We start from the raw sequence: 144,179 nt of genomic DNA, 5'->3' as shown, positions 1-144,179 counted from the left end.
TTCTGCGAAAAAGCCAACTTAGGACCACGTAAGTATCACTTATTTCTAACTTTTTTACACGACTGCCCAAAAAGCAGTGTAATGTATTTGGGGGTATGTATGTAATTATATGTTTGTTTGTTTGTTTGTTCCACCGTAGCAGTTGAACGGCAGAATCGATTTATATGTACGATCCTGCGTTGGAATCCTTACGTTACCGGAATTGTCATAGGTTATATATACAGTGTGTCCCATATAAAACGCAACCCATCAATCACTCGAAATTTCAAAAGTCAAGCTTACTCCCCTACTCGTTACTGAAATGGACTCGTCCAATATCTGAACATCGCGGCGACGCAGTAGAACACTACCTATAGTAACAACAATGCAATCATAACGTTCAGTGTATCGCTAGAGACAAGATGGTGTATTCGCTAGATGAACGTGTTTTCATTGTCGAGTCGTACTTCAGTACGAAACCAGCGCTTGCAGTGCAAGATTTGTTTCGCCAGATAAACCGGCTCCTAACAAACCATCAGTATTAAGGTTAGTCGCAAAATTTAGAGAGACCGGTTCTGTTAATAACAAGGAACACAAAAGATCTGCGTCAGTGTTGAATACAGATACAGAAATCAAATCACTGAAATCAAAGACAGATTACTCGCCTCGCCAAATAAATCGATCAGTGGTTTGTCTGCTGAAATTAATTTGTCTAAATCAACTGTTCAACGGGCGACCAAACGATTACAATTATGACCTTATCGCATTCAAACGGTTCATCGACTTCATGAGCCCGACAAAGAAAAACGGCTACAATATTGTCAACGGTTCCGTCGATTTCTGCGCGAGATAATTAATGTTACGGATTCGTTATTTTTCACAGATGAAGCACGGTTTCATTCGGATGGCTACGTAAACAGCCAAAGCAGTTGAATTTGGAGCGCTGAAAATCCCCACGTTTATCACGAAAAACAATTACAGCCGCAGAAGTCGGGCGTATGGTGCGGGATATCACGGAAGAAAATAATCGGTCCTATTTTTTTCGAGTACACCGTTAATGCAGAACGATATCAGGATATTTTATTTCGGTTCATCGCATTCTCGGAAGAGGAAGACAGACGCTGCTGGCTACAATATGACGGTGCGAGATCGCACTACGCAGGTTCAACTTCTGATTTCGTCGAGGAATTCTTCGGTAATCGTGTTATCGGTCGAGGCTTGTGGTCACCAAGATCTCCAGATTTGACTGCGGCGGATTTTTTTTTTAAGGGGTTATCTCAAAGGAAAAGCCTACAGCGACAAACCACGAACACTTGAACGATTGAAAGTCAATATTGAACAAGCTGTATTAAATATCCGGCCGCAAACAATGAAAAAAGTTGCAAGAAACGCTGTAAAAAGAATCGAAGCTTGTATTCAAGAAGATGGCGGCCACTTCCAACATTTACTCTAAATGTAAGGTAATGGATGGTAATAATAAAAATTACATTTACATTTACACATGCCTTTTTATTATTTCAATGCCTAGCAATATAAGACTGGGTTGCGTTTTATATGGGACACCCTATATATATATATATATATATATATATATATATATATATATATATATGCAGGTGATTCAAAAGAAAAGGAAAATAATCTGGAAACTGATTCTAGAGCTTGAAATAAGGGAAAAACTTCATACTAATATATATTGTTCAAAAACCCTTTGTTATTGAGTTATATCCAATGAAAAATTCCAACTTTTATTTCAAAATTTTATACTTTACAGCTGCGCTAACGCACAGATTTGAGTGTATTTAGCGTAAGATCGGATCGGAACGTTTTACGTTGGATGAACGCAATCAAAACATAGGGATAAACGATTTAATTTCCGGATAAACAAGATCCGGTCGATCGAGAGTGTACACGATGCGTTAAATAGTTAGCGCTCGACCTGCTGATGCATACGCCGTTAGAATCGTAAAAATCGAACCAGCGGTTGCCGAGATATTACGGTGGCACCCCATCGCACCTTTTTCCCTTTCTTTTTCCTGTTTAGCCTCCGGTAATTACCTTTCAGATAATTCTTCAGAGGATGATATGTATGAGTGTAAATGAAGTGTAGTCTTGTACATTCTCAGTTCGACCGTTCCTGAGATGTGTGGTTAATTGAAACCCAACCACCACCAAAGAACACCGGTATCCACGATCTAGTATTCAAATCCGTGTAAAAATAACTGGCTTTACTAGGACTTGAACGCTGGAACTCTCGACTTTCCAAATCAGCTGATTTGGGAAGACGCGTTAACCGCTAGACCGACCCGATGGGTTGTCTTTAGACCCTCTAATTGATTACATCTCACAGTCATCAGCCAGGCCTCGGTCGGGATACCACCGATGTAAATGCCTCGGCATACATTTGCATCAGTAAAGTACAAATCAAATTTCTCCTTCGCGTAGGTCTCAAACGGACATCTTTACATCCAACCTAACGCGATTCCCTCAAACTAACTGACCGAAACCGCGAACCCCGAGCCTAGTAAAGATTTAACAACACCGTTCGTGACTGTAAATACCTCAGAGAACGAACGAGTTTAAAGTTAAATCAGTGTTACAGTCATATCAATCAAAATTATGTTTTACGCAAAATAGAAATTCAGATGTACACCCGATTAACCAAAATTTCACCGACAAATTGCCCCAAATACATAAATCTCTGTGCCAAATTTCATCAAAATCGGTTTATACAGTCAAAAGTTATTACGCTTCAAACACGCCAACACTCGTACGAAAATTGCCCCGTCACCATTTTGTTTTTTGATGTTCCTGGGTCATGAAACGTCGAAAAACGAAAAAATCCATACTATATTTTTGGACTGATTCCCGTATACCTTGTTTTACATAATGTTCTGATAGGTAAGAGCATCATAATAAGGCTGTTCTGGGTGCTAGAAAGACGGTTGCGTTCCCAAGGTATGGAGAAATTGCAAGCAAAGGACCAGATAATGGATAAATGGCAGGAAAGACGGGACCAAAATCAGGACGCCCTGTGGACCAAACACCTTTTTCCAAGTTTAAGACAGCGGGTGAATCGGAATCACGGAGAAATCGGATACTGTATCACACAATTGTTCTCGGGCCACGGAAATTTCCAGGCGTATTTCTTCCGATTTGCCTGGAGAAATAGCCCCAAATGCATGTATTGTGAATACGAGGATACGCCTGAACACACCATCTTCAGATGTGTTAACCGGTATGATCTGAGATTACGAGCTGGAATATCGGACGTGGAGCCGCAGCAACTTGCCCGATTCCTCCTATCTTCTGATGAAAATTGGAGGAAATTTGAAAAACTCACCTACACTGTCATGAAGGAGAAAGAAGAGGATACTAGCAATTTGTCACTTCAACGGCATAGGACATCAAGGACATCGGAATTATGGGGAATAATAAAGTTAAGACCGAGTCCCGGCTTTATTATTTTTTTTAATTATTTTTCTTTAGGTTGGAATAACCGTGAAAGAAAAAAATACTTTTCCTTCAATTTTTTGAAAATCAATTTTAGTAAAATAATGTCATTCTTCGTGGTATAGCGGTAGCGTCTCGGTTTTTCATCCAGAGTTCCCGGGTTCGAATCCCCCGGTCAGTCATGGCATTTTTAATACGCTACAAAATTTCCATTTCATATTCCCGTGCACACGCTTCATGCTTATATTTGAATTAATCATAAAACGTTTCACGTAAAAACTACACGCACCGATTTACCTTGCGTAAATATGATTTTTAAACTTACGAATATTGCAGTAAGAAAATGTTTTACTGTTTACTGTCAAATCGGTGGCCATTTTAATGATTTGCAGTAACAACCGGATTAAATTCTTTACCGATAATGAAGTAAATTATAACCAAACCTTTAGTCAAATGGAATTCGGAGACCATTTGTAGTATTTTAAACTAAATTTTCTACAAAAGAAATCTGTTTGGTTTATCGAAATAATCGATAAATAATATTGATTATTAATAATCAATAAAAATAAATAACCCCCTTCAAATAGCTAGTCTCGATTTTGTGACTTGGCTCCAGAGTCTCCTTTAGTAAAGATCTGATATGGACATCACATGACTTCCTTGTACGCCTATTAAATTACATATTCACATTTTTAAATCGTGAAAAGTAGATACAATTTTATTTTATTAATAACTTCTGATATATATTTTTTCTCTTTTTATTGTTATTATTGAATTATTATTTATCGTAAAACTTTTTTTTACAGAGATGAATAATTATTAATAAATCAATATATTTAAATTTAAAAAAAAAAAGTTAAAAAAAGGAGATGAAATCGTATTCGAACCGATGTGCCTTTCCCTTCTAAGATCCAAGTATTTCATTAATTAAAATTATATTTGGCTATAACTCTGGAACCGATGAAAATAAGTACCACTTGTGATATACCGTTGAAAAGCTCTCGCTGAAAGTTTATTACTGCAGTTAAGAAAAAGTCCAAAATTCAAATTTGTTTGGATTTTGACCTTTTTTGACACTTTTGGTTCAGTTGATTGCAATTAAAAGGGGAGGTGACAAGTTGTTTAGGACAACAAAATTTCAACATCCTACGTCTAACAGTTTTTGAGTTATAGGAGATACAGACGTCACGCCGAAACTGGACAAAATGGATTCCGTTGAAATCTGAAACCGAAATTTTTCGCGATTTTTACTTTTTTTACTTCAGACAAGGAAATAAAAATAAAAAAACGACAACTCAAGTACGGTCACCTCTTCTCGGTGTTTGTCGGGTAACGCTAAGAACCGAGAAAAATACTTTTTTACCCGTCCTTCGTACGGGTGGTTATATAAAATAGTAGTTATATCTGGTTAGATATAACTACTATCTATAACTACTAAAATAGTAGTTATATCTGGTTAGATATAACTACTATTTTTAAGCAGAGAGCCGACTATTCTGCAACCCGCGTACTTCAAATCACTGAAGTCTTATACTGACCAATCTGTTGCTCTGAAGAAATATACAGTAAACTGATAGTTTTTATAAATTGAACATGCTTTAGTTGTTATTTAATAGTATTATTCTTACAAGCACTTCATTATATTCTTACATGGATAATGAACAAAATGGGGGTCCCAGGGGGTAGGCGGAGCCCCCTGACCGGCTAGTAATTAATGTATAAATCTGAAAGTTTGTTAGTCAATCATACAAAAAAATTCCACCGATTTCGATGAATCTTTTTTTTAATTTTTTTATTTATTTATAGAGAAATATATTAGTTACAAAAAAAAAAAAAATCCGCAAGTATAAGTTCAAGGTTCAAGGTAGCATCCCGAGCTGCCAAGAATTAAGATTAAATAAATGAAGGACAAAGGGGCTTAATGTATATATCAAGTACTCCTGCTAAGCTGTGGGTAGATACTAATCATCTTTTAAGTAATAAATAAAAGTAATGAAACACGTTTTTAAAGCCAACATTTTTGAAAATAATTCTTTTTTCGTATTTTTGGGCGATTTATTTTTATGGCGGGAAAACTACCAGTGAATACGAATGTTTAAAAAAAATTTTTTTTAAATCGTTGTATATATTAGCAATATACAAAATTTCATAAAAATAAGTTAAACAGTTCAAACTATAATAATAGACATACAAACAAATGGAAAAATAATTTGTGAAAACTACTTTTCTGGACCCAGGAACACGGAGGGGATTTTATAATGAAAATCTCAACAAAAAAAAATTTTGATTGATTATATACTATATTTATGTGAAGGAGGAGCTCCTGGCTAGTCGGGAAGGCCGAGCGAGCCTGCTCTGACCAGCTAGTTGTGAATAAATCTTCAAATTTATTGGTAAAAAAAATAAATAAATAAATAAAAATAACTCTATTATTGTAATACTTGTAAAAAAAAAATAACTTTTACTTTCTGATTGATAATCCCAAATTAAGAATTAAACAAAAATATATGGATCCCGCGCGATGTACAGATACTAATATAAATTAAAAAATAATTATAATAATAAAAAAAAAATAAAATAAAATAAAAAGCAAATGTTTTTACGTAATTTATAATCTATCATAAGAAATAACCAAAAAATGACAGCTAAATAATACTAATAACAATAAAATGTAGAATTACTAAAGACGGACGAAGCAGGAGCGATACAAAATGCCGAATAGCACAAGCGAAACGAGCCTTCAGTAAGAAATATAATTTGTTTACATCAAAAATTAATTTAAATGTCAGGAAAAGATTTTTGAAAGTGTATGTTTGAAGTGTCGCTTTATATGGAAGTGAAACTTGGACGATCGGAGTATCTCAGAAGAAAAGATTAGAAGCTTTTGAAATGCTGTGCTATAGGAGAATGTTAAAAATCAGACGGTTGGATAAAGTGACAAATGAAGAGGTATTGCGGCAAATAGATGAAGAAAGAAGCGTTTGGAAAAATATAGTTAAAAGAAGAGACAGACTTATAGGCCACATACTAAGGCATCCTGGAATAGTCTCTTTAATATTGGAAGGACAGGTTGAAGGAAAAAATTGTATAGACAGGCCGCGTTTGGAATATGTAAAACAAGTTGTTAGGGATGTAGGATGTAGAGGGTATACTGAAATGAAACGACTAGCACTAGTTAGGGAATCTTGGAGAGCTGCATCAAACCAGTCAAATGACTGAAGACAAAAAAACAAAATAAACAATAAAATTAATAATAATAAATAATCAATAAAATATAAATAAAATTTAAAACGAGGCCTATTTATTATTATTATTAATAGAAAATAATAACAGTATTTGTCATACTGTTAAAAACATGACGCAATATTTTGAACGTGATGAAGAGGGGAATATTGAAATATAAGGATAAATTTTATGTTGTTATGTTGGTAACAACCCTCCCTCCGACACTTCTAAACCGACTTACGTCATCGGTTGACGTCATTTTCCCCCTACCTATGACCCTTATGACGCCTACAGGTCATATTTTCAAGGACTAACACAACACCATAGCATTATTAGCGGTTACGTTTGAAAAAAAAAAGTAAATTTAATTCCTAAACTGTTGTTTATTAAATTATAACCCGATAAAATAATTTATGAAAATAAAACTGTTCATTATTATTGTTGTATTAATAATAATTTTTTTTAAATATTTTCTTTTTTTAATTTTTTTTTAGAAGTGAAAATGAAAATTAAAGGATAAACAATATACAATATTTTTTTTTTTTTTTTCAACGAGGAAAAAACTTCGATTAATAATGTAATATCAAAATTTAATAAACTGGACTACTTTATTAAATTATATAAATTATGTTAAAATGATGACATCATTTTTGCAAATCATAAAAGCCGGTTTTAGAATATAAGAACGTTGTCCTTAATTCGCTATCAGAAGTTAACAAAAAGAAACAAAAATGATCTAAAAAATATTTCCTGATATATATATATATATATATTTGCTCTTGAACTAAATTAATAAAAATTGAAAAAAACGAGGAAAAAACTTTTAAAGAAATAATAAAAACTAAATATTAAAATCAAGTTTATATGTTACAAAAATGACATTTCAGATAAACGAAAATTTTTTCAATTAAAAAAAAAAACTCAATAAAAGTAACGTGCTTATTTAATCCGTCACAATACAATTACGAAAAAGGATGTTAATATGCTTCCGTTGTCATTTTAAATTTTAAATTACCGAACGATTTAAAAAACTCTTCCAACCTAGGCATTTAAAATTTTAAAAAAATTTTATTTTTCAGAAAAAATATTACTCTCCTGATGAACTTTTAAATAGTACTGATTTAAAAAGAACAAATTTACTGTATCTCTATATAAATACAGGGTGATTCAGAAGGATAGGGCAATACTTTGACAACTCATTCTAGACGCTAAAAATAAGAAAAAAGTTCATATAAACATAGGTCCGAAAACGCTTCGTTAGCGAGTTATATAGAGTGAAAGATTTCGCCCGAGTTTCAGTTCCTCCGGATAAATTAAAGCTTTCTGAAATTCTGGAAAGGTTAATTAAGGGGCAAATTCAATTTTTTCTTATGGTTTTTGAGCTGGGAAATCGAAAAAAATAGGCCCCAGAACTGTATCTATATTAGTTTCTAAGATATCCCGTGTAAAACGCCAAAAATATGGTCAAAAAACACATTTTTTTTACGTTTGACGTACAATAACGTTGTTAAATTGGCAATAAATCGTACATTTTTTAAACATAAATTGTAGAGAATTTAATTATAAAAAGACTGACGTAAATAATGTCAACAAAAAACAAATAAAATTTTAAACATGTCGACTTTTATTAACAACAAAACCGACGAAAACTTAGAAGAAAATCCATCGCACTAAATCGCCTAGGATTTGCAGATGACCTCGCTCTTTTAGCAAATAATATTCAAGTAACCAAAACACAAATCATGAGCCTTCAAAACCTAGCACAAAAGATAGGGCTTCATATCTCTTTCGAAAAAACTGAACTGATGGCCGTAGATTTTCTGGTAATAGAGCGCATTACGGTAAACGATCAGAAAATTAAAATAGTAAAACGATTTAAATATCTAGGGGAAATAATAACTTATAATTTAAATGAAAAAGTGACATGGCAAAACAGGACAAATAAAATGATTAAATCCCAAAAATTAACTCGGTCAACATATAACAAAAAATGCCTTTCTGCTAAAACAAAACTTAAACATTATAAAACCGAACTTCAGACAGAAGTCACCTACGGAAGCGAAACCCTTTTCAAAATCATTCAGAAAAACTGAATCGATAAAATTCTTAAAATAGAGAGGATAATTGTCAGAACGTGTATCGATAAAAAACACCAAAAAGAAGGCCGATGGTAGATTGTACCAAACGAGGTTGTGTATCGAGAAATAGAGCCTGTTACTGATACTATGCGGAAAAAAAGAAAATCTTTCTTCGGTCATCTCATAAGGACACCGAAAACAAGACCGTCAAGAAATATCATTGAAAAGCTCTGGTTCCAAAAGCTAGAAGTAGGATGGATCAAAGAAATTAGAGAAGATATGAAAGAATTGGGAATTTCCCCGACCGACCTACAGAATAAAACCGGAAAAATTACTAAGCTAAAAGACAAAAGCATTGGATTTAAACAAAAGACAGACGAACGACAAAATACAACGAAGAGGGTGTTTACGGATGAAGAAAAGAAAGCAAGATCTGAACGGATGAAGAAATGCTGGGCAGCTCGGAAGAGTAAAATAACATGCTTTTCTCAGAAAAGATCCAACTAAAATTGACTTAAGTGGTCCCATGTTGGCCGTAAAAGCATAATAATAATAATAATAATAATAATATATATTCCTATATATAAGGAAATATAATTTTAAGTTAATGGTATTTTCGTTCTCCTCACCTCAAAACATAAAGAAAATTCATTTTCACCCCCCACCACCTCAACTATCACCATACGACCGAACGTAATACCATAGTTTTCTTTGAAAATTCGGTAAAAAAAAAAAGTTCTTTTTATATATATATATGTGTGTGTGTGTGTATGTGTGTGTGTGTATGTGTGTGTGTGTAAGATTGTTAAGTTTTATATTGCGAATAAAATGACACCTCATTTATTCAAACAGATGTAGTATGACTGAAATTGTTAAAGTGGAACGGATAAAATGATACGTTAAAACAGGCATGAAATTATCTTTCAGCGTATAATTTCCCGTCTGCATTCCCCTCTACAAGTAAATACAAGCAGATAAACTGATACCAGATTTTACAGTTAATTAGTTTTCTTCATATATCATTTAACACATTTTATATTAAATCGCGCCAAACTTACTTAAAATGTTTTCTTATAAGGGAAATACACAATCGGTTATTAATTTCTACATGAATTAAATTATTACATATTCGGTATCGGCTAATGAAATATCAACAGAACCTCTAGGGAGACTTTACAGATACCGATTTTTTAAAATTAAATCCATTATCTAAAATCGATTTCAAAAACTGTTTTCTAGTTACATTTCATAATTTTTTGATTAATTAATTAAAAATTATATAGTCGTTGATATTTAAATATCCAATGCTGTATTTCAAATAAAATGTGCCAAGAGTGAAGGCGGTAAAGTTATGCAAACTTTTTCCAGTTTTTTTTATTTTTATTTCATTTTTTTTTTACCCACCGTGTTGGGATATTGGTGAACGCGTCTTCCCAAATCAGCAGATTTGGAAGTCGAAAGTTCCAGCGTTCAAGTCGTAGTACAGTCAGTTATTTTTATACGGATTTCAATACCGGATCGTGGATACCGGTGTTCTTTGGCGGTTGGGTTTCAATTAACCACACATCTCAGGAATAGTCGAACAAAGACTGTACAAGACTACACTTATAAATATCATCCTCTGAAGTAATACCTTACGATAATTCCCGGAGGCTAAACAGGAAAAAGAAAGAAAGACTGTAATTCTTTCGAGATAAATTAAGGAATAAATTTAGTGATTTTATATGAAATATGACCTGAAAATTGAAAAAAAATAATAAATAGGTTTAAGAACTGTATTAAGATCAGTAGTTTTTGTAAAATCTGGGGTAAAAGACAAAAGATCGGGGTCGAAAAAACTACCGTATTTATTCGAGTACCCCCCCGCACATTTTTTCTTGGAATTGGAGAGAAAAAATAAGGGTGCGGGGCATACTTGAAACATAGCCTTTAGCCGGAATAATTTATGAAAAGTAAACGTTTTCTTAGAAGTACCTAAATTCAATCGCATAAATATAGTTACATTAGGCTTTCGTTTATCAATAACGGATGCCGCTTATACAGAATACATCCTTAATTATTAACATCCTGTTCGTATTATCGATAGGAACGAAATTACGGTATTTTTATAAAACCGATTCACTCTGTATAGGCTGCATCCGGTTCTAATGACGCTACAGTTACAGTATCGGTTACCCATCGTCGTCTTGTCTATTCGCCATAGTCGTTGTACTGTTTGTATATGTGGTTATGTGCGTTTTATCTGTTTAGTTTATGTTGTATAGTTTAATAAGGTGATTTATTTTAATTACGGCATTAAAATGAGTACAAAAGGACAGCGTCTACGATATTTTACGGTAAATGAAAAACTGCGCGTTATAGAAGAGGCTGAAAAAATTGGAAATCGGATGGCATGAAGAAAATTTGACAAAGATGAAAGCCGCATTCGAGACTGGCGTAAGAAGAAACAACTTCTGGTGAAAGGCACCGGTAATAAAAGGGCTTTTCGTGGCTTAAAACCAAAATACACAGACGTAGAAATAAAATTGTCCGAGTTAGTTATGGATCATGCTGTCACGACAAAAATGCGTCGATCATATGCTCGTGAAATCTCTAAATCGTTGAATAAAGTTGATTTTAAAGCAAGCCGTGGATGTATAACACGATTTTTTGCACAAAATGATTTGTCAATAAGACGAAAGACGACCGTTTCTCAACGACTTCCAGACGCTTATGAACAAAAAATATTACATTTTCACAAATACATAATAAATCTTAGAAAAGATAAAGGCTATTTTCCTTCTCAAATAGAAAACGCTGATCAAACCCCCGTATATTTTAAAATGCCATTTGCCAAAAAAGGTGAAAAAAGTGTTACGATACGCACCGGTGGTAATGAAAAATAAAGGTGTAGTGTTACGCTTTGCGTTACTTCTGACGGATCAAAATTACCTCCGTACATTTTTTTTTTTTAAGAAAAACTCTTCCTACCGTACCAGTAAATGGAGTTATTATCAGAGCACAGGAATCGGGTCGGATGGACGAAACCTTAATTTTAGAACGGATCAGGTGTATACGGCAAAAGCGATCGGGAGATTTACTTAATAAAAAAAAATACCGGTATGCTAGTAACGGATAGTTATCGGGGGCATACGACCGATTAAGTGAAAGACATTTTAAAAAAGGGTATGACAGACCAAGTAATAATTCCAGGCGGATTGCAACCGCTAGATGTCTGCGTTAATAAACCGTTCAAATCTGCATTAAAACAACTGTACGGTAAACGGATGGCTGATGAAAATTTCTTTCTCACGCCTACAGGAAGAATCAAACGACCAGATTTTAACCGGATCTGTGTTTGGATAAAAGACGCTCGGGAAGGTATTTCCACGGAATTTGTAAGGAAAAGTTTTAAAAGATGCGGAATATCTAATGAACTTGATGGTAGTGAAGACGATCACCTTTGGCAGAGCGACGTGGAGACTACCGGTAACTCTTCTACAGACATTGACAGTGACAGTGATCAATTAAAAATAAAATCCCATATTAAAAAGCGTATTGAAATGATCCTTTTCAACGTGATACTTTCTTTTTGTTTTACTGGTGTACTGATGCTGAACTGAACTAGTACTTACGGTACTAATTAATGTATTAATGTAATTTAAATGAACGAATTAAACGCTTTACTTTCTGAATATTTTCGTATTTACGTATTGTTTTTATCATATCTGTTGCACTTTAAAATACTCGATTTTTTTTAGATTTTCGGTCCGGAAATTCGAGGTGCGAGGGTTATTCGGGGGCGGGGAGCACTCGAATAAATACGGTATTTTATTTTTAGAATAAAATAACTTTGTTAAATGTGTAATAAATGCAGAAAGATGTTAAACAAAACTTGTAGAGATTTTATTCTGAGTAAAATTCTATGAATGTAGTCCAAAAACCAGTGGCGGCTCGCGTATAGTCATTGTGAAACTGCAGCACCCCCTATTTCGAGTCGAAATAGGGGTGCTCAATTTATAACACCCTCGGTTTATAGAAAAAATACAAAACCATTTGAACGGAACTGTGCGTTTCACAGTTCAAGTGGCGTTGTATTTGGCTGTTGTGCGCATTCGTACATAGGAAGCTGCATGCGAGGCTGCGAGGGAAAGAGAATCCTGTCACTTCCACCAGGAAGGATGGGTAGCCAGGGGTGAAGGTTTAGTCGGTAGTGCGCAGGAACGCATACGCATTTAATAACATCTTGCGAAACCTGTTAGCGAGCCCGACACAGCCTAGGCGCCCGTAAATGGGGTTCCTCCACCTCTTCAAAAAAAAAAGAAGGGGTTATCACTGGAGACGCCCACTGTTTCGTAGTAACAGTAATGCAAACTACAAAACATAGTAATTTTCAGCAAAATACTGTTTTTCGCCCCCAATCTTTTATCTTTTACCTCCGATTTGTCGAAAAATATTAAAAATATATTTCTGGGCTCTATTTTTTTCACTTTTTCAGGTTTTTTATATTTTTTTCCCAGGTTTTATAGTTTTCTCATATTTCAAATAAAACTATTAAATTTACCCATTAATTTAAGACCCAAGGATTACACAGGATGATTTTTTAGTCCTGTTACCCGATCGTTAATGTCTGGTAATTTGTTTCTAAGAAAGGGAAATTTTGTTTTGCGACACGAAGTTGGTGCGCTACTCGACCGGTATAGATACGGCAGTGTGAGTTGATTCTCCTTGAGCTGTGTAAACTTTTGGGCCGTTTCCGGTCGTGTTACGAACAGAATGTCTTTTACCGAAGAACAACGAATTTTCACTCTTGAACAATATTTTGCTACGAAATCGTACGCGAGTGTAAAAGAATCATTTCAAATTAAATTTGTTGGTGTTCCTCCGCCAGAAAAAAATGTCAGTTTCTAGGCTAATAAACCGATTTCGAGAGACAGGCAGTGTTTGCGACAGAAAACGTAGCGGTCGACCGACTCGCTTGACACATGACGTTTTAGAGAATGTGAAAACAAGATCGCTCGATTCTCCACGGAAAAGTTTACGAAAACTTTCCACGCGAGTCGGTTTGTCATATTCGAGTGTTCAGAAATCCGCAAAAAAAATTGAAATTGTATACGTATCGCGTACGATTAGTCAAAGAGCTTCAGCCTCCAGATTTAAACAAGCGATTGCAATATTGCCGTCGGTTTAGGTCTCTCGTAAACGATAACGGAATCGAATTTTTAAACACAGTGTTCCTTAGCGATGAAGCTTAGATCCATCTCGACGGTTATGTGACAGTCAAAACTATCGAATTTGGGCGGTTGAAATTCCTAACGCTTTAAAAGACAAATCTTAGCATCCTGAAAAAATTGGTGCGTGGTGTGCGATATCTCGTCAACGTATATTCGGACCCGTATTCTTCGAACAGACAGTAAATGGTGAAGTATACAGGAATATTGTGCGCCAATTTGTGTTCCTCCTGGAACCTCAAGAACGGTATTACCGGTTTCAGCAAGACGGCGCTACATGCCACACGTCTCGAGAAACCGTGGATTTTCTACAAGAGTTCTTTGATGATCGAATAATAAGCAAGGGCTTATGGGCCTCCAAGGTCCCCAGACCTCACATCTCCTGACTGCTTTTTGTGGAGCTATATTAAGTCCGAGGCCTTCAAAAACAATCCTCACACTATCGATGAACTTAAAGTCAATGTTACAGACCTAATCACGAATATTTCCGATGCAACTCTTAAAAAGGTTTCTGCTAATATGCTGAAAAGAGTCCGTGGTGTATAACCGCAAGGGGTGGGTATTTTGAGCATATTCTTTAACAATAATATAAGTAATAGCTTTTTATTAAATCTCTTTTGTAAGTACCAAACACTTTTTTTTATTCCACCTAAATTTCCCTTTCTTAAATTACATTTAAAATTGGGTAACAGGACTAAAAAATCACCCTGTAGTTAGGCTTAATTTTATCAAAGGCGCAAAAATCAAGATGAAATGTTTCACCAGCCGACACTCGCTAACAAAGGGTTTCCAAACCTATGAACTTTCTTCTTTATTTTCATCAGTAGAACATATCTTGAAATTTGAAAGTAGAACATTCTTCTTGAATCACTCTGTATAATTTAAATAGTTACAAAGTTAATTTTAATATAAAAGCATTCGAAAATAGAATATGTTTCTTTAGTTTTTTTTCTAAACTTTTTGAGAAATGTAATGAAATAGCCATATAAAATAGATAAATAAAATATTATATATATATATATATATATATATATATATATATATATATATATATATAAAGATATTTAATTAAGAAATACTAAAAGATTATCTAGGATTTTTTTTTACTATTAATGTAATGTGAATTATTGAAAGTCAAACTCATTAGCAAAAATATAATTAGATAATAATAATATATATCTATAATATATTCCGGAGAAAGTTAATTTATATACATATTTTAATACATCTGGGTTCGAACTAATAGAACTAAAGAAAGAAAATGTTAGCAGTGTATCATAAATTGATTATAGCTTACATTTCGTGTCAACTTAACTTGTAATGCAATTACTGATAAATAGTATTTTATCATTTAATTAGATTCCATACAAGTACAAAATCACGCGACTTTACACGCATTACAACTAATTAATGAGTAATAGGTCTCTATATAAAACAGAATTTACAATATAAAGGTTAAAATAGTTACGAATACGCTATTATAAAAGAAAATAATAAAATTTTCAAAACGAATAGATACATTTTTTTAAATATATTATTTCCATATACAATTTTTTTCGACTTAGGCCATCTACAGACCACGTGAACAACTTTAAATATGGTTTTTATTTTTTTTTTATTTGAGTAATTTTATTGCGACAATTAATTTGATACTAATTTAAAATAGTAGAATTAAAAATAAATAAAAACAATTAATATTTAATCGAACTGAACGTAAAGTGGAGGACGTGAAAACAGACACAAAATTACAACATCAATTTTCTGCCATAACTCGGCTAATTGTTAACCGATTTAAAAAAAATATCATTTTGTTCAAAATAAATGCTTAATATTTTAACAAACATAAATTTTGATAAAACTAATATTTACGGAGATATAAAGGATTGAAAAATAAACATAGCCGCCATTTTTTAATTTTGAAGGTATTTATTCTTAATTTTTATTCTACCAAGACGCTTTATTACCGAAACTTACTTATCAAACTTTAAAACCAAGACGCTTACCAAATATTAATGTGATTCGTCTATCCGAACTTGAGATATAAATTTTTATATAAAAACTAGCTGTACCCGCCACGCTTCGCTGTGGCAAATTGTGGTTACATGGATGAGAAATGAGAAACAAAACAAAGCATACGTTTCGTAGAAGTTTAATTTTGCAATACTTGTAGATATACAATATTTTTTGTTTTTCCACTGTCTGCGTAGATATAAAGGCTATCTGGTTTGCCGACTCGGGAACACGCACATACAGTTGTCCATGTGAGAAGCAATCCGCATCTAAATATAAACCACACAATTCTAAAGATTGACCTTGAGCTTTATCGATTGCGATTGCAAATGCCGATCGAATTGGGAATTGCAATCTTTAAAATATAAATGGTGTATCGGTCGGGATCACGGGTATTCGAGGAATGAGGGACATCTTCACCTTTGAAAGGCCTCGTTAAAATCGTTGCTTCCACTACGTTATTCATCAATTTCTTAACTGCATGCAAGTCGCGTGCCGTTGCAGAGTTTTGGCCGATTAATATTCCGCAACAGGATAATCGGCTCACCTATTTTCAATTTTAATATGTGTGGTGGCATCCCTGGCACATCAAGTGAGTTTAAAAATTCCGTCGGATAATTAACTACTTCATGTGCTTCCACAACGGTGTCTATCGACTTATATGTAATTTCCTCACTTTGAATGCCGGATTGAATAACATTATTAAGTCGATAGACATCTTTATTCTTTGCGGCAAGGATAGCTCGTTCACCGAGCCGATCGTGATTTCTATGATTAATTTGAATATCAGGAAATACTTTTTCGATCGGTTCTTCTTTCGATGTTACTAAATTACAAAAATTATCAGGAAATGATATTCGCCTAGACGTCTCATCGACTGGCAGCTGTCCGTTTCCAATGTCCAGTGACTGTCGTGAGCTGATGGATACCTCAGCTGATGGATCATTCTGCAACTGGATACGCATATTCGTAGTCGACTGCAATGAACGTACGTGTCGCCACAGTGTTGAATATTTCAGGCAAGCATTTATTTCGTCTGCAGGTGTCGATCGAGAAATTACAGGCAACTTTTGCCTAAAATCTCCTGCGAGCAATATCAAAGCGTTCCCGAACGGTTGAACGTTTCCACGCAAATCTCGTAACGATCGATCAAGAGCTTTAAGCGATTTTTTATGCGCCATCGTGCATTCATCCCAAACAATGAGTTTACATTTTTGTAATACTTTTCCCATACCGGATGCTTTGGAAATATTGCACGCGGGAGTCTCGATGATTTGCATGTTTAATGGCAACTTCAGAGCTGAATGCGAATTCCTTCCACCTGGTAACAATGTCGCAGCTATTCCAGACGAAGCAAGAGCTAAGGCTATGTCATTTTTTGATCGAACCGTGGCTAGAATCGATCTAATGAGGAATGTTTTCCCAGTTCCTCCTGGCGCATCCAAGAAGAAGATCCCTCCCAACTCCGTCATTTATCATTTGCATTATGCGATCATAAATGCCTTTCTGTTCACGCGTTAATTTGGGAATGTTTGATCGGACATATGACTGAAGATCACCGATGTTGTAACTCGTTCACGGCGTAAATTCACATCAAATGAAGCAATCGCAGCTCGGGTGGGTGCTGGCATTCCCAATCGACTAAGAACTTTATTTGCATTAGCTAATCGCTTGTCTTCAATATTTATCAATGCTTCGTTGTAAATGCCTTCTGTAAAATTCAGGCAAAAGTGAATATTTAACCTAACAAAGGATTTTTTGGTCATTATGTAGGGATATTGTTTTCTGTGTATTTGGTTATTTCGACTTTTTTTGTTTGCATAGTCTTAAGTCTATCTGGGCTATAAGAAAGTCGGGTGTTTTAATTTAGTTACTTAATCAGTTGTGATTTTGTTTACATTGGCAGCGGCCATACGGGCTCTTTGTGATTGGTCGTGTTTGACAGCGGCCATCTTCCATTGATCTGATTGGTTTTCCTTTATTTACATTTCCATCTGATTTATTAGCCTCTTATTTAATAAAAAAAACTGTACAAATTAAAAATAGATAGATAGATTTATTAAAAATAGATGAAAACAATCTTTGATGGGGGTTATATATCGTGCTAAAATTTGAGCTCAATCGGTGCAGAACATTTTCAGTTTTTGAAGCGTACACAAACGAACTTAACATTTATATATATATATATATATATATAGATAGATAACAAAATGGCGGACAAGGGGAGAACGAAGGAAAAATCGCCATTTTCCCTATGGATATTTTTTGTTTAGTTTTACAAGTAGAATCTGAAAAAGCATAGTCAACCAAATGATTTGCTCGCGAGTTACGGCTAATGAAAGATTTCGCTCGGTTTTCAGTTTGGTATAATGAGGTCGTACTGAAATTTTTAAGACGTTAATTAAGGGGTAAAATTAGTAATTTCTTATGGTTTTTCACCTGAAACATGGAATCAAATCGATCCCAGAACTGTATCTGCAGTAGTTTTTGATAAATCTGCGGTTAAAACCGATTTGGACATGCGAAATCGGTACCGAAAAACTTCACGATGGAACCGAAGGACAATCGAAGAAACGTGTGCGTTGATCTTCTTGTGAGAACTGACAACGACCAAGAATTCTTCAATCGTGTGATAACAGGTAATGAATTCTGGATATCTGAGTACGATCCTGAAACAAAGCGGCAAAGCGAAGAGTGGCACACTCCGTCATCTCCACGACCGAAAAAATTTCGAACGAGCAAATCAAAGATTAAAACCGTGCCGATTTATTTTTTTGACAGTGAGGTATCGCGCGTAAAGAATTTGTTCCTCCAGGACAAACTGCCGACGAAGTGTTTTACAAAGGTGTTGTTGAAAGGCTCAGGAAAAGAGTGATTCGCGTGAGACCAGACATTGCAGACGAGTGGTTGTTTCATTATGACAATGCCCCGTGTCACACGGCCATTTCCATCAGGGGATTTTTAACCTCAAAACGAATTTCTACGGTTCCTCAACCCCCCCCCCCCTCCCAATTCACCTGATTTGAGTCCTTGTGACTTTTTCCTTTTCCCGAAATTGAAACGTGTCTTAAAAGGACGTCATTTTGGAACTCTGGAAAACATTCAAAACACTGTGACCGACCGGTTAAAAGCCTTACCACTTGAAGCCTTCCAGTTCTGCTGCCAGGAGTGGGAACAACGACTCCGCCAGCGTATAGCTGCCCAAGGGAACTAGGGGATAATATTGAAGGGGATAATATTGTTGTTTGAAAAAATAAAAACTTTTGTAAGTAAAATTCACCCTCATTACTTTTCTCACAGTAAATCCTCATGGAATGGTGGAAGGCACTTTGTATACTGAGGCCTTCTTCACAATCAGCTGTTTGGATCGTACATATTACCTGGCCGGTTAAATGATGAGGTCGCTGCACTTTCATCAAGAACAATTATCGCAGCTGCTTGAAGATTTTCCTCTAGCGCTGAGACTCAAAGTATACTTCCAGGACGAGGGCACATTCCTGGACACCAAGATCGCCTGATCTGACACCTTCAAATTTTTGCATCTGTGGATGGATGAAAAATATTTTATACAAAACAAAAATACATTCTTGTGAGAAATTAATTGTCCGAATTATGGATGAGGCTCAGAAATATAAGGACAGTCCTAAAAAGCACTAAACATAGCAAGAAAAGCAGTACAGAAGCGTATTAAGAAATTTGTTGAAAATGGCGGTTGATGTTTGGTCATTTATTATAAACTGGTACGTATAATGCAATCTGGACTAGGTACTGTTTCTGTAACTCACCGGGTTGGTCCAGTGGTGAACGCGTCTTCCCAAATCAGCTGATTTGGAAGTCGAGAGTTCCAGCGTTCAAGTCCTAGTAAAGCCGGTTATTTTTACACGGATTTGAATACTAGATCGTGGATACCGGTGTTCTTTGGCGGTTGGGTTTCAATTAACCACACATCTCAGGAATGGTCGAACTGAGAATGTACAAGACTACACTTCATTTACACTCATACATATCATCCTCATTCATCCTCTGAAGAATTATCTAAACGGTGGTTACCGGAGACTAAACAGGAAAAAGAAAAGGTACTGTTTCTGAATAAAATACGAATTTTTCTAACATTTCTTCCTTTTATTCATCTTATATTACACCGATTTAGAATTAAATTCTCCACAAGTTTTGTCGAAAGGTTTTACGTGTTTATTACTCATTAAACAAAGTTATTGTACGTTAAACGTAAAAAAAAATAGGGGTTTTACCCAAATTTATTGGTTATCAACCCCCATATTTCTGAAAAACTACTGTATATATGGTTCTGGGACCAATTTTATTCGATTTTTCAGGTGAAAAACTATAAGAAATCACTAATGTTGTTCCTTAATTTCCGTCAAGTACGACCTCATGTTACAGGGATAGCGAAATAATTTACAAGCCGTAACTCACTAACGAAACATTTTACGACATATGTTTATGTGAGATTTTTTTACATATTTTCACGAGTAGAATAGGTTACGAAAGTTCCGGGAGAACTTCGTGACACACTCTGTTTATATATTTATTTTTTATCCGTTTGTTAGTGGTCCCAGACGTTTTTGAAATACGTATATGTACCCTACCGGTAAAGGATCGCTTCCCTCGCCTTTCCGTATCCGAGGGGGCTCCGCCTGCGCGACCTCACTGTATTCATAATCCTCATTGATAAATAACAATTAAAATCTGTTCAATTTATAAAAACTATTAGCGTATTGTAATTTCTTCTGAGAAAAGTTTGGTCAGCACTGTTCTCGAAACTACGAGTGATTTGATGAAAGCGGGTTTCAGAATAGTCAGTTCCCAGCTTAAATAGTTAACGGTTACTCGTCCTTTATTAGTTTAAAAAATATTTTGTACGGATCTTAACATTATCCGACAAACACCACGAAGAGGTGACCGTACTTGGTTTCTCATTTTTTATTTAATTTTTTTAACTCTTTTCGTATTTATGTGGAACAGTTTGTGAACAGAATTATTTATAACCTAAAGAATAGACTTGTACACAATATTTACAGCTTTTCTCTCTGAAGTATATATTGTCTCGTGTTCGCGACTCGATCAGAATATTGCGAAATTGACAAATGAAAATGTTTGTATAGTTAAAATGTATTAGTTAAAGAACAAAGTAAAGCAAGACAAATCATTAATAATAATTTTTTTTGTCTGTGTGGAGGGAGGTGGAAATGCATTTACGCACGGAGTGTCGGGTTCCCACTGATGGTATTATCCAATCACCATCAGCAGACTACAGACTAAAATCACCCCCCTTTCTTTCAAGACTCGACCCGGAACCGTTTAACACATTACGTCCGGTCGAGTCCTCCTATACCAGCCTGATAAAGCCGCTACCTAATTTTCAGGACTATCCAGGTTATCGTTGTCGGTCCTGAGAATGCTGCCGACGAATCGGGCCACACTCTCCCAGCTGCTCAGGTTACGGAGCATCATCGCAACCGCATTGCGGGGACTCAGTGCTCCGAGATCCGCCTTAAATGTCTCTCGATGTGCCACTGAAAAATATGTGCTCGGCGTTGTCCCGTACACCGGGGCAATGGAGGCAGTCGGGGGACGTCGCTTTCCCAGTGACGTGGAGGAAAGCGCGAGAGTACCCGTGACCCGGGTAAAAGTGGATGTAGTACTCCACCTCTCCGTCCACGGTCTGACCAGAGGGATAAGCCTTGCGGTCTATCGTCCTCTGGTCTCGTAATCTCAATTCTCTTGCCGTGCGAGAAACTTACCGGTTTGTTCCTCGTTGGCGATGGTCTCCCGGTCTTCGCCTCCTTTAGATCACCTAGCGCTTCCTTGCCAAAAGAGCAATGCGTTATGACGCAGCGACCACCAGTACTGCAGGCTCGGAAACCGTCCGATACGCGAATGTGACTCGCAAGGCCGCGGTGCGTTGCACCTGCGCAAGTCACTTCCGGTTTGTTTCAACTTTTAATGCCTGGGCCCAAACTTCCACCTAGTATAACAGGACGGAACGCACCGTGGACATCAGCAATCGCCGGCTGCTGGCCTTCGGTCCGCCGACATTCGCGATGAGCCGGCTGAGAGCAGTTACGGCTCTCCGAAGCTGCTCAGCAAAGCTGAGTTTTCGGTCGATCAATATACCGAGATACTTCGCGGCCGACTTGGTCTCGACCCCGACCCGCAGGGAGAGAAAGGCGCCGATACGCTTCTTCGTTAGAACCACGATTTACGTTTTGCTGAGAGCTAGAGGTGTTTTATCACACGTACGAGCGCGTGTGATAATTGTATGTTTTCAAATAAGTTTTATTTAACAGCCTTCTGAATTATTTATTTATTTAGCGTTAAAAAAATGACGCAACCTTACGGAAGAATGTTTCCTTCTTTTGTTGCAGTTTTAATCGAGCAAAAATAAATTAAATAAAGCAGCAGATAATATTCATTTTCTCCCGATACTTTAGATGTGCCAGTTACGCTTTCGCAGAAAGGTACGGTGTGGATGGATCAAGCGAGTTCTCCATCGAGCTGTAAGACAGGGAATGTGGCAGATGTAGTCAGTAATGGTCGATCGAAAGTACTAACGCAAAAAAAGTCGATCGACGTGCTAGCCGCATATTCTTAGTCCCAAGAAGTTTGTGCAAGGCCTATCAAGCCGGACTGCTTTTTCACCGTTGGTAGTGACCACACGGCATTGCAAATCTGTTTAAAGATGCATCCGTACAGAATTCGTGTTTTTCACGAGTTGTTACTTGCAGACACTGGAAAGCTGTAGCTTTCTGTCGGCGGTTCATGTCATCTTTAACGCCAGATTCAAGGATTTGAAAAAGAGCCGGCATAAGTTTATAATATCTAACGGGGATTATTTTGAAGGGGATAACATTAATGTAGACGAATAAATAAAATTCTTCCCAAAAAAACAAAATTTCTCTTTACTTTTTGAACGCGCCTCGTACATTAAAAATAATATTTAAAAAAATATTGTATCCGCCATATTCAATCAAACGTTTTCTTTTTAAACGGGAAGGTAGGTGGTATGTGATACGTGATTTTAATGTAACATTTTATGAGAAAAACGATGGGGAAATCCGTTTTTCGATAAATGCCTTTTTTAACTGCAGTAATAAGCCCTCCTCATTGATGTTTCATAAATGGTACTTATTTTCATCGGTTCCAGAGTTATATCCAAATGAAATCTTTATTAATGAAATATTTGGATCTTCAAAGGTTCGAATTCGAGCTCATTTCATTAAAAAAAATTTTTTTTTTAATTTAAATATATTGATTTATTAATAATTATTAACCTTTGACAGTAAAAAAAAAATTACGATGAACAATTCAATAAAAAAAAAGAAAATGAAAAAATATCATACGTTTTTAATGAAATAAAATGTTATGTACTTTTCATTAAAAAAAAAAATGTGTAAATGTAATTTACTAGACGTACAAGGAAGTCAAGTGTTGTCCGCATCAGATTTTTTTGTTAGGTAAATATTTTTTAGAATATGTTTTCTCTTGTAATTAATAATACGTATATTAACAATTATTAAAAAAAACTTATTTTGAATTTGTTTTGTCGACCGATATGACTAATTAATACCGTCTCTTATTTTTTATTCAGAAGTTCCTGAGTTCGAATCCCGGTGAGGGTTGTCATTTTTATGTTATTCAATTTTTATATTACTATATATAAGATATGAATGTGATCTATAAAACAAATTTATTTTGAATTTATATTTTGTCGACCGATATGACTAATTAATACCGTCTCTTATTTTTTATTCAGAATTTCCTGAGTTTGAATCCCGGTCAGGGTTGCCATATTTTATATAATTTTTCATTTTTGTATTATTATGTTTAAGACTTGAATTAATCGTTAAAAGATTAAAAAGAAAAAGATGTTAGTATTAAAAATAATTACCCGCGCGAAGCGTTGATTGTGGTGTTAATATAGAAAAAGTTATGACACGATATCAAAGTTGAAGAGCAACAAGTTATGTTAGGGTAAGGACCATCTAGTTTTGTGAGTTAGAATGGGTTATTGTATATATGTATAAAAGTGTGAGAGAAATTTTGAACACATCAGTTACAAGATCCCGGTGACTACTACGTAAATGTATATAGGTATAATAGCCCCGAATATAGAGTATAACGCGGACCGATTGTTCTCTCTCGCAATATTAGACCGATCACACAAACACGGTTCACTTTAACAGCGTCTATCTCGCTCTAGGGCAACCCTTGAATGGAGTGACGCATGCAATGAGGTCATCAACACGGGATGACGTCAGCGAATCACTGACTCATGGGACACCAGTTGTATAACGTGCTCTTTCATCACAACCATCAGACTTGACACTAGCGCGTACACAATACACGTACGCACCGCAGTAAATGTTTCCTGATATAATATTACAGTAAAAATAAATCGCTAGTTTTTAATTTCAATATTAATAATTATATTCATTAATATAAATCGAAACGATACGGAACACCATCGATCAAAACTAAAAAAAAATAAATCGATCTCCGTAGTGTAGCGGTAGGTTTTCGGCCTTTCATCCGGAGATACCGGGTTCGAATCCCGATAGGCATGGGATTTTACATATACATTATCCCGATCCCGCATTGAAACCGAAAGTAATTGTTTAAAAAGTCGATAAAAAACTCACCGACAATGGCTATTTAATTGATCAAGTGATTCCAGGTATAGAAAAACAGCAGCACCAGTCGCTGAAGCGATCACAAAAACGACTAAAAACGTTTTAAAGTAATTTAAAAATAAAAGTTTTATAATTAGGTTCAGTTTATCGTTAAAAAAAAAATTGAAATTTTTTTAATTAATTTCATCCCTGATCGTAATGCGCAAAAGTAATTTTAGTCAAATATTTCGGGAGGAGCGACAAATATTTTAAAAAAAATTTATATTTTTTTTTGCACGATTGTATTACCGCATAAGCTTGAAGCTTGTGCGTGGATATTGAAATATAATATTATATATACTTAAAGAGTTTTAGAACAAAACAGTACGACTTGATTTTATTACAAACGAAATCAATTTGATCTTCCCACAAAAGTTTGACGTCTAATAAAACACCCAGAATTGCAATTTATTAAACAAAATAGTTATACTAGCGTTATCAATGATGGGAATTTAATCCACGCAATTAGAAATGTTATATCTATATGAAAAGTACGAACCGACGGTTTTATCCGTATTTAAAGTTAAACGGTTACAATTCATCCGGGGAATAATTCTAATTTTCTTGCATTATAGCTCTAGAGTGTGCTGCAGAAGGAAAGTATGGTATCAGTCAAAAAAAATTTTTTTTTTCATTGTTCGACGTATCATGATCCACGGACCCCGCTCCCATCCCAAAAAAGGGGAGTGACGTATACTTTTGAGGGTACACGTACTTATGTAGGTGTCAGTCAAAAAATGTTTTTTTTTCATTATTCGACGTATCTAGGAACTCCCTCCTCCCCCAAAAGAGGAGAGTGATGTGTACTTTTCAAGGTACACATACGAACGTACTTATGTACGCGTTTGAAGATTAATAATTTTTGACTGGATAAACTGATTTTGATAAAATTTTGCACAAGTGTATACGGGTCAATTTGATGGCAACATTTTGGGGTCAATATCTCCACGAGGTAGGGAAGATAAGTTTTTTGGGGTCGATTTTCTCAAAACTTTTGCAAACATCTTTATGTTAAGCTCAGTAGACGCTTACATATTTATCTTAACATTTCTAAAAATAATTTACCTCAAAATTACTCCTCCAAATATCGAAAAATCTATCTTTTTATTTATCGTATATTTTTTAACTAAATCTTTTTAAACGTCTTTCTAGGAATATTAGTAGTGCAAACGAACCCAAAAAAAAACTTTCAGGGGCAATATTATGGGTGGGGGAACCGATCAATATTTATGAATATCGATTTTGGAATTTTTCAAAATTTTGTAGTTTATTTAAACTTTTAATATTATAACAATTTAAATAATAAATTTTTAATGATAAGAAAATTTCATCGTAATTCACCCCCTCCACTTCAAAAAAAAATTTGGTAATTTTTTATTGGTTGTACATTTTTCAGTGATTTTTAAAAAAAATTCTTCCATTTAAGATAATATACGAAGAAAATTAAAAAATGTTCGTGGAAGGTGATTTTGGAGGTGGGGAGCAGAAAAAAAATTTTTAAATCTTTTTTCGTTATTTAAACAAATAATATTAATTTTATAATAAAAATTCATCATAAATTACCCTTACCCCAAAAAAATAATCTGATGTGGCACCACATGACTTCCTTGTACATTTTTTTCTTAAATGAAAAGTACATAAATTTTATTTCATTAATAACTTGTGATATTTTTCTTTTTTTTCTATTGTTATTCTTTATCGTAAAAGATTTTTTTGAATCAGAGGTTAATAATTATTAATAAATCAATATATTTAAATTAAAAAGAAAAGAAATGAAGTTGATTCGAATCGATGTGCTTTCCCCTTGTAAGATTCAAATATTTCATTAATTAAAATTGTATTTATTTATACCTCTGAAACCGATGAAAATAAGTACCGCTTAAGATATATTGTTGAAAAACTCTCAACGCGGGCTTATTACTGCGATTATGAAAAATTCCAAAATCCAAATATTTTTGGATTTCGGGCTTTTTTAGATACTTTTGGTTCAGTCGATTGCAATAAAAAAGGGACATGTTACAACAGTCCTAAATCCAAAATTTGAACATCCTACGGCTAATCGTTTTTGAGTTATGGAAGATATATATATGTACATACGAGGGTTATTTTTTTTCAAGGTCCGATCGGTCACAAAATTAAAACCGCAGTGAGAATAAAAATTTTTTATTTGTAACAAGTACTTACATAGTTAGGCTATTTCTCTACATAGTCGCCGCTCCGATTTAGACATTTGTCGTAGCGCGGTTCCAACTTTCCAATACCCTCGTCATAGAACGGAGCCGCCTGTGTTTTCAGCCGTGTTTCTACGCCGGTCTGCAGCTGAATGTCTGTGCCAAAATGCTGTTCTCCTAGCCGGCATTTCATGCGAGCAAAGAGGTGAAAATCGGTTGGAGCCAAGTCCGGGCTGTACGGTGGGTGATCAAATACTTCCTAACGAAAAGGCTGCAGGAGGTTCTTTGTTACAGCTGCAGTGTGCGGCCGAGCAATGTCGTGGAGAAAGACAATGTCTGATGACAACATTCCTCTCAGTTTATTCGGAATCGCCCAATATGCGCAAAGGTTCATCCGATTTTTGCGCGGGGTTTTCTTTCGCGAACGATCGGACCTTGAAAAAAAAATAACCCTCGTACATACGTACGTATAGACGTCACGCCGAAACTAGTAAAAATGGATTCAGGGATGGTTAAAATTGATATTACCCTTGAAATCTGAAAACCGAATTTTTTCGCGATCACAATACTTCGTATAAGGAAGTAAAAAAGAAATCTTAGGTAACTTTTTTCCCAGTATATAAGAATAAATAACCGATGACTGAAAAGCATTACAGCTTTGTTGGCAAAATTTTTGTGCTGCTTTCTTAAATTTTCAATTTCTTTTAAATAATTATCTTCAGATATAGATACAGTTGTTTTGTTTGCAAGAAGGATTATAATGAATGTCTCAAGATTTTGAGGCGGCTCATCAATAAGCAATAAAAGAAATCAACGGACCGAGAACAATTCCCTGAGGCACACCACGTTCTACATCTTGAAGTGACCACCTAAATTTTACATGTATACCTTTATCAAGAAATGAAATTTTAATTATTTTTGTTTACGGTTGTAAGCAGCTCCTCTGATACCATTTCTGTTATCTACAGAATTTAAAATATTTTCTAAAAACTGGGAAGTGGCTGTGTCAGCAGACAATATTTTTCCTAAAACAATGCTGAAAGTTTGTTAATGTTATACTTTTCAAGAAAAGGCGGGTCTATAGTACTCAAAAATAAACCGATCTAACAAATAAGATGTTCAAAATTTGGTAAACCTTATGTTAAGACATCCAGGTACAGTTAACTTAGTGATGGAATGTTGTAGAAGATAAAAACTGCATTAAAAAAAAACAAATATTAAAATATATGAAACACACAACCGAAGATATAATAAATATACTAAAGTTAACGGATTAGCACAGAATAGAAAGGAATGGAAAGTAGCATCGAACCAGTCAAATGACTAAAAAAAAAAAAACAACATAAAAATGAATACATGTTAAATCCGAAAAGCGTAATATGTAGGCGACTAGATGTGATTTACAAATCACTCTTAAAAATGATATAGTTATCATTAAGAACAGACTAGGTACTTACGTATTAACCCACCGGGTCGGTCTAGTGGTTAACGCGTCTTCCCAAATCAGCTGATTTGGAAGTCGAGAGTTACAGCGTTCAAGTCCTAGTAAAGCCGGCTATTTTTACAACGATTTGAATACTAGATCGTGGATACCGGTGTTCTTTGGTGGTTGGGTTTCAATTAACCACACATCTCAGGAACGGTCGAACCGAGAATGTTTGTGACTACACTCATACATATCATCCTTATTTATTCATCCTCTGAAGAATTATCTAAACGATAGTTACCGGAGGCTAAACAGGAAAAAGAAAGAAATGGTACTTACGTATTAACGCCACCGCAGCTACAGCTTTATTTAAAAACAAAGTAGTCAATCGGATTTCGGTGGAAAATGAAAAAGTCTCTTTATTAATTTTAATAAATGGTTATTTATATTTATTTATTTTATAAATATAATTTAACCAAACTTAACCTACGCTCGCTAACCTTGACTAATTAACACCGTAATTTTTTGAGTATTTATTTAATAAATTCAGTAATTATTGCAATTATTTATTATTTAAATAATCAAAACGCTCCTGTTAATTAGTCAAGATTGGCGAGCGTAGGTTAAGTTTGGTTAAATTATATTTATAAAATAAATAAATTTAAATAACCATTTATTAAAATTAATAGAGACTATTTTGAATCTATGTTAAACTCTATATCGGCCCATTTTCCACCGAAATCCGATCGACTACTTTGTTTTTAAATAAAGCTGTAGCTGCGGTGGCGTTAATAAGTAAGTACCCAGACCAGGCTTACTAGAGGAAAGAAACGAGACGTTAAGTAGTTTCCTGTTGCTTTCTTCACTTAGTCGTATATATAGCGGTTTCATAACAACATCCGAAGCCCACTGAAATGCAGGAAATATTCACCTTTACAAATAACACTTCACTTTCCTTCATCACAGTGGCTGGCTAAATAGTAAACATTATTACTCTCAGAGAAAGTAACTCTGATAGCTTTCACAATTATAAGAAAATTTGAGATAAATAAAGTAAAGCAACCAATTAATATATACTTTACTAGTGTGGGACAACACAATACATACCAATATTGTTTTAATTTAGCACATAAAAATAACATTAATGAAAATCTGATTCTATTCATCCCGATAAAACGCCGTTGTTTCGCCGCTAAATCGTGGGATCGTCAAATTGAACAACGCCGGACGGTATCCCAAAAAAAAAACTTGGCACAAGAGACACTAGTAAATATTGTGTTTAATAAATAAATAAATGCAAATAACTTTTTCATTTATCGAGCATACTGAGCTCATAAATTAACTATAATAAAAAGAATAATTCAAAACAAATGTTCGATATGTAATTACAAAAAATGAAGAAAAATAATAAATAGAACTCTATACTATACCTTGGGTACATAGTAATAACGTGGTCGCAACAGAACAAATTGTATCGCTTTGTGTAGTTTGACTACCGCTATCACTGGTAACGCGTCTTTAGAGGCATTGCTGCCGCCATAAGGTATTCAATTCTATGGGTAGACCGCCTGTAGAATGTAACTTAATTTTTCAATCGGTAAGGATCTAATCGTATGAAGGTACGGTTCGTAACATCGAAACAACAGCGTTTTATTAGCATTTGAATTAGACATAACTATTTACTGGTGAACGAAAATAATAAACATTGGATGTGTGTGTATATATATATATATATATTGGGTTATATATATTGGGTATATTATATATATATTGGGTTATAAGGTTGCATTAAATCATACTGAAATTAAATAACAAATATATTAAGTAAAATATTCTACTTAGTTACAAATTTATCGTAATTAACAATTTAGTTTTTGAACTATTTAACGTTTTTTATGTTTCGGAACCAAACAGCAACAGTAATAATTGAAGAACATAAGAAAGAAGCCGTAATAAGAAGGGAGTCCGACAAGGATGTTCCCTAACCCCGTTACTTTTTAATCTTTACGTGGAACTAGCAGTTAATGATGTTAAAGAACAATTTAGATCCGCAGTAACAGTACAAGATGAAAAGATAAAGCTGCTACGATTTGCTGATGATAGTAATTCTAACCAAGAGTAAAAAGGATTTAGAAGAAAAAATAAAATGGCATGGATGAAGTCCTACGCAAGAACTACATCATGAAAATAAACAAGAACAAAACGAAAGTAATGAAATGTAGTAGAAATAACAAAGATGGACCGCTGAATGTGAAAATAGGAGGTAGAAAAAACAATGAATGAAGTCCTACGCAAGAAATACCGCATTAAAATAAACAAGAATAAAATGAAAGTAATGAAATGTACTACAAATAACAAAGATGGACCACTGAATGTGAAAATATGAGGAGAAAAGATTACGGTGGTAGAAGAATTTTGTTATTTGGGAAGTAGAATTACTAATGATGGACGAAGCAGGCGATATAAAATGCCGAATAGCACAGGCGAAACGAGCCTTCAGTCAGAAATATAATTTGTTTACATCAAAAATTAATTTAAACGTCAGGAAAAGATTTTTGAAAGTATATGTTTGGAGTGTCGCTTTATATGGAAGTGAAACTTGGACGATCGGAGTATCTGAGATGAAAAGATTTTGAAATGCGGTGCTATAGGAAAATGTTAAAAATCAGATGGGTGGATAAAGTGACAAATGAAGAGGTGTTGCGGAAAATAAATGAAGAAAGATGCATTTGGAAAAATATAGCGAAAAGAAGAGACATACTTACAGGCCACATATTAAGGCATCCTGGAATAGTCGCTTTAATATTGGAGGGACAGGTAGAAGGAAAAAACTGTGTAGGCAGGAATATGTAGAACAAATTGTTAGGGATGTAGGATGTATACAGAAATGAAACGACTAGCACTAAATAGGGAATCTTGGAGAGCTGCATCAAACCAGTCAAATGACTGAAGACAAAAAATGTTTCTTTATATTAAAAATAGACTACAGACTGATTATGATGTTTATTTGGTTAATTAATAGACTAACAGAAATTGTATACATTTTCTTTACAATAAGCAATTATATGAAATTTGGGCATTGAAAATATGTATGGTATTCTTTTAATATATCTTTGAACTTGGAACAGTCAAGATAAAGCGAATAATTTATTAATCGGTTGATTTTTTATCAAAATAAAACTACTACTGTACGTCTTAAGTTACTGATAAATTTATAGAATTTTTAAAAATCTCATATCAGACAGAACTAAAACTAGGTTTTGGCAAATGATGAAAAATCAACTAAAAACATTATGACGTAAACTTTAAAGCGTTTTATTTAATACATTTAGTTCCGTTTGTAGTTAATAATTTAATTTTTACATAATTTTCATCGCAAACCATCATAGGCATAAACATCACTAAATTAAATTATCTTTTCTTACAGTCTTGGAAAAAATGTTAATTCAAATTGATAAAAAACTGTAATTTATTAATAAACAAACGTTATACAAGTTTATTTCATATTTACTTTTTTATATCGGTACGTAGGAGGTTATCAACTTTTATTATAAACCAGTTATTTTAAATTCAAGGAAGGAAAACGTGAAACCGCAGACACTATGACTGTTTATTAGATCTATAAAACCTCGTCGTAATTAGCTGTCACATTTAACTTCGACGCAACAAAACAGATTAAGCATTTTTTAAACTCATTACTTACTAATGTTACATTACTCAAAAAATGTTTCTTTTCGTTGTACAACAAAATCTATCTTTTTATCATTACTTACTGACTATTTACGCTTAATATACGATTTTATAGATATTGAAAGGGAAAAAAATAATGAAAAGAAATAATTAACCTCTATGGGAAAATCATTACAATAATTTTATCTAACGCTTCGTATAATGTACGATTGCATATTTACTCACGAGTAACACTTGTTTTATTATAAGGATAATTTCACGCCCATATGCTAGGCTTTTTGTATCAGCTGATGAATATTTAACGGCAGTTAGGTATTGACATAACCTATAAATTTAACACTACAATGAATTTATATAAATATTTTTTGATCATTAAAAAGTTTCTTCTTTTGTTTATTTGAAACATATATTTTTTCTACTTTTGTCATTTTATTCGTTTACGATTTAACTAAGAAGATTTCTTATAGATTTTTATGCAAAGTGTGGAATCGTTTTTAATAACGTAATTTACTGTGGAAATTATAAAATCTGAAAAAATGTGTCGGGATATATTCCCTTATTAGTGGAAAATCTTCCATTTTTAAACATGTTTTATTCATATCATTTACATAATTTCACCTTATTGACAATGTCGTGTATGTGTAGACCATCTGGTGGTATTGTAGGTTTAATGATTTAATCTACATTTTTTTCTCTCAGTATGTTGCTGGTAACAGCATTGTGTAGAAGATGGTTAAAAAGATTGTAAAATATATTAATTTACTAATTGGGAGGAGAGGTGAAATAATTCTTTTTTAGAATGAAGCTTTTTTTCATTTAAACTACTTAGTCTTATAAATAATTTTTCTATCCATATAGATGTCAGGAATTTAACTATCTACTCTGGCCGAATATGATCAACATTCAAATTATATTTTTCTACAAACTTACTAATTATGTTCTGTCTTCTGAGTGCCTAAGCGTATTTTAAAATATGATTACAATTAATTATTAGTTCATAATTATCAATTAATCTTTTTAAGATTGCCTACAAATTTCACTTTTACTTTTTGTATAAAAGGACCCAGTAAAATATTTTGGCAGAATTGTGACAGAGCAATTTCATTAACAAATAGAAGAAGTACTTTAAATTCACATTTTTCTTAAAAATAATTTTATTAAGTAATAATAGCAACGATGAAAAATGTTACATTTTAAAACATATTAACGATTTACTTTCAGTTTAATGGAAATTCTTTCCTTTATCATTTTCAGAGCTAATCATTATTAATAAAATATATACTACAACATCTTTCTTAAAAAAGGTTAGGAATTATCCTTGTTACTATTCTTTCAGATACAATGAACAAATACATATATATATATATATATATTTCTTTTTATATTGAGTACAATTATTTACTTTTCTTTATTTCATCGTAATTATTTCACATGTCGATGCGTTTTGGATATATTTCATTTTCAAAACTGCCTGTGCTGGGAATACAGAAAGTTTAATTTAATTATGATGAAGCTAAGAATGGTAGATAATTGTACTCAATGTAAAAATTTTGACAATTGTAGTTTAAAGAATATATATTTCAATAACAGACATGTATACAATTGTCAAAAGTATCAAATTTTGGAGATATCTCACAAACATAACCACATGTTAAAACTAGGACCTACTAAACTGAAAAAAATATACTTTTGATGGATTCTTCAGAAAAGTGTTTGATCATAAAATTGCACGTTTACAATATCTTTGAAACTTTTTTCAATATTAAGTTCCCAATTCTCAATTTAAGATTACAATGTTTTAATTCCAGAAGTTCTTGAAGAATTACAGTGGAAATGAAAAGATTATATAGTTTCAGTGTGAGTTGGGATGTATTTCTAAAACATAAAATCATTCAGTGGTATTATAATTGATAATATTAATAAATTTTTACAAATTTTCTTGCACTATGTGATCAAATAATGTATTTGATTAGCTATGAAATTTTTATGTAATTAATATTTTCATGTGTTGTTTTCATGAGAGACTTGAAGATACATATATTTATTTATCTTTTAAAATATATCTAATTTTTTTTTTGTTAAATAAAAAGCCGGGAAGTACTTACACATTTTTTTCATTGTAAAACCTTTCTGGAAGTCTTTGTAATTCAATCATTAAAAGTTTTTTTTTATTTTCTTAATAAAATTTTAAATATAAGTAAAAAAATTTCTACCCCCACATCAATAGGGTTTAATGATTACCGAAATAAGATTTAACCATCAAAATTTAAAATACACAAAAAGATTTTCGTAGCTTCCTTATTCAGCAAGGTAATTTAGTAAAATCTTTTTAATAAATAATTCTTAACAAAAAAAAAATAAATAAATTCAAAAAAATAAAAGTATAATGTTTATGATAGTAATGAAAAAAGATTGCTTCTTTTTTTTGTCTGGAGTGTATTTTAGGAGACAAAACTATTTAAATTAAAATTTTTCCTTAAAGTGACAAAAAATAAATTTTCTTTATAATAAAAATTAAGTATTTGAACAAAAAAAAAATTTTGAAATTGGGAATAAAAATTTCAAAAAAAAAGTTCTAATATAGGTTATGCTTAACAAATTGACATAAAAAGTTTTAGAAAAGTATTTTCTAAATCTAACACCCCTAAATAAAGGTTAAACCAAAAACATGAAAATTTCAAAAAAACTTTCTATGTTTAAGGTTTGGGATTTTATGATTTTGAAAAATTGTACAGACTTTTTGATAGTCCTATATATAACTGATAAAATACCAAAAAAATTTTAATTTTAAGAGGTGGTTGATTTTTGAAAAAAAAATTTTGGCTTATTTATACTTGTTTTGTAGGTAACAAATTTGGTATAGCAAAGTTTTTTCAAAGAACCTCTGAAGAAAATCAAAATAATTTTTTTGTGATAAGCCCCTACCTCCAGAACAAATTTTGAAACAAATTAATTTTATAGAATTAAATTTGAGCCAAATTTGAAGAAAATTTGTTTGGTCAATTTTGAGATATAAGGCCAAAAACAGTACAACACTCATAAATACGATTATACATGTTTTTTGGTCTAGATGAACTAGTTAGACCCGGACACAAAGATTTGCAAAAACCCGATACCCCATTTTTGTCATGATCACTTTAGTTTTCCATTTAATTATTTATTCCTTTTTTTTTGTCTTCAGTGATTTGACTGGCTTGATGCAGCTCTCCAAGATTCCCTGTCTAGTGCCAGTCGTTTCATTTCGGTATACATTCTACATCCTACATCCCTAACAATTTGTTTTACGCATTCAAAACGTGGCCTGCCTACAGAATTTATTCCTTCTACCTGTCCTTCCAATATTAAAGCGACTATTCCAGGATGCCTTAATATGTGGCCTATAAAGTCTATCTCTTTGTTTAGCTATATTTTTCCAAATGCTTCTTTCTTCATCTATTTGCCGCAACACCTCTTCATTTGTCACTTTATCCACCCATCTGATTTTTAACATTCTCCTATAACAGAAGAACAGCTTCTAATCTTTTCTTCTCAGGTACTCTGATCGTCCAAGTTTCACTTCCATATAAAACGACACTCCAAACATATACTTTCAAAAATCTTTTCCTGATATTTAAATTAATTTTTGATGTATACAAATTACATTTCTGACTGAAGGCTCATTTTCGCCTGTGCTATTTGGCATTTTATATCGCTCCTGCTTCTTCCATCTTTAGCAATTGTACTTCCCAAATAACAAAATTCTTCTACTTCCATAATGTTTTCTCCTTCTATTTTCACATTCAGCGGTCCATCTTTGTTATTTCTACTACATTTCATTTCTTTCGTTTTGTTCTTGTTTATTTTCATGCGATAGTTCTTGCGTAGGACTTCATCCATGCCGTTCATAGTTTCTTCTAAATCCCTTTTACTCTTGGTTAGAATTACTAATATCATCAGCAAATCGTAGCGTCTTTATCTTTTCATCTTGTACTGTTACTCCGAATCTAAATTGTTCTTTAACATCATTAACTGCTAGTTCTATGTAAAGATTAAAAAGTAACGGGGATAGGGAACATCCTTGTCGCACTCCCTTTCTTATGTTCTTCAATCATTACTGTTGCTGTTTGGTCCCTGTAAATGTTAGCAATTGTTCTTCTTCTATCTCTGTATTTGAACCCTAATTTTTTTTAAATGCTGAACATTTTATTCCAGTCTACGTTATCAAATGCCTTTTCTAGGTCTATAAATGCCAAGTATTAATTAAATAAATAAAACTTTAATATTCAAATCGGTAAGAGAAGCATCGTAAAATGTACAGTTAATTATAAAATAAAAATTTAATAAAAAAAAGAAAGTATTTTTTTGGAATTGTATTAAAAAACATATTTTTAACTTTTTTAAAACATTTATTGGTAGGCTACTGTTTGTACAGTATGTCTAGTTATTAATTTAAAGTGCTCAAATTACAAGTTTTTTTTTCTATACAACAATAAAAATATCTTAAGTACAATAAAAATAATATATTTATTATTTTACACAATTATTTTTAATAATTTAAATTTAACCCTTCAACACAGCATTAGCCCCTTTACATTAATATAAGTAGGCTTACAGGGAATTGTTTCCCATATAAATATTTTAGTCTTTTTTAAAAGAAATCAATCAACATTATTTAAGTAATGTTACAATCATACTGGAAAAAACTGGCCTGAGAATGGTTTACATTTTATGTGGTTTAATTGTATTTATTAATAAATAACTATACACTTATAATTTTTCTTATATTCAATAAAACTAATCTAACTGAATCACCTTATTTATTTTTGGGTGTACATCTCCTTAACCTTTATCATCAACTCTTATAAGTCATACAACAAATTCATTCCTTATCTGCAAATCAAATATTGATCTATAATTTTCAACTTTCACACAGATTAAAATAGAGCTCTTTTTCATTATACGAAGTGCTACCCAAAAGTTCAGGGAATTTGAATTTTGCGCACGAACCATTGCTGGTACAACCTGCTGCCGCTACTTGTGGCTAACAGTACTCTTTGTGTATCAGTGTTCCAACAGCCGTGACGGTGAGAGGCTGCATTGTTGACTTTCGTGCGGTTGTGTAATGTTGTGTTTTACTCCTTCGGCGAAGTTCTAAATGCCAGATTTTAAAGAGCAAAGAACCTGCATCAAATTTTGCTTCACGCTTAAAAAACCGGTCCAGAAATCCATCGCATGCTTGTGGAAGCATTTGGTGACAATGCTATGAGTACAAGTAAAACGTTTTTGCGGTACAAACGATTCAAAGATGGACAAACGACAGTCGATGATGATGAGCGTTCAGGAAGACCATCAACAAGCCCAACACCGGAAAACATAGCGAAAGTGCGAGAGGCTATTGTTGCAGATCGTAGACAAACAATCTGTGATGTTTGTGCAATCTTACAAATGTCATATGGGTCCGTGCAACGCATCTTGTCGGACAATTTGAACATGAGACGCATTGCTGTTAAATTCGTACAGAGACTGTTGAACAGCGACCAGAAATAAAATCGCATAGCTGTCTGTAGTCAATTGAAAAATTCAGCCAAAAAATCCTCCACCCACCCTACTCACCTGACCTTGCCCCGTACGACTTTTTTCTCTTTCCAAAAATAAAATTTCAATTGAAAGGCCGTCGTTTTAACACAATTGAGGAGATTCAGGAAGAAACGCAGAACGTGCTTCGAACACTTACACCTGCAGACTTCCAGGGATGCATGGAATCATGGGAAAAACGCTGGGATCACTGTATCAATGCCCAAGGGGATTACTTTGAAGGAGACAATGGAAATTATAAGTTATGGTAAGCTATTTTATTTTTATGATAAAATTCCCCGAACTTTTGGGTAGCACCTCGTATGTAACAAGTAAATCTCAAAAACTTCTTTAGTTATACCTCTTTTGATGCATCCACCTTGTACAAATTCAATATCACAATTTAAACATTCTATAAAAACACATTAACCATAAGAATAAGCACCTCTTTTCATCAGGTACATTAATTTACTAATATTCATACTGGTCTGTAAATGAAAATCTATAATATACAGGTGCCCCTAAATTTCCATTCATAGGAAGAATGAACATTTCTTTTATTAAGGTTATAGTGTATAAGAAAAAGATATAACACATTAATTACTTTTAGGAACATTAACACCAACGCCATTACAAACATAACTTATTTATGTTTTTTTTCCTGATACACCATGAACTTCTTAAAAAATTGTTATTTTTTTCTATTTATGGGGTTATGTGTTCTTCAGCATTGGAGGCCACTCATCAAAATTTGTTTTCAAAACAATGATAGTTATGTAGAGTATATTATATAAATAAAAATGTTCATTTTTCTATGTAAGGAAACTTGCCTGTATTTATTTTTAAAAAAAATTCAATTATTTAAATCCAACTGGATTTTCTGAGTATAGAATGTATCTCAGGCTATAATGAGATAGTTATTTTAATTCCGATAAAAACAAATATCCGCTGTCAACCAATTTTATCCTTAGTATCATTAAATGTCACTAAAGAAATTATTAATTAAACATGCTTATATACTGGTGTATATATAATATTATAAAATAAATGTAGCAGGGTATATATATTCATTAGTCCACCTGTCAAGGGTTAAATATCTAAACAAATCTGTTAATTCCAATTATTTTGAATTATTCACAAGTGACTTACCACAATCTATACAGAAATAATACAATTATGTTATATTGTAAAAAATATATATATTAATTTAACACCTTTGCTGCCTACTATCTGTATGCCGGGTGGTTTCGTTAATTTATCAAAGAATTCTGTTTTATCAATTGTATTTAGTAAAAAAAAAAAAGTACTACACAGAATGGTAATTGATGATGGCAGTGTTGTTAAATGTTCATTAAGATGTACCGAATGTCAAAACTTATTTTAGTGTTTAGAGTAGCGTAATAAGCAAGTCTACACACTGAATCCACCATCTTTATAATGATATCAAGAACAAAATTACAAATTTTTAATCTATGCTTATTGAAATTAGACAATCCGATTTTGGCAGGAGGTAAAATTGGCATCTTAGAATTTGTCAGTTTTGTATAAACGTCAGCAAAATAGATACTGATGAGGAAGTAGCTGTAGTTAATAAATAATTAAAAAAAAGAGAAGAAAATACAAGAAGAATGTCAAAAACATTGAATTATTTCTCAATATATATTTCTACAATACAATATGAAGATAATTTTTTTAAATTTTGTAAAAATCTGTATAAATTACTATATTTTTCCAGAAGAAAAATAAGCGATATAAGTAGCTGATCGCTCTATGTATTGCTCATATTATCCTGGTTGCCTCAATAAACTGTGCACATATAACCTAAAAAAAAAAAGTTTTAGTGGTTGCTGCAAACTGGTCACCAGCAATCGACTGTCTATCATATAACAAGTCTTCATGTTCATACACTTAATGTATATAACAGATTTTTCTTGTTTAGTCATAAAAAAAAAATTATATTCTAAATTGTGATTATAAATTTTAATTTCATCTATTTTTGTATGACAAACATATTTTTGAAGGTAAACTTCAAAAGTACAGTATCTGCCTAAAGCTTAAAGATATCTATAAATTACACACTACTTCCTGTTCTTATAATTTTGCTAAACCATACGATGCTAGCTAGACAATAACCCTTAATATGAGTACTTTTTTAACACAAATTCTACATCTCTATCTTTTGTAGTACTGATTTTATTGCAATTTGTCTGTTTTAAAAAGGGCATAAAATATAAACCGAAATTTAATTTAAAAAAAATTATTACTCTAGAACAGGTACGCCCAGACAAATAAACTTTGGTATGTGTATAGGCTTGCACAAAAGCGACCTTCGGCCAATCTTATTTTTTGTACAACGCATGTGAAATCTTGGTCATGGTCCTTAACGCAACTTTTTTTACAGTTCTTTTTGCACAAAAAGATGCTGCTCTACCTTTACTCAAGTTCATAATTGGTGCCATATTAATGTCAGACTGCCGTACCAATTTAATCAAGATCTGGGGGAGTTAATAGCACTGGCTAAACAGCTGATTCCCACCACTTTTCATTGTCTGCTGTCGATCTTATTATAAGGGTGTTTTAGACTAATTTCTTTGCTCTAAAAATGGGCTGAAAGTCAGTGAATGAATACCGATGTGAAGTGGAAGAGTGAATTAAGCTAGGCAAATTGCAGAAAGGCTTGGAATGTCCAAAACCTACATGGAAAAGACAATAAAAAAATTTAAAACAATTGCTACTGCCATTGATGCTTCCCATATGGGTAGACCCTAATAAGCTCAACAAAACAAAAACTGACCGGACCATAAAATCGTACATCTAGTTTACCTGATCTTTCAGTGAAAGTTATGGATAATTTGGACATTAACATCAGTGTTGAAACGATACGCCGTAATCTGAGAGATGCTGCTGAAATCTTGTGCTTAATAAACAAGCTAAGAAAAGGCAAATGAGGTGATATTACGAAAATTTAGTTGGATGAAAGAAGCCTGGCAAAGATATATTTTTTCAGATGCAAGTAGATTCGAACTGTATCCAAGACAGCAAGGTTAGGATCACTCAGAAAAGTTTATACCATCCTGTATCACAATTGCCGTTGCAAGCTGGAGATGAAGCAATGATTTGAAGGTGCATAACATATGAAGACTCTGGAGAACAATACATTATTGATCGATCAGTCAATAGACAGGGGTATGTGCTAATAACGGAGAAAGTAATGGTTCTTTCAGTGACTTGGCTGATTAGAAAGAATTATTTTTTCCAGCAAGACACTTCCCATTACAGGAGTCGCTTTATTGCAGACTGGTTCAGGGACAAGGATATTGAACTGCTACCACAGCCAGCACGCTCACCGGACCTTAATCCCATAGAGAACCTGTGGAACTCTATGGCAGTCAAGTTGGCCAAGAGGAAGCCCAGATCAAAGGAAGATTTGAAGAAGAATATTACTGCATTGTGGCGAGACATTGTTTAATGTAGAAGGCTGATCGAATTAATGCCAGAACACGTGAAGAGACTTCAAAGAACCAATAGAGAACACACTGATTACTAACTGTAAGATGGTTCTTTTTGATTTTTTGTAAAATTTTAAAATAAATATACTTAAAAAAAAACTTAAATTTTTCTTGGCATCCTTAAACTTTTGACAGACAGTGTACAGTGTCGACCAAGGCTTAGTAGTGGCATATGCGGCTATAAAAATACCATAAATTTTGCTTAGAAGCCGATAGCAAAAGTGTTAATGTTAATACAACAAAATTTTAAAAACCGGTTTTGTAATCCTAATAAAAAAAACCAAAACTAAAAGTATTAGGACATCTATTTTATTAAGGCAGTAAAAAAAAATTACATAAAAATTAAATTAATAAATGGATAAAAATTAAAATCGGAGGTAATTAGGGTTAAAATAATAATAAATTAAAAATTATCACTTATATGTTTAACAGTATTAACATACAAAATTGCCTAGATTAAAATTAACATGTAAATGATGTACATAATATATTAAATATAGATAAATAAAATAAACTGTAAACTTAAAAACATTGTATTTTTTAATATAAAGTGCACTATATATTTTATATTTAATACTTAAAAAAGACTAAAAAATTAAATCTATTAAATTTTTAAAATCTTTGATATAAAAAAATAAATATAAATAAAACAATAATACTTGTATCAGTACAGCACAGCTGAAACACGAAACAAACCCTTGTTATTGTTAATTAAACAATATTTCTAAACATGACAAATATATTTTGTTTTCAATGCGGTTGTAGCTTTACAAAAACACATCAAATTAAATAATTTTTTGTGTAATCAGTAACAAGTTTTTTAATTAAAGTATTATATACTTCAAAATAAATTACCAGTTAAATACACAAATCGTATTAAATTAATTAACTCAAAGACAATTTCCTTCCACAAGCCTAAAATATCATTATCACAAATTTTTTTCTTCTTTGAAAAATTTGAGTACACAATACTAAGTGCTTTATAGTGAAAAATACAGTGTTTTTTATTCAAAGATAAATTTTCAGTAACAGTTAAAAAAAAAAAAATGGTATAATATCCCCCAAAAAATTAATAATCTTTATTTTAAAATTATAATTATTGTAGTGGAATCTGCACATGATATACCATCTGAAATATTAAATACTATATTTTTTGAAATGGCATTTACGTTTGAAAAAAATTACTTTAATTAAGAAAAAAAAAATCAACAATCTATCAAACAAATTTAATGAAATTAAGTAATTATAGAAGAGTAGAGGGAGGTATTCATAGGTATATAATATTAAAATTAAGGTATCATTTGGAGGGAGTTAAGAGAAGAAAGATGCAGAAAAAGTTGTGATCGCAATGGTGAATTCACAGTAGTCACAGGCAAAGAATGATAACATAAGAAACTAAACAATAGTTCTCCCTCTGTTCCCAAATTATAGTGCATGGGATATAAAAACAGATTCAGATATTTCAACATTGTGTGTGTGTGTCTAAGTATGAGAGAACAGCTAAGTGAAATGTACAATTTAGAATAGAATTTACTGAAGATAAAAATATATTCTTTGTGAAAACATGTAGGTAAAATACACAGATACTGAACACATATAGGAAAATGCTATTAGTGAATTCAGTATGCAAGAAAGAAGGTGCTAAAACAGGTTTTTTCCTCTGAGAAAGATTAATTAGAACATACTGCCCCGTTACGGTATAGAAAAATAACATTCAATATACTTTATCTAAACTTAAATCTATGCAAGAACATAAATAGAAATTTAAAGAGTGTATTTTGGGAAAGGAAAAGAAACCGTGCAAATGCCAAACAATCAAAATTAAAATTTATAATACCTAACCTTTCCCAAGCGAATTAATTTAAGCAGTCTCCAAAAGTATACATTTTTCTTCTTGAGAATGTACGATCAAATTTTTTACACAGCCGAACAGAAAAAATAAAAGGGGTGGAGCAGAGGTGATTTTTTCTTCTAAATAACATTACAAATTTAATAACTATTATATAATGGAATATAACAGTTCTGCATAACACTGTAAAAGTTACTGTTGTATAAACACAACATAACGTGACGATTTCAAGTAATAGAAATGAATATACATGTAATTAGAAACTACTTTTTTTTATGAACAAAGTTGTAAGTTCAGATACAGTTTGTGAAAGACTGATTCTACTTGGAAAAGGTTAAAGATATCCAAACAAAACTGGTTTTATTTTATTAAATCGGGGACCGCGATATTAATATTTTTAACATGCCACTACCATCTAGAAAAGAAAAAATTCAACTGATAAAAGTCAATATCTTACTTTAATCAATACTGAAAAAATTACATTTGGATCAAAATTTTAATAAAAGTTTACATTTAAAAAAAATTAAAAATATATATATGTATATGTAAATGACGTAATATAAACAATATAAAACCTCCTGAATTAAAGTTCACAGCAGACAGGATACATATTTTGAGTACTTAATTGTGTAATATAATTTCACCTATCTAATTATTAAGAATAAAGCAATAGTACTATTATTATGTAATACATTAAGGTAATATTAACCGTATATTTGTGAAATCATATGTACTAATGAAATTCATGTATAATCCTTAAACATACACACGCATGCAATATATAATAATACAGAAAAATACACATGTAAATACACTAATATACAAATTGGTATTTGTAAAATATATTCCACAATGAAACCTACATTTTTTGTAATTTTTTAAAAATAATTTTTAGTTATAAGTCGACTCAACTTAAAATTATATCAAGGCAAGTAATAAATATCATTTATTTATATAAATATATGAATTCAATCCTATTGTTTTTTAACTGAATCTAGATGAAAAAGTTTTTAAAGTAAAACCTTTTTACGCCAGCATCTGGATTTGGCAATATCCTACCTACAATGACAGCAATCATCTTTGAAATCAACAATTTATTAACAGAATCAATACTTTAAAATTTTTGTAAATGTTCGGTAATTTATTAGTAACAAAGAAATGCATCATTACCTTAGCTACAAAGCGATCTCATTAACGTAAGTCATCTTGATGTGCAATTGCACTCAAATTTAAGATTACTAGTGTTAAATTGTTGTAATTAATCAATTTAAAATTTATGAATCTACGGGCTTTCAAACCGACAACCATTAAATTCCACAAAAGAGAGCTTGCCTCGATCGAATGCAATTGTAGACCGCAACAATTATAGATTTAAATCGTTAGCTTCTCCTACAGTTATTGGAGATTTGAGCGAAATTGTTAGAATAGATGTATTACGACTAACAAAAAGAGAATATAATATCGGCAAGTTCTGTTGGTTTCAGTGGAATAAACAGGCAAACGAAAAATATTCCCTTTTTGTAATTCCAGATTGTAGCTGTGCTAATTTAATGTTGATTATCTGCAATCATTTATCCCCAGAAAGAACAAGCGTCTTAACAAGTAGCACATTTATCTTTTATTCTGTTTATATTATCTAGAAAATTTATTTACAAAAAAGACTATGATATTACATTAATCCAATGTAAAAAGCATCCTTTTTTATTGTATAATTAATTTGTATACATTTACCTTGTACAATAAAGTGCCTGTGAACATTTATAAGAGGTGACAAGACAGTAACCAAAACAATAATTTTCATTGTTTTTTATTATAAATTATACACCGCTTCTAAGCAAGTTTATTTGTTACTATGCAAGATCAAGGAGTTTCTCAATTAAATTATTAAAACACCTTTGTAAACCGCACATATTTAATTTGAATGTATAATAAATAATATAACATTATATCCTGATTTCAACAAGACACAACTGATTTTTATCAAACTGGTACGCAATATTTCCTTAAATCCTAGCAAATGCCATCACTATTTTTATATAATATATTTATATATCTTTATAACAGTAATAAATAAAAATATATATTGCAAACAGTAGAAGAATACATGATGTTTGGTTTTGTTTACATAACGACAAAAATTTTATGAAAACTGCACTATATACATTTTTTTGTCATTTTCCAGATTATGGAGGTTTCACTGTGTAATATGCACATTATATATATAAATAAGTATATTATATGTATAACTATTATTTGGGTGTACAACCTCTACACTTTGCAGAAAAATAATGCCCAATTTTCCAAAACTGAAAAACACTTCAAAAAAAAAAATGAGGAAATCATAATCAAACATGAACTTTTCCAAGATTCTTTTTTTTTATTTTATACATCATATATGTATAAAAGTGAGAAAAAAAGGAGCGATATAAAATGGATATCAAAAAAAGATTTGAAACTAATAATTTTTATACATTAATTACTGCAAATCATTATATAAATTTGAGCATTCAAGGCCATTAATTTTTTTCTTCTTGAATATGTATAAATATAATTCAACATATTTTGAAGTCTTCTGATTCATTGGCTAAAACTCGAACCTCAACACGGTAGCAGAGTGTGGTTACGAGAAAATTTAGTTGCTGTAGCCAGAATAAAGAACATAAATGAGTAGTGTCATAACCTAACAAATGTATTCACTTTATTATTTTGATACATTATCATAGTTTTTTCTTACCATAATGTTTAATATTTTGAGAAGCTGTTCGGTAATGTGTAAATTATTAGTATAGAACTATTTCTTTGTGAATGTATTAAATTTTAATGTCTACGGTAAACTACATAAAGTTGAAATGAAAAATGTTTTTTTTTTATGTAAAAAATATGCATTTGAATTTAATAAGTTGTAATAAAATAACTGAGAACAATATTATTTCAGTTATTTTCAAAGGAGCAACAACTAAAATTTTGAATAACAATAATAAAATTATAGTTTTAATTTTAAAAAAATCAAAGGAATCATATGTGAATATTGCTAATAGAAAAGTTGAAAATACAAGTAAAAAGGAAAAATGGCATAGATTACTTCGCCGTGCAAATTCTAAATAATATTTTTTTAAATACTTGAATATTTTATGCAAAAATCAATTATTAAAAGGAATTCCTAATGAGTTATAAAATAAATTTATGAAATGTAAGATTTGCATTGGAAAGATAAATAACAAATCGTTTAAAAATAATAGAGTAAAGCAGGAGATATATTGGAAATTGTATGCACAGATGTTTGTCGACCTTTTAGTACAACAGGATATAAAGGAAAAAATATTTCATATCATTTATCGATGATTATAGTAAAATAGTTAAAAGGATATATAATGAAATCGAAAGAAGTCTGCAATTGTTTGATTGAATTTGTAAATGTAACAGAAAATACAACTGTTAAGAGAATTAAATTTTTAAGATGCGATAGTAGCAAGGAATATCTGAATAGTAAAATCTATAATTTTGCTAAAGAAAAAGGAATAATTATTAATAATTGCCCCGTTTATGTACATGAATGAAATGGAACAGCAGAAAGGTTTAATAGAGCAATTATGAATTTATCATTGCTGCTTATTTAAAAAATCGTACTTTAGCTAACGCAATAGAAACAAAAACACCATATAAAATATTTTTTGGAAAGAAACCAGATGTTTCAAATTTACATTTATATGGAAGTAATGTTTTTGTAAGAATTCCAGAACAAAAAAGAAAATCCAAATTGGATAAAAAGGCAGATACTGGAATTTTGTTAGGTTATACAGAAGTAGGTTGTAAAAAGTACTCATAAATAGTAGAATTATAGTTGCTAGAAATGATAAAATTATTGAAAAGAATGAAAAATGTATAGGATTAAACGATGATAATCAATCTATATATAGTGAAAGTTCTGATAGAGAACATAGTGATAATTCAGATAATGAATCGTTGAATGATAGCTTTAAAAGTACAGATGAAAACCAAAGTATTGAAAAATCTGAATCTAAAAATGAAAATGTATTGTGCAGATCTGAAAGAACAAGAAAATCTCCAAAAAGATTTGATGATTATTATGTTTATAATATAAATATTTATGCTAATTATTGTAGAGCTGATACTCGCAATACATTTGAGGAGGTGAAGGATAGAAATGAAAAAGATTTCTGGATGAAAATAATAGATAGAGAAATTCAATGTTTAAAGAAAAACAAAACCTGGAAATTAGTTGAGAATGTAAATAATAAGAAAGTTTTGGATGTAAAATGGGCATATACCAGAAAATCAGATGATAGTTATAACGCTAGATTAGTAGTAAGGGGTTTTCAACAAAAGAACAACTGATGATATATATTCACCAGTTGCAAAAAACCAAACTTTGAAAATTTTGTTGTCATATCGTTGTCAAATAAATTTAAAAATTGAGCAAATGGATGTAAAAAAACTGTGTTCTTGTTATTTTGATGTCAAAATAAAGAAAAGATTGATGAGTTACCTAGAAGTTTTAATATGAAAGATACGGGTAACAAAAATAATAATATTGTTATAAATATTAAGTTATGGAAGTATGACTTTTAAGTCAAGAAAAATATATTGATTCTTTAGCTAGAAAATATAATCTGGAGAATGCAAAACATTATAATACATCAATGGAAACGAATTTAAAATTAGATAAAGCGACTGAAATTGATGAAAGTATTAAATACAGAAATTTAATTGGAAAGTTATTATATATAAATACAGGAAAACTAAACCTGATATAGCTTTTAGTGTTAATTATTTATCAACATTCCAAAGCGGATACAATGATATTCATTATTAAGTATTCTCTTAGAATTTTGAAGTATTATTCAAAACTAAAGATCTAAAATTAATCTACAATAAGAATGAAAAAGTAAATACGATTGATATAATGTCGATGGAAAGTCAACTAGAGGTTACGTAATTAGATTATTTAATAATGTAATTTACTAGAAATCTCATAAGCAAAATTCTGTGACCGAGTCTTTGACATTTGCTGAATACATGACTCTATCAGAGGCAGTAACCGATATTAATTTTGTAATTGATATGTTAAAGGAAACTTTTAAAGTAAAAGTTAAAAGAGACTGTAAAAATATTTAAAGACAATTCTGGGGCATTAGCGATGGCAAAGTACAGAAATTTCACAAAAAACTCAAAACACATAGAAGTGCAATGTTGTTATGCGATTGAAAATTATGAAAAAGGAGTTATTGATTTGATTAAACTTGAAACTGAAGATAATATTACCGTTATATTTACAAAGCGTTTGTGTAAAGCTGTTTGAAAAATATAGGAATTTAAGAATTGTTTAATGTAAAAAATTTGGTTTATAATAGTATAAGGAGGCGTGTTGAGTACGTGATACTTTTAATATTCCTATAATAGGCCAAACGGCTACATCTATTGTATAGATGTGCCAAACACAATGTAGTTTTTCCCGTTAGTTATTAAAAAATTTTTTAAATGTATATTTAACAGAATTTATTTTACAAGAAGTTTTTGGACAAACAGTACATTTTAACTCTCCCGGTCCAACAGATGGATATATCTACTAGCAAGCAAAAATATATTTAATTTTAATAAATACTAATTTCTGTAATAACCTAAAACGTTCATATAAATACAGTAATAAATGTTTATTTTAACTTCTTTAAAGCGTTCATCGATTGTACGACGGTAAATACAATTCAATGAGTTTAGAAGAATGTACTTAACTTTTCACGTAGTGTATGTTTAGAATAATATTTTGTAGTCGGTGTTACTTCACAGCGACGATTACTTATCATCAAGTTGTAAATAATAGTTTAGAAAAGCATATTATTAAGAAACAAACCTAGCTCGTGGTAAATTTTCCATTTATAATAAAAAAGTTCAACCTTTTCCCTCGATTCCTTTATATTAAAAAAATTAAAAACAATTAAATCAATTATAAAAAAATTATTGGAAATTTCTTTTAAAGGAAATAAATCTGTTGGATAATTCAGTTTTTTTTAATAAATAACCCAGGAACGACTGATTTATAATTAATACTTTTTCATTATTAATAGTATTATTCATAATTATAGTAATTGAATATTAAATACTATTTATAATGCATCAGTGAACTGTTTAATTTGTATTGTTTTACAATTTTGAAGTACAGACGGTATAATAAATCAGCGCGTGGAATCACTGATGAAACAAACAATGTGCTACAATACTTCTTTTTCTTTATGTATCACACATAAACATTACTGGATTTATGTCTATCGACATAGAAGTTGATAGGGACAACTTGAAATCAAACTTTTTTATGTTTATAGTGAATCTTTTATAATTTGCATTTTCTAAATAAGTTTTATTAAACTTTTAAAATAGTCTACTTTATTATTTAAACCGATATTAAGCGATTAGAACGACTTATTAATTTTTCCAACAATTAAACTGTAAATACCACTTTGCGTCTATTTATTTAAAACAAATACAAATTATTTATTTCTTTTATAAATATTACAATGTTTTTAAATATCTTTGTAAACATAATATATTTAATTCAAATTTTTAAACTTCATTCATTTTGAACTATAATCAGTAAATTATTATAATGACATGAAAAGGTCTCAATAGGGATATATCAAAATAAAAAATTGAGGAGGGGGAATAAAGAAGTCCATCTTTGAAATGGATCTCCTCTTTACAAAAACAATAATTCACGATGCACTTTATAATATACATATAATAATTTTTTTTTCTCTTTATTATAGGTACATCTATAAAAGATGAGCAGTGAAGTTCTACTCTTGCCGTTTTATATTTAAATATTTTTTTCTGTTTACAACTGTTTTGAATTCACAACATATACAGTTCACCTCTCATCAACAATTATATCATTATTTACTAAAACACAATCGTTGTTTTTGAGAATATTTTTATTATTTACTGATGAAGTATATATATATATATATATATTTTTTTTTTCAACAAAATAACAACTGAGAAATAATATTGCAGTAATTTTATAATGGAGGTAAGGTTAGACGTGCGATGAACTATCTCAACCGCTTTCATATATTCATGCATCTCATGTATTACCTCACTGCTACATTACCTCGATTAAAAATATGAAGTATTATACAATTTCTAATAACATAACTAATAATTTTTTAAGACAAGACAGATATGAAATATATATTTATACATAAACAAAAACAATTCCTTATTATTATTGTATTTTTTTTATAACAACTGGAATGTTATAACAAATTCCTTTATGTACACAATTTAAAACAAAATTGAATTGTATTATCAAATATAATAATAACCTTATTAATTACTTTATATCAAATCATAAACTCATTTCATCACGCCAAAAAAATTATAAAAATACAATTTCAAAATCAATAATTAAAAAAATATATATTATTTTTCATGCTATGTAAATAAAAAAACAAAAAACATGTTTTCAAACTAAGAAAATTTCCATTAACTTTATGCAAAGTATAGCTTGTAAATATTGAATCGTCATTCTTCAACATCAGTTATCATCACCATCATCATCATTATTATTCTTCTTATCATTGCCAAATATCGCAGTTATGATATTAAAATAACATGATGCGATATAAATAAATAACTGAACAGGTGAAAGGGCCATTCTGACCGGAAAATCCAAATGCTACTTACTCATTATTATTTACTTATAAATTTTATAATAATATATAGGAGATGGGGAGACATATATATATATATATAAATAGATTGACATACTTAAAAAAAAACGTTTTGCAACTAAACTGTAACCTTTAATAATATTTAAAAAGGAAAAAGCAACAGTTTATATAACTAAATAAAACTCCAGAATAATGCAAATCAATACGCTGAACGTCAACAGTAATTTATAAACATATAAACCGATGGTTTTCTTGATTAATTTTATTTAATAAATTATCTAATATAAAATTTATATCTGACATAATAAAATGACTTTTAAACTTAAAAAATTTATCCCGACTGATTTATTCATTTTACAATAAATCACTAATGTTTTAATGCACCATTGCATACGATGAACTAAAAATTTACAACCGTTAATATAGAAAAAGAAAATAAACCTTAATAATATATCATAAATTCAATAATTACATTATGTACATATAAAGAAAAAACTAAATATCTGTTAAAAAACATAAATATCTTTTATTGATTATTATTGAATTTGCAATTAAAAAAAGAAAATTATAAATTACTGAACCGCTCATAAACAAGAATTCAGGGTGTATTAAATCTTTTCGGCAGATAAAATTCTAATTTAGCCAATTTCTTTCAACTGTGTTTATCGACTACAGTTTTAATACTAAAAATGGGATTATAGAATTTTATCGGAATTACTTTCCAAATAACAAACGATATTTGTTCTAACAAACTACAAGCTTAATGAAACATTCAGATTTAATGAAATAGATAATGTTAGTAATACATATAGTACTGCCAGTTTTGACCAAGCAACATATTATTATTTCAACAAATGCTGGATTATGCAAAGCTTAAAAAAACTCTTTCAACATTATTTTCACAATGGAAAATAATTTCTTAAGATTCCTGCCGACTGTTTTTTTGCAAAAGGAAAATAAACAATTTCAACTCATTCCATAATGTAAGTTACATTATGGAAACATAAATTTATACAAAGGTATATTTTATGGTTTTTTTTTTTACTTAAAAAAATAACTACCTGTTAAATAAATAAAACTGTTGTTCATTATTAAATCATTATATAAAACAAAAATTAAAAAAAAAGAAGAATATGGTATTTCCGATCAAAATGGCCCGACCCGATATAAACATTAAGTCATTTAATACAAACGTATACATTCATTACATATTATTTACAAATATGTATGAATATAAGTATAAACCGTGAATAAAAAATAACAAAAAACCAAGCCGTCAAATCCATCAAATAGACAAAAATCAAAACAATTAAATTATCAATCGAATCAATAAACAGTCAATAATATTTTATTATTATTATTACCGATATCAAGGTAATTGTCAACAAAAAACTTCTATACTAAAAAAACTAATAAAATATTATAGAATATTTTGGTATACAAGATATTTCAATTTCTTTTCTTTTTTTAAATGTTATTGTTATTTTTATTATTATTTAGTTTGTTATATATTTTTATTTATTTAAAATTATTAACAAATATATTTATTATATATTATAAAGAACAATTACTAATAGAGATAATAAAGATACATAGATAGAGAGAATAGAGAATGCAAGTGAGATAATATTAAGTCGGGGATGAGGGAAATTAAATGTGAAAAAAATTAAAAGAGTAGATGATCACAAAACAATACTAAAAAAAATATTAAAGATATCAACAAAATAGTTACGTTAAACAATATTACTTCTAATATTACATTAAACAGCAAATGAGGGATATATGGAAATACGTAATACATCAACAATGCAGAAAATAAAAATATTTTTTAACATTTAACAGATAAAAATACATAACATACTGAACAACAACAATAATAAATAGCTCCTCAATCCAGATATAAATTATAGATAATAGTTTAAAAAAAAGCCACACTGATTAAAGAGAAAAAACATTAGCAGCCTTATTTCAATAAATAATAATAATAAAAATATCATTACTGACTGCTTAACACCAATTTATCATTCAACGTTGGTTTTACTACGTTTATTAACTTACTTTTTATTACCAAATCACGATTAGGTGATTGAACTGAACTGATCATCGATCGATGATGGTATAAAGAAATCTAACCATTCGTACTATTTTTTAGTCATTATCTTCAAATATTCCAACGCATTGTGTGCCGCGACACTTTGCGCTTCTTTGGAATTATTACCTGAACCGTGGCAAACAGCTACCGGTAATGTTGACAATTGAACCAAACATTGGCATTTACCTGAAGAAAAAAAAAAGGTTAATAAATTAAAACATTCCATCAAACACCTCTGTTTTCTCCATATTTTAGGATACCGGCTTAAGAATTATTGAATGCAATATCATATGCAGGATAAGAAACAAAATTCTCAAATGAAACAAAGAATCCTTTTATCAAATAACGATGAAGATATGCCGGGTCGGCACATCCCTATGACATCCTGTAGGATCAGATTATCGGAATTCAAAATTAAAAAAGATAAGCGATGATGATAAAAGAAAGGGCGTTCTCCCGAGAAGGAACCGATGTATAGAGGCAAAAAATCCTGGCCGTGTAATAGCCAAGCACAGGGAGATAACATCTTATCCTGTCTATTATGTTTCAAGAGATACGAGCAATTTTTACACAAATTTACACAGGGCACCGAGTTACTGATCAAACAATTTAGAGTTCACTTGCTTCGATGTAAGAAATTACAAAAATTTATTTTCATCCAAAAATTACAGAGCTGCTCGAGAATATGTGTACGATTCCACTGAGGTTATACCAAAGTTTCCTCATCTATGCAGACTTATTTTCCACGTATATAAGGCAGCATCACAAAGTGTCCAGAAAAGCTCTTTTTTTAAAGAAAAAAAATTTAAGTTCAAAGCAGTATCCTGTGCTCCGATCCCAATGTTCCAGTAACTTCTGTAATATGTCCTTGAAATTGTCTTTTGTAAGCGAGTCAAGAATGACCTGCGATTTGTGCTAGATTTCAGCGACAGTGTAAAGCCCTTTCAGCTGCATCTTTCCCTTCAGAAAAAGGAAGAAATCTGCAGGAGCTAAATATGGCGAGTAAGGCTGGCGTGGAAGCGAAAGCAAATAGTTCTTTGTAAGAAAATTACAGACAAGGAGTGTTCAGCAGTAGGGTACATCATTACAATAGAGAATCCAGATCGTCTCGCACCAAAGATCGCTTTCACTGAACATACTCCCTCAAATGACAACAATCTTCACCAAATGTTGTCGATCATCCACAGACAGTCCTCGTGCACAAGTTACCAAATCTTTTCCACAACGCCAGTGGAAGGTCTTACATATTGCTCGTTGTCCACCAGCAACATTCTTCTGGCTTTGAAGCATGATGCCGATCAAAACATGGCGTGTGATCTATCACCTCATCACTCAAACTAGCAAAGGTGAATTGAACGTCTCTATAGTCTATTTTCGTAGCTTAAAGCAAAATTTCACTTTGGTTCTCGGTTCAAAATTTTTATCCACAGCATAATCACCGACTATAACATGCACTCAATCATAAAAACATCGGTTTAACAACTTCTAATATAAACACAGCAATGTTTTCTAAAATATTTTTTTTTTTTAATCAAATCATTTGTTATGAATGATTACAGCCGCTATGTTCTTCATTAACATTTATTTGGCCTTCTTGAAATGAAATGGTACCACCATCTTATTTTAATATTTGGCTCGTAAAAGTCACATTTACCTAAGAATTTCCTAAGCAGAATTGGTTGTTTACCAACAAATAACCGCTTATTCCTCGTAGATCGTAAATTGGATCATTCAATTGTTTGCATTGTAGGCATAAACGGATGATTATAAACAAAAAAATGTTGCTAACACCTGGCTAAAGTAATTGAGCTACGGAAACCTCATAAGCAATTGAACAATTTAATTTTTAAATCATTAATATTTAAAAAAAAAATTAATGTCCTTATTATTAACAGATGTCAAAGAATTTATTATATATATATATATACATATATAAAAAAAAAATCTTATTCGTTCAAGTATAAAATTTTTATTTAATAAACAAAATCATATTTATTATAATTATTTTCTTACCTGTTATAGATTTCTCTTCAATATCTACATAAGTAACTTCAAACTGTTGTTCAGTGGCAATTTCTTGTAAGAATTGAACAAAATTGAAATTCAAATTTTTCAGAATCACAGTCTGAAACAAAAAAAAAAATCTAAAAATATTTATAAAAATGTATTAAAAGTAATAACTAAATATCATTCAGTTTGCTGATCAAATTTAACAATTTCTAATGAAGAATGAAAGATTATATATACATATAATGATATATAATCATGATATGGAGATGTCTACTCAAATTTATTAGTTGTTTATTTATACTACACTTGGTTGGTAATGTTTTAAAATATGTTAATAAGAGGTACACCTTTCTAAAAGCAGAAAAATGGGCATATCCAACAGTAATACTCTATTCTAATTTGAATGAAATTTCAGAGCCAAAATGCCTTCAAATCATATTTCAATACGGCTAACCTCCATGGCGGTGTGGCAGTGATCTTGAATTGAATTTTTGTCAGGCTTGCTATTTTTCACATGCTATAATAATAATCACTCAGCAGTTTTAATTGGGCAATTAGTCTGCAATTACTTAAAATGGAAATAAATGTACATATATATATATATACACTGATGATGCCAAACGGTGAAAAAGGTAACTTTTGAATTTTTGTTTTAAAACAATAATGAAGGCGTGGATATGGGTGCGACCTGTAAAGTTTGGTTAATGTATGTTTAGTATTGCGGTCCCACAATTGTTGCCGACAGAAATGGTATAAGTTTTTATGTATATACATGAAGTAGAATTCATTAGCTTGCAAATGAATCTTGTGACAGTCATTCTAATAGCAAATTTAAGCAGGCTTAATTTGAGTTTTTAAAATTTTTGTAATCTATATAATAATTTTTTTTAATAATTAGTAAGTACTTTAATACAACAAAACAATACATGAGAAAAATTTAGCACAAGAGGAAATTTCAATTTAGAAATTATGAATTTTCATACAAAAAATAATGTATTTATTTTAGTGTTAAGTTTTAACAAAAAATTAATCTTGTTTATAATTTTGAAAATTGTTTTTCTTAACTACAAGTTTAATTAGTTTATTCTTAATAAAATTAAATAAAAAGGAACTTGTTAATAACAAAAATATATAACAAAAAAAACACACCGTCATTTCTAGTAAAATCTTTCCCTCATTGTAGAGATCATTACAGTACTTCCCAGGTTAAGAATATGCACCGGTTTAATAAAACAATTATATAAACATCTACTGCTGGAGAAATTGGTCGTAATTTAAATTATTAATAATTAGTATAAATCAACTAAATAAAAAGCTGCCTTAGTTCGCTAATGAACTGATACTTTCAGTAAAAATGTGATTTGCTGATCATTCATTATCGTTCTCAAATTAATATGCAGCTATGGGAGAAGAATGATGTTTAGCATTCAATTACAATTTTACTTCAATTGTTTAATAACTAAGATAATAATACACAACTATAATTGTGTTTTTCTTCCACATATTCAACGGCAGGCAAGTAGATTTAAACAATGATATTAAGGACATGAGACTGAGATTGAGTATATAAAAAAAATTGCATCTTACTATCTTACATACCAAATACAACTTGTAACATTTTTAATAATTATTTACATAACATTTTGGTTATTATTATCAAAATAAAGAAAAACTCATCTCCAAACAAAAGGTTGCAACTGTTATATTTAATTGAGTGAAGCAAGCAAGGACCTAATTAAAAAGAACCTTCTGAAATTTTGTCTATATAATTTATACTGCAATTACCACCTAATGTATTTTCATTTTTTATGAAATTTTGCAACAGGTTCCATGCTTATTGACCAAAGGTTCTGCCTGGTGCAGTTCAGATTCAAAAAGATGTATACACAATTTATTGAGAAATGATTTAATTAAATATTAAAAAACAACCGGCGAACACAGTAAGAGAAAAACCTAAAAATAACTAATACCAATAATAGAGTTTTGCAGGATCCCACATCATCAGTTGGTAGATAATTCTACAATTACATCAACAAATAATAAAAACAAAAAATAAATAAAAACTTAAAAATTTAGAAAACATAAACCCTAATAACCACAAAAACTATAACACAACTTTTGGACAACCATTTTGTGGTGGTTCATTATTAAGTTTTTTGTTTTTTTTTATCTATTGATGTAATTGTAGAATTATGTAGTGATCGATGATATTCGGGATCCCACCACAGGCTACTACTGGTTAGTGTTCTAGGCTTTTCTCTTACTGAGTTTGGCAGTTTAAGTTGATGTTTCCGAGTTTAATCGGCACAGTGATCAGTACATTGATAAATTATTTGAATTTTCAGAAAGTTATTAAGTATATATTATATATCTTTAGTAAAATCTCCCCAAAACAGAATTTGATGGAGCCGAGTAAGAAATACGTTTTGAAGAGGTTTCCATCTTGCAGTTTCATTCAAAATCAAGCTAACTTTTAGTGAGGTCTTGTAGAATGAATTATATGAATATAAAATGAAGTTAGATAACAATATGCATTTGGAATATTCTGGAAACATATTACTTGTAAGTAGACCACATTATTTGTTACTCATTAACAGTTGTTTTTATAAGCATTTTAAAAATTTGTTAAAAAACTGTGTAACTACTTTTAAAATTTTTAAACAATAAATATTATACTGTTTACTGTATAAATTTTGACTTATCAGAGTAGCAGCTACACTGTTTTCATTAACACATATTTGACAAATATAAAACACTTATTTTTATCTTTGTTGCATTCCTAATGCATTTTCTGTTTCCTGCCTATATACATGTGTTTGCCGTTGCTAGGAGCTGTTGTTTTGACAACTGTAGGCTACGTGACAAATTCAGTATAGATTCAATAGTTTTTGTAGTCAGTTCATTCATGTGCAGTAGAAACAATAAATTCAGCAATTTGATACAATTTCATTGTGTTTATTGTTTCTAAACCCTTATCTTAGTAGGGTTAGTAAACCCTACTAATCATTGTCATTAGTTACAGCTCACTTAAAAAATAAAAAATACACTTAGCCTAAAGCACAATGTGAACTAACACTGATCCTAATATAAAATAATTTTCTAAATTTTTTACAAATAATCAAGTACTGTTTTCTGCTTTAATAACTTACTCTTGGAAGTTTTGCTTTCAATAATATTTTTAGCAGTTAACACATCACTATTTATACAAATTGTGAATTCTTCCAGCCGTGAGCATATCTGATGCTGCTACAAAACTCTTAATTTTGTTTTCTGTATCCTCTTCTTCTGCACTTTTCTTATTCTTGCTAATTTCAGACAAACTTCTTTTTCAGTTACTAAATCATTGTCAACGGCTACATATTCTTCAATGCGGTAGATGTTTTTACCGCCTTCTTGCAGTAAAATTTCAACTTTGAGTAGCAATGCTGTTGTACAAGTATTGGGAATATTATCACTTTCCGTGCAGAAACCAGCTTCCTTAACACATTTTTAAAACGACTACTTGTAACTTGCTTGTATGAAGAGCTGGTTTTGTTCTGGATGCACCTTAGTGTATCCAGAACAGTAATTTTACATGTCGGTTCTTGAATGAACCCATATTAGGAACTAGTGACTGCAAGATTTTTCAAAAAATGTATTTTTAAGTTTCTAATAGCCTCCTGATCCATCAGCCAAGTTACACTAGCTGTGTTTGTAGGAAAGAAGCAAGATTTATGTTAGAATAATTTCCATGAGGATGGCAGGATATGTTGACTAAAAACAGTAGAATATTTCTATTTAACTAACCATTTTTCCATTGATTTAGGCATCATCCAAACCTTCTTATTTGCGTGCTGTTCAGTGGTAAATGAACAACATTTTTTAAACAGTGAGGCTTCCAAGATTTCCCTAATGTTAAAGGTTTAAGTATCATACCGTCTGCAAAACTTCAAACCAAAATAGTCAGTCTTTTTTTGGATTGTTTGTCTCGCAATACGAATGTTTTTTTTTAGTAGAGCTCGAAAAATAAACCAGTTTCATCGCAATTGCTGACATCCTTTGGTTTATAACCCGTAGTTTATTTCCTTAATTTTATTTTTCTAGTTGCTGACAGTTACTTTGTCTACATCTTTGGCCTAACCTGAAGTTTCTCTAGCCATCCAGTAGAAGCGCTAAACATCTTCTAACTTAGCCGCAATTTCTTTCGTCTGTTGTTGCAGGAGATCCAAATATTTTACTATTTTGTATGCGTGAACCGTTTAAATAAAATGGAATTATTTCTTCATTTTTGCTTTTATTCTACCATTGACAATTAGAATTTCTTTCACCTATCAACCATTCTTTATTTTTTACAATGTCGTACATTTATGTTTTCTGCAATTAAACTTTTTACAAAGTTCTTTCACTTTTTTTTAGAAATTAAATTCGCACGTTACACAGCAGACTTGCATCAACACAATTCCTCAAACGATCAATTTACTAATAAAACTAAACAAATGAACATTCAAGAGCTTGGCATACTAGTTACAACATCACAAACATGTTCTTGATCAGGTTGCATTACAAATAATCAACTTGTGTTTGTATGTGTGTATGTATAAGAATCATTTATATCTATTCTTATTTTAAAAATAATCCTACTATATTCTAGTGTAAATTAATTTGTTTTTATTTACTTTTTATGTAAACGGATCCCACAACAATTAAAAACTACAAGAGATAAGAGGCACTGTTTCAAGGAATTGCTAAAATAATTGTAATTAAGAAAACAGAAAAAATGTTAACATAAATTTTAAATCCATCAACTTACTATTTAGATATTATTTAGTAATATATTTTTTTAAAATTGTAATAAGCAAACTGCATTATTATTTTGGGGGATACCCGATTAAATACATTAGTTTATAAAAACGCGTTGAAAAATAGAGGCTTTTATTCTTATTTTGAAATAAACAAGCAATTTTAGAAATTAAGAAGGAAAAAAATATGTGCTATGCGTTAAACTAATAGTGATTTTATTTATTCACTTCAGTAATGATTAGCAGCGAGAAAAAGCTGAGAATTCCAAAATTTTTTTACATGTTATATATGTGTAAAAAAATTGATATATAAATTATTCAGTTATTCATTGTAAGTACTTATTAATTTCACCATAAAAAAATATTTGATTCCTAACATAGTCTTTTAAATTTATCACATGTAAATAATAAAAAAAAACCCGACAAATCTAAAACCCTTTTTTATTTTTTCTTATCAAAGAAAAAAATAAAGCCAATCAGCTATATATTTCTTCATTTATTTTTTAAAAAGGAAAATACGGTACCTGAAGTTCATTAAGTTTAGGTCCATAAGACGATTTCAAATTCTTGTGAAACTGCGATACTTTCTGGCTATGTTGCGGATTCAATGTAGAAATCCTAGTATCCTTCAAATCGCCGTAATCAATGTTGATGTTCGACATACGTTGTGATATCTGTTATAACACACGATATATATTTCTTTTTAAATTTATACTCATCGCCATCAACAATGATTTACTTATACATTTACAGAAATAGAAAATAAGACAGTTAAAAATACAACTCAAAAACCTATCGGTTAAAAACTGATCGCACAAAAACCTAGCACATATTTTATACCAATTTAATTTCAAAATATAAACAACTGTATATTCAGTATTTTTTTTATGCGTGTTAATAAAAAATTACAAAAAATGGACATTAATAAATAAAAATTAATGAAAGATATGAATACACAAATGTTTGTATAGTAGCAGTTCCATCCAGTGGGCCTTGCCAAGGACTCTATTCCTATCTGGATGATAGACATCAGGCCCAACTAGAGAGGCTGAATACCTAACAGGCAGATCCAGGCTTCCTATAATGCCCACACCAGCTACAAATATAACATTTGAATTATTAAATTCTCCTAAATATTAACATGAGAAAGAAAAAACTGATATATATCCAATACAATGTTTTAACTTTGGGGCGAAAACCGCTTTTGTGTTATCATCGCCCGTTTAACTAATTATAAATAATACCAAAAGAAATAATTATTTTTAAGCTTTAAACTAAGCGAATAAAGAAATGAAAGAAAATACAACTTACAGTCATTAAAAGATTTTTTCTTAATCAATCTTTACAATTTACTATAACAAAATGTGACATTCACATCATATTTTATCATTAAGATTGATAAATGACAAGTAAATAAACATGATTAAAAGTAAAGTGTCCATAAAATGGTGAAATACAAATGAAAAATGTCATTTACATTTTGTCCAGCCAGGTTTTCCTACAAAAAGTTGTACAGTTAAATTAAAAAAGCAACCAAACACACACACAAGCGAATGAACTAGATCCAAGTAAGATAGAAGTCAAGTCAATGATCTCCTACATGAACTTTCATAAAATCTCATCAAGCAGCTGCCTGTAACGATTGGAGTTAGAAAGTTTAGGAGAATGGCTGTTTATATGTTAATTTGTAAATAGCACCTTATTTATCAGGCTACAAATACTAGAAAAAGCACTGAACGTGCCGGCACTACAAAATTCTATCCTGTATTACGACAAGTATTCAAAGCCTGACAGGCAAACTTTATCGGCTAAGGGAAGAAAGATTTTAATCCTCCAAGTTGTTTGGGTCGACAATTCTACCTCTTAAAAACAGTAAATGTTATGGAATTTATAAGTAGAGATGAAAGGTGGGATCAACGGTTAAATAACTGAATATATTTAAAAAAAAGGAAAATTGGATACAAATGTGACATTGAACGGGAGAAAGATTTCGAAAAAAAATTAGGATGGAAAGGTAATGGCAGAGAAGTAAAGCAGCGCTTAAATGGTATTACATCAACAAGAACGAACACCTGGGATGTACGATACTGATTTTATTACTAAAAAAATTAACAGCTTTTTGGAATTTGAGCTTGTGTCTGATGCAGAATACTCATTAAAGGAAAAATCAGGAACAATAAACAAAGAATGAGGATTGATAAAAAATATAACATTAACAAAACAATTTTTATCAATAAAATACTCTAAATACTTAAAGTATTTTTTACTCTCTTAAGAGTAACCAGATAAGTGGACATATCAAAATGAAAATATATAAAACTTGCAGAGGCTAGTCAAAATAACTGATTGTATACTGGACATTGACATCTAATAATGAGCGATATTTGTGGATTTTTCAACAGAAATTCTTCTGACAGAGAATTTAAGCTCTTTTGAATGTGGAAGAAGAGCGAATGGAGAACACATTCAAATAAGGCGCTGGAAATAATAAGTGAGAGATACGATACAAAATTTATTTGGCTGACTGGAGGAGAAAGGGATCACCCTAGAAATACGTAGTTGGATATTTGGGGAGAATTGGAAGGAATGAATGGAAGAAAATAATGGGAAGTTTGGTGCCAGTCAAGATATACTGAAAGAATACTGTCACTGAAACCAAGGCATACAAATACACACACACACACACGCGCGCGCGCATGCAGTTGGACAATAAAGAAATTAATTTTCCCCAGTGTGACATTGTAGCCCGGCAGTACACATACGACACACTAGCTGTGATCTTGGTCCTCCAGCCACTTTAAATCCAACAGGCACATCAATGTGATTTTTCAACCTCGAATTGTGGTATAATAAGTGAAGAAGACAAGTTTTTCTTTCTCTTAATGGAAATTAAATCGAAAAATATTGTATAATTTTATGCCATTTTTTTTTGTGTTACAATTGGTATAACAAGTTTTTGTCGGTCTAAAATGTTTTCTGGAGACAGAACCAATGTTGAAACGAAGACCACAAAGGTTGACAATCAACCTTATGGACAAACGTCAATAGAACCAGGATGTGTGAAATTTTACTTTTGATTGAAGATTGACAGTGAAAATCTTTGCAAAAAAAAAAATTAACTTCAATGAGATAAACTGTTTGCCTAAAAATAACTGAATATCTAGGAATGAGAAGAATTTCTAAGAAAATTGTACCGAAAAAATCTTGCAAAACAGTGAAGCTCACGAAAAATTGCAGCAGTTGATTTTTTTTGGAATGAGTGGAACTCAAATCAGAATTACTGAATCATGTTATGATAGTTTGTTCTTTCAGTTTATGATCTGGAGACAAAACGTTAATGTTTGCAATGGTGTTCACAGGGATGGTGTTCACAAGTCAGAAGTGAAATGCATGTTTGTGTTCTTTTTAAATTATACAGGAGATCGTAAAGTTACACAACCAAAATTTTTCTGCTTTGTAGGAATGACAGATACATTTGTAAAAGATATTTTAATTAGGGTAATATTTTGTGACAGAGTAGTGTATGGTAGCACTGCTAGATCATGCCTCCAGGCAATAGTGGGCGTGGTACCAAGCAGTTTGTTTAGTCTGAGCAGCAATGTCTTTTATGCAAGAACAATGGTTTTTTATTGTTGTGAATTACTGTGAATTGAAATCGTACGCTAAGTGTCAAGATTTTTAAAATGTTTTTCCAGATGCTAATATGCCAAACAAATCCACTATATGTCGCTTATTTAATTGTTTTCAGGATAACGGGTAGTGTGCATGACGGTAAGCGTACCGGCCGTCCAAGTGTTTTAACTGACGACAGTCTGCAGACGATAAATGAAACGCTTTTTCATTCTCCAAAAACATCTCTTCAAAAACTTTCTAACTATATTGGGCTATCTTATAGAAGTGTTCATAACGCTACTAAAGTTCTAAATTACATCCGTACTCGATCAACTTAAGTCATCGGCTCCAAGAACCAGATAAGGAAAAGCAAATGCAATATTGTTGGTGGTTTAGAAATTTCATTTGAAATGACATATCTGTTCAAGACAAGGTTTTTCAAGCAGTGAAGCTTGGTTTCACCTTAGAGGATATGTTAAGTCAAAATAACAGAATATGGTCTTCAGAGAACCCACATGAGTTCCACGAACAGCCATTTCATTTGCAAAAAAATTGAAGTGTGGTGGAGTGGTTTATCTTGTTGGAGAATTTTTGGGCTTATCTTTTTTTTGGAGACCATCACAACTAAACGATATCAAGAAATAATCATGCAGTTGTAGCTTTGCTACATGCTGATGAAAGTGATTGCTGACTACAAGATGGAGCAACTGCACAAATGGCAAACAGTAGTGTGCAATTTCTTCGATGAGTGGATAATTGCTCGTGGTCTACGGCCTCCTTGTTTACCGGAACTGAGGACTCCTGATTTTTAATTGTGGGGTTTTTGAAACATAATGTATCTCAAACAACCCATATACACTTTATGAACTTAAAAAAAATATGGAGGACTGTATATCAAATCATTGCTGCTACAATGAAAAGGTTATATACAATGTATGAAAACGTGGTGATGCATGCATTGAAAATCATGGTGGACATTTCCAGCACTTATTATAAACTTAATTTTAATTTAATTTCATGCCTTGATGTCAAATTCTACATATGTAAAAAATTTACAATTTAATTTTAATTTAACCGAATAAAAAATTATAATAAAAAGATTAAAGATTTTGAATAAAATAAATAAATGTTAATATTTTATGAAGTTTGTAATGTAATTTGAGATGAATATATAATGCAGCTGATAATGCGAGTATATCGCGATAACGCTCCTGCATATATATAGTGGAATAAGGTAAGTCATCCTACTTTATTTATTCTGTACTTTTCTGATCTAATAAAATATATATATATATATTTATTAAAAGGGAATGGCAAGGCCAACGTAAAGAAACTGTTGTTATTGTATGACAGACAGTATTTCCTCACCAATTTGGTTGATAATAACGATTAAAAAAATTAACAAATTTTCTCTTGTCACCTATTGGGGGAAAAACCAAAATTTCTCTAAAAAAAAATCAAAATTTGTCAGTTTTGTGATAAGGCTTAATTGAGAATCTATTTTTTTTTGTTAGTCTGTAAAAATAAAATATAGCATTGATTTTTAATTATAATATATGCATTTACAATCAAATTAATGTAAAAGAGAATAAACGGTCAAAACATGTCTTTTAATTAAATATTGTTAAGTATTATGTATATCAACAAAATTAAAATTGGTAATGAATACAGTGAATCTATTTTAAAATGATTACATACATTGGTGCTAAGTACAGTACAAAATTTGTTATTTAATTTTGATGGATTTAAAATTTTTAATTTTTTTTACATGAATGTATATGACGATAACTGGAAAACAAGATTATGCTAAATTTTTCACCTAAACTCTAAAACTAGATGGCAATTTCAGTTGTTAAGCGATCATTGCTGACAGATACTGCAGGAAAAATAGAAATAAAAAGTATTTAAAAAAATATACAAAATAAATTAATGAAAAAAAAAAACATATTTAAGAATCTGTGAGAAATAATATAGTATAATACTCTGGAAAAATCCGACTTGGAAATGAAACTGAATAAAATGGAACCGGTGTTATAGACTAATAAAAAATCTCTTACTTTTAATACAAAATTCACTCTATAACAACTGTTAAATCAGAACGGTTTTTATGCTGTGGAAATGATGATGACAGTAAAATAAAATCAAGACTGGAGCTTAATTAATGAAATATACATTAAGATATAATCATAAACGATCTAGAATAAAATAAAGGAGTTACTGTTAAGAGAAAGAAGAATAAATTATTCAAAATTTTTAGATGACATGGTGTTTAGGAGTGATGATTCCAAAATTTGAACACATTATGACAGAATATGGCATGAAAACTTACAAAAGAAAAACAGAAGTAAGAGCAGTAGGATACAATAAGCCAATTAATCTTCATTCATTCAAATGCAGGAAGAATTGCTTAAGTAAAATAAAATAAAAAAACAAATATTTAATAGAAAGTAACAACCACTACATAGTAAAATGTAGTTAAAAAGACTGGTAGAGGTGCTGTGGGAAGTGTCAGCACTATATGAACGGGAAAAAATGGATAAGTAAAAGGAAAAAGAGACTGGAGGCACTTGAACTGTGGTTATGGAGGAATATTAAAAAGATGGACAAAGTGAAAAGTGAAGAAAAAACGGAGACAGCAAATGAAAGAAGGATTGATTAAACGGTGAAGATGGAAAGTGCAAAAAATACACATTTTCTAGAAGGAAATAAAAGCAATCAGGAAGTCAAACATTTAACTGGAAATAGAGGATTATGTAAACGGAAATAGGATGAGAATTTAAATATAAAATAAAATGTTCTTTCCCTTCTGCAACTACAGCTTTAAGCGTTTATACATCCCTTATTACCAAATTAATTAAACTTGGATATCAATATAAAGACCCACCGATCTGTTCACCTCTTTAAAACAACCTGTCCTAAATTTTTCTCTACTCGATTCTTCTTAAAATCCTTTCCTGAAATATTACATTTCAGGGCTCCAAGCTTGTAACCTTTTCTTAGTTAATACGAGCCAGTATTTTTTCTGTATAGAAACTCTACTTGACTGTACAGTTTTAATTTGTAATTTTATTCTTAAAAAGTAGAAAAGACTATTTCAGTAAATTATGTTCATGTACATATCTTATTATTTTTTCATCATCTTGGTTCCTTTCTGTTACACACTTCTATACGTTTGTTGTATCATTATTTATATTTAAAATTAATTTTTTTCCAAATACAAACTCTTGCCGTTCAAACTTTATCACATTTTTGTTTTCAACCTGAATGATGTCACTGATGTATCTTAACTATTTTAATTTTTTTCTCCTTAGATAGTTAGTTATTAAACCCTTAAACTTGTATTTTGGTTACCATACTGCTGCTTCTACGAACAAGTAAAAAAACATTAGGGATACACTAAATCCTTGTATCACTCTATTTTTAATCAGAACTGTTCTTTCTTCTCTCTTCTACTTCTACTTCTTCATCGCTGCACGATTCTTGTACAGATTGTATTTAAGAAAATATAAATAAGAAATGAAATGAACGATAGAAAATTAGTATAATCTGTATTCCCATACACAAGATTTAGGCTTTTTTTTTATTTAAAAAAAAAAATTTTTCTTAATTATAAATAAAATAACTGATGCATTACAGTCTGATTAATAACTATAATAAAGAAAGAGAAAATGTTAACTTACCTTCACAAAAATCAATCTAAAATACTGTTTACAAAACACTGCACCGAAAGAAAAAATAAGCCAAAATTAACGACATACTTCATGCAATCGAATATAATTAATGTAAAAAACTTATATTCTAACTTTTAGCTGATGATATATAAGTGGATAATGCAGTACAGTACAACAGAATTTAACTAATAAATTAATGTGGATGTGTATATTCATTATAGTTAGACAAACAAGTCGTACAAATTTCAATAGTTCTAAATCTGACACAGGTAGCAGAATAAAAATCTGGCATATAAGACAAGCTTCCATAGTTTGCTTAATATACTGTATGTACAAAAACTATCTAAAAAGTAAAGAACCACCTGATTAAAATTAATCCTTTACATAATTCCTGGCAACGACTATGATTTTTCTTGATGATTCTTACTTTCAAAATAAACACATTGTACATTTCTTTTCTGCACAAATTATTTAAAATTTAACAAGTATAGAACTTTTGCAATCTGGACTATAACACTGTAAGAATTAAATTTTCTGACTGGAGCGTTAAAAAATACAAAATAAATAAAAAATATTCATTACCTACAGTGTTAGCTTCTACATCAATATCCCTGCATTTTGACCTTCCCATTGCATTATTTTAGAAAATAAAAGTCGGCCGATACTAAATCAAGCGAGTAGGGTGTGCAAGTGAATTTCTTTATTTTTCCCGAAAATGACAACCAAAAAATAAACTGACGCATTCTTTGGAAATAGATAAGAAGTTATGCGGAAACCAAAATCCATTTGAGTGACCCGTTGTACAACGTCTTTAACTTTACCGCTTACAGTGACATTTTCTAACACGTATAAAAAAACAATAGCACAGGCATAAAAAAATGAAGTTGTGCTGATTTCACTTGTGATTTTTAGTTTTAATTATTGAACGCTAGGTTTCTTCAAACTCAGTAATGCTGCATTCAGATATTTTGTCGTTAGGGTGTTCATAAAGAATCAATTTTTACTTTCTTGTGTGAAGTTCAAGGAAGAATTGTAATCATGAAAAATTTCGGTTTTCAGATTTAACGGAAATATCCATTTTGATTAGTTTCTGCATGACGTCTGTACGTACATATATATCTCGCATAACTCAAAAATGATTAGTCACAGAATGTTGAAATTTTGGATTTAGGATTGTTCTAACATCTAGTTGTGAACCTCCCCTTTTGATTGCAATTGATTGGACCAAAAGTGGCCAAAAAGCCCAAAATCAAAAAAAAATTGTAGTAACATGCCCTCCTTAAGAGCTTTTCAGCAATTTATCATACGCGGTACTTAATTTCATTGGTTCCAGAGTTATAACCAAATAAAATTTTAATTGAGATATTGGATCTTACAAGGAGAAGGCAAATCGGTTCAAATCTGACTTCATTTCCTTTTATTTTTTTTAATTTAAATACATGGACTTATTAATAATTATTAACCTCCAATTGTAAAATGTTTTACAATAAATAATAATTCTATAATAACGATAAAAAAAAATCAGAAGTTATTGGTGAAATTTTTTTTTATGTAGTTTTAAAAATGTGAATGTATAATTAAATAGTGTACAAGGAAGTCATGTGGTATCCACGTCAAATATTTTAATAAGCAATAATCTAATTAAAACATTTGGCCTTTCAGGATGTCTCGAGTTCAAAGCCTGTTCTTTCATCACCTCTACTGACTCATTCCCTTCTTGGGAATCTAAAACCATTTGCAAAACTAACACAGATTGCTCTTGATAAAACATTTTTCACTTTATACAATTTCAAAGGTCTCAAATGTTGTTTTCCATAATTTTAAGCAAAATTTTCTCAATTTTCCTTTTTAAAATTAAATGTAAACAAAAAAAGGGAATCTAACCACAATCGCTAACTCACCTGTGTAAAGCATACTCGCACAATCTATTAAGAAACAACTTTTTTTAAATAATATCATTGAACTTTAATAGATAGCATCTTCGGTGATATGAATGTATATGTCAACGCAGTAACATAGTCGCACAATACATATAAGAAGCGACTGAAAATGTTTCATCAAAAATTTCCCAGCAGACTTATCATAGCTTTAAAAAAATATTATGTGTACTATGCAAAATCATAAAACATTGTTTCCTCACAAATTTTGTATTGCAGAATATTTCACAGCAGAGTTATCCCAGTAATAATTCCTCGAGCAAATCACCGTCTCAATTTTTTAATCGGCAGCAATATCAATTGTGTTGTACATCTTTCATGAAGATGGCCGATCGGAGTACAGCTAATCACAAGTAGAAACAGATTTCTAAAATCACTTACTAAATTTGTTACATACAATCGATTTCAAAAATCATTTCCTATTTTTATATCAGAACTTATTTATAATCCATTTTAAGTAAAAATAATAGTAATAATATTTAAAAAAATGAATGTCATATTAAAATGAAATATCTGTCCAGGGCAAAGCCAGTCAAGTTATAACTCAAATTTATAAATTTCTTTTTCAGTTACAAATTTGACAGTGTGAAAAAAGAATTAAACTCAGAACCTCCTTCATGATGCAGGGGTTGATATTTATAAAACTATTCATTTATTTTTAGTGTAATAAATGAATATCAGTAAAACTTAATATAAAACAACATAAAACGAACATATATTTCTCTTGAGGTCAAAACTACTGAAATCACAGTGAATCCTTGGTAAATGCATCATATGTCAATGGCATAACTGTTATAAGGAAATGCAATAAAATCATTAACGATCAGAACTATTAAATATGAAGAGATTTTTTTCAAATTAATAAAATTATTCTTCCCGAAGGCCTTTCAGAGATAATCAGTCATATTTCTTTAGTGGAGTATCCACCATGTTTTAATGGTGCCTATCATTCACCAATCTATATTTTACGGCAGAATATTAAAACAAAACAACATATAGTTCAACTTTATTGACTTCACCATATTCAAAATTGATAATATGAATTTAAAACTTGCCTTTAAAAATGAAAGAATTACACTACAACCGACATTATATTTATTCGCAATATATACAACCGCTCCAAACAAAAGAAACGTGCAACTTTCTTATTCATGTTAAGTTACCATGTATGTCATAATTGGCTGACAGCTACATTGAAAAAATAGGAATAAAAAAGGGCGACAAAGGGATGCAAAACTTTCCTGGCTTTGGCCGTGACATACATTTATTTTATATATATCACTGTTTTTTTAAATTTAACAACTTATTATTTTTACTTAAAATAGATCAAATAAATTATGAAATACAAACAGAAAATGATTTTAGAAATTGAATTTAGATAACAAATATTAAAAAAAATTTACAAGTCTATTTCTAGAGAGGGTTCCTAGAGGTTCTAGTGACGTCACTAACTGGTGCCGAATGTAAAAATGTTACCTCATGTAAAAATTAATAACCCATTGAAAGTTTCCCTTATGAGACATTTAAATTAAATTTTTCAAGATCAAATGTGACATATTAACCGTCCCATATTTATAGGCAAAATACTACCTAAAATATAGAGCAAAATAAACAAAATCATCATAGATACAAAATAGAGGTTACTTTTTGGATTTTTAGAATAAGAACAAAAAGATACATAAGACAGTGCAGCAATACAGCTAGTGAAAATTACACAAAATTCAACTTCAGTGACTGAATTAAATAATGGTTTGGATAAATTGGATGTACATTCATTTACAAATAAAATGAACACATACCGGTAAGGTAATATATACAAAAAGAAAATTTCATATAAACAGGACACGCATGTTATGTTAATATTAATAATTACAATATTACAAACAGCATCACAAAACTTGCTACTAAATCACAGAAGAGGTTGATAATTATGTCCAAAATGCATTTGGAAGAATAGTTCTACTAATTTAAAGAAAAAAATAAATAATTGTAAAATTATACAAAATTTCCTTAGATTAAACACTGAAAACTGATGTTAGAATAAAAAATATAAGATATTTATAATTCAAAATGAAATTAACAAGAAACGTTTGAAAAAACCTGATAATGTGTAATGCTACTTTATTTATAAGATGCCAAATGTAATAATTATAAAATTTTGGGAAAAAAAAGAAATTTGTTTTAACTGTTTTGAGAAAGCAAAGCACTGCTTATGTTTTCTGTAATGTTAATAAATTTCTTTTCCATGTCTTTATATTTTATGATTTTGAAAACATTTGATAAACTACTTTAGCTAATTACACGTAAAATCTAAATAATAAATGGCAATGGCAATGATAATAACAAATGGTAATGATTTATACTGGATAATCATTTATGAAAATTATGATTTGGATGTGAATTTTTTATGATTACAAGATTATGGTCATTCAAGAGTTAAGCTAATGCGATAAAAAGTTAAAGGAAATACAAGAAAATATTGCTATTGTGATAAAATAATAGTTATTTTCAATTTATTACACAGCTGTGTTCTAGGAATGACTTTTACCAAAATTGTATAATAGAATTGTTAGGTAGTTATTACTTACATTAACTACCGAACTATATTGTTTCTGCAAAATAAGATAGTTCCTATATAACAAGGACGATGGACGTAGTCTGGTTAAGTGTTTCACAAGCATTCATTTCTCAGATGGAGTCTGCTCAATTTTTTTAACTTTCTAGATTTTGATTACTTTTTATGAATCTAACAGGAAGTAAATTGATAAACCAAAATATATTCAAATATCTCAAAATATTTGATGCACCATACAGGCAGCTACCACAATTTCTCTGCCAGGTTGCAGTTAAACAAGAATACGTGTTAGTAGTAAAAAAGCGATATGTTTTTTGAACTTAATTTGGATAATTTATTGCTTTTACTTTTTTGGAAATACGAGGATTATTCTTTTTTCAAGGTCCGATCTGTCACGAAATAAAAACCGGTGCAAAAATCGGATGAACATTTGCGCAGCGTCTCTAATATGGCCTTCAAACACGCCACATCACTTCATTAGTTCTGAACACACAGCTAGCACGTAAACATTTCTACAACAATAGCATCTCCCGCCAAGTATGAAGTGCGTGCGGTAATTCGATTTCTTCAGGCTGAGGGGTGTAATAATTCCAACCTTTTAACTTCCTCCTTACATATGTCTCGTATCATTAAAATATTAACCAAACCTGATGTCTTATTAAATGGCAAACAATCTAGTTTGTTGAAGATTCAGCCACAAACTTCTCTTCTCTGAAATCTGATTTCATATTTTATATTCTTTTTCCGGGTTTCCACGTTTTGCTACCATAAATTAATGCACTTTATCACAAAAATTCTCTTTCTTATTATACGACGGTTATTTTTTTTCAAGGTCCGATCGGTCGTGAAATAAAAACCTGGGCAAAAATCGGATGAACTTTTGCGCTTATGTGTTTCGCAGCATCTCTAGTATGGCCTTCAATCACGCCGCGACACTTCGTTTAGTTCTGAACACGCAGCTGGCAAGTAAACATACAATAGCATCTCCCGCCAAGTGTGAAGTGCGTGCGGTAATTCGATTTCTTCAGGCTGAGGGGTGTAATGCAGCTGAAATTCATCGACAAATAAGTAATATGTATGGTGAAACTTTAATGAGTGACAGCAAAGTGCGACAATGGTGCAGGAACTTTAGAGCAGGACGTACAGATGTTCATGATACAGGCGGTCAGGGAAGAAAGCGAGTGTCAACCGATGATCTCATTGAGCGAGTGGATGAGGCAATTCGAGTAAATTGTCGGTTCACAATTTCTGTAGTGATTCATTAACTGAAATTTCAAGGTTAGCTCTCTACACCATTGTGAGTGAGAGACTTCAGTACCACAACTGTGTGCAAGATGTGTTCCCAAGATGCTGTCCGACCATCACAAAACAATGAGAATGGACGTCTCCCTTACGTTTCTCCAGCGCTACCACAATGAAGGGGAAGATTTTTTGAATAAAATTGTCACAGGGGATGAGACATGGGTCCATTTCGAAACTGAAGAAACAAAATAACAATCCAAACAGCGAATGCATTCTCATTCTTCCAGTAAACCGAAGAAGTTGAAGCGATCCTTCTCCAACAGAAAGTGTACGGCTACTGTGTTCTGGGACCAGAATGCAGTTCGTTCTCTTGGTAGAATTCATGGATTGTGTCATGACCATCACTGCAGCCTCATACTGCATGACTCTTCAATGTCTACGAAGGGCAATTCAGAATAAGCGGAGAGGAATGTTGTCATTAAGCATTGTCTTTCTCCATGACAAAGTTCGGCCGCACACTGCAGCTGTAACAAAGAAGCTCCAGCAGCATTTTCGTTGGGAAGTGTTTGATCACCCACCATACAGCCCGGGCTTGGCTCCATCTGATTTTCATTCTTTGCTCGCATGAAACGCTGGCTAGGAGGACAACATTTTTGCACAGACATCGAGCTGCAGACCAGCGTAGAAACATGGCTGAAAACACTGGCGGCTCCGTTCTACGACGAGGGTATTGGAAAGTTGATACCATGCTATGACAAATGTCTAAATCGGAGTAGCGACTATGTAAAGAGATAGCGTAACTATATAAGTACTTGTTACAAATAAAAAATTTTTTATTTTCACTGTGGTTTTAATTTCATGACTGATCGGACCTTGAAAAAAAATAACCCTCTTATAAGGAAAAGTAAAGTGATCAGTCAAAATCTTCAGTAAGGTTTCTTTTTGTAAATCTCTACATTTCACAACCCCCTTTTAATTGTAAACATAAAAAACCTACTGAAAATTTGAAAAGGATGTGTAAATGTTTGTAGCCTATATTTTGACATATTTCTGGACTGTGTGAACATTAAAATTTGAAATCTGGTTCAAATAATTCTATAAACAAGGTACTGAATTAATTTCAACTTACTCAGAAAAGGGGGTACGGTATTTAAAATAAAAATAATTTAAAATTAAAATTTTTTATGGGGGCCATAGGAATTTGAAATTTGGTACTCGGGTAGTACTTGTTTACGTTACTGAAATTTTTAAGTTGATCAAGATTTACTTGTTAGGTGGTGAGAATGTGGCTAAATTGTTTTAGTTTTTGTTAAATGAAACAGATTAAAAACTGACTGAACTTGAAAAAAATATTTGCCTGTAGATAATTTCTAACTTCTGTTAAATTTTGCCCCCAATCAACAAGGGAAATATAAAAAAAATTCTTCTTTAAATTTTGCTTAAAATATAACACATTCAGTGCTGAGCACTTGCAGGCGCGTGGTCTATGCATACATGCAACCTGCTGACCACACACTTATGCATGGTAGTACAGTGGCTTTTTTTCTCTCTACTGTTGGCATATTACTGATGACTTGGTATTGTATGTTAGTGCATCAGACTTAGTTAATGTGCATAATTCATTCATAGTTTCATTGAACCTGCTTTTTTTTGTTAGAATTTTAAATTTGCATGAACTTTCATCAATTCTGACAAAAATATATATTTATAATAAATACATCTATTTTATAATTATATATTCATTTTCATTCAAAAAGTATTTTCAATACTTTTTGAAGATTATTGTTTATATCTTTCAAAATAAAATGTAGTTAATTAAATATTTTCAATTTTATTATTATTCATTTAAATAACAACATAACAATATACAATGTATCATTTCATTACACATTTAAAACAGAAAGTTTACTTGTTTGTCGGATCTATTCTAACTTATTTTCAGGTCGTAAACAAATCAGATGATAGATGGAATCAGATGAAAATAAACTGTAAATGAAAATAAACTGTAAATTAATCTAACTGATAAAAAAGTGAAATAAAAAATTCTAAATCAATTACTGATATATTGAATAAACTGACAGGTTTATAGTACTTAAATTTAATGTAAACTTTTTATAAGTAAATTCCATAAACTTGGGTCTTTCTTTTTTCATGAAACAAAGAAATAAATCATGTTTATGTAATTAAAAGATTAGAAAATTAGTTAACAGAATCTGCTACCACGAACAAGAAATTTACAAGTATGCTTAACCACATACGAGCAAGTGTTCAGCATGGATGGTATAAATCCAGTGCTTTTTCATCTCCCATGCGCTATGCATGGTTGTGTTTTCTGGAATTTCAAATGTTTTTTTATTCAGACACATATAAATGTTGAAAACCAGTATATTTAAGTGAACAAAAAATATAATTCAGCAAAGAGGTTAATACACCTATGAAAAGCCAGCAGTGGATGTGTTAATAAGCTTAATCATTAAGCACTGAATTAGGCCAACGTATTTCTTGCATGATATCTTAATTGTATTAAATTCTAGAGAAGTGGTTTCTGAGTTCACATTTTACTGATTTTTGTCTAATATCTTTAAACAGACTAAATTTTCGAGCTCAAGATACAATTCAAATATTTCCTTGTAAGAGAATCGTATAACGGAATATTAATTATTACATGAGGTAAATACTGTGACATTTGGTACACTTTATAAAACCAGTAAAATACGGCTAGAACTTTTAGAAACACTGTAGAAACTGATTTCTTATATTGTTTTCCATTTTGTATTTTATAACTGAGTTTATCAATTTTAAGTAATAATAATAGGCAATAATATTTAAAAACACTGCAGCATATCTGAAATAAAAATTGTCAAGGTCAAATCTGTGAAACTTATGCGACCTTCACCAGCTTTTTTATTATTAAATAGGAAACTACATCAAAATACTTGAAGGAGAAAACAAAAAGAGTGAGAGAAATAACTATAAGCAACACATACTAACTGTACAATTTCAAGTAACAAATAATTAAGCATATACATATATCAAATACCTCTTCATCATCTTCCAGACCAAAATGTAGATTATTATTTTCGATCGGCATATCTTTTAATCTAAGCCACATCTTATTAGCCGCTTGTCTTTTGGCCAGCTTCTTTGATTTACCGGTACCGACTTCTTTATATTTATAAACAATACAAGCGATTGTAAATTGTCGTTCATGCGGCAAACCTTCTTCATGTTCGGTTTCATACGATGGTGGTGGCCAACGTCGTGACATGCACAATTCTTGAACCAATCCGATCGGATTACCACCGATTTTATCATCGTAAGGTGACATCATTCTATTAGATCTGAGAAAAGAAATTGATAATTTAACCGATGAATATGTTTATAAGGCTACGTATTTAAACATAAATAATATTTTATAATCGGGGGATAAAAATGTAACAGAATGTTATATAACAGGGATAAGAGAAAAGGATAATAGGTGAAAGGAATGGATTTAAATCGATGATAAAGTATTCAATAATGCAAGATAACAGTGTAAGGTAAAGAAGAATGAAAACATTATTAAAAGCAGAGCGTAAGATGATTTTTTTCAGAATGTGGCTTCATGTTGCAGCCAATTAAAAACAAATTAAAACTAATTAAATATTTACCTATAAATTATAAATGTTCAAAAATGGTTTACAAAAATTTTACTTAAAACTTACAACTAGATGACCATTTATATTGTTAAACTATCAATAGTAAACAATGAGTAAATAGAATAAAAGAAAATAAGTACATGGAAAAAAGAATAATAATAATGAAATAAATATAAATACACATATTAATTCTTAAAAATACTTATGAAACAACAAGCATTTCAAACTACTTATGAAATCAAAAATACAAACCGTTAACTAAATAGTATAAATAAAAAAAACAAGTTTTTTTCTCTCATAAATACTCATTTTATAGTGCTTCATAAGTATTATTTATTTAATTTTTCATTTATATAAACGTGTATATATATATATATATATATATATAGAGAGAGAGAGAGAGAGAGAGTGAGTGAGAGGGGGGGAAATATGGAAAAATCCATATTTCAAAACTCAAGAGATATGAGGAGGTAGAAAAAAGTGTGAATCTACATAGTTACAAAATTACTATTTTTTGGTGTGTTAAACATTTTTGTCTGCAATCTTGATTTCACTACATTGAATCAAATTTTTTTCTTTTTAAATAGGAAGGTTGGCATGTGATACATGATTTTAATGTACAATTTTATGAAAATGATGGCGAAAACTGTTTCTCAATATATGCCTTTGTTTTTGAGTTGTAAGCAATCAAAGCTGTGAAAAACAGAGAAATTGTGATTAGTAATAATAACTCCTATTTACGATAGGTCATTTAAAATAACATTAAAATTATTACTCGTATAGCATTTAAGCAGTGTACTTAATATCAAAACAATTGTAGTTACTTGTAAGTAACCTTCATCAGTGATTGTGCCATTGATAGGTTAAAGAATTTCTATTATATAATTATTTTAGGTTGATTAGTCAGAAAAATTATCATTTTTGTGTTAATTTCATCCACCTACCTACATATACAAATAAGTTAACATAAATGTTGAAATTTAAATTACGTTGTTCGAAGCGATTACATCAGGGAGTCTTAAACCTTTTTTGATCTATCGGGCCAATACTTTTTTAATCTGTAATGGCAAGAGGGATGCAATTCAGAACAAACAATATTTTAATCAAATATACACTGTTATTTTTAAGTACATTACAGAAAATTTTCTGAATCTTTTTAGGGCATTTTTTACGTGATCATATTTCAATCCTTTCTTGTGTAATACTTTATTAATTAACAGTTACAATATTTATTTAAAAGTTACATCTGAGAAAAAAACAAGAGTTATATTTCCCATTTGGTTAGGAAATTCTTATACTTCACTACTGTAATTTATTATTACAAATAATGAATCAAATTAAATATGACTGATACTCGTTTTATATTTTAATTATTTTGCATTTACTTTATAAATACATAAGTATTTATTTAATAAAATTAGATAAATTTTTATGATTATTTTTTGAGGTGATTTTTTTTGTTGTTATTCCTTGTATTGCTGCTATTCATCTAAAAATGTTAATTCCTCTACAGGCCACAAAACACCTTTGAGATGAGCCATCTCGTGTGCTACATCATTTAATTTTTTATTGAAGATGATTATTGAGGGGATTAACTACAAAGATAGAGGAATCATATAGGAAATATCTGTTTTTAGTCAACGACTCATTACGTAAAAAAAGTCTAGAAAATGTAATTTACCTCTACAACAAATGTCTGCAAAACATCTTGCTTCATTAGTAGCCATTTTTGGTCTTCTAGTGACAGGATGATTTCTTACAGTATCTGTAAGAAAGATTCAAGGGTATCGTTGTACCCTTGGTTACAATCGATTTACTTATTGATTCTCTGTTTTGAAATCTATTATTAAATAAACCACATACCTCTGTAAAGGCCATACTCTGTCATCGTACCTGTACATCAACAGAACTATTCTTTCGGTTTCACTTAAAGGATGCATTATCAGTTGATAAAACTAAAATGAATAAATGAAGATAATAATAAAATTTGCATTAAAGAACAAATATTTGAATCGCTACAATTTAATTCTCCAATATGTAATTAATTTAGAGATAATAAAATACTGTACAACTTATGTGAAGCCAAAATGACAATTTAATATTAAGCTATTCGGCAAGTTCCAATCTGTAATTAAAAAAAAACACGGATTGATAAAAAAAACTTGTTATATACATTTTGCAGCTACATTTCTACATAGTTGCTAACCCTGTCCAAATTAAGGTACTTGTCATAAAACTCAGCTGCCTGTGAATTAAACCAGGTAGTAACAGCGTTTTTAAACTCCTCGTCATTTTCAAAACACTGTGTCATTAAGCATTTCTTCATTTTGGGAATAGGTGATAATCACTGGAAACCAAATAAGGGCTGTATGGAGGATGATTAAACAACTCCCATTTGAAACTTTCAGGTTGACGATCAGTGTGTACTACAGGACGAAGACGAGCATTGTCACACAGAAAAACGATCCCCGAAATCAGCATGTCACATCATTTGTTTCGTATGGGGATCTTCTCAACTTCTTCAACATTTTGCAGTAAGTTTCAACACTAACTGTCATGCCTCTTTACATAAAATCAACCAAGATCGTACCTTTACGATCCCCAAAAGTGTTTGATGAGCCTTTACGGGTTTTTGAAAAAATGTTGTGCTTCAACTCCACTGATTGAGCTTTTGTTTTGTTAACCTGTCTCACAATGCGATCAAGGAATTCATCCTTCTTGTTACATTAACAGTGAAGAAGGTTAGTGCTGATACATCCTCTTTTTAGTCACCTGTGGAAGCCTAACCTACTGATTACGATTTCATACATACTGTTCAAAATATCCGATAAAAAAAATTTGGATAACTCTGTTATCATGAAACAATGATTTTCTTGAATTTTCACATGCAACAAGTTCATTTATAACAATTGAGGATCGACCACTTCTTTCATCGTCATGAATATTTGTTTGACCTTTCTGAAACATATGGCACCACTGTCACTCATGATATTCCTCCATATACTACACAAAATTTATGATGAATTTCTGCAGCTGACAAGTATTTGCACGAAGGAAACTGATGATGACACGCACTTCACAGTCTGTGATATTTTCTATGACAGCAGCTAATTCGGATGAGAATTTTACAGAAGCAAACAAGCGAGTGATATCTTCAATAACACTACTAGAACCGCACCGAATCATGCTATTCAACTGTGCAGAAATAGAATCGCTAATCCAATTCTTTGTGCAATACCGAGGATTAAAAGGTAATTTCCAAATAGCCCTCGTAACTTGCATCGATTTAAAGTAACAGCTGATTTACTACTTTACATAGGTAAATTTTAAAAATTTCTTTCCAAAATTTATTGTGTTAGGTAATGCCGGACCAAAAACATTAAACTAAATTTTAAAATTAAACACTGATAATAATTAAAGTAAATAATATCAGTTGACCAAATCATTTAATTTGTAGTACTATTTGCAAATTATTAGTTACTGTGTATTATTATCACAATTTTTTAATATTCTGAAGGCTCTTATTATTAGGGTTTGGACTATTAATTCCAGTATTAACTGTTTAAAGTTTGTTATTGGATGTAACATTAATGCAAAATAAAAATATTACTAATGGGATGTTTTACCTAGTTTTATTATTATTGTGATTTTTCCGTTTTTGCAATTTTGATTGCTTTTAACTCAAAAATGAAACTTATCAAGAAACAGTTTAAAGATTATTTTTCTTATAAAATTTTACATTAAAATCCTTTTTATCGTACATTCACCTTGCTATTTAAAAAGAAAGTTTGATTTAATTATTTGATCAAAGATGGTGGAAAAATGTAGAAAATGCAATAGAGTACTAATTTTGTAACCATGTAGATTCATACTTGTCTCTACCTGCTCACTTTTGAAATATGAAGCCGTTTCCATTCTTCCCTGTATGTATGTATATGTGTATGTGTATATGTATATATATATATATATATATATATATATATATATATATATATATATATATATACACATATACAAAAACACGTGCATAATTTCATGAATCTAAAGTATGGTTTAATAATTAAAAAAAAAACAACAAAAAATTAATTAGTTTCAGAACAATTTAAATTTTTTAAATTTATTTCAATGACCATTTAATATAGCTCTTGCTTAGACCCGTACTTAATATCAATTAATTTTCTGAGAAATAGAACGCACATTTAAATTTAAATAACACAGTTGAAAATGGTGTAATAATATGAGTTAAAATCAATGTGGTGCAATTTGAATTGTTTAAATGATATAAATTTGCAGGAAATGTAATCTACATATTGATATTCCAGTATAATAAAATGAGATAATAAGCTCTGTTGTTTCTAAATAGTTTTTAGTTAATTTTAGTAAAATTCAATCAAACCAGACTCTCTTTTTTCTTGTTTAGCCTCCTGTAACCACCGTTTAGATAATTCTTCAGAGGATGAATGAGGATGATACGTATGAATGTAAATGAAGTGTAGTCTTGTACATTCTCAGTTCGACCATTCCTGAGATGTGTGGTTAATCGGTTAACCCAACCACCAAAGAACACCGGTATCAACGATCTAGTATTCAAATCCGTGTAAAAATAACTGGCTTTACTAAGACAACCAAACCAGACTATATTTGCATAACTTTCCTTTCATTTTTCTGTCAGTCAAATTCTATTTTTTTGTTATTTTCAAATGTTAAAAGTTTATTTATACTTTTCCAGTAGTCAGAAATTGTTTAGCGACAGTAAACATTTTCTCTCTACAAATTTGGATTAGATATTTCTAAAAAGATTAAAAATTATATTTTCCCAAGGTTTTTCATGAACAATACAATAACTTATTTTTAAATATCAGTTCAGATCACATAATTCAGTACGTAGTGGTTTTAGTTATAGTGAAAAATATTGAAAACTGGATTATGATTTTTGAATCCAATCACTATTATTATTTTATTTTATATAGTATTAACCCAGAATATTATTTTTTTTTGTTTTAAAATTCCGATAGAGTGATGGTACTGAAAAGAAAAATTTGAGAAAAAAACTATCTAATTATATAAAATAAAGACATTAAGATTTGCTGACAAAATTGTTCTTTTGTCAAAAACCAAATTGCAATTAGAAGAAATAATGAATAGCATTAATTTAGTGCTAAGAAAAAATTTCCATTAAAAAATAAATAAATAATAAAATAAAGGTAATAAATGCGGTGGAAAGGATTATCGGAAACAAAATATAACTATTGTGAAACAATTTTATTTCAGTCATAAAATTACAAAAATGGATAAAGTAATGCAACGACAAAATCAGATTAAGAAGACCAAGCAGAGCTTACAAGCAGAAAAGCAATTCGCTATCAAAAGCAATCATAAAGAAATTCCTGAAAATATTTTCGTGATATAGGGCTCTACATGGTCGATAGAAAAATACAAAGGAAAAAATAGATTACTAAGAAATATATTATTATAAAAGGAAGTAGAAAATTAGGTGGGGTGATGAAATTTGAAATGAAAAATTTTTAAGGCGTAAAGGAAAAAGAAATACGGGATAGAATCTTATAAAAGATGAACTAGGTCGGTAGGCCATGTAGAAGGTAAAAACTGAAAAGACAAAGAATGAAATATATGAAAGTAATAATTAAAGATGTAGCAGGTAGCAAATATGTTGAGATTAAAAAATTGACATAAAATAATAGAGGAATAAAGCAAGCAAGTCAATACTTTATGAAAAGATAAAGAAATTCATTACAAATCGGTACACTGTAAGTGACTTGCCAGCATTAACTGATATTTATGGAGTAGTGAACGTTCATCCTTATTTTATAATTCATCACAAAAAAGCTGACAACTAAGATGTAATACTTTCCTGGGATTGGTTATTTATTCTTATATAGTGGAAAAATAATTATACATGAAAAACATTACCTAAAATTTATATTTTGGAATGGAGGTAATTTAAGATGAAGTTTTATTAAAAATTACATTATTCATATTTAAATTAAAACAGTATTTTTTTCTAAAATCACCTTCCAAGAAATTTTTTTTTAATTTTTCTACGTTTACTATGTTAAATAGAAGAAACTAAAAAGATTCTACTGAAAAATGCACAAACAAAAATGTTACCTAAGATTACTTTTCCGGGGTCAGGGGTGAATTATGATGAATTTTATAACTATAATAAACTTTTTAAACATTACTGCCGAAGTATTTCTTTTTTGATTTTTTGCATTACTATCATACCTACGAATATTAAAAAAATGATCAGTTAAAAAACATGCAGTAAATAAAAGATGTTTGATTTTTGGGTAAGGGGAAATTATAGGGTAAATTAAAAAAAAAAAATTGTATGTATGAACTGAGATTAATAACTGGGATTATAGTTTGCAAAATTTTAAGAAAATTGATCCCCAAAAAATCCCTACCCTCTTGAGATAATAACTCCAAAATTTTACTAACAAACTGCCTCAAATACACGAACCACTGTAAAAAAAGTTCACCAAAATCGGTTTATCCTGTCAAAAGTTATTAAGAGTTTCAAACATGTAAACAAACACTTACCTTGCCCTTGTACGTACCAACGAACATTACACAAAAATTACCCCCCTTTTTTTGTGTTTTGGGGATCCTGGGTAATGAAATGTTGAGATACAAAAAACCCATACCCTTTTTTGACTGATTTATCATACTTTCCTTCTTGCAGCGTAGCTCTAGAGCTATGCTAAAATTAAATATGAAGGCTTTATGCAGCACAAAAAACTGTGAAACACAAGGTAAGACGACCACACTATATCAATATTATAACTGTAAACAAATCTATTAATATTAGATTAGTAGTTATTAAAACAAAATATAAAAAAGTAAAAAATTTTTTTTTTTTAAATACATACTTCACAAAAAACACCTTACTAGGAAAAAACTGAACATTATTTGCTGACTTTGAAATTAGATTGACATAAATTATAAACAAATGTAAACCAGATTGAACAAAGAAGGTGGAAAGGAATACATAATTGCATAACAAATGACTTCATAGAGAGATAAGAATAAAAATAATCTTTTTAACAGAAAATTATTAATACTGAAGGTTACTAATGTCATATTAAAAGTACTAAATAATTATCATTAACACATACACACACACGCACAAATCTCAATTATTTCTTTGTGGGATTTTACAAAGTTCTCTGAATCAGTGATTCCATGAACCCTGAACATACATCCAAATAATTACAATTATAATACAGATATGGATTAAAGGCAGACACAATGTAATTTTAATGCATTGTGATGCATTAACACAACACAATGTTGTACACACAACATTGTGTACATTAACACAATGCACAAAATGTTGCATTTTTACTAATATTAGTGAAATTTTCTTCTAAGATTCAATAAAAAATTTTACTAAATCTTTAATAAAATTTTAACCCAGTGACCATTATATATTACTATATTACATAGAGAAAGACTTTTTTTTTTTGTTTAAATGTATTAAGCAGATTTAATGAAATAAAAAAATACAGAAAACCTCATTTTACAACCTTATTTCCAATACGGAACTACTATTCACAATAAAACTAAAAATTATAAAATTTAAATACAATAATATTTCTAAGAAATAGAATACAGTGTTCCATAAAGAAGTAAACACTTTTCTCATTTAGTATCACTCGCCCGTTCCCCCACCAATTCTGTTTAAACTTTACAGATCTTTTAGCAAAGGTTCTAAAAATGTTCTGTGAAAATTTCAACCTTCTAGAATTTATAGAAACGAAATGGCTTTCAAATAAAAACATCAATTTCAGATAAACCACATTTTTTATTCGCTACAAAATAGTGGTAAAAATCAAAATTATTAAATCCAGATGATGTATTTAAAACAGCTGTTCAGATTGAATAAAAAAAGTTAATAATTATTATTAGTCGTAACCTTGCTTCACTTTCCTGTGTAACATTTAACATTTAAAATGGGATTTACAACTGAACAAAAAGTTATTGCATTTGACAATCTAGCAGAGTCCATATGATATTTCAGAGCTGAATTTCCTGTTATAGATCGACCAACCGAAAGTCAAATTTTAAGCAGAAGTATTTGTTGTTTGAAACTGACCGTATAGTTAAAAAATACAGCTGATCTACTGATGAAGGAAAATAAGAAATTATGTGCGCTTCATTACTGCGATCTCCAGGTAAACCTAATCCAGTGAGAAAAGTTCTTTAGATACTGGTGAGCCAAAAATGACTGTCCAAAGAATAGAAAAAATGAATAAAGTAAAATTTTTTAAAAGCCACAGAGTTCATAATCTTTTGGAAAATGAAGCCAGTAGGAGAGTTGAGTTTTGTTCGTGTGTTATTGAGCATCATGAAGTCGATCTAGACCGACATGAACCGGTATTCTCAGATGAAGCTACTTTCTACCTTAACAGTATGATAAGCAGCCATAACTGTAATTACCACAACGATGAAAACCCTCATATTCTTAAGCAGAAGCAGCTTAAATCAAAAAGCATCATTACTGTTCAATAGTGTATTATCCTGAACACATCAGACAACACCACAACTTCAAACAGATAATTAGAAGTATTAAATCGACACATAATGCCTCATTTTACTGTTCCAAAACAAGATGGATCTGCATCTCATTTTGCAAACCCGGTTAAACTGCTACTATATACCTTCATGGTCGCTGGATCGATCGTGGAAGTGAATTTTTGCATTAGGCACTGAAGTTGCCAGACCTTACCATCTGCGACTTTTTCTAGTGGGGTTATTTAAGAAACATGTGTGCTCCCACAGCCTTAACACTAATGAAGAGTTGAAGAAGAAATTATACGAATTCCAAGATCTTTCTTTATGAATGCATACACAGGATTTATTAAACAATGTTAAATGTTAACCAGTGTGTCGCTGTTGATGGATTTCAAGTTGATTACAGTATTTTCGTTTATTAATTCATATAAAAATTTCTCATAATTTTAGACGTTTTTATTTTGTAATTTATCTGTTTTTAATCATTTTTACCAGCTATTTTTATAATGAAAAAAAGCACATTTTGTCTGAAATTGATGCTTTTATTTGAAAACTGCCATTTTGTTTCTATAAATCCTAGAAGGTTGAAATTTTCACAGAACAGTTTTAGAACCTTTGTCAAAATGTCTGTAGAGTTGCACTATTAATTCTATTACGTCAATCTACTAAAAAAAAAAATCAGAACGTTAAACTACAGTACATTAATAACAAAAAACAAGAAACAATAGTTTTTAAAAAATAATTTGAACTAATTAACAATATATTTGATGAATTCCTTTATTTAAAAAGGAGGGGAGGGAAAAAAGGAGAGAGAAATGAGTTATGGCACTAATATCAAATTGGTCCTTATCTCTTATCAATATCTATCTCAATTTCTTCTTTCTTCCTTCCTTTTTTCTCTCTATCCAAGGATATTCTAGAAAGCAATTTATCATAATTTTTTTTTTATAAAACGTATAAAAAAAAATATATTTTTTTCTGATTGTACATAGTATGCTATATATAATGAGAGGATTGGGTGGGGGCAGGCTTTTCTAAAACACAGGACGTAATAATAAATTAAATATGTGAAGATACTAAATATATATAAATAAAATAAATGTTAACAACAATTATTTGAACACAAATTTATGTACAAATTAAACGAGTAAAAGCAAATCTTATAATTTTATTTCTCTATTATATAAAGAGGAAAGTTTTGTTTGTATTTTAGCAAATTGCTATATTAATGGCTACCAAATTTTAACAGTAGCTTTATTATGTAATCCGAAAAGTCATAGGCTATATTAAGATGAAAATTATTTATTAAAGCATGTAAATAATAAATAATCAGTTTTGGTGCTGCATTCTCATTAGGGCCGCTAGGTAGCATGCCTGCTAAATTATAATATATATTTCTGAATAGAGGTTTTATTGAAATTGAAGACAACATATTATGAATGATTCATAATAAACACCAAGCTAAAATGAGAGAAGATAAATTTATGAAAATTTATACACATGTTGTTCTTATACTGTAAGTGCATGCTTAGAAAAGATTTTTTAAAAATCCAAGTTCAAAGGGGTAAAATGGAATAACAATGAAATTTACTACTTTTTAAATTTCTCAGTAGCAAATGAAAATACAAGCTTGATTTTGTGGTGAACACAATCTTCAAGTGAATACTTAAAAACCAGTTTCTATATTTTTTGAAATTACGAGTTTACAGGGTAAAAATGGAGTTTTGAATTTTTTGAAATCCGGCCTTTTTTTTTTTAGTAACAAATATAGATATCAACCTATTTTTAATGAGTGTAATCTTCATAAGAATAGACCTATTTCTAGATTTTTGAAATTTGAGCTTGAAAAGGGGTGAAGAAAGAAAAAAATTGAAAAATGATTGAAAATTTTCCCGATCCTGACTATACTAAATGAGATATTTAGTAGATTTGGGCTTGCAAATATTGTTCAGATAAATATCTAAAAATCATTTTTGAGTTTTTTAAATTCTGATCTTTTTAAACAAAGTGACAATGATATACGGTGCGGCGGATCAACAATACAGCTATTGTCACCACTACTGTATGTGTGGCTTCACCTGCCTCCAGTTACTTGAGTAAAAAACATAAAATAAAAAAACTGACCGACAGGAAATGCAAGCAGCCATATAACACTGGTGAAGCTGCGACAGGGAGCTAGTTTAAAATAATTTGGTGTGATCTTTTTAAAGGGTTCAGTAATTTATTAAAACTGAGGACAAATAAGGGTCTTTCTCATGAGCCAAACTATTTTGTTGAGTTACATAAATAAAAACAGATATACTGTCTGGTTCAGTTTAGATGGATATTATTATTACTTTTAATAATTAATGACTATTCTTTTAGCAAAGATTGCACATTTATAAACTTAAAAATGAAAGTTAACATTCAAAATGAAAAAAATATCAATCTATGCGATTCATATTTATGGTAACAAACAATTTTTTATAACTAGAAAACTTATTTAGACTTTTTGAGAGTCCCACGTGAGTTTATATGAATTATAATTTAGATGGGAATATATAAAGCATAATAAATATCGAATTATGATAAAAGCTTATTAAATATGCTTCAAAGCAAACCAGTACAATAATGATAATGCAAACAAACTGTTACAGTGTTACATTAAATATAAATTTTTATTTTTTATCTCAAGAAAATGGATCATATAAACAAATTTTAAGCAATGAAATATTATTAAAATAAATTTAAATTATAAGTATATATATATATATATATTATATGAAACATAAACCACCAAAACACAATAATTACCTAAGTTAAACCTACCATATTAATTTCCAAGAATTGATTTTCATACGATCGATTCTGCATCTAATGGAATTCTTTAATTATATTATACAGTGTTCAGAAACTTGCTGTGCAGTATGCTTTAGAATTATGTGGTACATTTTGTTCTTTAGGAGTTAGGTTGGTTGCCCGGTTGGTTTATTGGGCATTGCTCAATAATCAATTAGATGTCAGTTGTGGCTGAACATAGTTCGTTTCGTTTTGTGTTGTTTCATTTATAGTTGCGTCTTTTCAGTAGAGTTTATAGTAGCATGTTCTTTCAGTAGAGAAATGCACTTTTCTCATTGAACATGTCTTTCTTGAAGGTGACAAGGATACTTATTTGGTGAAGTACAAGTTTTCTGAAAAATTTCCAAGTACACCTATTCCTCATGCAATGTATTTGAAATGTTATCGGGAAATTTCGGATAACCGGCTCTGTTGAAGATGCTGATCGAAGTGGAGGATCATATAAATTAAACAAACAGAAGCTGCTTGATATTCTGGATTCTATGACCAAAAGTCCATCAAAGTCTAAGTGTAAATTAGCACAGCAGCAAGACATCAGACTTGTTACTGTACACAAAGCTATAAAAAAAGAACTGAAACTTTTCCCCTACAAAGTAATGTGTGATAAAGAATTGAAACCTACAGATCATGCCAAGACTAAATTAATGATTTAAACATTTTATTGACCAAAATTGCATAGGTATCCTCGACATTACGTTTTTTACAGATTAAGTGTGGTTTCATCTGGGAGGGTGTATTTAATTAACAAAATGTACAACTGTGATCGACAACTAACGGCCATGAATTACACGAACAATGTTTACACTATGAAAATTTGAGTCTGGGTGGGTGTGATTATCAAGTGCATGGAGGGACCAATCTTTTTTGAAAATACAGTTAACAGTGATCATTACTGTAAAAAAAACAAAAACAAAAAAAAAAGCTTAATTTAAAAATGTGTTTATTTATAAATAATTTACTTGAACTACTATCCATATTTATTCAGAACTTATTTAAAGCAAGCTATGGAAATTTTTTAACCAATAAAATACTTACAATTTATAAACATGCAATACTTACAAAAAAACAGCAGCAAGAAAATTATTCCTGTTACATAAATTATATCTCCAGCAATGAATGTGTTAAAAGCACAGTTTTGCATAACATTAAATCATTATCTGTACAACTGATGTTGTAAACTGAATTTTTTTTTATCATAATTAAAACAAAACTATTCTTATCAAAACGTAATTTAAACTATATTGCATAAAATTGACTAAGTCATTCACATTTTGGTAATTTATTTAACAATTCTAAAATCTAAAATTGTTTACAAACTACTTCTGAATTTCCCGATCTGTTATTATTTAATTGTAATATCAAACCTAATTTTAGAAAATAATAATGACAACAAATGATTAGTAAACCAAATCGGAAATAAACATTGTAAAACTAAACGTTTTTGGTTTAATAACAAAGCAAGGGTTATATAAAAAATCTAAATTTTACAACAAAGACAAGAACAGCAATTTTTTTTGCACTGGATAAAAAAGCGTGTACAAAAACAAATTAAATTAATTCAAGTAATGTAATAAAAAAATAATGAGAGGTGAAAAAAAAATGATTCAAGATTTGACAAAGTACTTTATACTTACAACAATGAATCACTTGTACAGTTCAGTTCATTTTCATTAATTCCGATCAGACGATCTAATACAGCTTTAGCAGCAGTATGTTTAGCTTCTTTTTTCGATCTACCAGTCCCCATAGCTGAGAAAGATGATAAATATAAAACACAGTTTGAGAAAATTCATAAAAGATAAGTATACTAAATTTCAATCATTAAACTCACAAGTATACATAAAAAAAATTAAATACCAAAAATCATAAATGGAACACTTTAATTAAAACTTAAGATCCACCAAGCTGATCTGAATTTTTCTATAACATTTTTATTTAATTTTGAGCTTTTAGTCATTAATTTATTTAGGTAATACTATTATCAGGTGAACAATAAGGCTTAGAGCATATTAGAATTTTTCAGGTAATAATGTAGTAATATAGTGAGTTCACTATATGTGAATGACATAATTTTCCACGATGTAGACAATAATTGTAAGTACATAATTATCAAAAACTCAGTTTATTTCAAGGTTAATTTTGCATTCTGCACAAAACTGTAGTTGATGTGGCAAAATAAAAAAAACTTTAAAGGAAAACAACTTTTGTATAAACAGCCATTATTTAGATTTGCGCTTTATTGATTTGTGTGTATTGTAGAGTTTATAACCTAAATCTTCACGTAAACATTTTCAAAGGTTGTGTGAATAATTTAAATTAAATATAAAAATTTACAGGACTGGTATTTTTTCAAGTGAAATTTTTAACAGAGGGCTGCTTCCTACACGAAACAATAAATCTTTGCACATTTACTCATTTAGGATGCACCTAGCAAAATAAAAAAGAAAAGAGTTTCAGTCGGGCAAAATGGTTTTTATCTACACGCTAAAAGCATTAATAAAATAAATTTCAAGCAAACAGAATTTTCTCTAACTTCCAGATAAACTTTTGGAAATTTCATACAGTTTCCTTCCCGACCTTGCATGAGTATATTTTTTTGGCAATTTACAGATTGTGGATGAAGTTTAGTAAAAGATTTTTACTAAAGGAAAAAGATTTTTACAAGGGAAAAGAATTAAAGCAAATAAATTATAGTAACAATTTGTATATAATTTTCATTTCTTGACCGGAGATTAATTTATAAATACCCCTTGTACAAATAAAAATTAAACTATCAATTTTAAATTCAGAAGGCAAAATAAAAAATAATCATTCTCAAAATACTCAACAGTCAAATAATCTGCCAAAAATATAAACAAATAAAAAAATGTGTTTTTTTAACAGTATGAAAAAAAATTAAGTAAATCAAAATTATAAATCATAATGTAGACTGTAAGTGTTCGATTATTTGTATTCATAAAAATATTAAAATTTATCAGGGTTACTCATTGAAGTATATAGTAAAATAAGTGTTTAGAAAAATAACTTAAATATATAGCATTACATCAGTTTTCTTAAACGTGATTTTATGGGTCAGTGATTACAGGTAGGGCAGAAAATATTAATATGATAAAAATATAGAAATTAATAATAACTAATTTCAATGACATACCATTATCTGTGAATTAGTTTAATGCGATTTAAAATTATTTTTTCTACGTTAATTATCAATTAAATCCAATGTAAAAAAAATCACAACTTCTGTATTCACGAATAACATATAAATTTATTTAAGGAATAAAAATTATCATTACCATTTATGTTTTATCTTCTATCCTAATTTACCGATTCTGTAACCGATTTTAAAGCTTATAAAAAATTTGTTTGTAATACTAGAAACTTGTGTTACATTAAAAACAAATACAAATACATTAAATCAAATTAATGTTGGATACGCACATCATTATTAAATATACGAGGTGTTACCCAAAAGTTCGGGGAATTTGAATTTCGCGCGCGAACTATTGCTGGTACGACCTGCTGCCGTTAAGATGTGGCCAACAGTACTCTTTGTGAATCAGTGTTCCAACAGCTGTGACGGTGTTACGCTGCATTGTTGACTTTTGTGTGGTTGTGTGATGTTGTGTTTTACTGCTTTGGCGAAGTTCTAAATGGCAGATTTTAAAGAACCTGCATCAAATTTTGCTTCACGCTTAAAAAAACCGGTGCAGAAACCCATCGCATGCTTGTGGAAGCATTTGGTGACAATGCTATGAGTAAAAGTAAAACCTTTTTTTGGTACAAACGATTCAAAGACGGACGAATGAGAGTCGATGACGATAAGTGTTCAGGAAGACAATCAACAAGCGCAACACCGGAAAACATCGCCAAAGTGCAAGAGGCTATTGTTGCAGATCGTAGACAAACAATCCATGATGTTTGTGCAATCGTATAAATGTCATATGGGTCCATGCAATGCAACTTGTCGGACAATTTGAACATGAGGCGCATTGCTGCAAAATTCATACAGACTGTTGAACAGCAACCAGAAACAAAATCGCGTAGCTGTCTGTAGTGAATTGAAAAATTCAGCAAGACATGACCCTAACTTCATCTCCAACATTATAACCGGTGATGAGACATGGGTGTACGGGTATGACCCTGAAACTAAGCAGCAGTTATCGCAGTGGAAGTTGCCAAGTTCACCGCAGCCAAAAAAGCACGCCAAGTTCGCAGCAATGTGAAGTCCATGATGATTGTTTTTTCTACATCAAAGGCATTATCCGTAAGGAATTTTTTCCTCTTGGTGAAACTGTCAATGGGATGTTCTATTGTGAAGTTTTGAAGTGGTTACGTGAAAGCATTAGGCGCAAACGTTCAGATCTGTGGGGTAACAACAGCTGGGTTCTGCACCATGACAACGCACCCGCGCACACATCGCTAGCCGTTCAGAATTTCTTAGCTTCCAAAAAGGCGGTAGTGATTCCCCACCCACCCGATTCACCTGACCTTGCCCCGTGCATTTTTTTCTTTTTCCGAAAATAAAATTTCAATTGAAAGGCTGTTGTTTTAACAGAATTGAGGAGCCAACTTAAGTCTAGAAAATGTCGCATACCCATTAAAGTTTATTTTTACACGCTTTTATTTTTTTCACTCTGTGTCTGTCATTCTGTCAGCAGCAGAATAGCTAAAATTTTGCCATATATTTTTAACCTACTTCCCAATAAGCGAGGGGGTTCAACATTTTCAGAAACATTCATTGTGGATGACAATCCAACATGGAAACTTTTCACAGATAAATTGTTTTCAATAGAAAATTAGTCGATTCAAAAATATACAATTTCAATTTCAAACATACTTATACTCAAAGTTGCTGAGATGGAGAGAGACAGTGTGTGTGTTGTCTTGTAACATGCTTTACATGCTATTATTTGACCGATTCCTTGATGTTAAGCGTTCAAGTCGGCTCCATGTCAGTGGAAAAGTTCCACAATAGTTTTTTTTTATGTCAATGTGTTTAGTGATTTATGCTAAGTAAGCTACTTAAATTCCATAGGTAACTTCAACATTGGAATTAGAATGTACTGTACCTTAAAAATTATTTTAAAATTACTTATCGGTATGTACTAATGACCTAAGTCGGTAAGAAACAGAAATTAAAAATTAGAATTAACTTACCGACTACATCTGCAACAGTAACTCTATATCTGAATGTCGGCTCATGAATAGCACCTTCTACTTGTACAAGTTCATATTTTGGTGTAGTGCCACGTCTACTTAAAAGTTCTTGAAGTACTGATACTGGAGTTTTAGATGGTAACGACTGTAATTCCTGCAATAATTAAACAAAATCATACCTACATTTTACAAATAAAAATGACACTTTTATTTTATTACTATATATAACAAATAATAAAATAAAAATGCCATTTTTATAAATCTTACAAAATGTTTTTTTTTTACAAAACATTTTATTAGGTTTTCATAAAATTTATTATTGACTGAACAATCCTTTTACTTTCATATGCTTAAATGTCCTGCTTCTTTATACATTTTAAATTGATTTTCCAAAAAAGTGTTAATTTTTATACAAAAATGTACTTTGAGTGGTTTAATTTTCTCTTAAGATAGTATTCTATGTTAATGCTTATTGTTACAGGAAATAATTCAGATGGTAGCACACAACTGGCAATTTTTCTTATTAGCGCATTCATAATTACTTAATGTTTTGTCTCTTTTACTTTCTTCCAGTTTTACTTCAGTGTTTTTTTTCTAATCTTTATTTTGCAATATTATAAATAAGTTTCCACAAACTTCTTTTTTAATAATTTTGTCTCCAAATTAATGATTAATCTACTATTAGCAAAAAATAAATAAAATATTCATAATTATATGATTATCAGCATAAGGCAGGTCCTTCATATCATTTCAGCTATATTCTCTTCTACTTCCAGTTAAACTTTTCAGCTCTAATAGAATTTGTTTCGTTTTAGACCAATCTAAATGTTTTTATGTCTTCTTTTCTTTCCACCTTCTAGTAATAGCAAGCATTTCCCCTAGTATTAGCAAGCCACATAGATGGATGTTTGTGTTCGAGTTTAGAATGGCACGTATTAAGCATGACTACTAGAACAACAGTTTACGTGATTCACATGTCACATACTTGGAGCAATGTTACTTTTGATATCTTTGAGTACAGGCTTTAAATATGTCAGTTCATCAGTACAAGTTCTAACTTTTAATACAGCATGTCCTTTGTTTTATTTAAATTTTTCTTTATTTCATCATTTTATAATCCAACTCTCGTATTTAATATTTTGTTTGTTGTATGTTTTATGGAATGATTTTAACAGTATATAATTTTAATTACGAATATGGACAATGAATGAAAAATTGATGGAGTTCTGTTAAAAAAAAAACAGTACATTATAAAGCAGATAAAAATGTTCTATTCAATAAATTCAAGCAATACGTGACAGTTTTCAAAAAGAATTTAAGGAGATAAAACAACCAATGTGTGTTCATGTGGCTGCTGTGCTTGAGGTGGCCGGGAGAATCATGAGAGGCAGTTGGCAGAGTATTTGCACTCTTGTTAACCTACACATGAGAAATGCATTTAACTGCATTTCTCATTTTGCCATAATGCAGGCACTGGAAGATCACAGGATACTCACGCACCACGTCACATCATCCGATCTTACCTTGTGACACAAAGTCGACTACAGGGTGCAGGAGGAGATTGGTTGAATGGAGTCTGTGCAGGAGTGTGCCCCAGGGGTTGGTGTCTTGGGTCGATCCTTTGGAACCTGACGTACGATGGGGTATTCCGGGTCACCCTTCTGCAGAAGTGACCATGGTAGGATATGCGAACAACTTCACCCTCGTGGTCAAGACTACCACTTGGTGAGGCACCACTGAGAAAATAAGTGAAGCATATATAACGATAAATATATGGATGATGGGGCTGGGGTTGTCACTTGCTCCAAACAAGACTGAGGTGGTCACAATCTCCAGAGCAAGGAGGAGGTCAAAACTGAAAATAAAATTGGAGAATAGAAGGATCGATTCAAGGCCAGGAATAAAACATTTAGGAATATGGATTGATTACAAAATGAAATTCGGGCATACATGCTATAGAAATGAGATTAATTGCTGCCCTCCTACCAAACACAGGAGGACTGACTCAGTATTGCAGGAGGTTACTGGCCACATATTCCACCATGCTTTACGAGGCCGGGCTATGGGTTGATGTGACAAAATACAAAAAATATACAGGGAAACTAGAGGTGGTACATAGAAAATGCTGCTTGAGAATCATAGCAGCATTCGAACCGTCTCAAAGGAGGCGGCCGAGGTCCTGGCAGGGGTCATGTCAATAGATCTAGTCACAAAATGAAGGAAGAAGCTCTGGGAACAGTGACAAAAAACGTCTATCATTGAAGATTGAAGAGGAGCTATTTGAGGTCTAGCAGATGTGCTGGGACCAGGGAATAAAGGGCCGCTGAACCAATCATCTTATTGGCAACATTAGAAGTTGGTACAGGAGAGCACATGGCTTGGCTGGGATACAATTTAGCACAGTTCCTGGCAGGCCATGGAGGTTACAGGTCATATCTTCACAGATTCGGCCTATATTATTCGGACACATGCCCTGATTGTGATGAGGAGATTCGTTCATTTTTGCTGACAATGGTTTGTAGGTGAACGTGAAGAGATGCTGGATACTTTGGGCATGGAAGACATGTTCCGTCCCGAGCATATGCAGGGCATCATGTTAAAGGCAGCCAGTGAATGGAGGGCAGTAGAAAACTTTGTCAAGAAGGTAAGACAAGTTACACCTGTGAAGAGTCCTGTCAGGGAATAAGACGTCAAAGGGTGCTGGACCGGATAGGCCCGTGACTGAGCACCTAGAGGGCTACCTGAGCACGTGGGGGTCATTCTGGCGCAGTGAGGTCGCGAGCACTAAGCATGCTGACACCTGATGGAATTATTCTCCCCTTTCTGACACAATGCCTGTAGAGCGGTTCCAGGAAGTTGGGAGAAAAAAATACACCTATATACTATATCTTTCACTTTATTTCTTTATATACAGTGAAACCTATGCACATAACTAAAAACAGAAATAATAAAAACATTGCATGTTGAAACATATAATTTATAAAATGGAGAAACAAGTAAAATGCTAATTTTAAGTCTATAAACAAACAGGCAAGTATTTCCTGTTCCAAGTATGAGAGTTTGGCATGTCTACTTAACTACATTTGTAGGTAATGAAGTACTTAAAATGTTACATTTCAAATCCATATGTGGCATTCCAAGAATGAGTTCAAATATCTATCTTAGTGGTTAGCTGTTCTTTTAATCAACTCTTCTGTTCTCATGGTATATCCAACCGATTAGTTATCCTATTCTAAATTTAGCTATTTTTCATTAAGCTAATATTTTCTCTCTTTACTATACTTTCTTATTTTTTATTACTTAACATTTTCTCCAATCTCTACATGCCCAGATATCAAAGCCCCCAGACTTTCTTTGTTTTTTTATATTATCTATACTTCCTACTTTACTGGTGCATAGATGTTTATTAATATGACATGGAAAAGATGCTTCTTCATGTCTAACTCTACCTTACTACATACGAGAGTGGATCAAATATAAACAAGACTTCATTTTGAACACTTAATACTCAACAAAGCAGACTGCTGCTTCAAGATTTGTCAGGTAGGGATATCAGGAGTAGGGAGAGTGGCCAGCCAGCCTTGTGAAATCCTGTCAGTAAAATGCAAATGATATGTGAGAAAGAGGTACAGTCTTCCATAATGATCTTGAACAGATGACTGAACATGTTTAAAATTTAAAAACCCATATAGAATCATTAATGAATAATCATCAGTTTTTTTTTTATAGAAATACAAGTATCAGTGATCCTAACTTTCAAACTGGTACATCAAACAAGAGGTTCTGAAAGTAATTTCAGATTTGATTACTGATCAAATTTTAGAAAAATCACACTTCTAGTAACATTTTCCTATAACAAATTATTTAATTGAAAATGAACAATACCGTTAGCATCAATATTATAATTTTCTATATGCAATCAAAGCTATTGATTGGACACACTCCAATACTTTAAATCCACAATCCATAGAGATGAATAATAAACAATAAAGGATTTTATGGAATAAATTTATAGAGTTCAGAATGGCACCACAGTTAATGTCACTTATTAAAAAATCTGAATAAAGCAAATGAAATCTACTACAATAAAATTTATATTCTATAGAAAACATTAATTGATAAATTTAAGTAACGATTCCTAATTATAAAATAAAAAGTAAGAACAGAAAATAACGCAATCATTAATCAATAGTTTTATTTTTTTTAAATTACAAAATAAAGAATAATTTATCATTTGATCTGTAATAATAAAATTTAACTTTATTTATCTTATTTATATTTAGTTTTTAATTAACTTCCTGGGTAAATCATCTGAACGGACTGAAAATTAACACTAATCAACTTTTTGTTGAACTTATATTCCAGATATGAATAAAGTTTAATTTAACCTTTATTCATGATTTTTAATTTTGGCACAGAAAAGATCTTACATCAGGCAGATTAAAAATTAACGATTTATTAGTCACTTAATCAACATCAAGGGAGTTTTTACTAACTAAATTTAATACTTTATTTTTACTAAATAAAATATTAACTTAAACCAAATATTTTGACTGTGAGTGACATTTAAAAATAAATATACTGCTTTTAATTTATTATTAGTTTATTTAACATGATTTAATATGTTATAACTCATATCACTGTAATATTTTTAACCAGGAAACTCAATCTTTTTGTCAAGGATTTTTGTATTTTGCATGTTACAGTATACATTTTTATTCTTTGTTATTAATTATTACTAATAAACTTTTTTTTATATGATAATATTGTGTAAGTATTATCTGTCGTTAACATTAATGTTACATTTATATATTTCACAGTAATCATGAAACTATGAGTAACCAATTTTAGATAGCATTTTTAATTTTAGCAGAAAGATAATGCTGCGTATAAAAATTATATTTCTCCTTGGAAGAAGTGTATCCAGAGAATTTAATAACTGCAGATCTGTAATGAATTTTTTTTACATTTGAATAAAAAAATATTCAAAAAGATAATTATATGTTTATCGAAGAAAAACATATTGTCCAAACAAATTTTCATTTTTCTTAGAGATTATAATATGTTTATTTTTTGAATAAACTGTAATACAATATTTCAGATTTATAAAGTACTCAAATAAATACCTTACAAATACTATAATATGGCCTGCTGCTTAAAGCTTGATTTATACATGCACCGGGCAGTGTCAGTTCCGTCACTGGATAGTCCTGGAACCAATATTACAATCATGTAGAGACAATTTATATTATCATCATGTAGAGACAATTTATATTATCACCATGTGAAGTAAGGGCCGAATAAATAACTGGCAAGACCCAGAAGAGTATCGGTGGCTCCGATAGTTTTCTGAACTCAAGAACCCATCGGCCTTTGAGTATTTAAACTCAAGTAACAGGCATTCTAAGTTACATTTATCGTGCAAAAGTTGTAGTTTACAAGTTTTATACGTATACAATATTATAATATAACTTTATTCATAGAACAATTATTAATTTATTATGTGTACTAATTGACTACAAAAGTAAAATGAAAGACAAAAAAATTAATAGAAATTCTAAGACAATACACTCCATTCTATTAATCACCACATTAAGAATGAACAAACACAGTGACATACAGAAGGTTTACTAAGTGTTTGCTAACATATTCTGCTTCAGCTTTTTGCTTTTTCCTTGAAGAATACACGCTCCATCTTTTATAATCTGATTTTTTCTTCTTCATCATCTAATTAATTGTAATTAAATCATCCATACAGAAATTCATAATGAACATAACTTTAAAAAAAAAAAGGTACTGGCAAATTTTCTCTCAGAAGCCACATTGCTTAGAATATAGATTGTGTCGACAGAAGGCCTTGTGACGGAACAGAATCTGCCCGGTATGTGTATAATTGGGCTTCAAAAATACCTTAACTGCCGGATCTGGGGTTAATGATCTCAAACAATAAGGAATTAATGAAAACAACTTTTGGGATTTTTGCTTTTTTGACCGCAGAAACAAATAACTTCAATCTTTCAAATCGCGTGAATTAATGTAAACGCGCATCACATTTTATCAATTGCTACAAGAAAACTGAAACGGCGAACATAGTAAATACAACTATAATGATACAACAATAACAGTGATGCTTTAACAATGAATTGCATAAAAATAAATTTATACGGTACATTATCAACGCTTACTAAATTTACAGGAGAATTTTCTCTAATAAAAAAAATAAATAGTAAACAAATTTGTCTGTAACAATTCTAAAGCCCAAATTTTAGGTAAATAGTTCCTAATTTTTAAACAGGTTTTGTTGATCATATGGACAACTTAGGTGAAATACCTTAAAAGTGTTTAAGGCACCTGATAACATCAGATTCTAAATCATATAATGTAAGCTTAAGCCAGTTGATTTGAACTGTCCTATTGATATGTTATTCAACTAATAATCTTACACTTTAATTTTGGATTGTTCGTTAGCAACAGTCAAAAACAACAAAATTATATATACAGTGTCATCAGTCGACTAGTATGTTATTCATCTTATAGTAAATATAGGAGATTTTGCCTTATCTGCTTATCTATTTCATTTAGTAGTTTTCTTTGTTTAAGGTTTCTTGTTCTTATCTTAATCCAACATTCCTTCAACACATATGCAACAACTGTTTCACTCAACTATACAGAAATAAATAACGGAATTACTACTAGCATACAAAAAAAAAGATTATGTTGCCAGAAATTATATCTCTTTGGGCTCCCAAAATTCAACATGAATTTAAAAAAAAAAAACAGGCTGACTGTTCACTTAAATTTTGTTCAGTAGAAATCGTACATTATATAGATCACATCAGGAACAAGCAGATATGCTATTGCAAACATAAAGAAAGGAATTACCCAAAATTTGTCTGATCGGTTAAAGAAAACCTACGGAAAAAACATTAATCGGGATGTGGATACAATATACACATTTAATGATAATATAAAAAAAAGATGTGATTAAAGCTCGCAGTAATAGTTTAAAATATAAATATATGAAGATACTAAATATAAAAAGTAATCAAAAAATTACTTTTAATTCAGAAGTGAAAATTTATTTGAGCAAATATTTATGTACACACTGAATGAGATGCAACTGTTTTTTAAATTGGCATTATTTAAAAATTCATTTACAAAATAATATCATTTTTGTAAAAGAAAATCTTTTAATATTGTACTTTAAATAAATCAGCGGAATATGTTTTTCAATGGTTCAGTAATTTATTACAAATGGGAATGAAGACATAAGATAATTTCTTAGAAGCGGAAGTAGATTCACATGAAAAGTTTGACTCCCATAAAAAAGATTTATACATAAACCAAATTTAGCAAATAAAAAATTTTAATTTATCACATATTTATGAAAGCACACCTACTACTACACAATAGTAATTTATCATTAAAAAAATAATATTCATTTACTGCATCAGACAACAAAATTGTTTTCATAATATTGGGCGAGCATATAATCACTTGGCACCTGTTAAGTATGATTTATGTAGAAGTTAACTAATAACTTTAACGTATCCTTTTCACGTGTCTATATTTATGAATATGCCTACCTTTACAAAAGAATAATCACTTATTATTAAAAAATATCAATATTCACCGCTACAAAACCATAATAAAAATGTTTTCATAAAACTCAACATAATACTTATACTATATTATTCTTCAATTTCCATTTATACAAACTTACTAATCTATTTAAAAGAACCCTGGACCAACTTATTTATAATAAAATTAAAAAAATTTTCTTTTATAGAAACAATATTACTCTGTCGATGAGTTTTCAAATAATACCATGCCTGAACATAAATGTAGGTTTTTTTTCAATAGTTTCTCCCATAAAATGGGGGGGTAACCTAAACAAGGGACTTATATTTGGATTCGACCGGGCTTTGAAGTTGTTTTGAAGTTATTTTCATTTCTATATCATGACGGGGTACCTGTTTCAGTTATATTAAGTATATTTAAAGTACCTGTATTCAGTATATTTAAAGTAATAACTACCTTTAATTATTACCTATTATTATAAATACTACACGGTCAGGGCTCGCTTCATTCGCCTGACTGTCTAAACAGAGGGGTTGGTCCCTGGACCCCAACGCATTCGTTATCCTCGTGGTTGTTAGAATAATAAATATTTTACAAATATTCATTAAAAAGGAAACAAAATTAATCATTTTACTTCATTAAATAAATTTTTAACAGCTCTAACCCCAATGTTTTATCCCCAAAACAAAAATATAATTCCAAATAAATCCATGTATCAAGTATAAATCGTTCGTGCTCTTTATTAGAAATAAAAGTGTGAGCACATACAGCAAACAAACAAATCGATGCACCATGTATTTTTGTTGGAGTGAAATTACCTAATTCATAAAAAAGGTTGAATGAATGAATTTACGGTCAAAGATTGGTTTAAAATGGTCTGGTCCAGAAAATTAGGTCTTAGAAGACAGCAATCCACGTTAATATTAGATGATTCATCAGGGTTTTTCATTTAGCGGAAAATGTAAAATAAGAAGTAAAAATCTAAACAAAGATTTAGTTACTATACCTGGTGGTATGTCTTCACAGTTACAGGTTTTGGATCCAGTTGTAAACAAGCCCTTTAAAAATTATCTTAAAGAAAATTACAATCGTTGGATATGAAGCAGTAGTCATCGGCTAACTCCTACTGGAAGAATAAAAAACCCTCCCGTTTATTATGCGAGCGAATTATTAACTCGCGGAACTCAATTATACCAGACAGCATTAGACAAACATTTAAAAAATTTTGCATTTGCAATGCCCTGAAGATATTCTGCAGGAGGAAAAATTAAATAATGTAAACAAGATTTTATTTACAAGGTAGTAATGATGACTTTATTTTCAATTCAACTGTTTATGTGTTGCGAGTGTATTTTTTATAGAAAACTATTTGTATTATAGAAAAACAATCGAAATAAAAATTTAATAATTGCATCATTATTATTTCTTTAAGATATTTTTACTAAAAATCTAGTATAATTTTTGATATTTATGTATAAAATTTAAGCAAGTAATGTATATTATTATAAAATAGTGTAATAAAAAGTGTCTATAGGATTATGTATATAATAAAGTTCAAACTTAATTTCTTATTGGTTGTAAAATTTTATTTGCTGGAAAAAAATTCTATCACTTTTTTCCTTAAATTAAATTAAATTAAAAAATGGAGAGGGATCAACCTGTATTTGAGCAAATGTGGTACTTATATTTATAAAAAAAAAATCTGCAGCTCTGTTAAACATGTATACATAGAAATCACTTCAAATAATTTTAATTAATGCCATTATTTTATTATATAATATTTCATTCGTTAACATTTAAAATTATTTATTTTATAATTAATTATATATTTTGCGATACTGTTCTCATCAAATTTTTAACATATAGATCCCTTTTAAGAGTTGATCTATTTAAGGAAACGCTGAGGCAGTACTTTCCTTAAACCATGGATTAGTATAACGCATATTTTTAACATGATTTATATAATGTACTAATCAGAATAAAATATTTATTTACTTTAATTATATAAGAAGAGTTTTGCAATTAATTATTAAACTAATGAATGTAATTAAATCGTTTTAAAAATAATTAATAATTTTAGATAGCGGTATAATTAACATAAAACTTTATAAAATAAAATTTACAAAAAAAGCATCCAATGTATAATTTTTTGCTAGTTCATACATCTATGAACTGAGCACAAATTCATCCAGTTACCAAAACTTAAATAATTTGCTACTAATATAAAATTAAATTAATGTGACAAGTACATGTCTAAAATATATAACGATATTAAATTGATTGACAATTAAAATAACTTACCATATAACAATTTACAATTAATATTAGTACATTAAAACTAAATATGTACGCAGAACTAGAAACAAAAAACCATTTCCACAATCAACAGAACATTACTGACAAAAAAAAAGACGACAACTACAATAAATTGCTTTTTATATTTATTTTTCCTAATGTGTACATTGCAATCTGTTCAACTAGTGAACAATAAGTTGCCCCCTTGCAGTACAGCGAGATGAGGATGATATATGTGACATGTAAATGAAGTATAGTTTTGTACAGACTCAGGCCAACCATTCCTGAGATGTGTGGTTAATTGAAACCAGACTACCAAAGTACACCAGTATCCACTGTCTAGTATTAAAATCTGTATAAAAGCAACTAACTTTACTAGGATTTGAACCTCAGAACCTTTGATTTCAAAAATCGGTGGTTAAATAACCGATTGACGACCAGTTAACCACTGTAGACCAGCCCGATGGACTATACTAAAAAAGCAACAGATTTTCTTGTTTTAATAAACACTGAAGTCTTATTATACTAAAAATCAAGAATAAAAAGCCACCTTTTTTTGTTGAAAAAAAATTCAGTACATTAATATACAATTAGTCATAACAAAAAGGGGGGATAATAAAAACAACTAAATAACCTTTATATACTCCATGATTACCTCTTACATGTAAGAAACAGGTTTAAAAAAGAATTAAACTGTACTCACTCATGTTAAATGGTTGTAATGAAAATTAAAGCTAATCCAAGGGAAGGGGAAATAATACCGAAAAATAAAGGGACTTGCAACAAAATTATATTGCATAACAACCTTAACTGTATTATTGACAATATACAGAATTGGTGAGCGCTTTTTTTAGGATCAATAAGGAAAACTGAATTCTTATCTATCACAAAAGATTCAGCACAGCCAATTAAAAATAAAATCCTACATTTGAATAAGATATTAATATTTTACTGGCAATAAAAGTTCTACATAATTTGCTACTTTCTCTCAATTTAAAAATAAAATTCTAAAGCATTTGCAGGATAATATCCTCCAAGGGAAACTGATTTGGATTCAATTTGGGTTTCACTTATGGTTCTTTTTTTTTAATTACACAACTGTTTTATAAAAAGCCCAAACAAACTGAAAACTTTCTTAAAATATGATATAAGGATTTTGTAGCGGAAATAAACAAATGTACAACTTGGCCACTTTAGCTAGCACTGGCTTGGTCGAAATGTGAATCTCGGCTGAAGTAGTGGGTAATAACTGATTTGGGAAGGAATAGATGCACAAAATTTACTAAAGGCATTTAATGTTAGGTTAAGTAGAAACAGAAAAACATTGACCATTATCAATTCAAGATATTTTTTACGAAAGTTTGTGACAAACTTTACACATTTTATATTTTGATAAAAGTTTCTAGTCAGGTAATTGCAAAAAAAAAAAAAAATCGCAATTCATGTCTTTCGGTTAAAAAATTCCTTAGGTGTTTCTGGTTTTCTGAAAAAAATCTAAGATTTTTTTAATTTTATTTCTTCATTATTTTAAATAAATAGAAAGTTCTTATGTATGGTATTTTCCAAATTAAAAAATATTTGTAAGTCACTTTTACTTATTTGATTTTCTGGTTACTTATGAGTTAGTACTTTTTTTAATTACTTTAATAAACTAAGTCTCATAGCTGACCTTCCTCCGATTCACAGAAAAATCATCATTCTACTGATAACAAAGCAGTCACAAAACAATAAATATACAAAGTCTGTTCAAAAAGTGTTAAACTATACAGTTGGGTATTTTTCTGTATGTGCATGCTTGTGTTGAGTCTTTGTGTATGGTGTAGTGAGGAGTTCTCCCACTCCCTTGCTCATGTGTGTTGCTCGCTCAGTTTGGGTTTGTGAAGTGGTTAGTCGGTTATGTTTCATCACAAATTTCTTTTAGTGTACTGGAATTCAAATGATGTCAAAATTTTTTAGTTATATTCAAACTGTGTCATTTTATTATACAGTCCACTTAATCGTTTTATAACAAGCATCCATATATTTAAAAAAAAAAGAAAAGGTGTTTGAATGTGGTAAAATTTGGTGAAGTAAAGCTCTAGTAAATTTTAATTTACATGCCTGTTTTTTAACCTCAGATTGCACTACTTGTCTAACAACCATTGTATACATGTTAGTAAAACAAATGCTTGTTACATTTTTAATCTTCAAATTCTGCAAAAAGCTTGGTGATACTCAAAAAAGAACAATTTGCAAGATTAAGGAGGCCTCAGGAAAAAAGCTATGAAGTTACAAAAAATTAAAGTGGTATAATAGTTTTCAAGATAGCTGAACAACTTCCACAAGTATGAAAACAAGTCAAAATCTAAATATGAACAATCAACACATTTTACACATTTTGATAATTGAAAATTTCTTTCTGACTGTCTAAGAAATTGCAAGTAACATTGGGATAAGAGACAATTCAATACAAATGATTTAAATTGGGTATCTGATGAGCGGCCACAAAATCTGTGCCAAAGCTGTGTTTATTTCAACAAAAAGATTCGTTTTAAATTTGCACAGAACATGCTGGAGTGTTCCAGTATAGCGATCCTAACTTCTTAAATACCAAGATAACTAATGATAAATTTAAGTGTACAGATATGGGTCAGAAATCAAAGCACAAATCCAAGTTACAATTACCACCAAGGCTGAAAAAAGTAAGACCAATCGAGGAGCAAAGTATAAGTAATACAGACTATTCTGAAAGATGTGCTTAATATCTCTGTTGTATATTTGATGCAATAGATTACATCTGTGGGAATCATACAAGTGGTAGTTACATTACTTATCACCACATCTAATTTTCTTGGTCAAGCATGGAATTTTAGAGGTTCACTAGAATTATATACCAAATAGTTCTTTACATTTACAGACAAATTATAAAAAAGTATAATGTTCATCATTTACGTACCAATTTAGCAGCTTCTTCAAGAGGAATAGGTTCTTGTGAAGATGGCCTTGAATTCGCCTGACGTATACGTCCACGTCTGTTGGCATGAGCAGTAGAATTAATATTTGTATTGGATGTATTGACATTATTTGCTAAGCTAGGATGATGTAACGTCGAACCAACCTGGTTCTGAGCAACAGGGCCATCTTCTAATTTCATAGTTTGCTAAAAAAAAAAAAAAATAAAATAAAAATCTAATCATAAATTTAACACAGTAATTAGGGCAAAAAAAAAAAGATTATATAATCTTCGAAAACATTAGTTAAAGATTTATAAAGAAATTAACACTGCCGATTGAAAATAAATAATTAAATGAAATAATGTTGACAAATTTGAACTTATTTCCATCACACATGTATACCTTATCACACGGTTAAAATTGAAAAATTTACAACTGAAAATACAAGTAGATAAATCTTTTATTAAACAATACAAAGCAAGAACTATGTAAAATGGTTATTAAAATAAAATTATTAGTAAATAGAAGAGTTGCTTATTCAGCCACATGATTTGTCCAATGCTACTTCGCACTCCTTTCAGTTCTATGCTAATTTTTTTAACACTATTTAATAATTACTATATTCTCTGCCCTCAGCATATTGTTAATTCCAACCTTTTAACTTCCTCCTTACATATGTCTCGTATCATTAAAATATTAACCAAACCTGATGTCTTATTATATGGCAAACAATCTAGTTTGTTGAAGATTCAGCCACAAACTTCTCTTCCCTGAAATCTGACTTCATATTTTATATTCTTTTTCCGGGTTTCCACGTTTTGCTACCATAAATTAATGCACTTTATCACAAAAATTCTCTTTCTTATTATACGACGGTTATTTTTTTTTCAAGGTCCGATCGGTCGCGAAATAAAAACCCGGGCAAAAATCGGATGAACTTTTGCGCTTATGTGTTTCGCAGCGTCTCTAGTATGGCCTTCAATCACGCCGCGACACTTCGTTTAGTTCTGAACACGCAGCTAGCAAGTAAACATACAATAGCATCTCCCGCCAAGTGTGAAGTGCGTGCGGTAATTCGATTTCTTCAGGCTGAGGGGTGTAATGCGGCTGAAATTCATCGACGAATAAGTAATGTGTACGGTGAAACTTCAATGAGTGACAGCAAAGTGCGCCACTGGTGCAGGAACTTTAAAGCAGGACGTACAGATGTTCATGATGCAGGCGGTCAGAGAAGAAAGCGAGTGTCAACCGATGATCTCGTTAAGCGAGTGGATGAAGCAATTCGAGAAAGTCGTCGGTTCACAATTTCTGTATTGAGTGATTCGTTTCCTGAAATTTCAAGGTCGGCTCCCTACACCATTGTGAGTGAGAGACTTCAGTAACGCAAACTGCGTACGAGATAGGTTCCGAAGATCCTGTCCGACCATCACAAAACAATGAGACTAGACGCCTCCCTAACGTTTCTCCAGCGCTAACACAATGAAGGAGAAGATTTTTTGAACAAAATTGTCACAGGGTACGAGAGATGGGCCCATTTCGAAACTGAAGAACAGTCCAAACAGTGGATGCATTCTCATTTTCCAGTAAACCAAAGAAGTTCAAGCGAACCTTCTCCAACAGAAAGTGTACGGCTACTGTGTTCTGGGACCGGAATGGAGTTCTCTTGGTGGAATTCATGGAACATGGCACGACCATCACTGCAGTCTCATAATGCGTGACTCTTCAACGTCTACGAAGGGCAATTCAGAATAAGCGGAGAGGAATGTTGTCATCAGGCATTGTCTTTCTCCATGACAATTCGGCTGCACACTGCAGCTGTAACAAAGAAGCTCCTGCAGCGTTTTCGTCGGGAAGTGTTTGATTACCCACCATACAGCCCGGACTTGGCTCCATCCGATATCTTATTTATTCAGTAAAAAACAGCCTGTGCCTGGCCACAGGCTGTTACTGGCGCACCACAGACAGACGTATTGGTAGAGGGCTTACTCCCCAGACCAACAGCGGAGACTAGGAAAGGTGCGTAGAGGATCAAGACGAGGCAATCCTCCACCGAGGAGGAGGATGTCCCTCTCGACTTAAGGGATGGGGTCAGACGGCTGGAGCAGCTGGCCAAGGAACTAAAAAAGAACACGGATAACAATGTCAAACGCAGTATTAAAGAGCTGGAGGGGGATCTTGGAGTTACCGTCCAGGACTTACGACGAGTGGTCAGCTCCCTTTCCACCCCTCTGCAGAGGCCAGCCAGACTGTTGTTGCCACTGGGTGTCCCATTCTGGACGGCTTGGAGAATGGAGTCCCGGCCGAGGACGTGGGAAAATTCATTAAGAAAAAATGGCCGGTGAAGGCGTACCGAAATACATACACCAGGCAGCCAAAGAGGAAGGGCTGTGCGGCGAACATCGTCGCAGTCGTTGATATTAGATGAAGATAATCTTCTTGAAGCACTTGCAATCCGCAGGTGGCTTGGTTATTGAACGCCTAGGGGATCCAAACGGGCAACGTATTTACGGCCGCTATGGAGGCCACACTTGTCGGGGTGGGGATTGAAGAGCAGGCTCGGATAAGATATGCATTCCACGTAGCTTATGTGAATTCTTGTGATGGCAGCGATCTTGCCCAGGCAAGATCTTCAGTAAAATAAAGAGAAATAATGATGGAAAAATAGGAACAATGCGGGTGAAATTTACGGAGAGAGGTGTACTACCTACGCTTGTAAAATATTAAGAGTGTGAAGGGAGGATAACCGGACAGAATTATTATATCACCATACCGGGCACTAGATCCCCCTCAGTCTGGCGGAGCGAGTCTCAAGATCATCATACTCATCGAACAGAGATACTAGTATTGAAGACCGTAGTTTCGTATGCTGATTTCCTGAAAACCGTCGGGACTGGGGTTACGGTCCCTGACAAAGCAAAATACTCTCCATTCAAAAATCAGAGGAACGAATGGAGATCTAAGTAAAAGAGGATAAAAATAACGCCGGAGCATTTAAACAGGCAGTTCTACCGCCTTCAAAGAAGTATTGGTATCGGTATACACGAGGACTAAAACAGCCGCACTCCGGCTGTTATGCGACGGAAGACAGATAAAAAACTTGGAGATTACTGGTCCGGACTTGCCGGAAAATGTGCGGTACACCATCAAAACAGGCTACGGTGACACTAAGGTAGCCATATGCAGACTGCCTGCCAACAGTGCGCAGAAGGGCCGCGTACAAATCGGCATGGTCTCGTGTCGCGTCGATATAACAGAGCAGTACCGCAAGTGCTTCAGATGTTTTGAGGCTGGCACGGCGACGACAGGTCTGCAGCGTGTTTTAATTTTGGAGGCGAGAGCCACAGGGCAGCGGACTGCAAAGAGGCGTCCAGATGTCTGTCCTGTGGCGTTGAGGGGTACCGCACAGGCTCTACAGCATGTCCTAGAGGAGCTGAAAGGAGATCGTCGTCGAGGATCGGTCATAATAAAGCACGAAAATGAAGATTATACAAGTTAACTTGAATCACGCAGCACTGGCACATGATTTTTTGGCCAGATACGCCTCGGAGATGGGCGTGGATATTGCGCTCGTCTCCGAGCCGTACATAATTCGGTTCCGACCGGGGGGGGGCACCTGTCAGGACGTGGTGGTGCTGCCATTCCGATATGCGGTCTTTACTCATCAGAGAAGTTCGCCTAGGAAGAAGTTACGTTAGGGCGAGAATTGGAAAGATTTACTCTTTACTCTTGCTATATATCGCCGAATATTCAAACGGAGAGGTTTGAGGAGTCGGCTGATATGGCGAGGGATCTCTTTGCGCATCCCCCTGCATTAGTCGCGGGAGATTTCAACGCGTGGTCCATGCATTGGGGATCTGTTAGGACCGACAATCATGGAATAATATTAATGGAAACAGCTGCGACGCTGGACCTTATCTGTCTGAACAGTGGAGATGTTTTTACATTCAGGCGGGGTGCAACAGGATTTATTGTTGACATAACGTTTGTGACTTTGAATAAACGCGTGGAACTGACCACGCGTACTGGCGATTGGCAGGCGTGAGAGGGCCTCTCTGATAGTGACCACCAGCCGGTCATAACGATAATATTGGAGGAAGAATCTGATGGGGAAGGCCCTCCAACATTCAACGGTTGGAGCACCAAAAACCTGGATCCTGATGCTTTTACACAGGCGCTTGATCTCAGAACAGTAAGCGAAGGGCGCACAGTGGAGGAGAAGGCATCTCGTTTAGTGGGTTCAATTTAGGCGGTGTGTGCCAGTCTACCGCGAAGGTATTCCAGAAAGGGCCACCAGCCGGTATACTGATGGACCCCTGAAATCGCGGAAAAGAGAAGGCCTGCCACAGGGCTAGGAGATGCATGACGAGGGAATACCTTCCTGCCCTTAGACATCCTTACAGATAGATATCGTGAATTCAAGAAGGATCTTGTTAGACGCATCCGAGATGTTAAGAAGAGGTCTGGGAAGAAACTAATTTCGGAAGCAGAAATGGATCCACGGGGCGGGTCTTACAACATACTGATAAAGAGGATCTTAAGGCTGTTACTCAGGATGTCCATCAGAATTCCTGCCCTCGTCACTCTTCACTCACACGTCGTCATAATGCAGGCCTTGGAGGAACACGAAGTGCCTTTGCATTTGCGATGAACGGTTCGTTCCTACTTATCGGGACGCAGGCCTGTGTCGGGTATCACGAGAAACAGTTCTGCGGAACCTTCATAGAAGAGCGCCTCAGGGTCGGTACCTGGACCGACTCCTGGAACATGAGTTACGATGGCGTTTTTCGAGTTGCCCTTCTGCAGGATATAACGATAATTGGTTATGCCGACGACCTCGCCTTGGTGGCCAAGACGAATACAAAGAGAGAGGACATCGACAAAATACGAGAAGCATACACAATAATAAAAGATTAGATGCGGAGAGGGGATTTACACTAGCTCCAGATAAGACGGAGGTGGTAGCGATCGGCGTGGCTACGAAGAGACCGATTCTCAAAGTAACATTAAAGGATAGGAGAATAGTGTAGAGGCCAGCAATAAATCACCTCGGCATATGATATATTGGGTTAAGATTTGGCACACATGCAGTACAGATAGCTAATACAGCCGAGAGGACTGCAAGATTAATAGCTTCCTATTTAATACTGGTGGACCGACTATACATAGGAAAATATTAATTTTTTGCGAGAGTGACGTATGCTACAACGCTGTACGGTGTGGAGCTTTGGGCTGATGCAACGAGATTTGCAAAATATCGTGAAATTCTAGAGTCGGTTCATAAACGATGTTGTCTGCGAATCATAGCAGCGTATAGAACAGTCTCTAAGGAGGCAGCTGAAGTCGTGGCGGGTGCAACGCCGATAGATTTGGTTATTTTGCAGAAGAAGAGGCCCTGCCATTAACGAGACAAAAAGCGTATAACATCCCAGCTAACAGAATGGAGATTCGGAAGGAACGGCGGGACTGATATCGCCTTATAAGCGATATCGGGAGTTGGTGTAGGAGGACCCACGGCTCGCTGGGATACAGCTTAACAGTTCCTGGCGGGTCATGGCGATTTCAGGGCGTATCTGTATAAATACGGTCTGAACCACACGGATCGCTGCCCTGACTGCGATGAGGAAGAAATTCCTGCCCACGTGAATTTCTCTTGCCCGAGGTTTGATGAAGAACGCAGGGAGATGTTAAATATGTTAGGCTTGGAAGGCAAGTTCCGTTCAAAGAACACACAAAGCGTAACGGTAAAAGGAGTTAAAGAATGGAAAGCGGTTGAGAACTATGTTAAGGCGATGGATAAGCTACATATTTATTAATAGTCCCGCCAGGAAATGAACGTCGAAGGGTGCAGGGGCGGATAGGCCCACGGCTGAGCGCTTAGCTTATCAAATTTAATTTGATAAAAAGAAAAAGATAAAACATAGGCAATGATAAACAACAGAAAGGAAAACAGCAAAGACAAAGATAAATTAATATAATACATACTAAAAGTTGCAGAATTTTACTATTTAGGGAGTAAAATTAAAAAAAGTAACTCAAGCAATGAGAGTTTTCATGCAGAAAAAATCTGCAAATAATAAATTTTAAATTGGAAAGAACTTCTTAAAAATTACTGTGGTAAGTGTAACATTTTACGGTTGGGAAAAATAAACAATAGTAAAAACTTTAACAGAAAACAACAGTCTTAGCTATATGATAAAAACATAAAAATTTGAAATGAAGATGACTTAATAGGAGAGAAGAAAAGTTTTGAAGAATGTTTTAAAAAGAGGTGAATTACATTTAAAGACATCTATTAAGCTGTCCAGATACAGCTAATTTTATGATTGAGATATTTGTAGAAGGTAATAAACTGTGGAAAAAGAAAAACATTGGAGTACATGAAGAAGGTAACCGAGGACAGTGGATGTTCTAATTATGTTTGAGGTTAGAATATTAAATTATAACTGAAAAGTAAATTTTTTGTTTACTGAACACTATTACCGGCGTTTCATAACTTCCTGGTAATTAAAAATTAACAAGGCTATGTAAAAGTAAGATAAACTGTATTTTGTGCTTTTAACAGCTGTTTCAAATGAATCTTTCAAAAAAGAAAGTGAAACTCAACTTTTTCAACTCAAATGCTTGTGGAATGAACAAGTTGCATTTCATTAGCAACCAAATTAAAATGTACTGCTTTGTTTCGAATATCTTGATAAAATGCTAACGTTATCATCATTATTAAATATTACTATGTCCACGAATATTCTGAAAAATAATATCTTTCAGCCTCTCAAAATTATGTCAGTACAAGTTTTTTTCTAGATGCAAAACTGGGTGGTCAGATCCATAGGTAGGCTCCCAAAATTAATATTTATATAAAGAAAAATTTACTTAATTTTAACTTATCCTTTCACATACTATATTTATAAACATGCAACCCTCACTAAAATCAATCGATCTTAAAAAATAAGAATATTCACTTTATGAAACTTGACAATATAAACGTTTTGTACAATATACTTTGGCTTGTGAAAAAGGGCCTTATTATTCTTTAGTTTCTAGTTTTATTACTAAATTACCAACCCATTTAGAAGATCTTCCCAACAATTTATTTAAAAAAAATTTCTTTTACAAAAAGATAAGTTTTATAACATAAAAAAATTATTAATTTTTTGCATCACTGTATGCACAAATGTGTGATCAAATAACTTTCATTATGCCATACTTATTTTAAAAATGAAAGTGTATGTTTGGAGTGTCGCTTTATATGGAAGTGAAACTTGGACAATCGGAGTATCTGAGAAGAAAAGATTAGAAGCTTTTGAAATGTGGTGCTATAGGAGAATGATAAAAATCAGATGGGTGGATAAAGTGACAAATGAAGAGGTATTGCGGCAAATAGATGAAGAAAGTAGCATTTGGAAAAATATAGTTAAAAGAAGAGACAGACTTATAGGCCACATACTAAGGCATCCTGGAATAGTCGCTTTAATATTGGAAGGACAGGTAGAAGGAATAAATTGTGTAGGCAGGCCACGTTTGGAGTATGTAAAACAAATTGTTGGGGATGTAGGATGTAGAGGGTATACTGAAATGAAACGACTAGCACTAGATAGGGAATCTTGGAGAGCTGCATCAAACCAGTCAAATGACTGAAGACAAAAAAAAAAAAAAAATTTTAAATTATTAATATGGGTTTTAACAATTTTTCTTTTAACGCTCAAGGCTTTACACAGTTTCCTTCGATTCATTCAAGCACAGAGACAGTTCCTTTTTTTATCTATGGAGTAGCACCGCACCGATTCATATAGTAAATTTAAGATAAATTGTTACTAAATTAATAATTATTGTCAATATTTTAAGATAATACTGCCAATAAAAAAATGTTGTACATCAACCTAGGAGCAAACTACCTCATAATAATTATGAATTTGATGAAAATTACAGTTACAATAACCTGAAAACGCTGTCGCCGTCTTGCCTGTGGCTTTACGGAAAACAGATTTCAACCTACAAAAATTCTAACAAAACACTGACAAAGTAACATGGACTGTGTTAATAGGTTACGCAAAATTTTGTCGATTAACTTTACTGAGCATAAATTAATCAGAGAGTTTGTCATTTCCAGATTCGTTTGTAGTTGAGGTTCGTTATTTAGCATGTAAGAGAAGCTGTAAGTACTCCAACTATAAACGATTAATTATTTTTCGCATTTAAGTTATGTTCGAATATACAACTACGTAAACAAATTCGCAAAATATTTTTGTAGAAACTGGTAAGTAAAAAATTTAAAAACACTAGCAAACTTCGTTTAAACTGAAAAGGGATTTTATAAGAATAAATCAATTTTAACCTAGTTAAGCCGAAAAAATTACACGATAAAGAAACGACTGTACCTTTCGAATTAATGAACAAAACACAATTAGTGCACAAAATGTAATTAAAATAACAAAAAATTTACCCAAATAATGATCAATCTATAAAATACAAACTTACTGCATTGGCCATAAGGTCACAAACTACACAAAATGCCCGAAGAGAAAAACGCCGGGAACGCAGCAGACTAATCAACCACACCAGTGTTACTTCAATTGTATAAATGGCGACCGCGATGATTTTCAAATGGATGTATGACAGCACAGATTATTTTGGTATATCATACATTAAATAGAAATATTTTTTTTTTAATTTACATTTACATTCTGCTTGATGGTAAAATTTCTTTTAACTTACTTCTGAATATTGGAATATAATAATAAAATAAATAAAATTCGGGAATAATATATGATAATATATATATTATATTACATTATATAATAATATATATTAAACAAAAATTAACTTCCAGGGGTGAAATTTTTTTTTAATTCGCCACACTTAATAAAGTTAAGTACATTTTAATAAAACGTATAGTAAAACAACAAAAATCAAGAAATAAATCTATGATACCTTTGTTGAATTACCATGCTTTTTCTTCCCAATGTATAAGAACAAACTCAAAACACGGGTTCATAACGAAATCTCAATGTTGTTATTTTAAAAGCATAACAGTAAATCCAGACAAACACATTTTTACAAAATTTTCTAGTGTTGAAATCATGAATAACAAAGTACATTTTTTTTAAGAATATATTGAGGCCAAAGAAAAATGTAAAATTGACAACTACAATATTCTTATTAGAAAAAAATTACCTATAAATTAATTACAAGTGCATTATTAAATTTATTTTTACACAAAAATATTGCACTGTTTAAAATCATAGCTACGTAGTCGAACATAATTTTTTACTTCTAAGTTAAGAGACGATATTTATGAATTCGTTTGAGTTTTTGTGTTCTATAATGAGGTAGTAGAGGAATTTAATGGTATCTTGTTTTCGTGCGGTATAATTTATGTGGACAATTATTTTGTGAGCTTTTCATTATGTTTCGGCAAATATTCATGTACTTTTCTAATTCACAAAATACACTTCACTGATATATGCAATAACATACATGAACATGGCGGCTGGAGAAGAATGTGACGATTTTGAAAGTTGGGAAGAAATGGAAGATGCTGGGGTATAGTTGTATTATTTTGTTATTAATTTTCATGAAAAATAATTGTAAATCGTCTGAAACATATTTATTAACATGGCCTTTTCTTAACACTAATTTTTCATTTTACGTGCAGTTTTCCTTGGATCACACCTGGTTTTCATTGTAATTACGTGATTTATTAACGATTTTTAATTTATTTTAACTGGTATTCTATTTCTTCTAAATCTATTGGTCTTATTAGTCCACTGAACAAATTATCTTTTCATTTATCTTCACGTGATTACGTTTTAAAGTTTGGTTAGGACGTAAGGTTATTTTTATCGATATCTGTTACAATTATTTCATAAACATTTATGTAAAATATTTCTAATAACAACATTTATTACATTTCTTAAATGTAATAAATACACTTTAATAGACGAAGTGTTATAATATGCCTTTTCCTAAATGAAATGAATGAGTGTAAGAAATTTGTAGAGTAACCTCTGTGCTGTATTTCAGTATACAATTTTAATTACGTATTACTGTACAATGTTTGTTTTCGAAAATGATTTTACTATCCCGATTTCGTGTATTCATAATTTCAGGACAAATTTTTATAAAATACTAAAGTTAGTTGTAAATAATGTAGCTAACATTCAAAAAACTTAAATGTTAAATGTATATAGTAAAGAAAATGTTGGTTATATTTTCCTTTTTTGTAATTTAACACAACCATTTAATTGTAAATTCTATTACCTTTTATTTTGAAATGTGGTTATCTGCTTTATTATTGTGATTGTTTTTTTTTATATTCACGATTTCATAAAAATGTATTCAATGATAGGAGTACTGTAGATATCATTTTCTCCTTTTTTGTGCAGAATGATTTATTATTTTTCCTTTATTAATATTTTTTAATAATTTCTTTGTTTAAATGAAGATATATCTGAGAAATGAAGGTTACTAATTCTCAAATGTTGTTGATGCTACAACAAAAAGTTGCTTTAAAACCTACCTAAATATCTTAAAATTAAGATATGTATTAGCTGATGCTTGAATCCATGTATCACTATACATCCTTATATTATTTTGTTTTGAAGAAAAATAATTTTCTAGTAGAATTGTAACTTATTTGTTTTTAATATTAGTAAAAATTACTTTTTTGTACAATTTTCAGTAAACATACATATATTTTGCTTTACCATTATAAGAACAATTTGGTTAGATTTGTATTTATTTTCAAAGTGCTGTTTTTCTAGTAGATTAATTTATGGCTTCTGTTACTTGAATGGCCATTTTTTCCATTTTGACTTGATTTTATTTTAATATTTAATTATAATTTTTTTTATGCCTGCATTGATTTATTTAGCATTGGGCTTCTTTTCTGTTAACCTAATTTTCGCTTTTCATACGACTGGTTGAAGGCTCATTACTGTTGTACAGAACTCTTAGATTTGGAAACATCTGCTTTCTTCTGTTTCAATTTTAAATTGTTTTCTTCTGATAGTTGACTTTTCAATTTGTCATTGATGATAAGTTACAGTTTTAGTTAATGCTGGTGCCAATTGTGACAGCATGTCCTCCGATTTAAAGGAAGCTATAGCTACAGGAGCAATAGCAACTGTTGCTTATGATGGAATCTTTGGCCTTCTGCAAAGTAGTTTTCCTGGCTTCAAAGTAACTGACTTTTTGTAGTCTTGATCTATTTTAAAGCTACTTCTTCTTTGTAGATTGAAAAATTCCTAGATCTTGCAGAATGATGCCAATGACAATTAACACAGATAGGTGGATCCCTGCACTGGTCATCAGGATGTAATAGATCACCACATACACAGATTTGCTTCCTTGTACAGTGTGCTACTGTGAGTTTGAATTGTTGACATCCATAGCAGCACAAAGGAGTTTGGATAAATGGATGTATCTCCAACCTGTGAAAATCCAGCTTTTACCTTCTCTGGACACTTCGGCTTATTGAAGGTTTACATGTGCAACTTAGAGGATAGAACTTTCCCATTATGTCATGTACTTAGTAAACGACACGCAACAACAACTTGCTCATGAAGTTCCTCTATGATTTTTTTTTCTGTGCAGTTTAACAAATCTCTGCACTTCGCTACACAATTTGAGAAATTCACGGTACTATGGGGGTGTAACCTCACTGTCCAAGACTCTGATCTTCTTAACTTTGAGTAGCCATGACGACTGTACATCAGTCAGTTTCAAAAAACAGTCCAAGCAGTCTTCCTTGTTTGTTTTACTGGTCCCCAGTAGCTTCCATGATACCTGAAACTAACACTAAAGCACTGACTTTCAAGAAACTCCCTCCCTTCTTTTAGTTAATCACCAAATATTTTGGAATTGTTCTATTATTTTTCAGTTGAAACTTGGTTTGCTTTGTCTTCTTAACTTCTATATGTCACAAGGTGCAGGTGGAGTAATGGTTGGGTGTGTCCTTAGGGTCATTGATCTTGCCTGGTGGGTTCCCCCAGTCAGCCTTTTCCCACAAATTTAACCCAGGTTGGGGTGTCAGATACTGCCTGACCCATGATACCTACATCCTAGGGCTCACACATACCAGTAAGTGCTCAGATATCCTTACCTAAAGTATAATCCCTGCCAAGGGCTAAAGTGACTGATGCGGCACAAGACTTTGGCACAGCTTGTCCACATTCTCAACCTGGCTCCACAACTGGGAGGAGGGATAGGACTCCTCATTCGCACTCTGTTCAGTGTAGACAAAAACAGAACATGGTCATGCCTCCACTGCAAACTGTGAACTGGAAAGCACAACTGCAACCAGCTCGAACAATTCAGGAGCGCCTGAGCAAAGCAATTGCCTCGTTGGCTGACATAAGTGAAGGTACTGAAGTACCATGTTGTTATCCACCCCAGGAAAATAATATTGTATATTATCATTTTTTTAATATTCCTATTAAAATTATCATACCAGCCCATTAGTGATTTTATTAAGAACTCTTTGCTATAAATTCTTGGGCTTGCTTTGTCATATTTATGACTATGTTTATTTTTATGTACTTTTGCCCCATATTGAAGGCAAATTTGTATCAACTGTTAGGCCAAATTTTTCTTCCTTCTTAAGGAAAGATTTCAAAAAATAAAAACAAAATAATCACTCATAACATAGTGATGATAGCAAATAAATGAGAGAGAAGTGATTATAAAGTTAAAAAATGAATTGAATTAAAAATCAAAAAAATCAAGTACAGTAGAATTAATTAATTATATAGTAAATAATTAAGTAAAATAAGTAAATAAAAGTAAGAAACTAGAATTTTACTTACTGATAAAAATAAGCTTCACTTTATCCAGTTCAGCACAAATGTTTTTGTGATTACTCTAGCAATTTAAGAACTGCAGTTAGTGCTTCATTGCATACCTGTACTTTGTAACAGATAGAAGGTTATTAAAGAGTATATAAAGCTTAGAAGTATATATTATATAATTAAACTTTATATAATATAACATAACATATATATTTTTACATAACATGTTTAAAACATGTTATGTAAAAATAAGAATTATGAAGAGAATTTATAAGCTTTACAGAATCATAAGTTGATTGAAGATAAAGGTTAACACAAAATGTAAATGTTTTTTAGAACTTGAATCATTAGCTGAAATTAAGAGTATTTGCTGGTCTTTGTATCATTTATCACAATAAAGTGGTTTAAATTACTCATCTTGAAAGGTTCTTCATTATTTAAATTTTAAACTTATTGTGTAGTAACTGTGTGACAACTTAAGAAAACAGATGTACCAAAATGGTGATTGGTTTCTCAAAAACATTGTTGATGAACACATAGATCTGATGCTGTATTTAAATGTAAACCGAGGCACGGTTTTTTTTTATCTGGGTTTGTTAATTTAAGAAAAGGAACTGCATCATCATTTTCTTGGATCAAGAGAAAACCTTGAACAGAGCATTAAACGGTTTGGTAATTATTAAATACGGCAACCAAAGTATAGTAAAGTCCTTTCTTAGCCGAAATATTGTGTTGAATTGTATAAAAGTAGTTGTCTGGTTTGATGGAGGTAAATATCATTATTTTTTTAAGAGTAAATTGCTAAATTCACATTTACAAATAATATAAACATACGGATAAGTTAAAATTTTTAATTTACTGAATATCAGTTTACATGATTCATAATTAACAGGTGTCAAGTGATGATCAAACAGCTTATTTTTCATCATATTATTAAAAATTAAAGAATTTTTGAGGACGACCAAGAGGTAACAATTTATAAGAGAGTGTATGTAGACGTAATAGATTTTCTGTATCGATGACAAGCTTAGTGTTTAATTTAGGTGCTTAAAAGAAAAATGATATCATTTGATTTTGTTGTAGATAAAATCAAATTGATAATCAATCCTTAGAGAATTTGTCATCTAAAGAGATTTTGCCCAGAAATTTAGCTTTATGGGTGACAACTATTTTACTAGCAATTTTACAACTACCTGAGAATCATGATGTGAATAAAACAATTAAAATAAAATGTTTAATTTAATAGTAATATTATTTATTTTTTAGGTCTTGGATAAAAAATTTGAGAATTTGAAAGCCGCCATGTCAACAACCATACAAAAAGATCTGAGGTATTTATTTTTCTGCTATATTGTTTTTTTTTTTTTTTTTTTTTTTTTTTTTTATTAACTATTACAAAATAAATATTATATTTAGTTGAGTTTACAATTCCCTTTTATATCTGTAGATCTCTTTTGACCATTTTTTTTTATGGCATTTGATCGTTTTTATGTTAGGTGAAGCCACAAGAAAGATAGTAATTTTTTTAGAGCTGTAATTCTGATTCATACTTTGCTGATTGTCAATTAATTAATTAGATCGGTAAATATTTTGATATATATGTATGTATATTGTTTATGCTTCTTGTTCAAATGTATTATATAATTTCTAATTATGTTCTTTCTATTATCATCATTAATATAATTAAATTTATTTCTGTATATACTATTATAATATTTTTTAATAATTTGGTTTCATCATATTAATGATTATTATATTTGAAAATATTACAAACTACTTTATTTTATATCATATTCTGTGTTTTTAAAGTAAGATCCGTTTTGAAATAAAAACAAAATTGAAAAATATAAACAAACTTCATTACTTACACATAAAAACTACATTTATTTACTACCTTTTTACGTAGCTAACTTCAATTTCAAAACATTTTTCAACGCTTTTTCATTCCCCCTTTGAAAAATTTTGTTGCCAGTGATTTAAACCGTGCATTAATGCTATTTTTCATTTCAACCTTTCATCATCATCTTCAAAACTTTGCGATTCAAACTACATTTTTAACGTGAAGAAAAAAATAATTGCTAGGAGCAATTAAGCCAGGATTATAGTGTGGATGATTGAAGATTTTCCAGTGAAATTTTTCCAATTGCCTTTGTCCGATTTGCTGTGTGCAGCTGATTTGATTCCAGATCATCTTAAATGAAGTGGCTAAAAATTTTAAAGATAATGAAGGTGAAAAAAACATTTTAAGTTCAGTCGGTATTAATTTATTACTGCTTAGTGTTCATTTCTTTGTGATTAGCCTTGTTTTGATTTTTTTTTATATCGGCAGGAGTGGTATTAGCAGTAGTGGTAAGCCTGATACGGTTGTCTTTCTGGCTGAAGATGGAAGAACACATTACGTACCTCCTGAACCAACAGTTAAAATATTAAAAAGACCATCTGTTAATAATTCACACAATGCTGGTGGTGATGGATTCATCGTGAACGGCGATAATTCTGTTAAACCTAAACATCCTATTAAAACCCTTCAGCAGGTTTGTTTATTTTAAATACTGCACCTTGCTTATAAATATTTAATGTACGCCATATGTGTAGGAAGAAATATGCAATTTTTTTGTTTTGTTTTGTGCAAAAGTAACTTATAACAGCTACACTGATTTTCATAAAATGGTTAATAAATTATTTATTTTCATTTAGTTTGTTATTCTGAGCGCATTTATTTTTTATAAGAGCTAAACAGCAAGTTTTTTTTTATAAAACAAATTCCAAAATTGTTTTCGTACTCAGTGGTGATGTTCAGTAAAAAATGATTGAAAATCATTTTTTGTTTCGTAATAAAATTATATATGGGAAAAAAGTAGATGATGTGGTTCACATTAGTATTCTTTTTATTAGTATTCTGTATTTTTAACTAACTAAAAATGGATATACACTGTCCGTGGCTGCCAAATAGAATAAGTTTGAGCAAATTAAAATGCGCTATGTGGCACACAAATTTTGGAGACCATGGGAAATGATCCGACTTCATCAGTTATTTAACACATTCACAACAGATGAGCATGTACCATGTATGGATTTATTTTAATTCATAATATAACTTATTTCAATATATAATATATAGAATTTATAGAGTTATATTATTTATTCAATATATAGACAATTTGAACCGACTGAAGGCGTAATAAGATATTTTAGCCGAATAACAAAAGATGCTGATATACATTATATTCATTGATTTCAACCGACTTAAAAAAATTGACACGAAAATTTCATTTCACTGTTTCTATTACTCCAGGTATCCTCATATAGCAATTTATTGTGAGATAATTTGGTGATTTTTTTTTGGATTCCATTAACAATTCTTTAAAGAGTTCACTAAACATTTTACGCGTTTCGTTGTCCATTTTCTACCATGCATTGAAGAAGAGAAACACCACACCTTCCTCATTGACTTAACAGTTTGACCCCTTATCCATTGGTCTAAAAAACTACTAATGAATTCTTTGCCCCATAATTTATAGTTTTACAGCACACTTCTTTGCCTTTCAGGTCGAGGTAATGATTAATAATATCTTTCCTTTCCATAGTGTATTTCAAAAGTTCATAAATATTTTTCTATTCTTTGGCTACATTTGCAGTCGCATCTTAGTTTAATTTGTTTTTATTATTTTGTACATCACACTTCCAACGTTTATTAACTCTTTTTTTTTCACCAGAATATTAAGAACCTTTCTCAGTATTTTTTTTTTTTATTATCGTTTACGTGCTTCACTTTGTTGAGTTCTTTCTCTGTTCATTTATTTAATTTTCAATAGGTAGCTGTTCAGATTCTTTCATCTTGTCTAAATTGTGCCCTTCTAACTGCTCATCTTGTGTGAGTAGCTTTTTATCTTTTATTTCTGGTTTTTTTTTCATACATGTAAGTCTTATACTATACCTTCATAATCTTGTTCTTGTTCTATATTATTTGTTCTTGTCTATATTATTATTATGTTTACTTAGTACTTTTGAGTTAAGTATTGTAAAGCAATGAAACCTGAAAAGTGAAACTGATTTAAAATTAAATTTATGTTATAAGTAGATTTTGCCGTTATTTAATATGTCCTGAAAATTTGCAGTCGTTAACCAGTGTTTTAGTCTTAATTCTTCAGGCTCATTCAGAAAACAACTGTTTAACTAACTATAATTTTTTTGAATTGAAATAGTAGTCTGTAAAAGTAAAAATGAAATTTATAACACTATCTCAACATTAAATTTTCCTTTTATTAAAAAACAAATGGGAAAAAATTTGTGAATAGAAAAAACACAATTCTGGAAGAAAAAAGATTCAATTCCTGTTGTACTGTACTTTGATTACTTTTTTATCAACAAAATTTAATAACATAACCATTTAATTTTAGCATTAAAATTGTTTTAGTCAGCAAAAAACTGACATAACATTTAAATAATTAACAAATTACACTATGGTGGACAACTCTGATCTATTTTAGTAATAGAAAAATGCATGCATCTGTTTATCTACAAATAATTTAAGATTCTTAATCTTCATAACATAACTAAAAATGTAAAAAAGAAAGTATTATTTTGTAGTCATGATTAAAAAAAAAATGTAAAACATAAAAATCGATAATAATAATAAAATAGTAAAAGACAACGTACAATGTACAACTTGATATTAACTGTAAGCACAATATACACGACTGATCTTTCCTACATATTCTTCCTATCAAAACATATTGCTGTTAAGTTGCTATTTACAAAAAAAAATGAAACCTTTAAAACGGTTCAAAATTGAGACTTAGGAGTTTTACCATTGTGTTTACAATAAAATTACTTATTGTGTAGAATAAAAAAACAATTTTCTAAAAAAAAAAAGATAAGTTATACAGTTAACGAATTAGGCTGACAATATACAATAAGAAGGTTGTATTCCTTTTGAAGAATGGTGTTAATCCCGTCATGTGAAAAAAATCATGATAAAATAGTGTTTTTAAATTATGCAACTGAAAATTACAATAAAATTGAATTTTATTTAAATATCAGTCATATGGACCAAATTGCAATCAGATTACAATTTTTAAAATAATTACTACATGATGACTTTGTGTTCTCTGTTTAATCATTTCTGTACATTTGATAATTTCAAATTTCATTAAAAAATGTTCAGTAAAGAACCAACCATTCAGATCGAACAGTGGCTCTTGAGTTTAAAGTGAACTTACATATATAGAAGTACACATTCTGATTTATTTGCATACAAGGAAGGGTTGCTCAATAATTTAAGAAATAAATGGCAACTGCAGAAAAACCATTTAATTGTAGAATAAACTGAAACTGTTTATTCAGCAGAAAATATCAGCCGCTTGAAAAATTTTCCATTTAAAAATTCCAGCTTCCCTTGAAATGTGTATATGGAAGAACAGTAGGATGTGAAAATGCAAAAAGAGAATTTAATGGAGTAATTCTAGCTGAATTCACTTGCAGAATGTAAAATGGTAAACATTAACCGTGCAAATTTTTATAAGTGGAACAAACAGCTTTAAATTGAGCAGAACAAATATCACTGATTTTCATCGCAGTGGAAGACCAGTGGAAATTTTTAATGATGCTTTGCAAAATCACATTAATCTTTTTTCAGAAGGAGAGAAACAAAAAGTTTGTAGTGTGTCAGCACTGTACATTTGATTTTCATGATAAACTGAATTACCACAAAACATGTTCAAAGTGGATCACAAGAGAATTGACTCGCACAAAGACACCTAAATTTATATATTTATGGAACTTAAACGTTTTAGAAAAAGTTAATGCTATCTTTGATCGCATAATAATTTGTGATGAAACTCTGTTTCATCATTTTGAGTCAAAATCCAACTTCGGTTAGTCATTAGGAAAAAATTCAAAATGTACATGTCAGCTGGTAATGTGATAACAATTTTTTTTTGCACTATAAATAGTAATATTACAATAATAAGTACTACTGTAACTTAGTAAAAAATAAAGTAAAGTGAAGCCAGCAGTAAGAAGGAAACGTCCCAGTTTTCTCTCAAAAGGTTAATTTTGAGATTAACCTTTGAGAGTTAATGTACTTGAATGAAGCTAGGAATTATTTTTAAATGTAGCTTTAGTTTCATTGTCATTGAATAAATAAAAATTTTTTTTACAGCCGTTTGTCTCTTTAAATATTGAATGACTTTTGTATTACAATGTTTATTTGTTATAATTATGGATTTATTTTTTTACAATACTTTTTCTGTTTTCAGCGAGAAATGGAATATGCTGAAGCTAGGCTAAGAATACTTGGGGAAGCGCAGAGTCCTGATGAAAGGCCAGCATTGTTAGAAAAGTAACACGTCTAATTTTTGTATTATCTTACTAATTTTATTTTATTTTTTTATTTGACGTGTATGTAGTGAAAGTTCAGCGTAGTAAGTAGTTATTTCAAGTTCCCCCTTTCAACCCTACCTGGATTATCCTATTCACTAGAATAATTAAAATGGTGATTGGGGTCAAAATGACCCCTACCTCTCATTTCATTCTTATAGAACTTACTTAATTACACTTTTTCCCATTTTCCAGACTACGTTTTTGTCCTTTAAACAATTTATTGAAATTTTTCAAGTTTCGTTATTTTGATGGAAATTTTTTTATAACCTCAATTTTACAGTGATAAATTTTTGTGTTTAATACTGTATTGTTGTATTTCACCTATTTCTTTAAGAGAGAGAAATAATGAACTTAGTTTCATGTTATTTATCTATCTATCAGTCTGTTCATGTTCTTTAGAAACATGATGGACCTGATTGACATTTTCAATTGTCGCATCAGTTTGGTCTTTCTAATTCAAGTTTTTCACTTTTTTTGGAGAATTCAGATGTAAAATAAATAAAGTGATAAATTGTAACTAAAGAGAACATGACTGCTGTGTTTTCTCAACTTTTTTTTCAACTATATCACCAAGTCCAGTTAAATTCCATTACAGGTATACATGTTTGCCAAAAACAGAACCGAGTGGCAAGTCTTAGATACCAACTCAATGTTGTCTGAAAGGAAGGTTGTAAATGTCTTAAAGGAAATAGGAGATCCTATAATGCTTACCACTAAATGATGATTCCATCATCAGTATCTCCCGTCTACTTTTTAACTATCAAGCCTTCATCTTTCGAAGAAATACACAGAATCAAATGGTTAAAAAACAAAGTGATAATTACTCAAGTAATTGGATGTAATGATCACTGTAATATATCGTTAAAGTGCTTTATGTATGAGAAGTATCTCTGTATCTGGTCTTTGGTCACATTCTTGGGGGCCGATCTTCATCAAGGGGGCAAATTCTAGGAGTTACTGAGATTTCTTCATTTTTCTGTCTGATAGCTCATAGAGTTTGTTCTTATCTTGGAGATTTGGGATAAACTTGTGGAAAATTATATTTACTGTTATCTCTTAGGTGAAAATGTAATAGTTGAACAATTATTTCCAAGCAAAAAAAGATTCAAGTAAATCCACATCTGGATGTACTTGCATCTTTTTTTGCTTGCCCAACAAACCATATAAATGCATTTTCAAAATTGTGGATGCGGTTGACATAAATAAGTCTGTAATATCATCCCAAACTTAATAAAAAGAACGTTTGTCTAAAAGCATGGAGAGTATATTGCTTTGTCTCGTGAAGCCATTTCTGAACCAAAGAATGAATATGACAACACAACCATTTTTACATCTCTTCAACTTGAAAAGAAAAAAAATTGGTTAGCATAATGAATAGTGAAAAAGCATAAAAAAATTTAGAATTTATTAAAATAAAGAAATTGTAATGATTGATTCAAAGTCTTAAATTTCACAAAAACTAAAAATTCACATAAAATATTTCCAACAAGATTTATTTTTTTCATCAATGTTCTTATTTAAGACATTATGCTAAAACCACCCCTACCACAAAAGAAAGCCTAATATATGATAGATAAATATACTTAAAAAAGTTTGCGTGCGCACACACACATACACACACACACACATGTACATAAATACAGAAATATGATTCAACAGAAATTTTAACAATTTTTGCTGCTTGATAATTGCAAAACCATATTCAGTTATTCTAAATGAATCTCTGAATAAGTTTAAATAGCTTACATTTAAATATATGCCTCAAGTACCGGGTGTACAAAAAAGAACTGGGTGTCAAGAAATAATATAGTTTTTATTTTACAGAACTCAGTAGTGTTTTATGCATAATGTTGAAGCGATAACAATTGAGTTTTAGTTTCTCTGTCAGATAACATCTGGATTAAGACTGTTACACAAGCCTTGGGCTTCAGTACAGTGGGATTACCACAAGAAAAAGCACAGTGCAAGTATCGATTCCCAGAAATAACAAAATGAGTGACCGTTCTACAAATAAATTATATGTAAATCTATTGTAGGAATCTTCCAAATGAAAAAAGCCTATATAAGTGGTGTGAACAGTTTTCAGAAACTGGAAGCATTTTGAAAGGACACTCGCTGGTTTGGCCTTAAATACCAAAAGTTTACAACTTCTTTCCCACAAAGTCAAAAATGTGTTTAGTTCAGAGTGTTGTTATCGCTAAACATTCCTAAATGCATTGTCTATGTTGTTTGCAAACAATTGAATTTTTGTATTTATATAATCTATGAAATTAAACCTTAAGTTATACTTCTGTTGATGAAAGCTATTTGCAGAGCTGTAAATGAGTAAATGTTGTTTATATTGAGTTATACGAAGAGGTAAAAAAAATTTGGACTTCGTACTTTAATCTAATAGAACACAAATTTGTAATAAATAATCCACCTTTGAATAGGCTCAAGGTTTGTTGAAGAAAACGCTTGACCTTGCTCAGCCCAGAATCATATATCATGTGAAAATTTTTCAGCCCAATCACAAGCTTATATGGTTGTAATAAATGTAGCGAAATTTAAAAAAATGTTATTTTCTTCTTGTTTTTCAGAATATGCAGGATACAAAATAAAATGGAATCCGTCCCAGAGCTGTTTGAACAACAAATTAATCATTCAACATCATCAGTTACACCATCATCGACTATGACAATAATAAATAACACTTTGACATCAAAAACAAATAATATGATGACTACGGTTATGATGACACCGCCACCGTATTCGCAGCATCAACAGTTACAATCTGCGATGGCGATTACGTCTAGTAGTGTCAGTGTTAATAATAGTGGCGGTCTGTGTAATAGTTTTATGAATAACGGTTGTAATAGTAACGGTAGTAATAACAGTTATGTAAATACTAGTGGACAGTATATCAATAATAATATTAATAATCAATACGGCGGCGGTAGCAGCGGTTATAGTCTTCTTTGTCACAGTAATCAACATTATCATCATTTACATAGTAATCATTTGTTTAATAGCTCTTCACCTTCTGTTTTATCATCATCATCATCATCTACTATGGGAACAACTAATTTAGCAGCACCAGTACCGATGACGTATAATAATATAATGATATCTTCACCTATATCTCATAATTTAGCGATCAGACAACCGCGTGGACCAGATGGAACGAAAGGGTTTAATATCCGAACATTGCGGTAGCATTTTTATAATTTGATTATTACTATTATTATTATAAAAAACTATTATATACGTACTGTAATTATTATATTGTTTAATATTAAAACATATTATTATGTTTCATATTATTGCTATTATAATTTTTTTAATTTATTATTATTTTGATTACTATTATTATTACCATATGGTCGTAATAACTATATTATAGTAGTGGTAGTAGTAATATTTTGTTTAATGAGATAAATAAATAAAAATAAGTTTATTATATAATACACTTTTTATTATTATTATTATTTTATTATAATAATGGTGTCTGGAAATTAAGGTGCTATTGTACTTCAGAAATGAGATAGATCAGACTGTGTATGAGGGTAATGTGTAAAAATGAAATGTTGATATTAATTTACTACCGACTTGTAAAAATCGTGAAATATGAAATAACTTGTAAAAAGCTGGGATTTGAGAAGATTCTTGAGGTTAATAAAAGATGAGAAAGCTAATAAAAATGATTGGTTTTAATTTTAAAGAAATAAACCCGTTCGATCATTTTAATGGGTGGACCATCCATATCAATATGTCTTTGTTGATATAATAAAACTAAAGTTAGCACTTAGAAGAGTAATTTTATTTTAAACTTGTTTTTTTTTATGAAAGCGGATTGAATGCTTCTTGTTTATTTTGTGAATTTGATGTTATTTTGTTAGTTAAAAAATCTTCATAATTATAAGGTTTTTTTTTTATAAATTTCTCTTTACAGTTATCCATATGTATTCAAGAAAGACATGTTAAATTGATAGTTATATGGCAATTTCTAATAATAAAATTCTACTAGTTTGTATTCAATATAATTGGCCAAAAAAAAAAATGCCCCCAGGCCAACATTTTTGAAAAACGTTTTGCTTTTATTAAATTTTTTTCTATTTGAATTTATTCAAATAGAAAAATTAATTTTTAATTTTTTGGGGCTAGCAATATATGCTGCTACACCTACCTATAATGGAAAAATTTACAGATCGGCCAAAAAAATTCTAAAAAGATTGTTTTTTTTTTAAGTTTTGGGTCTTAAGGAGACATTGAAAAAAAATCTTTACAAAAAAAAGTTGTAAATAAATTCTAAAAAGAATATTTTTTGTTCCAATGCTTCGAAGTCCAAAAAATCAGATTTTGTTGTGCATATGTCATTTGTAGGTATGTACGTATGTTGACCTGTATTTGGTTTTATAACTCTGGACCTGATGACTGATTTTCTTTACTTAGTAGATGGTGGGTACTACCTTAGAGGGGAAAGAGTGTATCCGGTTTTTGCAAAAATTAGAAAAAGGTGCAGGGCTGTTTTGGCTGAAATAAAATATAAAATCATTACTGGGGCACGATAGCAAAAAAAAGATTTTATCCAGATGACAGACTACAAAAATTTATTTAATATTTCACCCCTGCACAAAGAATGAGAATAAATTTTTCATTTTTTAGCTATATCTTGCTTCAGAAAAAATTAATTGTAGTGTTTTTGCATCTATTTTTTTCTACATTAGTAGGCCTTCAAACTGCTATAAAAAATTTTTCCCTGTCCAACTCCATAGTCTGCAGTAAAAAAACATTTTTGAAAGTCTATTTTAGATTTAAATTAATTTTGTGAGTTACCTCTTGCATTTGCGATGTAAAAATCTGAATCTTTTAATCCTTTATTCTTTAATATTTCTTGAAAAAAAAAATTAGCCAAAAATTTTCATTCCCTTTCTAAAAAATGAAAACTTTGTTTATGGAAAATTATGGCTGTATGTTCATCTTTTAAACAGTTTTAAAAAATCTCTTTTTTAATAACACCGCCTAGAGATTATTTTCTTAAGAATTAATTTTACTTGAATTCTTCCCCGTGACTAGAAGTCATGTTTCAGGTCATTCTCTGATATGTTAGAATAAAGAATGAATTTATAATTTGGTTATTGTTTCGTAATAATAATGATTATTTTATCACAAATAGAGCTTTATAAAATTATTGAATTACACCAGAAAGTTTTTTCAAATATGAATCAGCTCGATTGGCAATATGGAGGAAAGTTATGCTGTTCATTGCTGGCTTTTTTTTAATTGATTATTGGAAATATTTTTGTACATTCCATCAAACAAACTAGTCTGCTTCTCTTTCAGAAACATCCAAAATAATAATTAAGACAAATTTTATAAGTTTCATCTGAATTCAGATATAAAATTGAAATAGTGAGTTTTGTTGAAATTCTTCAAGATTTATGAACAATATTTTTAAGCTGATGATAGCTTCAAATAAAAAATTTTATGTTAAGTATTTTCCTCTCTGTTTAAATTCATTACAGTAACTAATTTCTAAAATATTTTATAAAATATATTTATGCATAAAAGCTTCATTTATTCATATAAGTGATATGCCAGTAACATTATAGAGGATTTCACTAATTCTAGATTTTTGTATAAATTCTGTTTGGTTTATAAATTTTTATATCGCATAACATTACATTTTCAATGATAATTTGTGAATATTTATTTTAAAAAAAAGAAAATTAATAAAATAAATTTACGATTAAAAGTTTAAATGTGAAATTACTAAATCACTTAATTTCATTTATCTCCTATGATACATATAAAAATATATAAATTCATATTCATGGAGGAGTGGCAGCAGCACTGCCTATTTTCTTTGGCTATAGACGAAGATGGAGATATAACACAATAGTATAGTCTGAGCTTAGGCCTACTGAACAGATGTGCCTGTTTATAATAGACTGTATTTTGTTGTTTTTGGTTATAACCACACACCTATTTTTAAACTTTTAACAATGTATATCTCGCAGCGTCTCTGTTCATCATAATATCATTACTTAAACTAAAACAGTTGATGTAAGAAATTTATTTATACTTCATTTACTTGTGTATATACTTTTTTTAGTGCAATATATTTTCATCAGCTCGTATACATTGACTAAGAAAACAATTGCTCGTATTACAAAATAACAGGGCAAAAGATAAATTCATTATTTATATAAAAATTGTTGTAATTAACCAAAAGAGAAACTGATGTTTTATTATTAAATGTTGAAATTAAAATGATATCAATTAATATGAAATTAATATAACTAAAGCTTAATAAATAATTGTAACATGATCATGATGTGCATTGTGTCCAAATATCAGTGTAATTTCATGGCAGAAGTCGCAATTGTTTTACTAGTATTACTGGAACTGAGACTAGACAGCAGTACTTCGTAAATTCTCCAAATATGCGATTCACTTTGTTAACTAGTATCTAAGAAAAAATTTAAAAGAAAATTGTATATATTTTTATATAGACACACATGGCCTCCTAGATTAATTTCACATTCAGCAAAGATTCTTCTATGAATTCTGAACATAAAAAAACAATGGAGTTAATGGTTACAAAAAAAACTGTAGATTCAGAAATCAAAAGGATCAGTGGGTGCAATGGAGTTAATAACTAATGTTGAAAGGAATAAGTGTATGTTTTATAACTATGGAAAAAGTATTCAACCGTTTTAGATAAGATAAACTAATGGAAATATTAAGAAATCTATGAGTAGATTGGAAAGGTAGAAGATTAATAAAAGAATTGTATCTGAATCTGCGAAATCCTCTGAAAATATTGAATGTATAAGTGGTTTGGCCTAGGGAGACGAGTAAAACAAGGTTGCTGCCAATCAGCAGTCTTAATATGTATGTTAAAAATGCAATAATATATATAAGAACCTGAAGGAATTTGTGTAGGAGGAAGGAGATTAATTTATATTATATTAGTTTTGTGGATGTCATGGGTATTTTTTTTTTTAGGAAATGAAGTCAAGATGTGTATGACATGGATAATTTCAACATTAAGATATGAATTAATATATATAATGAAAATTAATGTTAGAAAAACTAATATAATGAGAATGTTTGATCAAAAGAAGGAAAAACTGAACAAGTAAAACATTACAAACATACATATGAGGGTTTTTTTAAGGCCAAATCGGTCGCAAAATAAAAACCCGTGCAAAAATCTGATGAACATTTGCGCAGCGTCTCTAGTATGGCCTTCAATCACGCCACATCACTTTGTTTAGTTCTGAATACGCAGCTAGCACATAAACATGTCTACAACAATAGCATCTTCCGCCAAGTGTGAAGTGCGTGCGGTAATTCAATTTCTTCAGGCTGAGGGGTGTAATGCAGCTGAAATTCATCTACGAATGAGTAGTGTGTACGGTGAAACTTCAATGAATGACAGCAAAGTGCGACAATGGTGCAGGAACATTAAAGCAGGACGTACAGATGTTCATGATGCAGGCGATCAGGGAAGGAAGCAAGTGTAAACCGATGATCTCGTTGAGTGGATGAAGCAATTTGAGAAAATAGTCGGTTCACAATTTCTGTATTGAGTGATTCATTTCCTGAAATTTCAAGGTCAGCTCAGCGAGTGAGCGACTTTAGTACCGCAAACTGTGTGCGATATGGGTTCACAAGATGCTGTCCGACCATCACAAACAATGAGAATGGACCCCTCCCTAACGTTTCTCCAGCGCTACCACAATGAAGGGGAAGATTTTTTGAATAAAATTGTCACGGGGTATGAGACATGGGTCCATTTCGAAACTGAAGAAACAAAATAACAATCCAAACAGTGGGTGCATTCTCATTCTCCCAGTAAACTGAAGAAGTTCAAGCGAACCTTCTCCAACAGAAAGTTTATGGCTACTGTGTTCTGGGACCGGAATGAAGTTCTCTTGGTGGAATTCATGGAACATGGCATGACCATCACTGCAGCCTCATACTGCGTGACTCTTCAACATCTACGAAGGGCAATTCAGAATAAGCGGAGAGGAATGTTGTCATCAGGCATTGTCTTTCTCCATGACAATGCTCGGCTGCACACTGCAGCTGTAATAAAGAAGCTCCTGCAGCGTTTTTGTTGAAATCACCTACCATACAGCTTGGACTTGGCTCTATCAGATTTTCATCTCTTTGCTCACATGAAACGCTGGCTAGGAGGACAACATTTTGGCACAGACATTGAGCTGCAGACCAGCACAGAAACATGGCTGAAAACACAGGCAGCTTCGTTCTATGACAAGGAGGGTATTGGAAAGTTGGTACCATGCTACAACAAGTGTCTAAATCAGGGTGGCGACTATGTAGAGAAATAGTGTAACTATGTAAGTACTTGTTACAAATAAAAAGTTTTTATTTTCGCTGTGGTTTTAATTTTGTGACCGATTGGACCTTGAAAAAAAATAACCCTTGTAGATATAGCTTGTCTAAGCCAAATTGGTACAGATCTGATCTAGCAATGGTTGCCTAGCTAGTGTGTTACTATAATGAGCTGCTTGTGGAACAGAGTATATATACGGTATAATAAATTTTACGATATATATATACTTAATTTTAACTAATTATTTTGTTCTAATTTATGGTATATTTTTTTTTTATACCAGTGTATTCCAATTAGTAAACAAATTCACATCATAAATTTTTGAATTATTTTTAGTCTTATATAAAAAAAATAAATAAATTCATAACCGAATAAAACAATACACAAATATTTAGCTTAACTTATTTTTAAATACTTAAAAAAAAATTAAATAAATTATTACCTTGACGTGTAGGTTTTTGTTGTTTTTCTGCATTTTTATAATTGTTTGCTCAGCAATCCTTTTTTGGTAAAACGTTTACACTTTTAATTTATAATGTATTTTGTTATGAATTCTGTAACTAGCACTAGCATAATAATATAGATACTAAAGTAAAAAATATTACAAAGTTGCCAAGTATATTACACTTCACTCCAGCATATTTTCATCTTTTTTTAATGATTCTGATGAACTCTCACTTCCCAAATTGATGGTATGTTCAATTTGTTCTAGTGATCCATGCGGCTTGGGAGATATTCATCATCATTTTTTTAATATGTTCACAACATTTATGCAGTCCTTGACTTAGAGTTCTGCGAACATTATATGACAGATTTCGATTGTAGCAGCTGTTGTACATAAATTGTACATTTTTGGCTGCGGCCCTGGTTCTTCACCTGTGCCTATATCATCTTGATGTGATTCAAATTGCGATGATATGGAGGTGGGCGTAAAACAGAGAATTCGCCTTCCTCTAATATCTCATTTATCTTGTATGTTTTCAGATGGTCTTAATTTTTTTTAATTGTTTCATACAACTAAACTTTTGTCAAATTTTAATGGAATGGTAAGCTGTTAGTCCACAGCCAGTCAATAATTGGTTGTTTTGTTGATACTGAATTTGGTGCTTGGCTTTCTTCAGCATTGTGATAAGAAGCATTATCTAAAATAACACTATTTACTGGCAAGCTTGGTATTAATTTTTCTCTTATCCACTTTAAAAAAAAATGTTGCAGAGTTCATCTGAGAATGATAATATCTGAGGAAGATTTGGCTTTCCATATTGTCAAGCAGTTAGGAACGAATCCCATTTCACAAATGGTGTGAATAATTATTATCCTTTCTCTTTTTGAAACTGGCACAGCAGAACACTCAGGTGCATTTGAAGGTTGCCAACATTTATGTTGGCAATGAGAACTTATAAGTTTCATCGACATAGACGATTGGTCTTCCTTCAACTTTGTTCAAATACAAAAACTGTGTGTAGTGAATAATCATGGTTTTTCAACAAGAATTGCCCTGTTATTTCTGATTCTGTTCCATTTGAAGTCCATGCTTAATAAAAGTGTCTGTAAGCTACTCTTTTGCCCATTAAATACCCCATCACTTTTTTGTTTTGCAGTAAGTTTCCTTAGAGAAGGCCAGCCCTCAAAGTAAAATTTTAACACTTTATGTCATATGGCATTCTGATCAAAACTCTCCAGATTTGTCACTTCCTTTTTGTGTTTTATTCCTTTGTAAGGAGAACTGAATTTTTTTCTGTAGCTATTCCACCAATAATTAAACTGGTTTTTTTTTAGACTCCTGTGGCATGTAACATATTCTATAACTTTTTTTGGGTCATTAACAAACATTCCAACTGCAGCTTCTCCTGCCATGTTGTTATAATGTCTGTCCCTTGGCACTGAATGCCTTTTCCACATAAATTAGATGTAATATGCAAAATAATAAAATCAAGTCACTACCATAAGAATAGAACTGATAAAAATTTACTAATTTAACATAAATGAATTACTTTTAAAATTTCACTTCAACTGTTTTCAAGAACTGAAATTCAAAGAACACTATAATCGGATGATAACCTTACACTTTGGATACACACAATTAACTGGACGTTTTAACTGCAAATACAGTATAAACTTGAATGGAATAATTTAAAAAACAAGTTAGCCTCTGTTCAGTTTTTGGTCAAGGTCGCAACACAACGTTGTTTGAAAAAGAGTCTGACCCCCTGTTTGTATCTCAAATGTTGCTGAAGTTTCCCCTGTGAATTTTATCTTGGAGGTGATGCCCACGAGTGCCCTTGTTTTTCCATCTACTCTGTATTCTTCTGAAGTATGAAGAGCAAATGTCTCTCTATGGAGTCATGCTTTCCTAAAATCCACATAAGTGACCGCAGTATTGTTTGTATGTCCAACTTTCAAGAGTGTTTCCATGTTCCAGATGTACAACACGTGATCTTCCTTTTTTGAAGGCTGCCTGATATTCACCTATATGTGGTTCTAGTCTATTGAGCAATGCCTTGAAGAGAATCTTGTAGGTGACCAGTTGTAGTGAGATCCTTGTGTAATTATTGGGGTCTTAACTGTCGTCCTTGTGTAATGTGTGGATCAATGCACACTTCTATTCTTGTAAAATTTCCTCCTTGACCAAAATCCCAGAGAAGCTTGTGAATTTTATTTTTGATGTTTTTGTCTCTGAGCTTCCAGATCTCAGTGATAAATATTAATATGCATTTATAAAAAATTTCCTTTTTTGTTTTCAAATGAGATTTCTTAAAGAAATTTTTTACTAAAAATTATGCTGCCTAAACCTTTCAAAAAAAGAAATTACAATCATTCCTTTTATTCAGAAAATTGTATTTCATTTTCAATATTAGATGAAAAGCAATTTGGCAATAATACTGCCAAAGTTTGTTGAATTATTAAGATTGTTTTTCTTCTATTTATGGTTGACAGTTTTTTTATTTACTTATTTTTAATGTGATTTTGAAATTTGCAATTTTTATAACTAACAAGAAAAATTGCAGCTTTGTATTATAATTTTCATTTTTTTTTGTTGTATTATAAAGAAAGTACGAAAATGATACGATGCACAAAAATGAATGTATTGAATTTTAAATAAATAAATAAACGTGAAATAATGGGTTGATGTTTTTTTTATTATTGTTAAACGTTTTTGCCTAAAGATGCGTAAAATGGACCATATTGATTTTACCTGTCTGTGAACAGTTACAAGATCATCAGCTATTTAATTTAATCTAGTTCATGTTTTTTTTAGCAGATAAAACACTGGAACCTACAACTGGCGACAACTCTTGTGTGAAACCCCCAGGAAATGATATACAAGGTCTGTAAATAAAGTAATGAGACTAGTTTTTATTGGCAGCCAAAGTAACAACACTGTAAAATTACTAGGAAACATACGGTTGTTATATGAACAGCTGATTTATATTAGGTATTAATATTTTTAGCCTATTATTGCCACATGAGACCCGTAAACGTTTGTAAAACAAGTGTTTGTTGTGTTACAAAAATGAGTGGTACTAATTATGAGCAACTATGTGCAATCAAGTTTTGTGTGAGAATGCTACTGAAACTTTTTCAAAATTGAAATGGGCATATGGAGATGACGCTCTGTCACGAGTCCAAGTTTTTAGGAGGTTTAAAGCATTTTCAGATGGCCGGGAATCAGTTGTGGATGATCCATGCTTTGGAAGACTACTAACATCAAAAAGTGATGACAATTTTGAGCGAATCAGACTTGGTATGGTACGACTGGCGATTAACTGTCAGAATGATTGCAGAACAATTGAATTTGAACCGTACCATAGTCCATCAAATTTTGATAAACGAATTGGACTTGGAAAAAGTTTGTGCAAAATTGGTCCCATGAAACCTCAAGTTTGAAGAGAAAAACAACAGGGTGGAAGTGTACTGCAATCTTCTAAGGCAAATTGAAACTGATCCTGATTTTCTAAAAAATGTTATCACTGGTGATGAATCTTGGTTATTTGAAAACTACCCAGAAACAAAATGTCAGAGCAAACAGTGGCACACTTAAAAAAAAAGCAAAAATCAGCAAATCAAAATCATGCTAATTTGTTTCTTCGATAGTAATGGCATTGTCCATAAGGAGTTTTTGCCTACATGACAAACTAAACCAATATGTTTACTGAGAGATTCTTGTGTTGCCCACGACCAGCCATCAAAGACAACGATGCTGCATCATGATAATGCACCTTGTCACACTGCAATCTCAATCAAGACTTTTTAGCAAAGAAAAACATGAATGTGATCACATATTTATTGCATGTAAGTGTTTTGTAGTCCATTAAATTTTAAGGTTGAATATTTGTTTTGTACATTGTATTTATTTTTAACCCTTCTTGGTATTCTTCTAGTTCTAGTTGTAATTGTGGTTCAGTTTGGTTCGGACAGAGCTGATAAAATTTTGTATAATACTTAACAGAGAGAATTCTCTGTAGTTGAAAATGTTTTTAATATATTGTATTTTTTTTTCGTAATGTTTATTATATTCTGACCAAAATAAATATGACAAAAAAAACAGCTTTTATAAACATAATATATATAGAATATGTAGTCATCGGTATAATGTGTTTTTACACATTTCTGTACCATTAAAAGGTTTATTAGTGCAGTACTGTAATAAAAAATCAAAAAAGAATTTAATTTATTTCAGTTTTTAATAAAAATAAACTAATGGAAATATTGACTTATAAAGCATTACTGCTTTTATGCAGTGATATGGTTTTATTTCACGATAATTTACAGAGAGCAATGTTTATGTTTCCAATAAAGATGAATGGATATAATCTGACAAGCTGCTAAAACCAAAGTCGAGGCTTTTAATGGGAAATACCCAGTAAGAACAGAAAATGAAGCTATTGGACAAATTAGGATGCAGTGTGATATCTGAATATCTAGGGTATCCAGACATCTTGTGAATATGATCTGGATATTAAGAATAAAATTACAAAATTTAATTTTTTTCCCCAGATGCATAATGAAGTGTCGTTATCAGCGCCCAGACACAATATTACTATTATAAGTGATATTACAATATTACTTATAGTAATATTACTGTATTACTACACTAATACACGATATTACTATTAACCAGTTTAGCCAAACAATATCAAACTTAAAAATTTAGATAACAGCATTATAAAATAATTAAAATGCATATAAATGTGTTGAACATTACAAGAATAACCAAATATGTGAATCTGCACAGCCTTAAGAAATAATTCATTGGATAACATCATCATATTGTTCTCTAAGATATTACTGATGTTAGCCCCTAACACAAATTTCTGATGCAATACTGCATAACAGATACAGTGCACAAATATGTGGTGTACCGTTAGTTGGCAGTCACTGCAAACACAAACAGGTGCATTGATCCAAGTCATGAAATGTCCTTGAGTGAACCTAATGTGCCTTATTTGGTACTGATTAGTGAAAGGAGCCTGCAAACAAGACTCTTTTGCTGCTTTATCAGTGTGCTTATTGGCTGAAATTCCAATATGGCTAGGGATACAACAGAAGCTTGTATTACAATGAGCCGTTTCAGAAATAATAGACTGTATATCACTGAAAACAAGGCGTTTAGAGAACACATCATGGTTTTTTTTTTTTTTTTATTCTTTTTAATCACCTGTAACGAACTCAGAATCATGTTAAAATATAACTGCCCTGTATGTTTTCATTATATTATTTTATATATAATGACAGACTGTGTTGACAAACCAACATTCTTGAATTTCTTCTGGAAGCTTGCTAATACCCCCAAACTAAAATGATACATCAATATTAATATGGTCATTTTTAAGATTATGGGTACCATGATGCCCCCTCGTCCAATAGGGTTGAAAAATAAAGCCAATATAGGCAGATATAGTTTTATATACATATATATAGCCGAATATTTGTGCCAAGTTTCAACATTTTCAATCGATGGGTTTTTGAGACACAAGGTGAAAAGTATTTAGAAATAATGTTGAATATCCTCCCACCTCTAATTCTGATTGAAGTATTTTCATTGTATTAAAGCTCAATTTTTTATGACCACCACTACACAAAAATTCAAACTCTTCTTTCATTTTCCCCAAAATTTACTGCCACCAATCCCTGATATATTTTGGGAGCCATTTTCAAAGAATTTATGTTGAATCAAAACTATAACTGCAAAAAAGATTACAATCAGTTGACAATTTGATAATGAAGTTAGGCAAAAATTTAACAGTTGATTTGGGCTTACAAAAATTTATACCTAAGTTGTTCTTTGCTGATAAAAAAGTTTTAATTAATTTTGAAGAAGACTGTTGTGAACAGCATTCTGATTTTCTTAAAAGTATATAATAGATGATAAAACGTTGTGTAGCCTTATCATATACTACCTTCTAAATCTACGACAGTAAAGAAATCAAGGCAGGAATATATCTTAATATTTCTGTTTTTCCTTTAAAAATAAAACCGTTGAAACTATATCCAGACACTACCACTCACTGATTCTTCACCTTTTCCTGAATGATTCCCATCTTAGTCAAAAACTACTTTTCAGATATGGCTTATCATTATTTCTGGTTATTTATCTGTTAACAATTTGAGAGCAAGCCAAGGAATCATCATATAAAATCAATGGAACAGTTGTACTTGCAAGGCAAAGCATTTAAAGTTTTCAAACAATGTCATATGCAGGTAAATATTTTGTCTTAAATGATTTCATCCAGATAAATCGGACTTATACCTCATTATACTTCTTATGATAAGATGAATTTTTTTGTGTATGAAAAATGTTAAGTAGAAGTCAAAATTTTGAATTAAGTTACTGCTTGATTTAAATACTTTAAATATCTTTAGTATCCTAGTATCTGTGATAAATAAATCATTAATACATATAGTAATTTCTAATTTAATATTTAAGTTAGTTATAATTTGATAATATCAAATGTATTTAATACATATTTAAATGGTTTCCTAATCTATTTAAGATAAATGCTATTAACAAAAATGCTTCTTGTTAAATCCACTAAAGACAGTTCCATTGACTAATTAAAATGGTACTTTAAATGAAAAGATTCAATATTTTGAAAAGTGAATAATTATTTTTCATATTTTTATTTTTACTTTTTGTCAAAAATTGACTACATAATGACAGTCTGTGAGACCACAAGCAAAAGTTTGTCTCATAGTGACAAATCCAGTCCTCATAAACAGTTATTAATAATTTTTTTCATAAATTTAAATCCTTCTATCAAACAGCATTTTTACTTTAATACAAGCTACGCATAGAAAGCATGATTCTTTCTTAGTGACTTCAACCTCTTAAAAATTTTTTTATTATTATTATATATATATGTTTTTTTTTATTAAATTGTAAATTTTACATTTTTTAAATTTCTATTTGCTGTAATTAAATCTTTAACGCTTATACAATTACTTAAATACAAACATGTGAAATAATATTAAGTGAATACCTAAGTATAGAAAGTTACTTTTTGTGTCTGTTATCAGTGTCGCTTATGAGGTATTAAAAACTTCAAATATATGAATAATTCATAAGATGTTTTATATCGCTTGAACATTCTAAGATTAATTTCTAACAGTTTTATGTAATAAGAAATCACATTACTAAAAATTTTTCTTTAAAAGGATATAATAAAATTCAATATCTGATAAAACATTTATAAATCAGCTGTTTTGACAGAAATACTAATTAGTATTATATCGATAGTTAAAATGTTAAATATAACATTTTAACTATCGATGTGTTTGTCCCTCAGTTTATGAATTATGTACTCACAATTACATTAACATTATAAATTTACTTATAATAAAACTGCTTAATGGATTATAAAATATTACTACAAGTTAGGAAAGAAATATATATAACTGTGGCTTGGTTAATTGACATTATATGTAATATAGATATTCAGTATAATTTATATTTGAGGTTAAGTTTAAGTTTCACTTAATGTAATAGTATACGATTAAGTACGTAGTATTATATATACATATATATAAATTAACAAATGCTGTACCCATACAGTCTATAATAGTTATTTTAACTATTATATAAGGTTTTTTGGGACTCACAAGGCCCAGTATTGGAACACTATGAGGAAAGGAGCACAACATTAAACAGTGCATGTTACAGTGAGATGCTTACTGCTAAGCTGAAGCCTGTAATTCGAAGCAAACACCAAGGACTGCTGTCGAAAGGTGTTGCGTTGTTGTATGACAATGCCCGTCTACGTACTGCTGCCCGCACTGCTGAAACGCTCCAGAAACTCAACTTTGAAGCACCGGCTCATCCTCCGTATAGTCCTGATCTTGCCCCTTCTGACTACCATTTGTTTGGTCCACTCAGAGGCATTAAGGGGCCGTTGATTTACCTTTGACAAAACAGTGAAAGAAGCGGTGCATTCCTGGCTCGCAACTAAAAGAAAACCTTCTTTTATGAGGGCATCAGGAAGCTTATGCAATGATGGACCAAGTGCGTTGAAATGCAAGGGGACTATGTTGAAAAATAATGTACATGTAAGTTTCCTATTTGTATTGCAATAAAATTTATAACTACATTGCAGATAATAATTGACTTAACCTCGTATATAATATAAAATAGATATTTGACAACAATAATTTTGGCTGAAAGGAAGTTGTCTAAACATCCATTTAAAAAAAAAAATTTATCCCCAACTTTTCACTTTTTTGATATATTAGACTGTACAGATTATAAACTGCTAATATTTCACTGATATTATATAAACTGGTGTTCATTACTGAACATTAATCATTTTTCAGCAATTTTAATTCCATTATTATGTTATAAAATAAAATTACATTCAACTGCATTTCTGTGTACTACTTATATGTATGTACCTATCCATAAACGTATAATCAGAGATCTTACAATAAAAATTTTTATAAATTATATTTTATTTATTTATAAAGTAAAGAGCAACCAAGTAAAGTATTTCAGCTTTATAACTCATATCTACTTATCCATATACATAAAATGAGAGAGATCTACAACCAACCAATTTACAAAAAAAAAAAAAAATGCTCTTTTTCATTTATTATTTTGGTTAGATTTTATTATAATACATTAAATTCAAGATTATAAAAATCTAAGAAATAAAATCACAAGAAGAAATCTTACTTGCAAACTTATATAGTCCTATCAGACTACAATGGAATAAAAAATATTCATAAAAGAAAATCTGTTAAAAACTTGAACATTGTACTGAGAAAGTATTGGGTATTTCTGTATTAACAAGGGCCATTTGATTTTCACTACTTTCTGGGTTTTTTTAAATGTTAATTAAACTGTGCACAATTTGTATATTTAATAACACAAACCTGAAAAATTTGGGATGTGGAATATTTTATAACTTTTGATAATCGATTCCTATATATTTTTTAGCGCGGAATCCGAAAATAACCTTCATTTTTTCCATCACGTCAGGATTTTTCACAAATTGCAATTTCAAAAATTGTAAATAGTTAAAAATGTGATACTATAACATAAACATAAAATGTTCTTTTTTTTATTATAAATAATATATTCACTTTTTTTGGCTTATACTATGCATTCTTATAACTAAATAGTTTAAAGTACTAAACAGGATGGCGAGGGGGTTTGTTTGGGTTGAAGATGATGAGACGGTGGGACAGGTTGTGTTAAGAGTTGATAAGACTTAGCAAGATGTAACACGTTTATCGGCAGCTATCCATGCTTTTCATGCACTGTGCAACTACTATCAGTGCTATTTCAACCATCAGCATGCGTAAATTGAATTTTTTCTGTCCTCTGTGTTTTCATCAGCAGAAAACATATTTTCACACCATAAAACAAACTTTACGTTTTCCAAATGGCTTCAAGAGATTCTTGGCAGATTCTTTTTGTTACTTTCTGTGACTTAATGATGGAAAGGTAAAACAGAAATATTAAGTTTTGTTAGTCAAGTGTACCTCAAGTTTTTCAGAGTGAAAATAGATCGTGACAAAACTTGGGCATCCCAGTACATTGTGTTGAAGGACTTAGGTAGTGGTCAAAGGGGATAAAAAGCACTCAGATTTGGAATTCTGATGGTGTGACGAAGCCATGAAATCACACAGATGACGTTGCTTTTGTTCAAACTGGTGTTCATGATTTCAAATTAGAGTAAAAAAAGAATTGTTTATCCAAATATGCCATACCACTTTACGTTTGGTTCCTGATGATCCAGACATATCAGTGCCACTTCCACCAGAAAATTTACCTGAAATAGATCGTTCCATAAGTGTTAAATGAAGATAACTGTGCATCAAAGCATTATTTACAGTCTGAACTAAACAATTTGGTTCTAGAATTACATCTAACCAAAGAAAAATCAGAATTGCTTGGTTCAAGGCTTAAAATGAAGAACCTGCTAGCAGCTGGCACCTCATTTTCCTGGTTCAGGTACAGAGAAAAGGATTTTCTTACAAATCTTTCAGAAGAGAATTTCAGAACCAATTCTCCTTCCGAAAGGACTAAGACTCAAAATAATATCGATGCTCCTAGGATAGCAATGAGGATACATAAAGTTTCCTTGTTTTTTGTGTGAATGGGATAGCAGAGACTGAGAAAATCATTGGATAAGGAAAGATCGGCCAAAAATGTCTCCATTAGAACCTGGAACCAAAAATGTTGAAAATGCTTGAAAAGCTCTCATAGTTCCGAGTAAAGTTCTGCTTTCACCTGTGAATATAGTTAGGCTTGATGAAGCAATTTGACAAAGCCTTACCAAAAGAAGGTAAATGCTTTAAATACATGTGACAAATTTCCAGTCTTATCAACCGTCAAACTAAAAGTAAGTAGTAACTTACTTTTAGTAGTAAACTAAAACTTAAAGTAGTAACCAAGTTTCTGGGCAATAAAAAGGATCCAAACTCCAAATCAATTGTTTGATTCAAGAGAATGCTGCAAAAGTACAAAGATTTAGGCTGTTCCATGAGCTTGAAGGTTCACTTCCTAAATTCACATGTGGACTATATCCTGAAAATCTGGGTGCCATTAGCAAAGAGATGGGCGAGAAATTTTATGACATGAAAGAAATGGAACGGAGGTATCAACCAACAGCTTCCAATCAGGTAGAAGTGTGCCATCATCTTCTAGGGCGAATTGTAACTAATCCTGATTTTCTAAAAAACGTTAATTATGAGTGATGAATCTTGGATATTTGAGTACGACCCAGAAACGAAATGCCA

General features: G+C 31.0%; 2 protein-coding genes across 5 annotated transcripts; one reads left to right on the top strand and one right to left on the bottom strand.

Annotated features, from left to right (window-relative positions):
• Positions 1-52,146: 52,146 nt before the first annotated feature.
• Positions 52,147-114,045, bottom strand: LOC142333642 (protein Loquacious-like). Of its 4 annotated transcripts, XM_075381007.1 has the most exons (9): positions 113,901-114,045; positions 105,428-105,631; positions 97,743-97,826; positions 92,617-92,770; positions 89,094-89,208; positions 75,486-75,786; positions 59,933-60,082; positions 54,634-54,745; positions 52,147-52,806 (listed from the first exon to the last, which is right to left on the bottom strand). In XM_075381007.1, the coding sequence occupies exons 1-9, from the start codon at positions 113,910-113,912 to the stop codon at positions 52,670-52,672; spliced, it is 1,269 nt and encodes a 422-aa protein (XP_075237122.1). In that variant the 5' UTR covers positions 113,913-114,045; the 3' UTR covers positions 52,147-52,669. The 4 variants fall into 4 exon arrangements, with proteins under 4 accessions (XP_075237122.1, XP_075237127.1, XP_075237123.1 ...); XM_075381012.1 differs by lacking the exon at positions 59,933-60,082; XM_075381008.1 differs by lacking the exon at positions 97,743-97,826.
• A 606-nt stretch (positions 114,046-114,651) lies between these two features.
• On the top strand, positions 114,652-128,274 carry LOC142334094 (uncharacterized). Its single transcript, XM_075381787.1, has 5 exons — positions 114,652-114,965; positions 119,477-119,541; positions 120,540-120,744; positions 124,471-124,553; positions 127,174-128,274. Exons 1-5 carry the CDS (start codon positions 114,900-114,902, stop codon positions 127,787-127,789), a joined length of 1,035 nt encoding a protein of 344 aa, XP_075237902.1. The 5' UTR covers positions 114,652-114,899; the 3' UTR covers positions 127,790-128,274.
• The last annotated feature ends 15,905 nt before the right edge of the window (positions 128,275-144,179 follow it).

This window comes from Lycorma delicatula, chromosome 13, assembly GCF_047948215.1.
Source record: "Lycorma delicatula isolate Av1 chromosome 13, ASM4794821v1, whole genome shotgun sequence".
NCBI classification, from domain to species: Eukaryota; Metazoa; Arthropoda; class Insecta; order Hemiptera; family Fulgoridae; genus Lycorma; species Lycorma delicatula.
The sequence above is the reverse complement of the archived record's forward strand: the minus strand, read 5'-3'. Positions and strand labels throughout refer to the sequence as shown.

Excerpts from the sequence above, each read along its gene's own strand:
- LOC142333642 (XM_075381007.1), bottom strand. Across the intron at positions 75,787-89,093 it reads TGTACAAGTGATTCATTGTT|ATCTAATAGAATGATGTCAC; the intron begins GTAAGTATAAAG and ends TTCTTTTCTCAG. Across the intron at positions 52,807-54,633 it reads TGAAGAGAAATCTATAACAG|GTAAATGCCAATGTTTGGTT; the intron begins GTAAGAAAATAA and ends TTTTTTCTTCAG.
- LOC142334094 (XM_075381787.1), top strand. The coding sequence starts at position 114,900 with ATGAACATGGCGGCTGGAGAAGAATGTGACGATTTTGAAAGTTGGGAA. Across the intron at positions 114,966-119,476 it reads AAGAAATGGAAGATGCTGGG|GTCTTGGATAAAAAATTTGA; the intron begins GTATAGTTGTAT and ends TTTATTTTTTAG. Across the intron at positions 120,745-124,470 it reads CTATTAAAACCCTTCAGCAG|CGAGAAATGGAATATGCTGA; the intron begins GTTTGTTTATTT and ends TTCTGTTTTCAG.